The 144179-nt window shown below is 37.8% G+C and overlaps 2 protein-coding genes across 11 annotated transcripts; one reads left to right on the forward strand and one right to left on the reverse strand.

Moving 5' to 3' along the window:
* The first annotated feature begins 12890 nt into the window (after positions 1-12890).
* LOC137245138 (inhibitor of Bruton tyrosine kinase) lies at positions 12891-24947 on the forward strand. Of its 2 annotated transcripts, XM_067775326.1 has the most exons (12): positions 12891-12949; positions 13033-13248; positions 13315-13383; positions 15416-15606; positions 19529-19743; positions 19823-20190; positions 20247-20374; positions 21367-21510; positions 21569-22176; positions 22399-22522; positions 22591-23293; positions 23399-24947. In XM_067775326.1, the coding sequence occupies exons 2-12, from the start codon at positions 13060-13062 to the stop codon at positions 24371-24373; spliced, it is 3714 nt and encodes a 1237-aa protein (XP_067631427.1). In that variant the 5' UTR covers positions 12891-12949; positions 13033-13059; the 3' UTR covers positions 24374-24947. The 2 variants fall into 2 exon arrangements, with proteins under 2 accessions (XP_067631427.1, XP_067631426.1); XM_067775325.1 differs by lacking the exon at positions 12891-12949 and having other exon boundaries at positions 12958-13248; positions 23399-24946.
* On the reverse strand, positions 24366-94094 carry Nox (NADPH oxidase). 9 transcript variants are annotated; one of them, XM_067775319.1, is made up of 17 exons: positions 94077-94094; positions 75851-77019; positions 58718-58812; positions 48232-48346; positions 46471-46568; positions 42586-42706; positions 42316-42466; positions 40842-40927; positions 40658-40782; positions 40351-40583; positions 37211-38552; positions 33059-33270; positions 32882-32991; positions 30385-30546; positions 29980-30296; positions 29826-29922; positions 24366-25164 (listed from the first exon to the last, which is right to left on the reverse strand). In XM_067775319.1, exons 2-17 carry the CDS (start codon positions 76943-76945, stop codon positions 24967-24969), a joined length of 4557 nt encoding a protein of 1518 aa, XP_067631420.1. In that variant the 5' UTR covers positions 76946-77019; positions 94077-94094; the 3' UTR covers positions 24366-24966. The 9 variants fall into 9 exon arrangements, with proteins under 9 accessions (XP_067631420.1, XP_067631417.1, XP_067631419.1 ...); XM_067775316.1 differs by lacking the exon at positions 94077-94094 and adding an exon at positions 83877-84003 and having other exon boundaries at positions 24367-25164; positions 75851-77060; XM_067775318.1 differs by lacking the exon at positions 94077-94094 and adding an exon at positions 83867-84003 and having other exon boundaries at positions 24367-25164; positions 75851-77049.
* Between the last annotated feature and the right edge of the window lie 50085 nt (positions 94095-144179).

Below are 144179 nucleotides of genomic sequence, written 5' to 3' on the forward strand. Positions count from 1 at the left end.
CACTCAACGTTTTTATCGATGGGTTGTTGACAGTTGGCTCAACGTATCGTTTGAAAAGCACAATTTCTTTCACTCAGCTGATAACTGATTAGCTGAGCAAGCAGTTGCGCTTTGAAATTCACCCTTCGGAGCAAACTTTTGCTTCTTATTTCAATTAAAATTTCATACGAAAACAAACCAAACACGAGAATAGTTCGTGAGAGACCGTTGTAGCTTGTATCCATATGCTATTTACACAATAATTTTTGTATGTAAACGAATAGATCAGTCTAGCTGCGCTTGGTTGTTTTATACGTACTCATACTCAAATTGCTGCGGATATATTAGAGTATCAAAAAAGTTACCTCATGCCGATCTCTGCCACAGAGAAAATTTGTTGGTTATGAATGTGGATTTTTTCTGATTTATTATTAGTATTTATGACCCAATGCCAAGGTGAGCACGTGCTGAGGGCTGAATGATATGAGGGTGTATACAAATTTCATATCGCTAACGTTGCGCCTCAGGGTACCAGGGCGAACCCTGTTGTACTGAAGCCCTTATCCCTTTACAATGGACCTCTGGGGGATGGACCGTTTTTGTCCTATACTCGTGGGAACAAAATGAACAATAAAATTAAAGAAATAAAAACTTTTTAAAATTAAGCTTTTATTATTGGTTAATAAAATTAACTAAAAAGTAAAAAATAAAATTAAAGAAAAAAAAACTATTTTAAAAATAAGCTTTTATTATTGGTTAATAAAATTAACTAAAAAGTAAACAGTAAATTGACTCTAAAGAAATATAGCACTTTATAAGTTCATTGTAACCCTTAACGATAATTAGGCTTCTTCGTCTGCGACAAAAAAATTCTATATTGTACATAATTATATATTTCTAACATTAAAACTTTGCACCTAAATTATTAAATCTTACAGTTTATATCACAGTCCAAATTGTTCTAATAAAAAAACGTGTTAAATTTTGATGGTATAATTAAGAACATTTAGGATCTCCTTTTCTTGCTATCGCAATGTAACACGCTTTTATTAGAACAATTAGGACTGTGATATAAACTGTAAGATTTAATAATTTAGGTGTAAAGTTTTAATGTTAAAAATATATAATTATGTACAATATAGATTTTTTTTGTCGCAGACGAAAAAGCCTAATTATCGTTAAAGGTTACAATGAACTTATAAAGTGCTATATTTCTTTAGAGTCAATTTATTGTTTACTTTTTAGTTAATATTATTAACCAATAATAAAAGCTTATTTTTAAAAAAGTTTTTTTTTCTTTAATTTTTTATTGATAAATTTTGAAATGAATACGAACTATGAGGTCTTATAGGATATGTTCGTCTAGCCAGACGACAACGCAAAAATGTGACATAATCAACTTTGGTACAAAAAAACAAATAAAATAAAAAGAAAAAAATATCGATTTCGGATTTTTTATAAAGACCGCCTCTAAACTTAAAGTCAGTAAAGCTTTTCGTGATCAGGTGGGTAGCAGTAAAATTATTCACGAAAATAAAGCCTTCTCGTCTGGCCAGACGTCACAATCTATCGGAGGGTTAAATAGTTTCAGTATAAAATACTTAAATTATAGTTTTTAGATAGAAACAACAATGTAGACAGAGAGTTCCAAAAAAATGAAGAAGTGACGGAAAAAGATGAAAGAAAATGACGGTAAGTGGCAGGAATATAAACACAAGGAAGCAGAAATAAAACGGAAGCTTCGAAAGAAACAAAAGGAAAAACTAAAAATAAAAGAATCGCTTGGACAGCAAATTTTGCGTCAAAAAGAAAAAGAAAGAAGAAAAGAAGAACGGAAAAGCTATGAAAAAAGCAGAGGCTGCATTACCAAAAAACCTAAGAAAAAAAAGCAGTTTTGAAGAGTTTATGCAATAAGTATATCACTAAAAAGACTGTCATAGGAACAGGGAGAAGTTAGCACAAGCAGTTGGAATTTATAAAAGCGTTTTTGATAAAACACGGAATTAGCGTACAAGCGAGTGACTTTAACTGCAAAACTTTCGAGTGGAATTTCTTCGCCACTTCACATGGAAAAGGTGCTGTAGATAGTGTAGGAGCTGTCATCAAAAGAAAAGTTTTGCAAATCGTTAAAACAAAAAATATTGTTCTTAAAAATGCGTTATCCTTTTTCGAATGCGCTCACAGCAACATAGCCGGAGAGAACTCAATTTATATATCTGGTACTGAAATTGTGAGTTTTAGTCCAAAACTTACTAAGCTATGGAAAAAGTTTCAAATATTTACGGGATAAAAAGTTTCCACCACTTTTCTTTTCTCTATAGCAACTATATTGAATCCGGTCGAACAGCTTTATCTTTAAAAAAGACGATTAAATTACAGTAAAACAAAAACATGTACGTCATTTAGTTTTAATTCCTTTTTAGTATTTCCATTGCTGCACTTGATATGCAATTACCGTTAATTTATTTATTAGAGTTTCAATAAAAAATAAAAAAATGAAATTAGCCGATTTACCATATGTTATTCATTGAGATGACCAGCGTGGTATATAGGTAATGTATTGGTTTTTCATACAGAGGATCCAGGTGCAAGTCACGGCAGAAGCAACATAAAATTTAGTTAACCAGTTTTTCTAAACGTAGTCAGCATATAACTTGTAGGCCACACCAATTTGCAGGAAAGATTAAAAATTGGTAGCACATCACAAATTGGAAGAGAAGCTTTGCCAAAAGCTCCTTGGAGGTATATCGCGTAAAAGATTTATTATTATTATTAATCGAGAAAAAATTGTCGCGTCTGTAACCGTACTTTAGCTCATATCCGAATAAAGTCTTCTGGCAGTGCTTCACAAACATTATACATTGCAACAAGTCTGCTACTTGTATTCCAATTAAACCAGTATTAAATGCGTTTGATTGTCGCGGCCGTTACGCAGGACTCTCCCATATGCCTACAGAAAATAAGGCTACATAATGATATTTATTTTCAAAATGTAGTTAAAAGATAAAATATGAACAGCGAGTTAAGCAAACATTATAAAATACGTAAATTATGCAATTTACAAGTCGCCTACTAAAATGTTTTAAATTATTGAGCAAATGATTTAAGTAACCAGTCAGCGATTTAACAGGTCCTCTAGACTATCCACTATTGTGAACGTTTTTTTTTTTTTCAAACATTCACCACTTGTATGAATTCACAATGTTCACTACCTAAAAACGAAGTGAAGCCACAAGATCTGGGGTGCTTCAACAACAGTTTGCTATCGGATATATAGGCAGCTACGCTGTACGAGCGCAGCAGGGTATATGCACGTTACCTATGTACAATTTCTGGTATTCGGAGTCCCCCTGCTTGCCAACTGACTGCATAAACACCACAAATCACGCCACAAGATTGCGCATTGCGCATGTAAACAAGAGATCAGCTGTTTTTATGGGCAATGTTTACGTCATTTTCCTTCAGCTCTTGTTTTTTCTCTCTTTCTTTCATTAGCTCAAGCAGTCAAGTATGACGAAGATGCGCAGAACGAAGCAATTTGGAACTCGTGAATACGCAATCTTCTGAGTGTGATTTGTGTTTATGCATGAGCTAAAGGAAAATGACGTAAAATTGCCCATAAAAAACAGCTGATCTTTTGTTTACATGCGCAATCTTATGTGTGTGATTTAACCCTTCAAAAAACGCGAGTACTCTATAAATAATGTAAGGAATACTCCTTTGGGAGTATAGGACTGCTCCAAATCTAATCTCTATTCATACAAAAAATGTGCTCCAATTAACATTGCGATGTCCTAGGAGAGGAGTAGGTGATCCCACTCTCGCTTTGTTTGTAAGTATTCCATAGAGTACATTCGTGAGAGTACTTTCCAAAGTACTTTCACTGTTGTACTCCATGGAGCGCCCACAGAGGATCATATTCCAAAGAACTAAAGAGGAATTGTTCGGAAAGAATTATCGATGTGAATTTAATTTAAAATGAAAGTAAATGGAGAGGGGCAATACAACTTTTATATTTTATACTACGAATATTCTTATGTTATTTACATTTGCGTGAATAAAGAAACTAATATAATACGCATACGCATACGTGAATAAAGAAACTAATAGAATATGTGTACATAAAACCAGTGCGCGGTTGCATTTTATCAGAGTTGCCATAGTAAAATTTTATTATCAGTTATTTGCATGCAATATTTTACTTTTGGCAACTCTGTTCGATCGTCATCGTGTCGTGATCACTGTCGTTAAAAAACGAGTAATGATCGGCTGATGGTGGTCCGAAAATGCATTGTAAAGGAGCATTGTTAGAGTACTCCAACATGAAGAAAATGGAACACGTACCCTGCAAAAATTGTTGGATTACGTGTTCCATTTTCTTCATGTTGGAGTACTCTAACAATACTCCTTTGCAATACGTTTGCGGAACACCATCAGCCGATCATTGCTCGTTTTTTAACGACCGTGATCACGACACGATGACGATCGAACAGAGTTGCCAAAAGTAAAATATTGCATGCAAATAACTGATAATAAAATTTTACTATGGCAACTCTGATAAAATGCAACCGCGCACTGGTTTTATGTACACATATTCTATTAGTTTCTTTATTCACGTATGCGTATGCGTATTATATTAGTTTCTTTATTCACGCAAATGTAAATAACATAAGAATATTCGTAGTATAAAATATAAAAGTTGTATTGCCCCTCTCCATTTACTTTCATTTTAAATTAAATTCACATCGATAATTCTTTCCGAACAATTCCTCTTTAGAACTTTGGCATATGATCCTCTGTGGGTGCTCCATGGAGTACTACAGTGAAAGTACTTTGGAAAGTACTCTCACGTATGTACTCCTTGGATTACTCACAAACAAAGCGAGAGTGGGATCACCTACTCCTCTCCTAGGACATCGCAATGTTAATTGGAGCACATTTTTGTATGAATACAGATTAGATTTGGAGCAGTCCTATACTCCCAAAGGAGTATTCCTTACATTATTTATAGAGTAATCGCGTTTTTTGAAGGGTAATCCAACAATTTTGCAGGGTTGTGCTGCATAAAGTTGACAAACTATCGATTGCTTTCGATGTTTTGGAGAAAAATTATACAACAGCACTATCGAAGTCTAAGAGATTTTAAAACTATATATATCTCCCTTTTTCGAATTTCCAGAAAATCTGGTACCATACAATGTCAGCTGATGCAATACAGAGAATTGTGCTTGCTATGCTTTCACATTGTGTACAATCGACTTTAAATAATTTGCGTACTCGTACAGTGGTGGAGCCAGGGCGACGAGGTGGGCGATCACCACCCCCGCTCTGATCTGAAAATTATAAAAGTTTGTTTTAATTACATATAAAATTTTAAAATTTTTAGCTATTATTCGCCCCCCCCCCCCCCCCTCTCCCAAGATCTGCAATTTATAATACTTCGGTTGAAATATTTTATGAAATGAATAGTTTAGCTATATAGGAGGGATGGCAACCAATCCGAGGCTATACGAGTATACGTAATGTCGTCCATGATATTTGGTGCAACTTGCTCACCATGTTGTGCTGAGTACGTGAAAAATAAAAACCCTGATCAGTTTGTGCAATCCATGCCGCGTGGTGCCAAAGCAGTGATACACAACACTTACGTAGACGACCTGGTCATCAGTTTCGACGATGAGCAAGAAGCGGCCGAAGTTGTTAATGAAACTATAGTCATCAATGCCAGTGCAGAATTTAACTTGCGAAATTTTGTATCCAATGCCAAGCAACTGCAACAACAGTTAAATGGACACACCATAGCCAAATCAAATGTCGTCAATATGGACCAATCACAGACCGACAAAATTCTTGGTATGTATTGGAACAGCAATAACGATGTTTTGGAATTTCATTTTAGGTTCTACAAAATATGTCGAGACGTTATCGATTGTGTACGTGGTCCAACCAAACGAGAACTACTTGCCATCGCTATGTCTATCTATGATCCGTTTGGCATTCTGGCGAACGTTACCATTACCGTCAAGATAATTATCCAAGCTACTTGGAAACAAAGCATTGAATGGGACGATCCTCTACCAGCGGAGCTTAACAAGCAGTGGGCAATATGGTGGTCATCCTTTCAGAACGTGGAGCAGTTCGCAGTGCCCAGATGCCTCTCACCCCGCTACTCAACGGCAGTCGAAATACAGTTACACATCTTCGTAGATGCAAGCGACACAGCTTATGCTACAGTGGCATATTTAAGAATCAAGCAAGATGACAGTATCGACGTCGCATTTTTGTCTGGGAAATCGCGGTGCGCCCCCAAACGAGAAATATCCGTTCCACGATTAGAACTGCAAGCCGCTGTGATGGGTAGCCGTTTAAAGAGTTCCATAGAAGAATGTCTTGAGCGAAAAATGGACAGTATAACGTTTTGGAGTGACTCTAAAACTGTATTACTATGGATTCGTTCTACCACACGAAATTTCAAACAGTTTGTCGCCAATCGTATTGCAGAGATACTAAACAACACCGCACCCTCACAGTGGCGGTGGATACCATCGGCAATAAACGTAGCCGATGCCGCAACAAAAATAAAGTCGCCACCCATACTCCAATCAAATTCACCGTGGGTAAAAGGTCCCGAGTTCCTACATGTCAGCGAAGATATGTGGCCGGAGGAACCCTTGCACATGCATTCCGAGCACTGCGTCAAAGAAGAAATGCAAAAATGTTTGCTGGTCACAGCCAACAAGGTAAAGCACATTGTGGAAATTAGCAAGTTTTCGTCATATTTGAGACTGTTGCGAGTTATTGCCTGGGTTAAACGTTTTGTTGATAATGTAAAGGCTTAACAGAGCAGACGCGGAGAACTTACAGCAGAGGAACTGACTGAGGCCGAAATATACCTGTGCCAACAGGTCCAACATGAAGTTTTTTATAAAGAGATCAACGCTCTACAAAATAACCAATCTGTGCCGAAGTCTAGCGCACTATACCAGCTCGATGAAAAGGGTATCCTACGGGTGAACGGCAGAATCGATGAAGCTTACTGTCTCCCATACTCAGCTCGTCACCCCATTATACTGCCGAATGGTTATGCCCTCTCGAATTTAGTAATGGACTACTACCATACAAAACGGCATCATCATAACGATCAACTTATAATCAACGAAATGAGACAGCACTTCTGGATACCCCGGTCCCGTCATCTATTGAAAACTGTTAAAAGAAACTGTCCTGTGTGTATTAAAAGTATAGCTAAACCTATTGTGCCGCGGATGGGCCAATTGCCACCGGACCGCCTTACGCCCTATGTACGCCCATTTACATATGCGGGTGTAGATTATTGTGGGCCATTCCTTGTCGCCATCGGCCGACGTCGTGAAAAACGCTGGGTAGCGCTATTTACTTGCCTGACAACACGAGCTGTCCATATAGAAATCGCTGAGGACTTATCAACCGACGCCTTCATTATATGTATGAGAAACTTTGTTAGCCGTAGGGGCGTGCCCATTCGTTTGAGAAACGACAACGACACCAACTTTATTGGGGCCCAAAGGGTACTGGAAAAGGATCAGCAAATCTTTGATTTCGACGCAATACAACAGGAGGCCGCTAAAAATAGAATTGAATGGGTTTTCAACTGCCCAGGTCATCCGGCCGCTGGTGGATGCTGGGAGCGTCTGGTGCAATGTGTTAAGCGCATATTACAAAGAGTTCTCAAAGACGAAGCACCACGAGTCGAGACATTGCGAAGCGTGCTTATCGAAGCTGAAAATATAATAAACAGTCGTCCGTTGACAGACATCCCAGTGACGCCCGACAACCCTGAACCTTTAACACCAAATCATTTTTTATTAGGTGGCCTGAATTCGACACAGACCCCAGCTCCCAGTGAGGAGAATGTCTGTTTACGTAAACAGTGGCGTATAGCACAAAACTTAAAGAACCGTTTCTGGAAACGGTGGATATCCGAATATTTGCCCCAATTGCTCCTTCGGCAAAAATGGCGTGAAGAAGTTCGACCATTGGAGGTAGGCCAGTTGTTTTTGGTGTGTGACTCACAGCTCCCAAGAAGTCAGTGGCAAACAGGCCGCATAACCGAAGTCATTACCGCAAAGGATGGTCAGGTGAGGAACGCCACGGTGCGAACAAGCCACGGTATCCTGCGAAGACCGACCTGTAAGCTAGCCGCTTTAGCGCTGTGAATCCCCATGGATTCACGGAGGGGTGGAATGTGACTGCTCCATTATCGTATTAACAAACGCAACCCTGCGTATTGCTGAATATTTGCCTTATTTCTTTATGTTCTTCTATTTCACTCGTTCAATTTATTCGTTGTTAACTTTTCTTTGTAACTTATAAGTTCAGTTAAATACTGTACGCCAACAAAGTGTAACACGCTCAAGACTTATAAATTAAATGTTCATTTTAAAACTAGTAAACATATTTTTTTTACTTGCCAGTAGCATCAGTGACACTAACTATGCGAAACAGCCTGTCAATTGATTGTATGGAAATTTTATTAGATTAATATTGTGACGAATATGAGTGACACTAAGTGATACTCACATCCCTAGTCTGATGCTAAGTAAATGAACTCACAACAACAATAAAGCAGACAGTCACTTGTATCTACATAAACGAATAAAACATTATGTCTACACATATGTACGTACACGCAGAAGAGAAGAGATGCACAAACACATGCAGATATCTTATCTGAGATGCTCCCAAAAGTATGCAATTGTAATTGTTGAAGTGTCGCTCACAAATACACGCATATGAGAAGCTATATACGTGCATCTGTAGTTATAATTATATGGCGGCAACTAAGTAAATTCTGGAAGCGCCTAGAAGATGCCACGAGGAAATCACAGAGTATAAAATCACCAGCGGTAGAGGCGATATAAGCAGTTTTCGGTTAAGCACGCTATCTGTCGGGCAATAGATCAGTTTCATTTGAGCTATCAATCAGTTGGGTTATTAAGCAAGCTATTCGTTGCAAAGTATAAGTGTTATTGTGAAGTACTTTAATAAAGGCCATTTTTCCTTTATTCAATATTGGAGTTATTTATTCAACAGTTTAGTGATTCGAACTTAGCACAAGATTGCAAATAAGGGGAATCGCAGTAAGTTCGTTACAATGTATAGATATTTATAAAAATATCGAAAATAATGAAGGTCGAAGCAAAACTTAGTAAAAACTGGAAAAATCTGAGTTATGATGACTTTTGTAGATGAGTGTAGATATTTATGTGTGTTTGTTTGAAAAATTTTAAAGTCAATGTATCCTACTTAAAAAGTTGACTTAAATCGTTCACCTCCCAAATGGTGTTTGATCCGCCCCTGTACTCGTAGATTTGTTTCTACTATCGACACAAGCTAAAGCTATTGATCGACCTCTTAATTGGAAACTATCGATAGTCCATCGATTTCATTCCAGCCCTATTGCCGAAAACAGCTGAGTACATTGGCAGTCGTCGAAATTTACAACATAGTGTACCTATACAAGTGTGTCAACTAAGCGATCATAGTGTACAAGTACAAGTGTGTTGACCTCTTTCTGACAGGCACTCGCTTAAGTGAGCATAAAGGGAAAATCTGGGTTGCCATTGTTGTTTCGGTTGAAAACGGTCAATTAGGATTCTGTGCACACCCGTAAAAGACTGAAACAGGGTTTATGTAGTCACAAAAGTGTTGCTCCTGTCCCACAGCATTTTAATTTTATATCATGGCGAAAAGTGTTCAGTTCAGAGTTATTGATTTTCATTAAAAGTTTAATTTATTACGGAGGGTTACTCCTACAAGTGTAAAAAGCAGAGAAAACGTAGAGTTTTTCAAATTATTGTGAAAAACTTTTTAAATTGAATTTCTGGAACCAAGTTCACTATATTTGTGTAACACAAGAATCTGGAGGTCAATTCCTTAGCCACGAAAAGCTGAAATATGTACACTTATTGAAAACTCATTTGCACACACAATTTACATTTGAATTTAGTTGTGTTTTTATGCACAAAATTTTGAAACTAAAAACAAAATTTTCATTTGTCAGAAAAAATAAAGAAAAAACGGCCTAATGTCAAAAAACTCTATCGAAATACAAACTGGCTTGTTTGTTTTTAATGAACTACGTTGTATTTTTCTTTCGTTAGTTTTTTTAAATATAGTTCACACACTCACACCAGTACTGAAACCTTATTGGCTCCCTCGACAAAAATTATAAGAGAAAATACATAGAAAATAAAGTAATGTCATATAGGAGTTTGATTTGTTTGCAGTTACAGCACCATTTTATTTGCAGGAGACTTTCACAGCTACAAAAATTAAGGCAGATTTACACAGACGCTTTGGTTGTGTTGCATTAATTAATTCATCTGTCGGGCGAAGTATCGAAAAATTTACATAAAAGCTTAGGTTGCGTGCCTGCGCTTTGACAACGCCATACGAAAAACAATGAAACGCCATACGTTATCTTTGCTTTGAAGCGACCAAAGCGTTTATATAATTTTGCCCTTATGCGTATGTGTAAACAGTCTTAGAAGTGAAATTTTTCCATGTTACACTTTGGGCGCTTTAATTTGACTCTAATTTAAATAAATTTTGCTTTCCGTATGTTTCCGCATTGTTGCAGGCTACAAATCGGTAATAGTCTAGTTGAGGGGTCGACTGCTAATACGCTACCAAAAATATCGAGAGAGGTGTCAAACGACGCGTCTTGACATCAGTATTAATAATCCGATGGCGGTAAATAAAAATATTAACGCTTTCAAAAGATATTAACGAAAAATCGAAAAAACACCCGCGGGTACCTCCGAAACCGGGGGTCGGATCCATAGTATTTTTGCGCAGAACACCTTTCGGCGTTGGCGGCCTTCGGCCGCGCTTATAAAAAATACCCCTGGGCTACGCCATGCCACGTCCGGGTGTGTGGTTTAACCGTGGCTACCGCCACGGTGATGCACAATTTTTTTTGTGGGTACAAACACAGCAACAACCACATGGAAATCGACACCTCTCTCGATATTTTTGGTAGCGTATTAGCAGTCGACCCCTCAACTAGACTATTACCTACAAATCTTCTAGTATTCTTATTTCCGCGGAAATATATGCAACTATTTCATCTGTAAATACTACAAAGTTTTATAAACTATCAAATGCAACTCAGCTTGAAGTACTGTTAGCACCAAAAATGCAACTCTAGACCTGAGATTTGCATCAGGTGAGCGAGGCTGTTTGTAGTTTTGACGTTTATCGCTTACATAGTGTACCTATACAATTATGTCAACTAAGCAATAAACGTCAAAACTATAAACAGCCTCGCTCACCTGATGCAAATCTCAGGTCTAGAGTTGCATTTTTGGTGCTAACAGTACTTCAAGCTGAGTTGCATTTGAAAGTTTATAAAACTTTGTAGTATTTACAGTTGAAATAGTTGCATATATTTCCGCGGAAATAAGAATACTAGAAGATTTGTAGGTAATAGTCTAGTTGAGGGGTCGACTGCTAATACGCTACCAAAAATATCGAGAGAGGTGTCAAAAGACGCGTATTAATCTCGAGAACAATAATCCGAAGGCGGAAAAGAAAAAATTGTATCTCTGTCCAGAGATATTTGCAGTTGAAGTTGGCGATTTCCATGTGGTTGTTGTTGTGTTGTACCCACAAAAAAAATTGTGCATCACCGTGGCGGTAGCCACGGTCAAACCACACACCCGGACGTGGCATGGCGTAGCCCAGGGTTATTTTTTATAAGCGCGGCCGAAGGCCGCCAACGCCGAAAGGTGTTCTGCGCAAAAATACTATTGATCCGACCCCCGGTTTCGGAGGTACCCGCGGGTGTTTTTTCGGGTTTTCGTTAATATCTTTTGAAAGCGTTAATATTTTTATTTACCGCCTTCGGATTATTAATACTGATGTCAAGACGCGTCGTTTGACACCTCTCTCGATATTTTTGGTGGCGTATTAGCAGTCGACCCCTCAACTAGACTTTTACCGATTTGTAGCCTGCAACAATGCGGAAACATACGGAAAGCAAAATTTATTTAAATTAGAGTCAAATTAAAGCGCCCAACGTGTAACATGGAAAAATTTTGTGCATAAAAACACAACTAAATTCAAATGTAAATTGTGTGTGCAAATGAGTTTTCAATAAGTGTACATTTTTCAGCTTTTCGTGGCTAAGGAATTGACCTCCAGATTCTTGTGTTACACAAATATAGTGAACTTGGTTACAGAAATTCAAATTAAAAAGTTTTTCACAATAATTTGAAAAACTCTACGTTTTCTCTGCTTTTTACACTTATAGGAGTAACCCTCCATAAAAAATTAAACTTTTAATGAAAATCAATAACTCTGAACTAAACACTTTTCGCCATGGTATAAAATTAAAACGCTGTGGAACAGGAGCAACACTTTTGTGACTACATAAACCCTGTTTCAATCTTTTACGGGTGTGCACAGAAACCTAATTGACCGTTTTCAACCGAAACAACAATGGCAACCCAGATTTTCCCTTTATGCTCACTTAAGCGAGTGCCTGTCAGAAAGAAGTCAACACACTTGTACTTGTACACTATGATTTACATCATTGTTTACTATATAGTTTGGCAGCTTAAGTAGAGGTTATGTTGCGAATAGAGTGGAAGGCAGTGGACTAGGCAGTCGAATGTCATATAATGAAGGAATGGTGTTCGGAGATTTTTCGAAGTTAAAAAAAAAATGATAAAAGCTTTAATATAAATAAAACTATTGTTTTAATAGCAACAAAAACGCCATATATATTCTGTATAAATAAATATGTAAGGATTATCTCACTTTAAAATTTGAATTAAATAATCTAAAGTTTTGTTTTGAAACTGAGTCGAGAACTGTGCGTGTGAATGTGCGAATTTTCACCGATCAGCTGTTAGTTGCGCTACTTGGTAAAATTTACAATGATTTACATATTTGTGCAATTGGGTAAAGAGATATAGAAAAACAAGTAAGCAAAATAAAAAAATTTGAAATACATTTGTAATTAAAGCGTGTCCCAATTGTGAAATAACTGACCAGCTTATTGAGCAGGAAGCCAAAAATAAGAGCACCGTGACAATGGCGTCAGGCAAACCATCACTTTTCAACCCCAACAATTATGAATACGATTGTACATGTAAATGTGGTTATTTAAAACATGGTAATCGGATAACTGCAGCATTAACCAAACGTTCAATTGAGGATGAGCAGCTTGGAGCCTTTATAGCAAAAACGTGTGCTAACTACGCGGATATTGTGGACGATCTGGTAATGTTTTAATCCATTGGTCCCAAAACCTTTTATGTTTTCAATATTTTGTTTTCGAATTTAAAGGGTCGCTCGGCCGTGCATTTGGCTGCATCGGTTAATCGTTATTCGATATTGGAATGGTTGCTTAATCAGGTATGATTCTGCTTTAACCCTTTGATGTCATAATTAAAGTGGGTGCGATTAAAAATATGTTTAATATATAGGGTTATTAGTTGAGCTTTGAATATGAACTGATATCTATTTCAAGTATCTATCCCTTTTGGAATTACCGTTATAAGATGTTGCTTATAAGCAACATTGCGCCATGGTGGTAAATTGTAAAATAAAACCGAATTTTGAACTTTATATCATTTTTATTAATTTTTATTACATTTTATGTGTTGTATGAAACAAAACAATTTTTTTGTGGGATACAACACAAGTGTACCTGACATCTTGACATTATAATGCCGGTTTGGCATAATCGGTACCTTCCTTTTGCTCCCCATTCCAGCCAATGGCGGTCTCCATCTAGACGCATTGATTTTGGAGGTTTCGAAATGTATAATCGTGTTACTGCAGATGGTGGACTTGGTGATCCAGTATTCGAAACATTAGATGGTATTGGAGAAGCTGATGGCGGTGAATCTGATTCCATACTTGAAAGGGTTGTCGACGGACGCCCTGTTGTTGTTGTTGTTGTTGTAGCAGTGCTTTGCCCCATCCAATAGGTCTGACGAATCACAAATTGTTATCAATGTCCTCTAACGGGAGTTCGAGGAAACTTGCTGTTTCAACAGGGGGGACCACATAATGAGAGAGGTGTTAGAGGAGCTGGTTCCACATTACAATTGAAGAGATGGTTGGTGTCATGTGGGGACACATTGCAAGCAGGGCATACATTTTTTATGTCGGGGTTGATTCTGGATAGTTAAAGAGTTTAACCTGTTACAGTATCCTCATCGAAGTGGGACTAGAGTGACTCGCGTTTACATAGGGAGTGTGCGTTCCTCTTCCGCAAGTTTAGGGTATTGCTCTTTGAGTACTGGATTCACCGGGCAATTCCTGACATAGAGGTCCGACGCCTGTTTATGGAGTTCACCAAGGACCTGCTTATGGTTTTTGGCTTCATACGGCTGTGTTCTCAGGTGCCGTCTTACGGAGGTGACTCCTTAAGCCCCTGGGCGGTGTTGGCCCATCAATCAGGTGTCTGTCGGGATGCCCAGGTTTCTGGGTATTCAACAGAAACTGTTTGGTTAGCATTTCATTTCTTTCCTTTATTGGGAGTATTCTCGCCTCATTATGTAGATGGTGTTCTAGGGGCATAAGGAGACAACCCGTGGCGGTTTTGAGGGCATTATTTGGCAGGCCTGTAGCTTCTTCCAGTGGGTAATCTTTAGGCTTGGCGACCATATCGAGGACGCGTAGCATGCAATCGGCTGGCCAATTGCTTTGTAAGTGGTAATGAGCGTTTCTTTATCTTTTCCCCAAGTACTGCCAGCAAGAGATTTGAGAACTTTATTACGGCTCTGGATTTTCGGTACAATTGCGGCCGTATGCTCAAACGAACGTCACACCCAAGATTTTGGGGTGTAAGACAGTCGGTAGCGTAGTGCCATTGACGTGGACGTTCAAAATGGTTCAAATGGTCGAAATTGATTATTTGTTTTATTTCAGATTCTGTGAGACCTTTTGGGTGCATCTCTAAAAAAAATCTAATTGTTGATAATAGTTTCTTCCTGAGCTACTACAGACAAATGTTGCCTATAAGCAACATTGTGTTCATAAAATTCCTCACAAAACAATACACAATTTTTTAAAGTATTGCAAACGTTATTTAATTTACTTACCTTTTATTTATAATAGTATTCAGTTTTTAAGAAAAAATTTCCAGTCTTGACTTTTTTATATGAACTTTTGTAAAACCTTTTTTTTCACTTTCTTTTGCACACGCTTGAGACTTATTTTAACTACCTCGCAATTAAACACTTGCAAAGCTCTTCAAAATATAACTTCGTAAAGAAATGCTTATACACACAAATTTCATCGAAAAAAAACCGTTAGCAAAAATAACATACCCTGTAGGAAATATAACCGAAAACAGACAATGTTGCCTATAAGCAACATTTGACATCAAAGGGTTAATTAGCCCGGCAGGAGTTTATATTTAACCTTATACTTTCAGGGTGCCATAATTAATAGCCGTGACTTTGAGTCTGGTAGTAGTGCCCTACATCGTGCCATTTATTATGGCTGCATTGATTGTGCTGTACTGCTTTTACGATATGGCGCTAGTCCAGATATGCTAGATGAAGACACACGCAGTGCTTTACAGTATGTTTGTCGGGCGCGTGATATTTCTATCTATTCAAATGTGTAAGTTAGGTAGCCTTAATTTACAGTGTGACTATAGAGCGGGTTAGGCGCTTCCCAAGGCAGCCGGTTCTATGTACCGGAGTGACTCGGGATTTTGTCAGAATATACCAGCGGTAGATATGCCTGTCGTAAGGGGCGTCAAAAGTACCAGATTCAAGGGGTTGTGCAGCGCAGCCCTTTCAGGTTGCCAGCGCAATATATAGCTTCTCCAAACCCAATTGTCAACCTCACCTATCCGTGGCGAATCCTGTTTCATTAACAGTCGAGGCTATGGCGACCCCGAACCCCTCATGGATCTAGGGGGTGGGAGGGCGGTATGGCCAAGAAGGTTGTTGTTGTTGTAGCGATAAGGTTGCTCCCCGAAGGCTTTGGGGAGTGTTATCAATGTAACGATCCTTTGCCGGATACAGATCCGGTACGCTCCGGTACCAAATCACCATTAAGGTGCTAGCCCGACCATCTCGGGATTGACAATTGGGTTTGGAGAAGCTATATGTTGCGCTGGCAACCTGAAGCGTTGCGCTACACAGCCCCTTGAATTTGGTATTTTAGTTGCCTCTTACGACAGGCATACCTACCGCGGGAATATTCTGACCCCCTAACCCGCTGGGGTGGCCAAGAAGGTCGCATGTGGTTATAACAAATCATTCCCGAAATGGTTCAGCTTACTATTAAACCTTCTTGTAGCGATAAAGAACACTCGGCAAGGATGTTGAAGATCATCAACATTGTTACCAATATTGATGGTCCTTCGCCGGATATACTATATATCCGGTACGTTTCGGTAACAAGCACTATTAAGTGTAAGCCCGCCCATATAGGGAACGATTTAATATGGCCACATTGAACAATTTGTGGGAGGGACGTCTGGCGATCCTACCAACGATCCTTCTGACCTATTCTCGATTTACGCGATAACAAAATTATGAAATTTCGCTGCTTTCGTGCATATAGATAACAATTATTTAAAGAGTGCATAATTTTGAAAGTGATAACTAAATATGTCCTTGCATAGATTCAACTCAAATTTAACAAAATGTTTTCACTAATACGAAAAATACTACAAGTGCATTGCAATGTAGATGTGATAGCGGCATCAGCACAAAGAATCCAAATTGTTAAAAAATGTACTAATCAATCTTACCATCATTTGGCCATTAAGCAAAATTGTGAAGAAATAAGTACACGAGAACAAAAAAAATTACTGGAAAATTCCAATGAACATTTATCCATCATCAGATATTTTACATTTAAGTAACATTCCATCATCGTATACTGATGAAAACATTAAAAAACTTTCACCTCTAATAACTTCGAAGTGAAAGCATTCAAATTTGTCCCCAAAAGACCGTGAAATGACGCTACTTCAACTCTCATCGCTTATCAAAGTACACAATCATCAACTTTCAGAATCGAATCATTTACGTGTCACTTTCTCCAAACTCAAAATCTAAGCTATAACTCTTTGTTGCATTAAAATCGATTCAACTGCAATACGGTTAAGAATAAATAGAACAAAACAGTGAATAACTAATCAACCAGAACCAATCTTAAAGAGACAGATCATCAAAAAAAAAATTGCTAATAAGAAATTGATACAAAAGTAACAGACGAAAAATCAAATCAACTAAAAACAGAACAGAAACAAACAAAACAAAAGGTTCAAGAACGGATACTAAAAATAGTAAAAATCAAACAAACAAATTTCTAGTGTAAAAAATTTTTATTATTGATCATTCAATTGATCAACAACATACTCATACAGACATATGTAGTCTCAAAATCTAAAACAACAACAACTCTATCTCTCTATATGTATTAACTAACAATTATAATACATTAATTCTATACTTACATACATATTTACATATGTGTGTGAATAATTTTAAATTCACTATTCCAACGTTATTATTATTAAAACATACTTTTACTTTTATTCAAACAATTTTTACCTAAACAAATATAAATTTTTTTTAAATTAATTACTTTTATTAGTGAATATCTTCTATACGTACTACATATATTTTGATTTCTTAGCTTCTTCTCCAGTATATAAGTAAATACATTTATCAATTATGTATACAAGAACTAACAACAACGAATATTCAAACCCAAAATACCTCATTTTCAATTCGAAAACAACACAAAAAAATAAAAAAATAAAAAAGAAATAACTTCAAATTTTTAAAATCAAACTAATTATTACAATGAATTTTAAAAAATCTCAAAAGATTTTTAAAATAATTTTTATTGACATATATCAATTCTTTCATATTGAAATTAAAATCATATGACAATTTCATATCACCCTCAAACGAATTAAGGAATCAACTTTTCATTCCTTATCAACAACTTGGACATACATTATGCAGAGTACAATTATATATTGAACATACATTCTGCATAATACAAGTTTTTAATTTTTGAGTAATTGTGCACACAAAGTTGCCATCTACTATAATTCAACCTCATTCTAGGTTCTTGAAAACCATAATTATAATTGACAATATTTAACATTGCTACAACAACAACAACAATATTTAACATACAGCTATTAAGTTATTTTTAACCTCAACAACAGCAATAACAACCAAATATTGATATACGTAAAATATTAATACAATAACTAAACATAACACCAATTAAAATAAGCTATCAAGTACGTCGAATCATCAAAAGATTGAGTACTTACATCAATACCAACATAAACTTTTTACGCAATCAACACAAAATTATTAACATTAAAAAAAAATTCGTTTCACTGGAGGGGGAGTATATGTAGAGTTATCTACTTATAACAAATATACTTGTTATATTTTAAATTTATTCTTATTATATAAGTTATTTTTTAATTATCAAAAATTTAAAATATTTTGAGTCATCAAAAATATCTTTTAAAAAAAATAAAGTTTAAATAAATTATTCAAAATTATATAGAAAATTTTTATTTTCTATATCTGGCGATCCTGCCCAATATATCAACATTCAAGTTGATATTTTAAAAAAATCTTTTATTTTGATTTTAAGTATAAAAATTTATTTTTGTTTATTTTTGAGTTTAGATATTTTCCAACTAATTAGAATTTTCTTTTTTTGAAGTTATTCAAAATTTTAAGTTAACACGAAAACTCAATTAAAATTATTTTAAAAATTAAAGTAAAGAGTACAAAGTAGATAACACTATAGGACGCAACAAATTAAATGGGGTTACACCGCCCAGGGGCTTAAGGAGTCATCTCCGTAAGCATTATGAGGAAATACGGCACCTGAGAACTCAGCCGTACAACACAAGCAGGTTCTCAGTGAACTCCACAAACAGGAGTCGGACCTTTATGGCAGGAATTGCCCGGTGAATCCAGTCCTCAAAGAACGGAACCCAAAACTTGCAGAAGGAGAACGCACACTCCCCAGGGAAACGCGAGTCACTCTTGCTGAACTTCGATCTGGATACAGAGGTTAAAGTCTTACCTATCCAGAATCAACCCCGACATACAAAATGTATGCACTGCTTGCAATGTGTCCCCACATGCCACCAACCATCTCTTTAATTGTAATTTGGAACCAACGCCTCTAACACCCCTCTCATTATGGTCCACCCCTGTTGAAACAGCAAGTTTCCTTAGACTTAGAGGATATTGATGACAATTTGTGATGGGTAGCACCTATTGGGTGGGGCGAAGCACTGCTACAACAACAACAACAGCATTGACGGCGCTACCAAGGTGCGAAAACTCTTGTTTATTCGGTGATCCACTTCTGGCACATCTATCCAATTCAGAGAAGGCAGAACTTCACGTTTGTTAAGTCTAATTAAAACACTTATCATCAGCATATTGCAGACTCTTTGATATATTATTTCGCTTAAACTATTTTGCATTCATTACGAAAAATGCGATATAATATTTTTTTCTTTCATTTTCAGTCCAAACAGCAATGAACTTTTAGTTTGGGGCACGAATAAAAATTATAATTTAGGTACCGGCAATGCAGAACCGACTAACACCCCACAATCAGTAGACTTCTTTCGCAAGGAGCACATATCAATTGAATCGGTATCGCTTGGCGCCTATCATAGTTTCTTTTTGGATAAAAAGGGACTGCTTTATGCTGTAGGGCATGGAGAAGGTGGTCGTTTAGGTACATTTTTATTACATGCAAAACATTTTATTGTGCATCAAATCAACTTTTATAACTCCTCTTGTTTTCTTTATTGCAGGTGTTGGTGGTGAGCACAGCTTAGCTGCACCAAAAAAAGTTAAAGTACCTATCAAGAACACTGGTGAACATTTAATATGCATAAGTGTTTCGCGTAAACATTCACTTTTACTAACAAATCGATCCAAAGTATTTGCGTGTGGCTTGAATGAAGATAAACAATTGGGCATACGTGATGCTGGTGATAAATTATCAACATTTCGTGAGGTTGTCACACTGAGAGACTTAATTGTCATAGGTCTTGTGCGTGTAATTGCAAGAGACTACCATTCAATCGCATACTCAGATGAGTGCATTTATATGTGGGGTACGAATTATGGTCAAATGGGTATGGATGAGCGTGTAAAAACTGTACCCTTGCCCAAGCAAGTAAGTTAAATATTAATTATTGATAAAAGCATATTAATCTGTTAAACCATTTTCAGTTGAAACTGCCCTCAAAAACCGTAATAGATTTTGTGGAAGGAAATAATGCAGCAACTGTAGTACATACTAAAGATAAAAACATTCTATTATATTTCAATGGAAAATTAAAATCAATTAAGCCGCCGAAGTAAGTATTCTTCGGTTTTCTACCCATAAAAGACATGTTCCACAGTTCATTTTATTAAAATAACACATAAACCCGGTGAGATTAATCGCATCTATTGGATGGGGGCGAAACTTTTTCTAAAATTAGATAAACTGCTAGTGTACGATACCCGTTTCCACGTCAGTTGGGTCTTAATACCGGGACGAACCAGATTCATAATCAAAAAGTCGGCAATAAAGAGCATTCACAAAGCTTTTGGGAGTAATTTTTCTGATACATGTGGCCTATCTGATTGGTCTGAAAACAGAAGGAAGCGTTACGAGCTAGACATCGAAAGCATAAAGAATGAATCATACATCAAATAAACAATTATCGAAAAAACTATAATTTGTTGAGCAATGTATAATAGATACAGACATTCAAGAAGCAGCTTATGGTGGGATGTTTTAGAAAAGAATTCGAAAGAGCTCTTTACGAGTGCTAAGGCATACCTGTCGTAAAAGGCGACTAAAATACCAGATTCAAGGGACTGTGTAGCGCAATATATAGCTTCTCCAAACCCAATTGTCAACCTCACCTATCCGTGGCGAATCCTGTTTCACTAACCGACGAGGCTCTGGCGACCCCAAGCTCCTCATGACACTAGAGGGTGGGGAGGGATGGATGAAAGTTTAATGTGGCCATATAAATCGTTCCCGAGATGGTCGGGCTAGCATCTGAATGGTGCTGTGTTGCCGGAGCGTACCGGATCTGTATTCGGCAAAGTACCTTCACATCGATAACACTCCCCAAAGACTTCGGGGAGAAACCTTATCGCTACAACAACAACAGTGCTAAGGCATCCCTAGAATGACATGGTCTGCGTATTTTATTGTAGATCTTCCAAATGGATACTATGTACGGATTCCATCAAACCGATGGGATAACTCTTTATTTTCATTAGATAGTGAAATACAGAACATGTCTACGGGCTTTCATATGTTTGTCGAAGGATTTTAATAATCTCTTTTCAGTTTTGAGGCCTTGAAAAGCATTTCTGTTGTTGGTGGTGATTCTACAAAGTCTGGAAAGGGCACTGCTACTGCTCTGAAGCTTCTAATGCTAACACAGACCAATGTAATATTTCTTTGGTATGAAACGACTCAACATTTCTACAGGTTTGTAGTAATAACATGAACAGTCACTTTCTACAATTTAATGTTATCTCAATTGCAGATGTAATTTTTCACACATACGTGTTTCGCAAATTGACAAAATTTTCTACAAAGCCAATGAAGTTCTTATACTATCACAAGGGGATGTATATAAGGGCAAATGTCAACAGGTACCAGTTCCAGCGTTTATGGTGAAAAGTGAAAGTCAAAAGCATCCATCATCAACAGCCAATATTTGGAGTAGTTGTGATCAGAATAGAACGGAAATCTCTAAAGATCATATCATACGTATCGAATTGCAAAGATTTTCGAATATCGATCGAGCTGTTGATATATTCTGTGATGATGATTTCACATCATTTGGAGTGCTACAAGAATCACAAATGAAATATTTTAAATCACCGAAGTTGACACCAGAAGAATATAGTTTTAAAAAATTATACAACGATATGGATGAATGCGATGCTGTACACGATGTGGTGTTCCATGTCGATAGCGAAACATATGCTGCACACAAACTTATCGTATATGCGCGTGCGCCTGGTTTGAGAGAGATTTTAAAATCATATCAAGATGAGCATGTCCATTTGAATTTCAAATTTTTGACCGGGAAAATGTTTGAGCTGCTGTTGAAGCATATTTACACAAACCAATTTCCAAATGAAGGCGGTAAGTAATTATAGTAACCTAGGAAATCCTTTTTACTTAAAGAGAATTTATATAAGACTTAAGCCTTCCTGCTTAAAAAAATATCAAAAATGGGTTTTTAATTTATTATATGAACTTTTCTTCATTAATTCTGACTTGGAATTATTCATTCATTAAAGTATCGACAACAGCCTGCTGTACTGTGTTTATATTATATTATATGCGTTTTTATTTTTGTTATAGATTTGGATAACATTCAACATAGCTTAGGTCCTGACTGTCCGGTGGAGCGTATCGATGTCTGTCGACTATTTTTGCGTTTCGTGGAAAAGTTTAAATTACAAAATCTGGCTAGTTTTTTGCAGAGGTGTGTAAGAAATTAGTTTTAATTCCCTTGATCATATCGTAATGTCAAATGAATTATTTATTTAAAAGCTTCCTGCAGAAGTCACCATTCCACTTGCCACAAATAGCAGATAAATCCAAATATCGGTTCAGCCGTATATATCATAGTGATTTTCCCGAACTCTATGACGTCCGAATCATATGCGGCGATGATGTAATTTTACCAGCACATAAATGCATATTAGTTGCGCGTCTCGACTACTTTAACATGATGTTCACACATACCTGGGCCGAACAAAATACGATTAATTTGAGTACCATACCGCCTGAGTATATGCGACCCATTGTGGAGTTCCTATATAGCTCTGACGTTGAACAATTTCGCAAGCAAAATTTCCCAGAATCATTTTTGTATAATATGATTGTATATTGCGATCAATTTTTTATAGAACGCTTACGGAAGGTTTGTGAAATTTTAATATTAGACAAGGTAAATATTCGCAAATGTGGAGAAATGCTAGATTTCGCATGTACGTATAATTGCGATATTTTAAAAAATGGATGCTTGGACTTTATTTGCCAAAACTTGGCAAGAATTTTAAATTTTAAAAGTTTGGACATATGTGAGCCTGAAGCGCTTAAGTGCATAAATACGCACTACAGAAATATGTTTAAAGATGTTTTTGATTATCGTATTATTACGCCCGACTCAGATGCAGTGGATGATGAATTGTTGTTAAGTTTTGTAGATGATTTTCAAGTGGACTTAGAATACCGCATGGATGAATATGAAGTAAGTCGCAAACTATCATGGGGGTTAGATAAAGCTTTATTCTTAAGAATATAAGGTTCTACAGTGTATGTTTTATTTTTATAATTTTTTCTTTATTTCTTGAAGGGAGCGCAACAAAAAACACTCAACAAACAAAAGTCGAAAAAAAGTAAAAATACCACAAATGCTAAGCGGCAGTACGAGTTGGAAGCCATATCCTCAATGATAGTGTCTATGAACATGGATGAAAATAATTCAAAATCATCACAAGGCAATCAATCTAAGGTGATAAAGGAAGCTGCTGAAGAAAGCGAAAAGATACAAGCTGAAGCACGTTCTTGGATGAAAGTTACGGATAAAAAAGATCAGAAAAAGCGCCCAATGTTAGAAATTTCACCAAACATTAATAGTATTTTAAAAGGTGAAACTAAATCAGAAGTGGAATACATTTCGCTGATTAAAACGAAAGTCGACAGTAACTCGCCATTGACACCAAGCACAAGATCATCAAAATCTGTTGAACCAGTAACGCCCGATAGAGAGGAAACTATACACACACCAATTAAAGGTTACAGTTTAAATTTAGCTGACTTTACACCTCCTTCGCGTGATAAACTTTCACAAAAACAACGTAAACGTCTCTCTTCAGAGTCGAATACTTCATGGCGTGCGCCAGTGAAAACACCAACAGTAACAGAAAGTTCACCAGTGAATGTGCCAACATCACAAACTAACGCCTGGGGAATATTACCACAGACAGGTACATATTCGGTTTCGCCGCCCACTGGCAGTATTGCCGATCCAACATCATTCGCAAATATGATGCGAGTTGCTGCCGGTGGCAATAACTGTAACAACAGTAGTGCCCAAAATAATACAGATAATAGTTTTTCACGTATACTTGCCGACGAACGTAAGCAGCGTGATTATTATGAGCGAATGCGCAGCAAATCGTTAGCGCTAACACAAATCGAAGAACAAGCCATAGCTGAATTGCGTAAGTTTTATAATGTAGACAATGTAACAGATGAAGAAATAACTATTGAGAGAAAAACGGTAATGCCAGCGGCCACAAATTTCGCAGTTTGGCAAAGGCATTAGAATTTGGTGCTCGAAATATATTTTTACTTGCATATCGGACACCTAGATTAATAGGGAGCTTTATCCAAAATCTTAAGTTTTAAAGTTATGGAGCAATTATATTTCCCCAAGTCAATCAAAAATTTGCCTTTGCTGAACACTTCGATTCTTTGAGTTGATCGCTGTGCAAAAAATTATATGCTATTGAATTCCTAGTTACATATGCGTGTAAAAATTGTTTAAATTTTCTAAGAAAATTAAATTTCTTTCTTTAACTTATTTTAATTGATTTCGGCCGTTTATATAGGGATAACCTTATTTGTATTTATTTCGAGTAATATTTTTAGAAAAATAAATAATTGATTAACGTAAACATTTTTTTTTTTCAAAAATACATCAAAATATCATTATGAGGTATTTAGCACTACTTACAATTCAACAATTATTACCTTGCAAAGCCAAAACCATAATATGTAGTTCTAGGATTATTAACTAAAATATTACTTTTAAGTGCAAAGTATCAACAATATAATCTACAAATACAAAATGTGCAAAAACCAAATTTATACACTACAATATAAAAGAAAATTTATAAAAAATAATTTATTCGTATTTTAGAAGCACTCTTTGCGGAATGCAAAACCATACTGATCGCATTTATAACGCAGTGTTTTACCAAGCTGCGGTGGGCCGCAGTAGAATATCGTAATTTTGCCTTTCTTTTGTGCCAGCAACTGTTTGAAGACCTTATCCCAATTTGGGCGGCCGGCATTGGTGCGCGTCTTCAGGCCAGTTATGAGATCGCGTTTACCCTGAAAGATTAATGTGTGAAGAAAAAATATATTTTAGCAAATTAGTTAGAAACATCACTGCCAAACTTGATAACTTTGTTTTAATTAGCGTTTGGAATTGATAATCCTAGAACACTAAGGCCCGGTTTATCAGTGGTTGGTTAAGTTAAGCTTAAACTAAGCTTGCTTAAACTCTAGTCAAATTTTAACTCCATACCTGGACATCTAATGTCGGGTTGAAAGTCAATGCGGAGAAGACGTCTTGTATACAAAGAGGTACAAGGTCCCAAATTGGACCAGGCCTAAGTTAGGAGGGGTGACCTTACAGGGGAAACCTTGCACAAAATATCTAGGAATCATCATAGACAGTAAGCTGTTATGGAAGCTCAACGTGGAGGAGAGGGTGAAGAAGTCCTCAACGGCACTCCATGCATGTAAAAGAATGCTGGGGTGTACGTGGGGCTTATCGTCCTCTCTTTCTCATTGGGCTTTTACAGCGATTGTAAGCCCTATTCTATACTATGGAGTTCTTGTTTGGTGTAAAGCCACACAAAAAACAATATACCTCAAGAAATTAGAGGGGGTATGCAGACTATCGATGCTAAGCATTACGGGAGCCCTGAAAACAACCCCGACGGCTGCATTCTATGCCATTCTGCACATTCCAACTGTAAACGTGGTAGCAAAGAACATAGCATTAACAACTGCAACCAGGCTCGGTGCCTCGGGGCAGCTTGAGCGCCGACCATATGGCCATAGTAGTATAGCGTCATCAATCACAGGACGAACAGAGTACCTGATTCCCTATCTGCGCTTCGAGGGAGATCTTAAGGCCACAATAGAGGTGGACGGTTGGTGCAAGGGTGCGCCAAATTGCGGACGAGGCGATACATGTGTACACAGATGGTTCCAAGGTAGTGGAATGAGTAGGGTTTGCGGTATACTGTGCTGATCCGGAAATAAGCAGATCCTACAGGCTGCCGGATTACTGTAGCGTTTTCCAAGCGGAAATATTAGCCGTAACCAAAGCAGTTGAGACCCTTGAAGAGAATAGCTTAAGCTGCAACCGTGTTAACTTTTATATTGACAGTCAAGCAGCAATTAAGGTTATAATCTCGCATAGCACATCATCTAAATGCGTGTTAGAGTGTAAGCAGTCTGGAGAAAATCGGGACGGGGAGAAGCATACATCGATATTGGGTCCCAGGGCATATGGGAATAGATGGGAATGAAAAAGCGGACGAACTAGCTAAAAAGGGCGCATCCTTTGAAGCTTGCTCCGTAGACGTCCCAATTGACTGGGCGAGATTAAGCGAAGGCGAGAGGTGCACATGATCGACCAAGCGGGAAAGGCGTGGGTTCAAGCGCGGGGCTGTAAAGTGTCGAAGATTATGTGTAGGTCTTACAACCTTAGACTAACAAAGTTGCTTCTATCATTAAAAAGAGAGGACTGTAGACTCATGACGGGTATTCTGACTGGACACTGCCTTCTGGCGTCACATGCCTTTAAATTAGGCTTGGTCGGTGATAGCAAATTTAGGAAGTGCGGGTGGGAGGAGGAAACGATCGATCACGTTCTGTGCTCGTGCCCTGCACTTGCCAGGCTAAGACTCCAGCTATTAGGAGTGATACAGCTGTCAGATCTAGAAGCAGCAAGTGGCTTAAGTCCTAGGAAGCTCCTAGTATTTGCCAAGAGAACGGAGTTATTTTATAACATAGGTCCTAATTTTTGATAGGTTTTTTCTGTTTGGTCGTTAAAACAAACTTCTGGTAACACTACGGACTCAATCAGTCTATGTGAGGTCCTCATGGATCGGCCAGTTCAACCTAACTAAACTCCAGTTAAACTACTGAGAAGTTTTTCAGTCACAGTTTAAGGCCGCCTTTGGGCTATGCTGATTTGTGCAGCAACATTGGTTTTTTTTATTAGGGGGACTCATGTAACCGTATAAATGCCTTATAAAGTGTGTAAACGTATAAATTTATCTAGTGCGTAATCGAGCTGTCAAATTTTGTATGAAAAATCTTTTACACAATTTGTATAAATTTACGCGCACATTTCATTGTGTAAACGCGGTAAACTCAAAGGAATGCAACCTTGCAGACATTACAGCAGGCATTTTCATCAGAAATCTCCAATATCAGCAAGTAAAGGCGTTTTAGTTTTGATTTTTCACTTAATTTTGGCATTTTGTATAACAATCAAAAAAATTTTGTTTGGCAATAATACAGCTGATAAACAATCAAGTTTATCAAGAGTATTACTAGGTGCGTTCATATAATAGCGTGTGTAAATGGATATAATTTTACACCTTATAAGTTTATATGCTTTCATGAGTCCCCCTATTATCTAGATAATTTGTAGATACGGCAACAGCTGGATTTTTTTTACCCAACAAACATGGAAAAAATTCTCCCGCGAAATATATATCTAGTTCTGGAAGTGATATCCAACGTCATTATTTAATTATTCTTAAACCAGATAGTTCTCGAGTTGATATCCAACTTCATGCTCCAGTCACTATCCAACCATTGAGAAATTTTGTAAAATTAAAAGTTTTCCAGTTGATCTCCAACGTCATTAATGTTTTCCAATTATTATCCTAATTTTGAGATTTTGAGAAATGTACAGCATTGTGAATGATAACTAAGTGTGATATCTTCTGCATAGACTTCAAAATTCCAAAGTGATTGGATCTTACTTACTTACTTAATTGGCGCTTAACCGTCTAAACGGTTATGGCCGTCCAACAAGGCGCGCCAGTCGCTCCTTCGCTCCGCCAACCGGCGCCAATTGGTCACACCAAGGGAGTTTAAATCGTTTTCCACCTGGTCCTTCCAACGGAGTGGGGGCCGCCCTCTACCTCTGCTTCCATAGGCGGGTTCCGATAGAAACACTTTCTTGGCCGGAGCATCATCTTTCATTCGCATAACATGGCTATGTTGATGTCTGCGTATAGCTCGTACAGCTCATCATTAAATCTTCTTCGGTACTCGCCATCGCCAACGCGTAGAGGTCCATAAATCTTTCGAAGAACTTTTCTCTCGAACACTCCCAAAGCCGCTTCATCTGCTGTTGTCATGGTCCATGCTTCTGCCCCATATAGCAGGACGGGTACGATAAGTGACTTGTAAAGTATGATTTTCGTTCGCCTACCTAGTCCAAAGTAGCATTTATTGGCAAGATTGATTCTTCGCTGGATTTCAGTGCTGATGTTGTTGCTAGTGTTGATGCTGGTTCCCAAATAAACGAAGTCTTTTACTATTTCGAAATTATGGCTGCCAACAGTAGCGTGGTTGCCAAGGCGCATATGCGCTGACTCTTTGCTCGATGACAGCAGGTACTTCGTTTTGTCCTCATTCACCATCAAATCCATCTTTACCGCTTCTTTTTCCAGCTTGGAGTAAGTGATTGGATCACCTGATTTGTAATTGACTATCGCTGTCTCATTCTGTATCTCTTTCTATCACCCGCTGAAGATAGGCGCCGCCATATTGAACACCCTGTCAAAACGCTAAAAAGTAGCCATATTGAACATCCTGTCAGCCAGTTGACAGATAAGATATCACACTTAGTCATCATTCACAATGATGTACAGTACTCAAATGAATATTCAACCCATTTTTCCAGTTGATATCTTACATTATAGCCATCATCCGGTGGCAAAGATCCTGAGACAGATAAATAATTTTGCATGTAAATGCAACAACAACGATTTGAGCCAGATAAATCCAGATTGAATTCTGGTTCAATTTGTGAGCCAGATAATTCGTTAATTACTTGTCTTTAGTTTGCCAACGCTGCCTTTAATAAACCTACTTTTTGAAAAATAGATGTCGCTGCTTAGCCTTTCGCCGTATGAGTTAAATTAAAAACAGCGGCCACATCTGCCTATCACATTTCACGTGTGCGAAAATATCACGATCTCTGCTTCTCAAATATCTCAATGATCCAGAACATTCCCGTGAGAATTGAGCGTGAACCGGAGCTGCAAAACTCACTGGATGACGGCTTATATATCGAGTTGAGGTAGAGTTTAAAAAAATCGCCAAGGTGGTACCACCAAAACCAACAGCTGTTTATTGTGAGAAATAAACACCTGGTTGGTAGAATAAATTATATAGGCGGCCGCCGTAGTGTGATGTTCGCGTGCTCGGCCTGCCACACCGAAGATCCTACATCAACATCATTGAATCATACATTTGAGTCCAGTTAGAGAGCCGCAAGTTGTTAATTACATTTTTTCAACTTAAGTAATAGCTGACTTATTTTCTTTTGTTGATTTTCCGACAGGGTGGATAAATGATGTATATTAAGTAATTGCCTATTTTGCTGAGTACGCTATGATTCTCGAGCTAAGCCACTGTTTCGAAACAACTTTTGAGATTTTAGAAGTACGCCTAGTTGTCAACATGAACTCTAATGGTACTCAAGCCCGAATGCTTGTTGGGTATATTCGACGCCATTTCGTACGAACGCAAATAACTGATAGATTAACTAGAGTTTAACCCTGGCAGATCGGCCGCTTAAGCTTAGCTTAAACTTCAGTTAAAGTAGACTGAAAAACTGCAGAATAAGTTTAAGCGTAGTTTAACTGACAAACTGAGTTGAACTTGTACTGAAAAACCGGGCCTAATAAGTATTAAACGTAATAAATGTATAACGAAAACATTGCAAATACCTTTTCATGCAATAAATCTAGAGCCAACTGCAATCCTACCGCTTTCATATCAGTGCGCTGTAGAGCACTTGTGATGTACATATGCATATCGAGAAATCTACAATATTACAACAAATAATAATCATACAACATACAAATAACAAACGACGCATACCTCTCCATTGGGCCACCCAACTCCGCTTGTTCGATTTCCAATTGTGACAATAGATTTACAAACCATTCAAATGAACGTTGATCGCGATTAATCCAAAAAAAATCGACTTTACGTAAATTCATTACTGTTTTTGGTATATCACTAGCCCATTCGAAATGACAACGTGGACAAGTGTGTCGTGCCTTCCAATAACGATGCATGATTGATTGTAATATTGAAGCGAATGGTGTAACACCAATACCAGTTCCAATGAGAACGGCATGTTGGGCGCCAAATATATGACTCGATGGTGCACCATATGGTCCATCAATGCAAATCTTTATATATTAAACGAGGCAAAAAATCAGGAAAATTGTAAATTAGTATTACCTTATTTATAGTATACGAATTTTTGATTTCCCAAACCTCTAGTACGCCAGCGTCTAGTGTAACCTTGCTACCAGCGTTAGTGTTGGCATGCTGAGGAAAACTTCCATGGCTACCACGATTTTTGATGGATGTTGAGAGTGAACGCAAGAATGTTGGCCTTCGGAATCGACCAACTTTATTGCGTGTGGCTGTTGCATCCTTTTGGTGAAAATTTGAAAAATATTTAAATTAGTTTTTCGCTAAATGTATATCCAATTAGTAATTTAAATTTTTGTACGGATGCTGTACGTGATTTCCGAAATTGTTTCAGGTTATGGTTATATAAGGTTATACTATAGACGTACATATAACTTAAGTGACGTAATTATACTCAGCGTGTTTTGCACACAGAGTATATTAACTTTAATTGGATAACGGTTGGTTGTAGAGGTATAAAGGAATCGAGATAGATATAGACTTGCATATCAAACTCATCAGTATCGAAAAAAAAATTGATTGAGCCATGTCCGTCCGTCTGTCCGTTTGTCCGTTAACACGATAACTTGAGTAAATATTGAGATAATTTGGCAGTCGTTGAAGATAACATGATGAAGTTTGGCAGGAACGTTACTCATATTACTATATGTGTGCCAAATAAAAATTAGCAAAATCGGATGACGAACACGCCCACTTAAAAAAAACATTTTTTTTTAAGTCAAATTTTAAATTATGTCAAAATTCAACTCCAGTAATGATATGATGCAACAAAATCCAAAAATAAAAGAAAATTTCAAAATGGGCGTGGCTCCGCCCTTTTTCATTTAATTTGTCTAGAATACTTTTAATGCCATAAGTCGAACAAAAATTTACCAATCCATGTCAAATTTCGTAAGGGCATTTCTTCTATGATGATAACTGTTTTCTGTGAAAATGGGCGAAATCGGTTGAAGCCACGCCCAGTTTTTATACACAGTCGACCGTCTGTCCTTCCGCTCGGCCGTTAACACGATAACTTGAACAAAAATTGATTTATCTTTACTAAACTTGTTTCACGTGCTTATCTGAACTCACTTTATCTTGGTATTAAAAATGGACGAAATCCGACTATGACCACGCCTACTTTTTCGATGTCGAAAATTTCGAAAAATGAAAAAAATGCCATAATTCTATACTAAATACGAAAAGAGGTATGAAACATGGTGATTGGATTGGTTTGTTGACGCAAAGTATACTAACTTTAGAAAAAACTTTGTAAAATGGGTGTGACACCTACCATATTAAGTAGAAGAAAATGAAAAAGTTCTGCAGGGCGAAATCAAAAGCCATTGGAATAATGGCAGGAATACTGTTCGTGGTATTACATATTTAAATAAATTAGCAGTACCCGACAGATGATGTTCTGGGTCACCCTGGTCCACATTTTGTTCGATATATCGGAAACGCCTTCACATATACTACTAAGGGCCACTCCCTTTTAAACCCCTCATTAATGCCTTGATTTTGATACCCATATCGCACAAACACATTCTAGAGTCACCCGTGGTCCACATTTATGGCGATATCTCGAAAAGGCGCCCACCTATAGAACTATGGCCCACTTCCTTTTAAAATACTCATGAACACCTTTCATTTGATACCCATATCGTACAAACACATTCTAGAGTCACCCCTGGTCCACCTTTATGGCGATATCTCGAAAAGGCGCCCACCTATAGAACTATGGCCCACTCCCTTTTAAAATACTCTTTTAATACCTTCCATTTGATACCCATGTCATACAAACAAATTCCAGGGTTACCCTAGGTTCATTTTCCTACATGGCGATTTTCCCTTATTTTGTCTCCAAAGCTCTCAGCTGAGTATGTAATGTTCGGTTATACCTGAATTTAGCCTTCCTTACTTGTTTTAAGTTATTGTTAGTAAAAGAAGCTTATGACCATTATCTATATTAGATATTAATATGTGCATAATAAGCACGCCGGCCACCGTGGTGTAGTGGTAGTGTGCTCCGCCTACCCCACCAAAGATCCTGGGTTCAAGTCACGGGCTAAGCAAGATCAAAAATACAGAAACAGGTCGGGGTCGCCTCTTGGCAGTTATTCTGCTCGGCAGTGAAACACTCTGAGTGTATGAAAAGCTTTTCAATGAATACTCATCTGCCTTGCAGATAGCATTCGGAGTCGGCGTAAAACATGTAGGTTTCGTTCCGCCAATTTTTAGGAAAAATTAAAAGTAGCACGACGCAAATTGGAAGAGAAGCTCGGCCTAAAATCTCTTCGGATGCTATCGCGCGTTGTATTTATATAATTTTTAACGAGGGTATAACCTGATATACTAGAGGGTAAACCCCAAATGACACAGACTAACAATACATGTGGCTCGTTTCGACAAGCGTATGTTACTTCTCAACAAGGACAATATCAACTTGAATTACCGCAGTACTCCCCAAAACTTACGTATAATTTATAAATATTCGATTTTGGAATACAAAAATCCAATTTATCCACATCATAAGGTAACGCTTGTAAAAATTAGTATAGTCGTAGGTACTCACTTCCAAAGGCTTGATTATGCTGGCTTCGGAGACTTCAATAGCATTGCTGTTGGATTTACTGCACCCATTACTTCTGCCTTCTTCGAGTTCTCTGTAAGCATCCATATTACCTATTTTAGCAAAAATATATGTTGAAAAATTATAAACTCAGCGAATGAAAAGCAAATACCTACTTACCTCCTAGATTTGTTGTAAATTGGGGTTCTGCTTCTTCGACGCTTGGCGTTTTAAAAGCGATTATGGTCGGTTTATTGCGCATATAACGAAAACTCTGAGCCAGCGATTTATTTTGTGGACTTAAATAGGCCAGACCAGCACATTGTCGCGCACGTCGGACACGTGATTCATCGAAGGAACGTTCAGATTCTGAACGTCCAATCGATCGCAGCCTTTAATGAACACAAAAGAATTATTACAATTTTGAGTATAATTTGTTTCATTGTCCATATATTGTAAGGGGACAGGTCTATCATGAATTGCGGTTTTTTCTCAATTAGCAGATTTAGGAAGTGCGGGTTGGACGAGGAAACGATCGAGCACGTTCTGTGCTCGTGCCCTGCACTTGCCAGGCTAAGACTCCAGCTATTAGGAGTGATACAGGTGTCAGATCTAGAAGCAGCAAGTGACTTAAGTCCTAGAAAGCTTCTAGTATTTGCCAAGAGGACGGAGTTATTTTATAACATAGGTCCTGGTTTTTGATAGGGTTTTTCAGTTTGGTCGTTAAAACAAACTTATGGTAACACTACGGACTCAATCAGTCTATGTGAGGTCCTCATAGACCGGTCAGTTCAACCTAACCTATCTTTGGTGGTGAGATAGAATAAATAGATCAGTTAAGCTAACAGGCCTAAGGAAATTCGATAATAAACTAAATGAGTGAGTGCTAATATTGTTTTGCTCTTTAACTTCCATAAGAGACTATTAAGTAGTACGTCTGACAGCGGTCCTCTAGCAGCTTCTACCGTTCTGTTCAGTCCTGTTTTCCCGCAAATTTGTAAGAAATTAAATCAGTTTTTTGTCTGTCTGATGCTGAGCAGAATGGCCTTGATGTCAACAGAACTGATGTTCGGATACTTCATACATGCGCTGACTACAGAACGGAATCTAAGAAGATAATGCTCATCACTTTCCATCTCTTCCTTGCTCCTACAGCTCCGACAGCAATAATACATTGGGATTTCCATGCGCTCGCCATGTGCTTACATTAGGCAGTTACCCTAATAATGCAGTCATTAAAATTTAAAGAGATACGATTAAGATGCGGGAAGAAGTTTGCGAGGACACCTAACATGTGGATTCTATTATGGATGCCAGCTTTCTTGGTTAAAACAGCCAGTGCATTTGTGTTAAGTGTTAGACCAGACATTTTACCCGGCATCACGTTGGAAACGTAAGAGCCAGTTATTGCCTTCATATTTCTGTGTAAGATGCCGAGGTACTTACATAACATTCGGTGGTTGTGTAGCGCAATCATTTCAAGGGGTTGCACAGTGGTCGGTCTTATATGGAGTTGGTGGCCAAAAATACTTCCAGTAGAGATCAAAGTGAAACTTTGCTCACGGCGTTACAAATATGTGATAATTATGTTTTCATAAAATTGGTTCGGGTGATGCCTTTATACCGACCCACAACCACCCACTTTCACCGCATGTATACAAAAAGTAAGTAGATGTGAGGGGAAAAGTGGTAAGGTGTGTCTATCGCAAATACAATGTTTAATAGGATTAAATAAAGAAATTAAAGTTATTAAAAGATCTTACATACATAACAATAACAAAACAACAAACATACACAAAAGTTTACATTTGCATATCGTCGACTGGATAAAATAATGTCGTATGTTACATGTAAGTACCTATAACATACGACAATTATTTATCAGGGTGACGCTAATCAGAAAACTGTCGCAAAACATAGTTAGTGGCAGAAAGTGGCAGCTGATATTAACACTTTAGAATCTTAAAGCTTTGACTAATAATAAGATATAACTCCCAACGTGAGGATTGGTGAGGAACCCAACTAAAACTTTAGCTGAAATTGAAATATTTGTGCAAATAAACACTAATAAAAGCACTGGTGAAATTTTAAATAACAAAAAAAAAAAAAACAAGAAACTAAAAACACTAAACCCACTTAGCATTTAGGTGATAAATTTTTGAATTTCCCTACATATCAATATAATTTGATTACTCCTTCTGACTTAGAAATGAGTTATTATACAATTGAACAAAAGAAATAATCAAATATGAATACTTTTGATGATTAAAAACTGTATATAGTTTTTCAATCATATTTTGGAATCAAATATGTTTACTTTAGGTGATCAAAAATTTTTAATAATTTTTCATTCAGCTTTCTGAATCTTTTCTGACAGTCTTTGTTGACTGAATAATGAATTTTATACTTGTTAAAATTTTACTTTTGATTGAAGATCTTATTTTTTCGCATATACACATTTTTTCAAACATGAAGTTCAGAAAAAATATATTAAAATTTTATTCTTCAAGACAAGAAATAATGTATATACTGCTCCTAACAAAAGATGTCCCCAACCATTTCTCCACCTTCGGCTTCCCAGAAAATACAAATCCAACTATTAGACAATACAAAGGTTGTGAACTATTTGAACCCCAGGTAAGTGAAACTCTCTTGACATATGTGCCTGAATATGGCTTCAACATCCCATACCATATGGTATTTTAAGATGTTGACGATCATATCTGATGCTGGATGTTGTAGTCGCAGGTGTATATTGGTCTAGTTTGTTTGCGAATAATTACCTTTGGTTCAAATAGCTCACTTCCGCATGCTTTCTTCCCCTGATGAAATAAGATTAGCATGTAGTGTCTTATTTTGTATGAGATATGAAGAATAAATGCATGATCATCGCATTCAAAAATGATTAAAAAATCTCAACCAAAATCATTGAAATATGTTCACGAATATGATCAGAAAATTACTGTGAAAAGCATTCAAATATTACCCTAAAACAACTAAAACTCAATTTTACAATGATATCAGATATGAACAAAAAGCGTTTCGAAATATGCATCATAAATGATTATTCAAGAATAATCACATTTATGGTACATTTTTCTCCCGACGATACGTTAATTTTCGAACAGAAAATGCTTTTAAATTTGAACGTTTTTAATCATCTTGGGGTATGATATTTGAATATTTTTTGATCAAAATTTGCAAAAAATGCTGGCTGTGAAATTATTTCAAAATGAGGTAAATACCTTTCACTTCAATATTCATTTCTATTTATTTCAATGTAATGATATTTTATGTATTTTTAAATAGCTTAAACTTGCACTTTACCCACTCAGCATTTAGGTGATTCAATTTTGAATTTCCCTACATATCAATACCATTTGTTTACTCTTTCTGACTAAATAATGAGTTATCATACAATTGAACAAAAGAAATAATCAAATATGAATACGTTTGATGACGAAAAACTAAAAAGCATTTTTCGATCACTTTTTGGAATCATTTTTGAAGTCCTTTAATGACTAAATTTTAATATTTCATAAAAACCAACAAAAAGAATAATCAAATATGCTTACCTTTGATGATCAAAAACTGAATATAGTTTTTCAATCACATTTTTTTATTTTTAACTTGCTCACACTGCAAAAACCAACTAATACCATAACCTCACTTTTGAAGCTATTCTTAAAGAGTGCAGTTCGAATACAACAAAAACCAATATACCTTTTAAAAGGCTGTTCTAATAAGAGATACTAACGACACATTTGGTGGCAAACTTTTCACTTCAACTTTTTTATTTTTGGCCTATGGAACCGACCACTGTGGGTTGTCAGCGCCCAATTGTCAATCTCACCTATCCATGCCGAAGCCTGTTTCTTAAGCAGGCGGCGCTCTTGCGTCGTGGAGGGATGGCCTAAAATTATCAATGTGGTCGTATTAAATCGTCCTCGAGGTGATCAGTCTTGTACCTTAAGGTTTACCAGAACGTACAGGATCTATATATCTGGCAAAGAACCATCAACATCGATAACACTGCCGAAAACCTAAGGGTAGTATCTTTATCGCTATGAAAACCAGTGCTTTGTAGTTTCATTAGTGAGGGGTTAACAAAAATGATTATGAGCTCTCAAGATCTCTATAACAAATTCAGTAAGTGCACTTACAAGCTACTTACGACCTAACCTAGTTTTTGAGGCTATACGAGAACGTTATTTCCCTTTTCTGAAAGGCGCTGTTCAATGTCACATGTGAAGGCAGAGTTATAAAGTCATATTAAGAAATGATTGAGCTTCGCATAATTTTTTCAATGTATTGGACTTATCAATGACTTACGCTCGAATACGTTCCCTCTTTTTAGTTTTAACAGCTATATCTGGCAGCGAAAAACTTTTCTCCAGAGGCGGTTTACGCGAATTAAGTTTATGTAGACGCTTATCTAAAGGATGTTTCGCAGAATCTCCATTATCAGATACATAACCATCATTCCAGTGAGCATTAACCTCACTTTTCGTCGGCGTATCCTTACGCGAGAAGGTACGTTGTAAAGTTGTTTTAATACTACGTATACGATCTGTTTGTTTCGGCGCTGATGAGACATTGTTATGATCCGAGGCGCTAGCACCTTCCGTGGCCAATTTCGAAGGAATTTGTGGCTGGCGCGCCGGCTTTAGTGGCACATTATGCAATTGATCTGCAGCTCTTTGAGACATATTCGATAGTAGAGCTGCATCAAGTGTATTCGATTTATTTTGTAAACGTGCCAAATTTTGTGCTAAGAAATCGATTTGGGGGGTTGGTGATGCTTTTGGCTCTTCCTTTCTATCTAAACGCACGAAATCTGTTGGTATCGCATGACGATGTTTTATGATTTCACCGCCGCTACTTTGCAGCTTTAGTTGTTCTTTCTCGAAATATTGATACAAACGATTAGTCCATTCACCAACGGTGCGTATGTGTAGCCACATGTAGTCCTCTTGTTCGGGTGCTGAACTAATTGTAAAAGGATGCCATTCATAATTGGCGATAGCTGGTATATTTACAAAAACATAATCGCCAGGACGAAAATTAAAATTGAATGGCCGCTTAATAACTAAATGAATAACTTTTGATGGTAGCAAAAGGCCAGAGCTGATGTAGGTCTTGCCATGTTCACTTTTCATCCAAACAAAACGTAGTAAACGTTCGACGATGTATATGAGACCTGGTACTAAAAACCATTTCCAAAAATTTGGACCATGAAAGAGTAATAAAATCCAAAATGGAATATACAGCAAATGAGTCCAATAGAAGACTTCAAACGAGCCTTTGCGTCTCACGAATGGTTGTGAGCAAATAAACATAATTAGTAAAATGATGAGCAACGCTAAACCGGTTGGATTGGCACAACCCGGTATAAGACCGAATAAACCTGGACGATCGGTTAGGAGCCATTCGCCGATAGTATAATGACCGGCATTGATTTTTGGATCGTTTACGACAATTGTGGAGAAATTCAAGATGTGCGCTATGGTGTGAAGAAGACTAAAAATGGATACCATAATTCCCGTGAATTTGTGTAGATAGATGTGATTGTCCAACGGTAGATAGGAAGAAAGACCCTGACATCTTAGATATGTGAGCGAATGTCGTAGCATGAGCACCAATATCCAAGCGCAGTTGAAGTTCAAACATTGGCCTGAAAAAGGGGGGAAAAACAAATAAAAAATAGAAAGTTAGTGGAGCTCTTCCGAGTGGTGAACATAAAACTTCATAGGAAATTGGACTGGGATAAACAAAAATCCTCTTCTTAGTCCAAATTAGACCCTAACTACTTTTCAACTGAATCCGAAGTCGAACCTAAATCCAACTTCATCCAGACATAAAGGAGAGAGTGGAGTAGGTAAATTATCAGCTGTCTGTTTCCTCGGCAGATAGCAAACTTTCCTTTTATCTCGATATGAAGATCCGAGTTGCTGTTGGGGCCTTGTAACTCTAACTCGTTGAGAGATGTTTAATGCTGGGGGCTATCACGTTATGAATTCGCTTTACTTTCGTTTGGGTAAAGAGAAGCTCAAAAGAGATGTGACTTATCACGATCTTGAATAAATCCGCCGGAAATCCGAGTAAACCGTATAACTTTCGCGTAGTTATGTCTAATGCTGGGATGGCAAGCATTATGTGGCTCTATGACTCCATCTCATAAGGAAGGATCTTCTAGTACGTAACCCGTCAGAGCTCTAATCGCAAACGATAAATAAGCCTTAGTGAACCAAAAGGTTCCGGTCGCCCGCCTGCCATCCACTTTCTGCCAGAAGCATTTCTCTACCATACAAATGCAAGTGTCAGCGTTTGCTTAGCTAATTCAACACACATCTGTACAAGATCAGACTATAGGTGGTCAGCGGTACTTCGAATTTCAGTGCGCGGTGTGATAGTTGTGTGCGATATTACTATGCCCCTGAACGCAGATGGCTATAGTCTTGAAAAAATTTTAATAAATATGCAGGCAAGTTCAGTCACTTCTAGATCGCCTTCGATCGCAGATCGCGAGAGCCTTGATTGTAGTTTGGCTAACCGAGTAGATATCTAATTTTCTAAGAGTAGCGGTGCCGGACTGAACCATCCAACCAGTTAACTAGTCCACTGTCGGAGTTAGGTCCCTCACTCACTCCTCTCTCGAGAAAATGAAGGTTTTGAATTTTGCACATTAGGCAGTAGTCGGCATACAATAGTTTGTATTGGCTGGGAAACATTTGAATTTAGTAAAAATGCTGGTGTGCCCTAATCCCTATCATTTAGGGCGCCATGGATCCAATAAGCGCTGATCGTTATACGTACACCAATATTTTCGTAACTCTCGTCGTGCCCAGTGCGTTCCACTACATCAGCATCCTTTAGAGGAGTATAGACTTATACTCTAATCTCATAAACCAGTGCACGACCCTTGCGAGATCTCCAGGCTAATGTTGGTTCGCCCCCTACGTCATTAAGAGCTAACCGAGGTCTTCCTAGCCGTATCTTTCAAATTGGGTTTCCCTATCAGAAAGTACTCAATCGATGGAAGCAGGTATCTTATTTCTCCTAATGAAAGGAACTAGTTCGGTTTTGCTGGATTGTCAGCCAATCCACATTACTGGACCCACATACCCAACCATCATTATCGATAATACCCCCCAAAACCTTCGAGGAGTGCATTTATTCATACAAGAAAGAGTATGATCCGGATGGCACTGCAGAACATAGTACATGCCTTTAAGTCAAGGTCCTTAAAGAGTATGCCATGGTCATCAGAAAGAGGGTTCTTAGCTGAGTTTTTGGTTCTTCTCCTTTCATTATTCCATTTCCCATACACATTTGAGATAGGTGGCAGCCCTACCAAAATATATATTTTTCAGTTGGCTTTTAAATACCTGAATCAAACCTTTCCCAATATGCAACTTATAATAGAGTAGTTTCACATAAAAAAAAATAATTCTAAAACTTTGTATACTCACCACAAGCCCTTGCCACAATTACAAAACCGTTACTCGCTCGATATTGTATGGCACGTGAAATGAAGAGACACACATTTATGGCTATATATAAGTAGAGATAAGACACGAAAGCTTGATTATTTTTCATGTATGCCAAAGTGAGTTGATGTGGTATGGCAATGTCACGCCAAGGTGGCCATCTGCACTTTCGTTTCGGTGCTTCTTGAGTTATGGGCACAAGCCAACGATCTATGCTGCAAAATTTAGAAAATATTTCTTAAACTTAACTTTTTTTGATTCAGTGAGCTCTTAATTGTGTTGAACTTACGTTATACTGAGATTCTCTAATAAGCCACCATGCTTACTCAGCTGATTTTTCAAAGCTTCATAAGTAATTTCACCACGATTGTAAGGATCGGCATCCTCGAACATGGCGGTTGTAAGATCTTCAATCTGTGGAAGGAATTATTTTGGTTTAGTGTAATATCTCGATTTAAAAACAATGCGCTTACTTGCTCTTCAGAGAACTCCATGCCATTCTCCTCCATGCAAGCTCTTATCACACTGTGCAACTCTTTATGTTGTATCAAACCGTCACCTTTGGAATGAAATTGGGATGAATTTATTGATATTGAAAAGGTGAAAGCTTCAGAATTAAATCGAGACAATTTGAAGAGTATTTATTGACCGCGTCGTCAAATCTCTGAATCATATGGCATTGTTTTCGCGATCATGGTGATACTTCAGGAATGTATCCGAACTATTCCGAGACCTTTTCGATATTAATTTGGTACTATCTCCGGATCCGGGATAGCTTTCGCAAACCTTCCGGGATCACATTAGGAATGTTTCGAGATAACTTGGGACCAAAAACTTATGGATCATTTCTGAACTATTTCAAAACTGTGAAGACTTTTGGGATGGTTTTTGTGATCGTTTTGAAAATTATTATTATAGGAACTAGGAAGCAATTTCTGAATAATTTTGACTATTATGGGATTGCTCAGGGGATCACTTCGAGACCATTTTGGGACTGTTTTATGAAAAATGTAGGGACTAGCTTAAGAGAGCTTAGGGATTTAATAATAATTTGAGCACTGCTTAGGAATAATTTCTGAGCTGTTAGGAACATTGCGAAGCTACTGTTAAATTTTCGTTTAGATATCATTTTGGACCTTTCTTTAGCATTTGGCATTATAAAGTATCTGTTTTGCGATTATTACTGGGTTGGTTGGTGTGGGTAAAATTAGATCGTTATGGATTCGGGATGGTGTTCGTGATAATTTAAGAAACAATCTGAACTCTTTTCAAGTTTATTAAGGGATGAATGTATGTATCATCATGGCCTTAACAAACGCGGTGAGTTCTGCCTTCTCTGGATTAGATAAAGAAGCAAAAAATGGGTTCTGCGGTAAATGAGGACAAGACGAACCACTTTCTGTTATCCCAGAAAGAATCGGTACATTCGTGACTTAGCAGCCACGTTATTGTTGACGGACATAAATTCGAGGCTGTGAAGGATTTCGTCCGTTTGGGAGCCAGCAATTACAGCAAAAACAATATCCGGCTCTGTGCGTGAAAGTAATTCAGTCGACACCGCAGTTTGAAAGTAAGGGAAGGAGGGTGGCGACATCCACTGCGATGGAATGGGCATGTGGAGGAAGACCTGACTTCCCTTGCTGCTCCCAATTGGGTTCAGTTATCGCTAAACAGGGATAACTGGCGTGACTTGTTACGAAACAACAAAACCGCTGGGCGGTTAAGCATCAATTAATAATGATGATGATCATTAAAGTATCATTTCGATACTGTGTCGCGATCATTTGGAAACTGTCCCCGAATCATTTTATGACTACCCTCGGAACATTTTGGAATTGTTTTTTTTTTTTATCAATTCGCAACAGTTAGGGAATCACTCAAAACTATTTCGAAATTGTTTTCGGGACCGCTAGCCCCTGGTAAAGACTTATTATTATATAAACTCACCATCAATGTCGTAAACTTTAAATAAAAAACGTATTTTGTCATCAGCTGACTGGCCGGAGAATTGATGAATGGCATCGATGAACTCTTGTAACGATATTGAACCGGAATTATCTTTGTCGAATATTTGAAAAACACGCTCCGTAAAGAATGGCTACATCATCAACGTACCCAAAACAAGCCATTCATAGAAGAAGAATTAGAAGAAAAAAATAATATGTTGATAAAATGGGAATAAAAGTAAATCATGCAATTGGTTTGAAAGTTACTTACATTTTTCGATGTTACAATTTTTTGGAACTCCTCGCGCCGTATCTCTTGCTCATTGCCCACGGTACTGCGAAAGAGCTGTTCCAAACGTGCCAAGGAACTCTTATCGAAACCAGTGCGAGGACTGAATGGAAAAAAATTAAATTTATATAAAATGAATGAAAGAATACTAAAGTTCGGTTCGAATTGAATTTTATATACCCCACAGAGGGTCTAGTGATATGCAACACGCCACCTTTTGATAAGCCATTCCAAGGTACTTTCAATACTCAATACAGGCTTCTCTTCACTGGAAAGGATTGTGAAGATTACGAGCCCTCTCAGAGACTCGATTCTCGATATTACAATTTTCACGAAGGCATTCAAGATGTCTTGGTTACTAGGAGCCTGGGAGCCTTTACAACCCTACCATCCACTTCCGTATTTAGGGGACTCAGGATTCAGCTAACCCCAAGTCTTCGAAATCCAAGGAGCATGTAAGCCATTGCAATCTACTGATACTACGGCAGCTTGCCTGCTAATGCATACTCCGACTTCGGCACCTAACTACGGCTGAAGGTACTGGCTTCTTGCACTTGATGAACTATCTTACGCGTCAAAATTAATGGTTAAAAAGTTGTCAATTGATATTGACGAGAAATAAAGTCCAGCTGTAGCAGGCTTACAATTCGATAACTTCATAGTGGCGGTCACTGGATAAAACTGGATAAAATTAGTACTAGTATTGTTAAAAAAAACCTGAGAAGCTTCATCGATCGTGTTATGGAATAGAAAGCCTTCGAGGTAGTCGTCATCAAGGTAGCAGTAGAGCTGCACCTTTCCTTTTATAACTGCCACGTGGAATCTATTCGAAACTAGTGAAGAACTTGAATTTATTCGACCTTTTATGATAAGATAACCATAGCAGCGTACAAAGTCGTTCTGCAGTCGTGCTCGCTAAGTAATCGTTAAATACATTCTCTTAGTACTTATCTGGACGGTGGTGGTCAAAAATGGTTGGAACTCATCCTTTAGGCACTAGAACGCTCATTAAAGATATCGCAAAGTCCGCTAGATATCTTGTGGGACTATCTGAGAAACCCGTATCTAGGTTAGGTTAGGTTAAGAGGGCGTGCGTGGGTGATACCCACACTTACACTCGGAGACATTTTTGTCCATTGTGAGTGCCCTCAGTAAGTACAGGGTGGCGGCAACTTCGTTTAGCCCCATTACCTCCTAGCGGTCCTCAACGAACCACTTGCTTTCCCTGATGAACCCAAGAAGAAGCGAGACGTCCACCTTCTCAACCTCTGCCAGGCTGTCGAGGAAGCGTGAGTCCAGAAATCTGAGCCTTCCTTCAAGCGCCGGGCATCGGCAGAGAAAGTGGTAGATCGACTTCTCTTCCTCTTCATCCAGATAGCTTCTGCAGAGGGAGCTTGTTGGTATTAGGTAGGTATGCCTGTCGTAAGAGGCGACTAAAATACTAGATTCAAGGGGCTGTGTAGCGTAACCCTTCAGGTTGCCAGCGCAATATACAACTTCTCTAAACCCAATTGTCAACCTCACCTATCCGCGGCGAATCCTGATTCACTAACAGACGAGGCTCTGGCGACCCCAAGCTCCTCATGAAACTTGGGGTGGGGAGGGAGGGGGTGGCCTGAAGGTTTAATGTGGCCACAGAAATCGTTCCCGATATGGTCGGGATAGCACCTTAATGGTGCTGTGGTACCGGAGCGTACCGGATCTGTATCCGGCAAAGGACCATCACAACAACAACAACGCGAAAAATTTGGCGGATACATTGAAATACCGCAGAGCTCTGTGTTTTCTTTTAAATTCCAAGGAGCGCTGATAATTGCCTCAGTTTATCGTAAGGTTTTCGCTGAAGCTGCCCTGGTCGTCAAACGATATATCTTCTCGCTGGGAGAAGAAAAGGAATACATGAAATCGGTGCAGAAGTAAACAAGGGAATTAATTCTCCAACTGAATCCAAGGTTGAATCGACCACATGCAGAGGCCAATCGTTATCTGACCCAATTCTTGACCGTTCACGTTGCATTGATTTCATTAATTAGCGCTTAGCCACCTAAGCCGGTGTCCCTGTAACTAACGCCAATTGGGAGCACCAAGAAAGGTCAAGTCTTCCTCCATCTGCCTCTCCCAACTCAGTGGAGGTCTCCCCTTTCTCTGCTTTCAAACTACGGTGTCGATTGAAATATTTTTTTTTTGCCCGGAGTGTGTCCATCAATTTGCATAACATGACCTAACCAGCGAAGCCTTTGGGCTTTTATTCGCTGTAGCAAAGTAAAGCTCATACAGACCGGATCATGAGTTTCCGGAGAAATTTTCCTCGAACACTTCAAGAGTCATTTCATGTTCTCTCGACGCCATCCATGATTACGAGCCATACATTAGGGCAGGTGTGATAAGCGGTTTGTAGAGCGTGATTTTTATTCGCCAAGAGAGGACTTTACATTTCAATTGCATACTCAGTCCAAAGTAGGTAAGGTTCCCAGACAATCTCGAAATTATATCCGTCAACAGTGACGTGGCTGCCAAGACGCGAATGCAGTTATTCTTTCTTGTATGACAGCAAGTACTTCGTATTGTTCCCATTTACTACAATACCCACTTTTTTGCCTCTGATCCAATCCGAAGGACGGAAACTCCAAATTGCTTATACTGTGTGAATCTAGACGACGTGCGCCACACCTTCTTCAAATGTGAACACAGAATGAAGCTGCATTGTCAGTAGAGGACTGAAATGAAGTACTCGGAATGGAGCTGGTGCGAAATGCTCAGTAACGAGCACCTGGGTTTGAAAGGGCAATTCTGAATAATGTATTCCTGGAAGCTGACGCTCTCCATTTCGAGGAGACCACTCCCTTACCTATCGACGTATGACCTGAGAGAGATGGGATACGGTGTGATATACGCTTTTCAGTAAAGCCAAGGAGATTACTTGGCATGTCTCCGTAACGAAGTTACTTATGCTCAATGCTGTCTCTGGTACAGAAAACTGAGCATAAATATTTTCCTCTTTCTAAGAAACTCAGAAAATACTTGTCAGCTATTCTAAGGGCTGCAAAGGCGTCGGGCGATATATAAAGTAGTTCTGACCAGAACTTGCTTCGAAGCGTTCAGCCACAGTTTTAGGGCCTGGGTTATAATGGGAGCACATGCGATAGTGTCGTAAGCTGAAGCTGTTTGAAGGATGAAGAGGTGGAGTCCTTTAATGGTGTATCTTAAATTTCGTTTCTTACGAGAACTCACTATTGGGTATATAAATAAAGGAATTAATGTACATATATTAATAGCTGTATGTACCAGCAAAAGCAAAACGCACCACGGGAAGATATGCCATCATACCGACAGACGAGCTGAATAAGAAAACATTCTTAGTTGATTTGAGTTTGTGCAATAAATTAGAGATTTATTAAAGATTGCAACTACATATTGGAGGTTGACTGATTAATGGAATTGCGTACTTCATGTTTGTTTACTGCACTTACGGTCTACGGGCAGCCATACGTCCACTCAATTGGTCGAAGGTGCACACACACACTTACAAACATATGCACTAGCATGCATGAGAACCTGCCATCAATATCTATAGAAGAGTTGCATATAGAAAGCTTTTCAATGATGACTATGCGGTGTAGCATCTGTGGTGCGTTTTAGCAACTCTTGTAATGGCGAGCTGGCAGCGTGTTAATCGATTTGTTTGCAATTTGTAAGCGTTCAGCATGTAAAATGTTAGTCGTATATTAAATTTAATGGCAGCACTCATATGTTGCACATTGCCAAATACTATTGCTAAATATTTAGATTCATTCGCATTGGAATTGGTTTTATGGTTTGCCGCCTCCGGTTTTGAATGTGCGCTAATTTCGGCCGTGGGATACTTACCGTGAATTGGTCAGGTGTGAAATAAATTCCATTATTTGATTTGTTGATATTAAATTTGTGCCATCGATATCGATCAGGCGATACAATTTATCTAAGATCTGCGTGGTAAAGAAAAAAGTACATGCGTTAATTTGTAGCTGTAGTTTTGTTTGTATAAGTCTTATGTACTGCAACCCCTCCCTCGCTTTGCTGTAGTTTAGTCTAAACTTTCACTAGCACTCTGCCGCTACCGCTCCTTCTCGCTTGTTCTTAACCTTCTCCCTATTGCTTAAATTTTTCCAATCCTGCTCTTTATTTTCCCTTAAACTTCCCCATTAACTCTCCACTTCTCTTCTGATTTTTCTCCGTTTTATTTTTAATTTCTCTTCCCGTTCCTTTACTCTTCGTGAAATGAAGCGCTCAGAAAGGAGCTGACGCGGAATGACCCATAACGCCCGCCTGGGTTCGAAAGGAGCAGACTGAATAAAGTATTACTGTGGCTTTCCCTATCATCCCCGAAACACTTGGCTTCCAATCCACTACCTATGATCTGAGAAAAATAGATGGGATACGGTCAGCCGAAATATGAGGCATATACTTTTCACCAAAGCCATGGAGCTTACCTAGTTCACTTTTGTATCGTAGTTATGTTAAAAGCTGTCTCTGGTACGGAAAATTGGTCGGGACGTGGGTGTTTGGGTTTTATTTGGTGTATTTCTGAGAGAAGAGAGGGAGTCTCTCTTTACTCTCCTAATACTCGCGCTATCCGAATTTCGACCCTCACTTCCTTCTTTGCTTATTTTCCATTCCACTTTGTTCTCCATTAATCTTTCTCTCTTTCTTTTCGATTCCTCTTCCCTCCTTAATCGTTTCCTTTTCTCCTTTTCAATAGCCTTTCTCTTTCTCTTCTTCTTGCTCTCCCTCTTCCGCTATCCATTTTGTTTTCCAAACTCACCTTTCAGCTCATCCCTCTTCTTAGGCTCTTATTTAAATTATTTTCCTTACATTCCTCCCCCAATTTCGTTCCTTCCTCTTTCTTTTTCTCCTGATATTCCTATTGTTTTTGAACCCCTTTTTCCCCTGCTCCCCTTTCTCTTTCTACCTTCCTATTACAGCTTGCCCTCACCATTCTCCCTATTCATATTTCTTTTCTCCTGATCTACCTTTTCTTCTCTGTTTTCTTTATTCGCAAAGAATATGTACCCCATATGATTCGAATATTGACCTACTTAACTCTATTTGAAAGGGAAACCCCTTTTCCTTCACCCTCGCCGCGTTTTCTGCTTTTAGGTACTGACGGCCTTGGAGGATGTGATGCGAAGAAGGAATGTAGCGCTATTAGTAATTCTTGGCTTTTATAGTATAGTCATACCTCGCCTAGATCTAGTGTGTGGGCTTTTGAAAGTCGTTACAGTGCATATTTATGTATTAAGTGAACTTTGTAAAGCTTTCAAAAGCGATAACTCTAATAACTTTTTGAGCTAAGTTATTGAAAAATAGTATGAAAGGATCACCCACTTTTATATATAAATATTGGAGATACTCACTTAGGATGTATAACACGTAATATCTCTTCTCTATAACTATTAAAGATAAAATACCGAAATTTGACAGAGAATATGCTCATGTGAAGAAAAAATATAGAACTAAAATTTTTTTGAAAATGATCGTGGATCCAATGACTTTAGTCCATTTAAATTCTTATATAGCCACGCCCTTTTTTCCAAATGTAGTGGTTTTTTTTCATCCCTCATGGATTCTTACTATGAATTTACAACTTACACCACGGGCTTGCCAAATTTCAGTAAAGTTCTTTGGCGTTATTTTGCTATTTTCTCCACAGATCACATAAGCCACAGATTCGAGTTGTTCAGCAAAATCCATTTGTCTATCATCGCTAGAAATTAAAAAAATAAATTAATAGGAAATAGAAAATTACAGGTGTGTGTTTAGATTATCACAAAAACAAACAAAGCACTTAATTTATGATCATGCAATTGAAATCCACAAATGTGGCAAAATTAGCAATAAATATTTGAAAGGAAGCAAATGACGCAACTGGACTTCCTCCTCAATTTTTAGCTTACTCATTAGCATTAGATATGAATGTAGGTACTTAAAGAACTGAAGGTTATGACATAAGTTCAACAATAGATGAGATAGGATCTTACTACACCGATGTGAGAGGGCAACTTCATTCCATCTATGGATATATTTGTTCCCAAAACTAAAAAGAGAAGTAAAGAGTCCGCGTGGGACTCCTTCTTGTAGAAAGATACAAAGTACGCTTGGGACTTCTTCTTATAGTTATTGTTGTTGCAGTATTCTACTCAGGCGTCATGCTTTTCTAAAAGTAGGCTAATTAGTTTCGCCATGATGTGTACAGGAGCCTTAATCACACATAAGCCAAATACTACAGATAAATAAGTCTCTCTCTAACATCTCATGAATATACGCAGCTCAACACGCAGACCGAAAAGGTATATTTGTAGAACACACCCTTTTTAACAATTAGTTATTGTGTTCTAGAAATCTTAGAACTGCGAGAGCTACACTTTGGCACATGTAGTTGACATTGAAAATGTCTTCGTAACATTATTTGCAAGGAGCTTGCTCGAAATGGACTGCAAGGCTCTATAGTTTTATGGATTGACTCTATGCTCAGAAGTAGGGCAACTTAAGGTGTGGGCTGGGTTAGTAGAATGTCTATAAGGGGCACTCCTAAGGAAAACCTGACCAGGAAAGCTTCTGAAATCGTCCTAAAGGAAAATCCAGAAGGCCCCGTATTGTTTGGAAAAAACGCGCTTACTCATTAAACCAAAACATGGGAAGAAAGCACTCGTGGATAAAGTATCGATTACTGCGATATTGCATCGAAGCTGCGACGATGCCGTGTACCCGCAAAGCAGATGCTGTCAGGATGAGTTTATTCACAGCTCTTCCTACCGATATCCAGAACTGCAATTAAAAGCAGGTACTAAGTGAAGACTAATTAGGTAGCATCTGATTGGACGCATCCACAGTACTCGGTACAAACCGAGACTTTCATAATGAACAGAAATGTCTTTGAGAGATGAGTGTGGGAAGTTCGCAAACAAAGCCTCTCAATCTATACCTTTACAGGAGCAGCAGATTCTTAGGAGATCCTGCCTAAATGCATGAGTTTGGCTGATGGTATTGTTGCTGGGAATATTAACCATTTAACCTATTTTGACCATAAGCATTCAATACAGTATTGTCTGAGCTGCTTTGTTTCCCCAGTTATTTATAGTTCTCCAGTCGTTGTTAATGTTGTTGTAGCGATAAGGACACTTTCGAAGGCCTTGAGGAGTGTTATCGATGTGGATGGTCCTTTGCCGGATGCAGATCCGGCATGTCCCGGTAACAAGCACCATAAAGGTACTAGCCCGACCATCTCGGGAACGATTTGGTATGGCCACATGAGACCTTCTAGGCCATCCTGCCCTCCCGCACCCTAGATCCGTCAGGAGTTCGGGGTCGCCAGAGCCTCGGCTGTTAATGAAACAGGATTCGCCACGGGTAGGTGAGGCTGACAATTGGGTTGGAGAAGCTATATATTGTGCTGGAAACCCCTTGAGACGGTTGCGCTACACAACCCTTTGAATCAATTTGGTATTTTAGTCGCCTCTTACGACAGGCATACCTACCGCGGGTATATTCTAAGGCCCCTAACCCGCTGGGGGTTATGGTTTTCCTAGTGTGTGCCTTTGTATCTTCACAGAAAGGCTCGACCATAGAATGCACCCTTCTTGGCTAGGTAATCTGCCTGTGCATGCCTTTGATCCCCAGGAACCCATTAAAACAAAATCTTGGGTTTGGCTCCCAGACTATTTAGGACTCCAATGCATTCATCCACTAGCTAAGAAGTAGTTGTGTAAGACTACAAGACACGCAAGGCTGTCTGATATAATGAGGATACTCCTCGAGGGTGAGCCTCTCCGCAGCCATTTTCCACCTCAAACTTCTATTGGATGGATTTCTGACTAGTATCGATTTATTGAAGTTCGGATCATAGATACCAGCTCTCGCTTTTTCGAACATGAACTAGACCTCTGAGTCAGGGTCATTACGTGGATTCCCTGTTTCCCAAAGACTGCTGTCTACAATGGATACCTCAAAGTTCTGTGAGATTCTAATAAATGCTAAAAGGCCGTCCAAATCAGTCTTGTTATAGTTATAATTAGTTGTTTACTGCCCAGAAAGACGATTCGGTTATTTACTGAGCCAGCGGATTTCCCCAAGATTATTTGACTCTTGCTTGAATATCAAAGATTGTTTATTGTTAGACTATTTTATGGCTTGTTGATTCGATATGTTCGTCATTGTGAATCAAACTATGTGTGATATCTTCTGCATAGACGTCAAATTTCCAAAGTGATTGGATCACCGGATTTGTAATTGACTATCGCTGTCTCATTCTGTATCTCTTTCTATCACCCGCTGAAGATAGCCGGCCCTATGTCCCACTATATTGAACACCTTGTTAAAACGCTAAAAAGTAGCCATATTGAACATCCCGTCAGGCAGTTGACGGATAAGATATCACAGTTAGTTTGATTCACAATGATGTTCGTTTTACGTTTTTGTAAGTATAAAGGAGGGGATTTTCCATGAAGTATATAGCCAAGAGTGCTGTTAAAAAACTTTAAGGTTGTGAAGTCTAGCGGATTATAGGCTAAACTTTGTTGATAAAAAAGTACAAAACTCATATGGCAGCATGCAAATTACGATGTGAAATGAGATGCCTATGGCGCATGTTATATGTCAAAGAAACTCTTGTTCATAGCTGTTGAAGTAGGTGGAAACCGCGCGGCATGCATAGTTTTTTTTTGTTGCAAAAAGTGTGGCGGAAAGAAAAATCATATACAGCGCACGCTCGATAACGTGAACGCTCTAAAGCGTGAACACCACAAAACGTGAACGGGCATTTTTGTGCATTGACTACTCTAGGATAGGTTAGGTGGTAGCTGCCCTGATAAGGATAGCTCACTTGGACAACACGAAGGTCCGTTGTGATACCACATACACCAAAAATAACGGTGACTTAGATCTAGCTACTTAGAGAATCGTAGGGTGGCAACGATAAAGCTCCGAATGATACCGATCTCAACTTTGGATATATCCTCGGGAGATCCAAGTGAGTCGCGACCGAAGTACTTTCGCCTAGTTCTGTCAAAAGCTGGACAATCAAGCATAAAGTGATTTGGTGATTCCACCTCATCATCCTCCATACAGCTGCAGCAGGATGGAGTTTCCAGTATATTGAGACGTACCGCATGGATACCCATGGGACAGTGCCTTGTCAAAACCCCAATGACCATTGATAGTTGAGCCTTAGTGAACCCAATTATTTCAGCAGACCTCCTGCCATCCACTTTTGGCCAGAAAGATCTTGCTACCCTGCAAGACGTGGTATCCGCCCAACGTTTGCTGAGCTGATTCGAGGCCCAGCTATGGAGGAGCAATCCACAGGTGGCCAGCGGGATCCCGAAATCCCTACAGCCATCTTCATCCGGTTCAGTTGTACCGATGCGGGCTAAGAGATCCGCTTGACAGTTACCCGGGATATCACTATGGCCCGGGACCCAGATAATCTTAATTGTAAAATAATTCGATGCAATCGCAAGCGAGGTCAGGCACTCCCAGACCACCCTCGATCGCACTGTAGTTGAGCTCAAGGCCTTGATAGCCGCTTGGCTATCAGAGTAGATGTTAAATTCCCTAACCGTGGTAGCACTGGATAGCATTCCATCCACCGCATTCTTAATCGCAGCAATTTCCGCTTGGAATACACTGCAGTGATCAGCCAACTTAAACTTGCGGCTTAAATTTAGCTCTTGACAAAAGACCCGATCTTGCACATTGGGTATCCAGGACAGTTTCTTGTCCAAAACAATCCCCAAATATTTAACCCTATCAGAAAGTACCAACGGTACCCCTCCAATCGAGGGAGTCCTGAAATCGGGCATCTTATATCTCCTTGTGAAAAGGACCAATTCCGTTTTTCCCGGGTTGACCGCCAATCCACATGATTCAGCCCACCTAGCCACAGTATCCAGGTAGCCCTGCAGAACATCGCGCAGGGTGCCCAGAAATTTGCCTCTGACTAGGATAGCGAGGTCATCTGCATAGGCAACCACCCGACAACCATTGGCTTCCAGCTCCACAAGAAGCTCGTTGACTACCACAACCCAGAGGAGAGGAGATAGGACATCCCCCTGTGGCGTGCCCCTGCACACCTTCCTCTTAATTATGGCCCCTCCCCACTCCGCTGCGACAATTCTGCCGCATAGAAGTTTGCTAATAAATTCAACCAGAGCCGCCTCGACTCCTAAACCCACCAGAGCTCTTTCGATTGCCCCCGGTAAGACATTGTTAAAAGCTCCCTCGATGTCTAGAAAGGCACCCAGAGCATACTCTTTGTGTTCTAGGGACCCCTCTATTTGCTTTACAATCGAATGGAGAGCCGTTTCCGTCGATCTGCCCTTGCAGTACGCATGCTGTGAAGCCGACAGTAACCCCCGAGGTATCCTTTCCCGTAGGTACAGGTCAATCAACCGCTCAAACGTCTTAAGAAGAAACGACGAGAGTCTGATTGGCCTGAAATCCTTAGATGATACATGAGAGCTTCTGCCGGCCTTCGGAATGAAAATAACCCTAACCGTGTGCCAAGACTTCGGGATATATTGACTACTCTAAAACGTGAACAAACCCAAAAAGTTCTATAACATGAACAATAAACGTTACAATTATTTGAATGTAGTTTACATTGATCTGGAATTGGGGAATCCGCTAATTATAAAATAGGCATTTTATTCCTAATTGCATGTAAGGAGTAAAATATTTCAGTCGCGGTTTTGGTTTTGCAAAGAGTGTTTCGTCTTATGTTTTCTGATGAAAATGAGTTCTAAAAAACCCTGTGCTTGACATTAAAACAAAGTGATTTTAAAGTGCGTAAACAACACGTCTTGCGGACCTAGAAAAACAGAAGATACAAAAAAAGATTACTGATTTTTTTAAATAAAACCATCGTATGACTTAATTTTACATGTAACGAAAACAAGAATAAAATGTGAATTTAAATGTGAAAAAATATATTTACTTAGTCTTTTTGGGTATTCCAAAACGTGAACACTTTTGTTAACGTGAACTGCCTTGGTTTGAATTAGTTCACGTTATCGAGCGTGCGCTGTACATACATGCAAACATATTTGCATATTTTTCATAAACCTACTAATCTAAGCCATGTCCATGATAGAACTAGTTTTGTACCAGTCTTTACTTGCACCCATCGTCTACACTTTTCTGCTGCTCTTACATTATTCTGCCTTCTCCGACCTGAATATAGAGGCGTAACAAGTCGGTCTAGACTGTGTTCAAATAAAGAATCGCACATGGCAGCTGCAGCACAACTGACTAATAGATGTAAACTCGAAACTATGAAGGGCTTTCTCTATGTGGGAACCAGAATTACCAACGAAAACTACTGCAGTCTAGAAAACTAGTACTAATTAGGCAGTTGAAGGCGAGGATCCTCTTTTCGCAAACAAAATGCACGCTTTATATGTAGGTCTCTTTCTACATATGTCCTTATGCATAGCTTTGACTCACGATCGGTAGGCCGTTGAAGTATTCGAGAAAAAAGTTTGCCAGAACATTTATGGTCCTTATGCCAACGACATGTTTCGCAGCAAGTTGGTGGTGCCAAGTGTCTTCAATCATTGATAGGTAGAGATGATGGACGAAGTTGTTAAGCTATTTCACAAATCTGCCAGCAGCCATGGGTTTGTTCATCATTACAGACTGTCAATGTGGTTGAAATTGCGCAGTCTGGCGGTAGTCGAATTTTTTGTTGGGTTTTGGTTTAAAAGCTTTTTTGATCATTTCAACAACATGCAGAGCTTGTTAGTTTTTGCACAAAATACATATGTAAGTAGACAAAGAAACATTTTTCCAGTTAATAAGACAATGTTGTAAACTCATGTTGTATTTACCGAGCCGTTGTATGTGTTGGATGCAAAGGACTGTATAAAAAAAATAAAATGTTTCAGTTTTGTTTTTGTCTGTATGAAGGTTGGCGGTTGTCAAGCTGAATGATTGTCGAATTCGATTTTGAAGCAGCGTTTTGTCTGCTCTCAGCCTTTTCTTAAATAACGGGAATATGGTTTACAGAATTCTTTACGATACCAGCTGAAGACCGTTTCTAAAACATACTAGTCTTAAAACTTGTGTTTTGTGAAACACGCCCTTGATCGTTTATAAAATTAATATTTGATGCGGAATATAGAGAGAACTCGGAAGCGGTTTGGCGGACAGCTGAAGATCGCAATTGCAAAGTTTAATTGTGTAGAAAAATGTGATCCAATTGCAATTGTCAACCACATTGACTGTCGGTCTTTCGCTCTCAAAATTACACAGGCCTGCAAGGTTTTTTGCTTCGGATCAGGACATCATTTCTGAAGTATTTCTGCATGCTGAGTTCGAATCCGTCCTCATATTTGGCCCAGCACGTCAGGATTTTGAGATATCCTAACTTAAAAGTGCCAAAAACGCTGTTTTATCATTTTTTGAGTTTATATTTAATAATAGGAAATTTTTTTGTGCAAATATGCTTACAGTATCTTTGAGAACAACTCTTTTCCCACAAAATCCATTTTCGAACGCCTCGATTCGATTTTTTTTCCCGAGATATGGTCAATTCAAGTTGGGGTCTGTTGTCGATGTCACATATCATGAGGTGGCCGCTAACACTTTGGGTCACGTATTTATTATTGATATAAGTGCTACTAAAAAATTTAAATAAAAATATAAACTCTAAAAATGCTAAAGACAGCGTTTTTCGCACATTTAGGTTAGGATATTTAAAAACCTAACGTTCTGGACCAAATCTGAGAACTGATTCGGGCTCAGCACGCAGAAATATGTCAGAAATGACTTCCTGATCCGAAACAAAAAACCTTGCAGGCCTTGACCTCATGATATGTGACTCAGGGCCGTGGAGAGGGGGGGCAGCCAGGGCAATTTCCTAGGGGCCCAGAAGGTTTTTGGGGGCAAGACAAAGCAGTATTGACAGTACTCTAACTAGGATTTCATAGATACATACATATTCTGTTGCTACAAAAAATTGTTTTAAAATTGAAAATCACTTAACTAAAATCATAAGCATCCGATCAAATACTATGGGGCATAGTCATAGTCGAAATCAAATGTGATTTTAAGTTAGATAAACGTTTTTGACACAATTTTATAAGCGTCTGTATGTCAAAAATGCTTAAAATCACATTTTATTTCGATTTCCCAACGACTTAAGTGGTCGCCATTTCTTTCAAATCATACTCCATATTACTCTAAAAAAACAGAGAAAAAGTAAAGTGTGATTGGCTCGTTTGGAGTGCAACAAAAGAAGCGCAAAATTTCCGAAAATACCCGATCAGATTTGACAGAATACCTGAACATGAAAATAGTCAAACTCATAAAGCTTGCTATATAGAGTGGCGCCAATATGAAATGAGAATTCGAAATGCAAGTTCAGTGGATTTTCTCTTAGCGGAAACCCTTAAAAATGAAGCTCGATGGAGAGAGATACTTCGCAGAATTCTTGATGTTGTTTTATTTCTTGGAGAAAGAGGATTGGCATTTAGAGGGGATAATTCATTGATCGGAAATCCAAAAAATAGAAACTTTCTTGGTATTTTGGAACTTATCAGCAATTATGACCCCCTATTTTATGAACATTTGGAGAAGGTGAGGGAATCTCAAACGAAAAAGAATCGTCTCCAAGCACATTATTTGTCTGATGGAATACAAAATGAGTTCATAGAAATCTGTCCAAGTCAAGTAATTAGAAAGATAGAAAGCGAGAGAAATTCCGTCAGGTATTACACAGTAATAGTGAATGCAACCCCTGATTCGGCGCATATTGAGCAGACTGTTTTTATATTGCGTTATGTTTTATTAGACAGGACTCCGGAAAATGGAAAATCCAAGAACGCTTTTTAGAGTTTGTCGATTGTAACGCAAAAACAGGAGAAGCTATCGCTGAGCTAATTCGCAGCACTCTAAAAAAGCACAATATTCCACTGGATGACTGCCGTGGGGAAGGGTATGATAATGGCAGTAATATGAGCGGTCATTACAAAGGAGCGCAGAGTCATATCTTGAGAGATAACTCCCTGGCAATATTTGCACCTTGTGCCTGCCATAGTTTAAATTTATGTGGAATTTTCGGTATTATGCAGAAATTTTATAATATCTTTAGCGCAAGCCCTCAGAGATGGGAAATTCTCAAACATGTCACAAACACGATGGTCTGCTCGTGTGGATAGTGTGAAACCTTTCGCAACTCACATTCCCCAAATATTGAAACCTATTGATGAAATCAAGCTTTTGAATCTGATTTCAGAAACAGTAACGGATTTGGAAGGTATTGAAGCATATATGGGGAAATTTGAGTGTATCCTCTTAGCCTACATTTGGCTCAAAGTGTTGATGGTAATCAACCATCGAAATCAACCATCGAAATCTAGCTAGAAATGGACGTGGAAGCGTAGCCTGATTGATGAGTTGAAGAAGTTCAGGGATCAATGGTCGATCATACTTTAAGAATGTAAGGTTCAGGCAGGGAGTATAGGAGTTGTGAATACCTTCGCAGAGAAAAGAAGGAAGATAAGAAAGCGCCAGTTCGATGAATCACCTGGCGAATCACCTGAGTGTGATTCCGAAACTCAATTCAAACCGCAAGTTTTTTACCTTCTTTTGGACGCTTGATTGGTAACATGACAAGACGTTTCGAAGCCGTAAATGACATTGCGATTAAATTTAGTTTTTTGTGGAAGTATCAGGATCTGACGGAAGAAGAGCTCAGAGAAAAGGCAGCGGCATTCTGCGCGATTTATGGTATCGATATTTCTACGGATCTAATAGATGAAATCATTCATCTCAAAGCCATCCACTTAGCAAATTTGGGATGTGATTCGCTGCTACCATATCAACTTCTGAACAAATTTCATGACTTGAAGATGGAAGTACTATTTCCGAACATCTGCATAGCATTAAGAATATTTTGAACACTTCCAGTCAGTGTGGCTAAAGGGGAGCGTTCTTTTAGTCTATTGTCCCGTGTGAAAATTTTTTTACGTTCTACTATGAGCCAAAATCGCTTGACAAACAAGCCTTGGAACATTGGCGTCGGAGTCCAGCCTTGCTCGCAGCATTAGTTTTGAATAGGTAATTTTCATATTTACAGACCAAAAAGCACGGAAGGTTTTCCTTGGCTGATTCAAGCTCTTAAAATGTACATATTTAGAAAAAGTTAATGTAAGTAAATCATACAATGAAATCTAACATTTCATATAAGTGGTCCAATCTTATTTTATATGAAATAACATTGACCATGTGAATTGAAAAATGTATGTATGTTATGTTATTTTTTACTGGATGGAGTTTATTTTTTAGGCACGTAAACGCGAACTGTCCCAGGGGCCCGGCTCGGCTCTCTGCGAAAATTGGAAAAGAGTTGTTCTCAAAGATACTGTAAGCAGATTTGCACAAAAAAGTTTCCTATTATTAAAATATAAACTCAGAAAATGCTATAAACAGCGTTTTTCGCACATTTAGGCTAGAATATCTGAAAATCCTGACGTGCTGAGCCAAATATGAGGACGGATTCGAACTCAGCGCGCAAAAATACGTCGGAAATGACTTCCTGATCGAAAACAAACAAAAAGCCTATTTTTGCAGGCCTATGTTATCGATTGCTCGACTTCTAACTTTAATATTGAACATGACGATGCGAATATAGTTACTCATTTCTCGCTCAGCCGACTGGACGAATGGTCAAAAATCGGCAATCATAATATGATTGTGAAGTTCATTTTGTCTTTTTAAGTAACCTCCTGCTCATCTTATCTCGGTTCGAAGATTTTTGTTAAAAACATATTCTATCTCGGAACATGGATGACAACGCCCTCCCACATGATTTGCTGAAAAATGTCTTTGGGTTAAAAATATTTTGGTGGAAGTTTTTGTTACAAATTCTGATATAGGGCATTCAAAAATGAAGTCTGAGAGTCTGAAGTCTGAAGATCTTTCCCATTAAAAACTGAGGTCGAACTTTTATGAAAAACAAGCTTATATAGATTAGAACTCGAAAACTTTCAAAGATACAGCGTCTACAAAACGGCACCTGTGATACGTGAATCTTCCGCATAAGAATAATCAAAAAATTTAAGGAAACTGTGCTACTTACGTTAATCGACCCTTCAAGTGTTCAATCCAGCGATCCTGCAGCAGGTAGCCATTTCCATCGAGATCGAAGAGATGGAAAAACTTTTGTTGGAACTCCTAAAAGCAAAGTAAGACAAGAAATTAATGGTTATAATAATTGAAGTTAATTTTACGCGCCCAACGCTTTTATTTAATTGTCTGATCAACGCCCTAGATTGATGAGGAGTATGATGACTAGTAACTAGGACCTACCTAATTATTTTCGAGCTTTTAGTATTATTATTACTTAGTGTAAGTATTGTTTAACTTAAACATTCTTTTTTAAATTATTTTATTTTGAAGATTTTAGTCTTTATTTAATTGCCTATTATTTCTCATTCTATTTATTTCATTTAGTGACTCATTATTACAAGGACTCTTTCCTGACAATTTGTTACAATCTAAGACCTCAATACATAATCCTTCCAAAGACTTTACTCGACTCGGCGCCACGTATGCTTGTCCCTCCTTGTACTCCAAAGTATTTTGGTGTCACTTTTACCGGACTGTATGCATTATGTTTTCCAAATATGAGCCAAATCGGACCACAAATACGAGTTTTTTAATATCTCGATCCTTGCGCCACCTAGCGGCGATTTTTCACAGATCGCTTCCTATTCATGTATGTATTACGTGTTTCAAATATGAGCCAATCGGACCACAAATACGATTTTTTGAAATATTTCGATCCATGCGCCACCTATCGGAGTTTTTTTCTTATTATTACATTGTCATCGGGTTCTGAACTATATTCCAAATTTGAAGCTTGTAGCTTATCGTTCACAACGGCCGGCCTGTCAAGTCAAGCTAAATAAAACCGTTTAATAAAAATTTAAAATTTCATACCCTAATTAACATAAATGTACGTATTTTGTTAAGTCAGTGCCAAAAAGAATTCCTAACATCTGCATAATTAAATCTTAATGAAGATACGTTAATGTTGTACATTAGCTACATAGTTGCAAACATAAATATGTACATACATACATGCATATGTGCAATATGTTAATTCAATAAATACCTTTATGTTTATTAATTATTTAGGGATAATTTCAAAACATGATAGATCTTTAAATAAATTTAAACAAAATCTATATATTCATGTTGTATTAGGGTGCACATTATTTCATATATTTTTTTTTTTGCTCGTAAAGTCTTACATTTTTTTAACTATGATATTAAAATATAGCAAAACTTTAAAAGAATTCATGCAGAATGATTACGCTGTCTGGAAATTAGTCTTTCCTTGATACTAACTAAATATCACATTAATTAGCCTAATTAACTAGGTTATACTAGACGAAACGAAAAAACGCTTCGAACTGAGCTACGATTAAAGTTTGTTTAAAGCTCAGAGAACCATCTCAGCGTGGCCAGCGCTGCTTTTACAGGGTGCCGAAAATAAGTTTTTCATATGTTTTGAACTCCTCCCGCGGAAAATTTTTTCAACTTTTTTACTCCATTTATCATGATACGTTTCACTGCTTTCGGTGTGTATCAAATATTAGTTCTTATTTCAATTTTTGAGTTGTGAGTGAAAATTGGAATCTACATAGCTCTTCCAAGTCTTCATTCCATTCCTCTCAGTGCCAGATGTCGTCACAATGAACAAAAAATGCCAATAGCCGTTATAGTGTGAGTTTTCTAGCTCCATATTACTTTCAATTCCCACGGGAACGCTCTGGACCATTGACAGACTTCAGAAGCAAAGTTTATGATATTTTTGTACATATAAATTGTAATAGACATCTGCCGCTGTTATGTTTCAACATAAGGACAAGGGGAAAATCTATTTTTGAAAATGTCGTATTATCAAAGATGGCATGTCCAAACTGAAGACAAGAAACTATACAAATTATCTAGCTTACAACTTCAACCAGGTATCTATCTGGCGGCTCAAATAATTGTTGTTTCATTAAAGTGTAAAATTGTTTATTTGGCTCCTGATCATTACGATCGGATGACAAAGAATGTAAATCCAATATTTATTCATGTTGGTTGCAATGTAGGTCAAAAATTATAAGTTTTCGTAGAATAGTGCTTAGTTAACGTGTTTCACTTACTTTAAATACAGCAGAAATGTCGATTTGATGTCATGTTTTACATTACAACAAAAGATGTTAATAAATTCTATTTTCGTTAAGAATTTCAATGAAGAAACATGTCCTACTAACCATAGTCCTGAGTAAGTTTAGCAATATTTCTTTAATATCAATAACAAAAACAATTGCATAAAGCAATGTGAGCCTGTCTCGCTAATAAAATATACATAATGATATTGTTATAAAGCGGAATCATTGCTTACAAAGCACTGCTAAAAATCCAATGCTAATAAGCTCTTGCAGCGCGCCTGTAAATATTCCACACAATTTGGATTAAAAAAACATATATTATACGTAGTATGTAACAAATTGTGTATAAAAGGAACACACAAAAGACAATGCTCATAGACGATTTACAAAGCGTGCATCGGGGTATTCATCAGTTGAGTGGATAGACGCCTCTGCCGTAACACCAGTATGAAGTATGAATGTTGGATATTTCGAGTTCAATTCTCAGTTCCCGAAAAGCTAACTGATAAAGGAGTGAAATTCAGAAACCTGTTCTAGTAACCATCGCATTGTGTAATTTTTGTAATTTTTCTCTTATATCAATAACAAGAGTGTTCACGTTTTCATGTACCTATTTTTTAATATCTTATCTTAATTATAACAGTGACTTTTGCAATAAAAAAAACGTAAACTTTACGGCGGTATCACCAGTGGCATAACTATACCATCTAGGGAACTTTTCTTTTTTCATCTTTTGATGGAGCCTTATCAATAAAAACTGTTACGTTGTTATTAAGAATTCATGAGCTTAACACCGGCTTATAATAATTGAATATTCAATTATTATGTTTTTTTTCTAAGAGAAACTGAAAAGAAAGAAAGAAACATTTACTGGCATATTGCGATGGTACGATTTCCAAAACCGCCAACGTAATCATCATCAGCCAATTTCGTAATGTTATCAAAGGTTTCACCGAGATTCGAATCGTGAATCACACGGTGAAACTGCAGTTGCCTGTTGTTGTTTAATAAACTTCGGGATTTTCAGCGTACTCAATTACGCGTTGTATATGTCCCACTAATGGCCATAGACCTCTTCTGTTAGGCAAGAGAGAATGGTCTTGTAATAATGGCATTATAAGAAATAACAGTAATGCAGTGCATAATATAAGATAGCTGCCAGACATAAAATGATTTTTTATTATTAATAAATCAGCAAGGTCTCTATCACACGACGATTTATCTATTTCTTCTCTGAAAGTGGATCGAAAACTGAGAATTTCTCTGGCAAATGATTCAGATATGTCTTTTTTTATATATATCTCAACAAATTCTAGGGCTTTTTTTTAAATATACCAGTGTCATTTAAAACTTTAAGTGGAAGGCTGCAAGACACTGGAATTTTAAGCAATTCCATTAATTGGAAGGAAACGCGATTTTAGTTGGTTTATAATGACGTCCAATACTCGTTAAAATATGTTCACTTTGAACAAACTTTCTGGATCTTGGAGACGCTCACCTTCGCAAAGCTCATCATAAGGGCGTTTTACCATCCTCTGGCGAGTTTTAGAAAATTCAGGGGCGATGAACCATTTTTCTGCTACACTATTCGCTTCGATTTATAAATTTTCAATTTCATGTCGATACCTTTTCAATTCTTATAGACAAATTTTCAAACGTTTTAAAGCATTTGAAAGATCTGTGGCTTTAGACTGAAGTCCTTTAGAGGCTGCATCAATAGTAAGTAGGATCTTGCAATGGAAAACCAATAAAATAACAAAATTATAGTTTTCGATCTTCTTTTTGAGTGAAACAACTTAATTTCTTTCATCTGATTTGCAATTTAACAGAATGTTTTCGTTAGCGCTTTCTGGATTTCAACAAACCGAACTTTTAAAGCAAAAACGCCATCATAATGTCCTGCCCATCTAGTAGGGTTTAATGTTTTTAATGTTATTGAATTGGAAGACACACTTTCTTTATTAGATATAGAAATCCATAAAATATTCCATTTTTTGATACTATGCCCAATAAAATTATAAATTTGTTGAATTGTTTAAAAAAAATCAATAATCTCTCTCACGTGTGACGTGTACATCTCTAGAAATTAATCAACATTTTTTGTTTAGTTTGGTTGAAATTCTTAACGATTAACTTGAAATGGTATTATTGTCTTTAGTTTTCTTAATATATAAAAACACGTGTCACACAATTGAGGCCAATGGACTCTTAAACTACTAAACCGATTTTGAATTTGCTTTGCACCCCGTGTGTAGTTTGATCTAAATTGAAATATAGGATAGGTGAATGGGTGACTAGGGTCTCGAGATATAGGCCAAAACATGGACCCGGGTACCCCTGGAGCGTGTTTATAGAATATGGATATCAAATGAAAGCTGTTGATAAGTACTTTAGTAGAGGGTAATTTTCATACCACTGGGTTACTAGGGTCTCGAGATATAGACCAAAACGTGGACCTGGGTACCCCTAGAATGTGTGTATAGAATATGAATATCAAATGAAAGCTGTTGAGTGCTTTAGTAAAGGGTAATTTTCATACCCCTGGGTGACTAGGGTCTCGAGCTATAGGCCAAAAAGTGGATCCGGGTACCCCTAGAATTTGTTTATAGAATATTGATATCAAATGAAAGCTGTTGATGAGTGCTTTAGTACAGAGTAATATATTATCAAGAGACGGACTGGGACTGGGATTAGGACTAGGACTGGGACTGGAATAAAATACATACCACCTTCTGGAACAGGCAATAAGGGATGCAGAAGAATGAGAATAAATTGAGAGAAAAGAAAAGAGAGAAGGAGATTGAGAAAGAGACAGAATGAGACGAAGATAGAGATAGGTGAAGCGAAAAAGATGGAGGGAGGACTGAATAAAAGGATTAGGAAAAAGTGAAGAGGGGGGAGGGCAGAGTCAGACGGAAAAAGCTTATTAAAATGTATGCAGATTGGCCAAATTTAGGGCAGGACAACGTCTGCCGGGTCCTCTAGTAATGTAAAAAAATATTTTTGAGCTCGCGGCCTCATGGCCCGGTGCCCTTTTGGGTTGGGGCCCTTTTGGATTGGGGGCCCGTAGCATTTTGCCAGCCCTGTCACCCTATTGTTACCCCACTGGGTTTCACGTACTTTTCTCATTGGCATAGCATATAATATTACTACGGTCCATGGATGGCCACTTCCTGCTTGTTGGACTGCTTCACTGAAAACCATAAAAAGTCCTAATAGAATAGACACCCTAACACATTTATTACATTCATGTGAAGAAAACTAATTTAATGCTTGAAGACATTGTAAGTCGTGAAACTATTTGTTAATCAAATGAATAAGTTACCTGCGGGATGTATAATAGAAAGTAGGTAAGTCTTATTTTTGTCCATTCCAATGTTTTAACTTTATTAGCTATATAAATGTAATTAATTAGCAATGTGAGCCTGTCTCGCTAATATAAAATTTTGAGCTTTTATAAAATTATGAGCAGACAAATGTTGTTCCTAGCTCCCCTTAACCAAAACCATATCCCATCATTACTTATTTTAAATTCCTTGAAAAAGCTAATTTCATATTACCACAAACAATCAGATAATGCTCGAAGTTACTGCAACTGAAAATTTTATACATCCCATTCTGCTAATGGTTTTAAACATAGAAACGTGTTTGTATTGGACAGGGTGTACTGGGCTAGCTCCCAATATACCACGACTCTGCATATTTTATTTTTTTCAAACCATTTGTGGCCCCCACTATTATCGATAAAAGGTCAAGAATCCACTGTTGACCGCTCCGAATTCCAAGTGGGCGTTTTTCACTCACGCGGTTTCCTTCCATAACTACAATCTCCGTATCGCTACATGAAGAAGAAGGCAATGTTAAGCACCGTAAATGGTGATACCCTCACCCGAGGGCCAGTTAATTGTGATAATTTGCCAAATATTTTCCACATCAGCGAAGAACTCCACAACTTTAGTGACCTGCATATAAAATATGACGTGTCAGGCTTGACTATAAATTAGTTTGCGAAACTGGCAGATGCGATGGAATAATTCGAAAAAGGGTCGCTGGACATATTGAAAGGAAATATAGTGATTGTCTGGGCACGGATTGGAGACAATGCCTCTTACACCGTTGCAACTACCGACATTGGAAGGGTAGCACACTCGCAAAGTATTGAGGGAACAAACAATAAATAAACAAGTACTTAAACAAAAAAATTCAAAATGTAAGCCCTTCAATGCAAGAACAAGTTGATGGCTCTCTTCAATAAGAGAGACCTAAAGCAGCGAAAACATGGGTTGGAGACAAAGCCTTTTCAACTGCCCGAACGCACATCCCTACGGTGCAAGTGAGTCTGAATTAAAGCGACACACGAATGGTCAATACCATTGCAATGAAGAAGTACCGTAGGAACGCAAATGTATATAGTTATTTTATACATTAATGCGTAATAAACATACACACACAGGTAGCAAGATTGGGAGTAAACGCCGTGCGAGTGAAAAAGTACTGCAACGTGACCCCAACGGACGTAGAGCCTAGTGCGCAATCCACCTCTCGATGAAAAACTTGAAGGTAGTATCATGGGAAATGGTACTTAGACAATAGGAGTTTTAGTGCTGGCTAAAATCCCACACAGAATTTGAGGCTTTCGATGTTTTCTCCTTTGAAAATACGACAGAGGTTAAAGGAGCTATTGAGAAGATTAAAATCAGTAGGTCTTGGTGGAGTATCCATGTGTATTACAAAACACCTTACCGGTGAGGCGTTCAGCTACTTTGCAACATCTCTCCTGCTGACAGTGGCGAGACAATACCCATACCCAATTTTTGCAAAAGCGGAAATCATACTCTTACGGAGCCGCGCGCAACTCTGGCTCACCTGGATGTTGTAACATAATCTTGGTCAAGACCTCCCGCATGCAGTGAGTCCCTACATTAGAGATTTTAGGTTGAGCTTTCCTTCAAATTTGCGCTGTGCTCCTTTACATTTTTCCTAAAAATTAGCGGGACGGAACCTACGTGTTTTACGCCGACTCCGAACGACATCTGAAAGGCAGATGAGTTTTAACTGAGAAGTTCTTCATGGCAGAAATACTCTCGGAGTGCTTGCCAAATGAACTACTAAATTTTTTTTATATCGATTTTGATATTCACTAAACAAAATTTTTTCTTATAAATTTTTTTGATATACATATGTATGTATGTACATTAAAAGATTTTGTTATTTTCGTTGTGCAGGAGCTGTATTCAGTAAGTGTGAGTTTTGATACAAATTCTAAGAAGAAAAAAGTGTACATTTTAAAATTCACAGTTACTGAATCTGTCCCAGGACTGGGTATCTATTTCATGGTCACGTATCGAAAAGAAATTTCACTCAAACGATAAATCAGAAACTGTTAAAAGATTGCGATTTAAAAAATTGATTTCAATCACGGATCGTATAACACAATACGGCTCCTGATCTTAACCCCGTTTTCGAAAAATTCGATTTTTTTGAGCATGTAGCTTTGCAGTCCAATCAATTTTAGTCTGAGAAATGTTTCACACTTTATATTGGAAAAATTACTCTCAAAAATTAATGCGAATTTTGAAATACCTATAACTTGCACGAAGGCGAATTCATTGTTTCCATTGTTTCAGTTGCAAAATTGATAAAAGATTTTTTTAAATTATCAAACGAGAAAAGGATTAATTGACGAAATTCAATAAATATTGCCACTATTATTTTATTTTTCGCTGCTGTTCACATATTAATATCAAGCTATCAATAAAAAACAAGCAAGGCTGTGCCGAAGACTTCATACCTTCCATGAATGGGGCTGAAAAATAATCTTATCCCATTCGTAATATCCAAATAATGGGCTGTATATGATATGAAATATATAGTGAACAGATGTACGTACCTTAGCGATTTTTAAGATAAATATAAAATAAACAAGTAAGGAAGGCTAAGTTCGGGTGTAACCGAACATTACATACTCAGCTGAGAGCTATGGAGACAAAATAAGGGAAAACCACCACGTAGGAAAATGAGCCTAGGGTAACCCTGGGATGTGTTTGTATGACATGTGTATCAAATAGAAGGTACTAAAGAGTATTTTAAGAGGAAGTAGGCCATAGTTCTATGGGTGGACACCATTTAGGGATATCGCCATAAAGGTGGACCACGACGGACTCTAGAATTTGTTTGTACGATATGTGTGTCAAATGAAAGGTGTTAATGAGTATTTTAAAAGGGTGGACGCCTTCTCGAGATATCGTCATAAAGGTGGACCAGGGGTGACTCTAGAATTTGTTTGTACGATATGCGTATCAAATAAAAAGTGTTAATGAGTATTTTAAAAGGGAGTGGGTCTTAGTCCTATAGGTGGACGCCTTTTCGAGATATCGCTATAAAGGTGGAACAGGGGTGACTCTAGAATTTGTTTGTACGTTATGTGTATCAAATGAAAGGTGTTAATGAGTATTTTAAAAGGGCGTGGGCTTAGTTCTATAGGTGGACGCCTTCTCGAGATATCGTCATAAAGGTGGACCAGGGGTGACTCTAGAATTTGTTTGTACGATATGCGTATCAAATGAAAAGTGTTAATGAATATTTTAAAAGGGAGTGGGTCTTAGTTCTATAGGTGGACGCCTTTTCGAGATATCGCTATAAAGGTGGAACAGGGGTGACTCTAGAATTTGTTTGTACGTTATGTGTATCAAATGAAAGGTGTTAATGAGTATTTTAATAGGGCGTGGGCCTTAGTTCTATATGTGGACGCCTTTTCGAGATATCGTCATAAAGGTGGACCAGGGGTGACTCTAGAATTGGTTTGTACGATATGCGTATCAAATGAAAAGTGTTAATGAGTATTTTAAAAGGCAGTGGGTCTTAGTTCTATAGGTGGACGCCTTTTCGAGATATCGCTATAAAGGTGGAACAGGGGTGACTCTAGAATTTGTTTGTACGTTATGTGTATCAAATGAAAGGTGTTAATGAGTATTTTAATAGGTCGTGGGCCTTAGTTCTATAGGTGGAAGCCTTTTCGAGATATCCAGCCTTATCGCGAGTTTTATTTTCACCCGAATATATTCACAGTTTTTATTCACCCTATCGCAGAGGATGCCGAAACAATTTTTCGTGTTCGAAAAAGATTTCACCTTATCGGCAACTCTTTGTTCGGGCGAAATGAACAGCGGGGAAACGCAAATTTGTTCACTTATATTTTACAGGCGAACGAGAGGAAAACAAAATTTAAGTAATTTTTTGTTTTGAAATTTGATACTCTTATAATTATATGTACTTTTATTATTAGAAATAAATCAATAAATAATGCACAATCGGAAGCTGAGTGGAAAAAATTGAAATTTCTGTATTGCTTAGTATGTAAATTCTATTTTTTATGACAACGTATCAGTCGGCCAAGTTATCCATTGTGGACAAAGCCACGGTTCCAAAATGTTGAGCACCTCACTGAAGCAAGATTGGCTAAGACCCACTTCATGGTCCTTTCCAACGCCTAACAAAGACAAGTACTCAACTTTACAATTGGTGGAACTCCAAATTTTTGCTTCAATGGTGGCAAGGAGTTGGTAAGAATATCTAGCAAATATTAGAATGCCGGATTGTTTAGCCTGTAATATTGGCGAAAGCTAATAGAAAAAAATTAACTTGTTATTCAAATGCGCAGAAAATAGTAATTTTTAGCTTACAGTGAATCATTTAGCTCCAAAGGGTTAGAACTGTCCCTTAATTGCCTCCGAATCGCTTTGACTTTTATATTCTCCTCGCGCTCAATCAATACCAACAGAAGTGCAATACTAATTATTATTTTATAAATTTTTTATTTAAATTTTTGTTGTATTTTAAGGAAATATATGCTTGGTTACAAAATTTACACAATTGTAAGTAAATTACTTGTTCACTACTAATTCACATCAGCTGTTTCGAAGTGAACTTTTGTTCGCCCGAAATTGCCGATAGGCGGAAAAAGTTCACCCGAACAAAAGAAGTGAAGGCGAACACTTTTCCGCGTGAACTTCGCGATAAGGGTGATCGTTATAAAGGTGGACCAGGGGTGACTCTAGAATTTGTTTGTACGATATGGGTATCAAATGAAAGGTATTAATAAGAATTTTAAAAGGGAGTGGTGGTAGTTGTATATGTGAAGGCGTTTTCGAGATATCGACCAAAATGTGGACCAGGGTGACCCAGAACATAATCTGTCGGGTACCGCTAATTTATTTATATACGTAATACCACGAACAGTATTCCTGCCGAGATTCCAAAGGCTGTTGAGTTCGCCCTGCAGGACTTTTTCTTTTTCTTCTACTTAATATGGTAGGTGTCACACCAATTTTGCAAAGTTTTTTTCTAAAGTTATATTTTGCGTCAATAAACCAATCCAATTACCATTTTTCATCCCTTTCTTCGTATTTGGTATAGAATTATGGCATTTTTTAAATTTTTCGTAACTTTCGATATCGAAAAAGTGGGCGTGGTCATAGTCGGATTTCGGCCATTTTTTACACCAATAAAAAGTGAGTTCAGATAAGTACGTGAACTGAGTTTAGTAAAGATATATAGATTTTTTGCTCAAGTTATCGTGTTAGAGGCCGAGCGGAAGGACAGACGGTCGACTGTGTATAAAAAATGGGCGTGACCTTAACCGATTTCGCCCTTTTTCACTGAAAACAGTTATCGTCCTAGAATCTAAGCCCCTACCAAATTTCACAAGGATTGGTGAATTATTGTTCGACTTATGGCATTAAAAGTATCCTAGATAAATTAAATGAAAAAGGGCGGAGCCACGCCCATTTCGAAATTGTCGTTTATTTTTGTATTTTGTTGCACCATATAATTACTGGAGTTGGATGCTGACACAATTTACTTATATGCTGTAAAGATATTAAATTTTTTGTTAAAATTTGACTTAAAAAAATTTTTTTTTTAAAAGTGGGCGTGTTTGTCATCCTTTGTTGCTAATTTTTACTTAGAACACATATAGTAATAGGATTAACGTTCCTGCCAAATTTCATCATGATATCTTAAACGACTGCTATATTACGGTTTGCAAAACTTTTAAATTACCTTCTTTTAAAAGTGGGCGGTGCGACGCCCATTGTCCAAAATTTTACTAATTTACAATTCTGCGTCATAAGGTCAACCCACCTACCAAGTTTAATCGCTTTATCCGTCTTCGGTAATGCACTATCGCACTTTTTCGGTTTTTCGAGATTTTCGATATCGAAAAAGTGGGCGTGGTTATAGTCCGATTTCGTTCATTTTAAATAGCGATTTGAGATGAGTACCCAGCAACCTATATACCAAATTTCATTAAGATAACTCAAAACTTACTCAAGTTATCGTGTTTACGGACGGGCGGACGGACATGGCTAAATGAATTTCTTCTTTCGCCCAGATCATTTTGATATATAGAAGTCTATATCTATCTCGATTAGTTTATGTCGTTACGGGGTACCGTTATGCGAGCAAAATTAATATACTCTGTGAGCTCTGCTCAGCTGAGTATAAAAATTGAGGGACTAGTTTGCATACAAACAGAAAGACCCACAGACGGACATGGCTAAATTAACTCAGCTCTTCATTGGTCGGTCTATCTATTTTACTTTAAGGAATTACAAATTTGAGATTGTGACGAAGTTAATATACCATTTCAGTTTTATGAAAGGTATACAAAAATATAAAAACAAGAGTCATATGTGTCATATAAGTAACAGCAAAATAAGAAGATGAAACATGTGGAAGGTGTCATATAAAAGAAGGCTACTAATTAAAGATTTAGCTGAATATAAGAAAACAGGTTTCTTTCTCTTTCTTAATTGGCTTTCGGGCTGCTGTGTTATTTTGTATCGATTATAATGAGCCCTGTTGGGAGTCATTTGGAACGTGTTTTTGTCACTGAATTCAGATAGCATTTCATTGTGGGCCCAATTTTTTTTTATTGATTATAGAAGTGAAAGCTAATATTAAAATATATAGGAGCTTAAGTTTAGTAAAAGCATAAAATTATATATCCAACTGTGAGCTTAATATATATGTAGCTAGCACATGGCACACAGTGGTTAAGGAGCGCTTTGGGTATATGTACTTAACAGGAAGGAAGTGGATGGGAGGTTAAAGGGGAATAGAAAAGGAAGGAGAAAGTTGAAGAAGAAAAAAGAAGGAAGCGGATGCCTGAAAGATAGAAGGAGGGGAACGAAAAGACCGAAATCAAGACGATGAAAACAAAGTCAGGAAAGCGAATGAAAAGTGAAAAGGAAAAGGGAGCGGAACAGAAATAAAAATTATGGACGCAGTCGGATATTTTCTGGTCCATGAAGTTAAATAAAAGATCACCCAAAATATCTATAAAGTATAAACTAATCTGAGGAGCACTTAGTGAACAGATTCGTTTAGGATCAATTCTGGCTTTATCTTAAACTGACTTGTGTATATTCTGCAGATATGGGGAGTTTTTGACGAAATACCTTGGGAAGAATACTTCGATATGGAGTTATATAGAATCTCAATGCCATGGGCAATGGACCTGAAGAAAATTTGGACAGGCAGTGCTAAGGCATCTGCTGAAACAATCATGCTGCAATAAAGGAAACCAAGTAAGTTGCCGCTTAATAATGCTCCCAAACATCAAACTTTTACTCTTCTACATTGGTTTTCAAAAATAAAAAGTCACTGCCCCTACTACTAGGTCGCTATGTTGAGACTGAGAGGCATTGAGAGGCGGCAAAGGCATTGCGGGACTGCGAGGGGTAGGCAAAATTCAGAAGGCCTGGCAAGGTATCTGCTCTTAATCTTTGACCTCAACGCACTACCATTGCCAAAGCTGCCGTCAATATTCAACGAGTATTCAGGAAAGGCAGCGGGTTAGGGGTTAGAATATACCCGCGGTAGGTATGCCTGTCGTAATAGGCAACCCTCTCAGGTTGCCAGCGCAATATATAGCTTCTCCAACCCAATTGTCAACCCCACCTAGCAATTCTGCTTCATTAACAACCGAGGAGTACGGGCATTGGTGTATGAAGATGACGTTGTTATCGAAGTCTCGAATTTTTTTTCTTCACTCATCAAGCCAACTTAATTTAAGCCCCAGCAAGACAGAACTCATACTTTTCAGTAACGAAATACCATAGTTTTAACTAGACTATTTATTGTCAATGAAACAAGGAATACCACAACGTTGAAAAAGACAGCAAGCTAGACTGAAAAGTTAATATTAACAAGTAAGGAAGGCTAAGTTCGGGTTTAACCTAACATTACATACTCTGCTGAGAGCTATGGAGACAAAATAAGGGACAATCACCATGTAGGAAAATGAACCTAGGGTAACCCTGGAATGTGTTTGTATGACATTTGTATCAAATGGAAGGTATTAAAGAGTATTTTAAGAGGGAGTGGGCCATAGTGCTATAGGTGGACGCCATTAAGGGATATCGCCATAAAGGTGGACCAGGGCTGACTCTAAAATTTGTTTGTACGATATGGGTATCAAATTAAAGGTATTAATGAGGGTTTTAAAAGGGAGTGGTGGTAGTTGTATAGGTGGTCGCCTTTTCGAGACATCGTTATAAAGTTGGACCAGGGTTGACTCTAGAATGCGTTTGTACAATATGGGTATCAAATGAAAGGTGTTAATGATTATTTAAAAGGAAGTGGGCCTTAGTTCTATAGGTGGACGCCTTTTCGAGATATCGCCATAAAGGTGGACCAGGGGTGACTCTAGAATTTGTTTGTAAGATATGGGTATCAATTTAAAGGTTTTAATGAGGTTTGAAGGCGGTTTCAAGATATCGACCAAAATGTGGACCAGGGTGACCAAGAACAGCATCTATCGGGTACCGCTTATTTATTTATATATGTAATACCACAAACAGTATTCCTGCCAAGATTCCAAGGGCTTTTGATTTCACCCTGCAGAACTCTTTCATTTTCTTCTTCTTAATATGGTAGGCGTCACACCCATTTTACAAAGTTTTTTTTCTAAAGTTATATTTTGCGACAATAAACCAATCCAGTTACCATGTTTCATCCCTTTCTTCGTATTTGGTATAGAATTATGGCATTTTTTCATTTTTCGTAATTTTCGATATCGAAAAAGTGGGCGTGGTCAGAGTCGGATTTTCGGCCATTTTTTATACCAATTCAAAGTGAGTTCGGATAAGTACGTGAACTAAGTTTAGTAAAGATATATCGATTTTTGGTCAAGTTATCGTGTTAACGACCGAGCGGAAGGACAGACGTTCGACTGTCTATAAAACTGGGCGTGGCTTCAACCGATTTCGCCCTTTTTTACAGAAAACAGTAATCATCTTAGGATCTAAGCCCCTACCAAATTTCACAAGGATTGGTAAATTTTTGTTCGACTTATGGCATATCTAAGACAAACTAAATGAAAAAGGGCGGAGCCACGCCCATTTTGAAATTTTCTTTTATTTTTGTATTTTGTTGCACCATATCATTACTGGAGTTGAATGTTGACATAATTTACTTATATAAAGATATTAAATTTTTTGTTAAAATTTGACTTTAAAAAAATTTTTTTTTAAAAGTGGGCGTGGTCGTTCCCCGATTTTGCTAATTTTTATTAAGCATAGATATAGTAATAGGAGTAACCTTCCTGCTAAATTTCATCATGATATCTTCAACGACTGCCAAATTACAGCTTGCAAAACTTTTAAATTACCTTCTTTTAAAAATAGACGATGCAACGCCCATTGTCCAAAATCTTACTAATTTTCTATTCTCCGTCATAAGTTCAACTCACCTACCAAGTTTTATCGCTTTATCCGTCTTTTTTCGGCTTTTCGAAATTCTCGAGATCGAAAATGTGGGCGTGGTTATAGTCCGATATCGGTCATTTTAAATAGCGATCTGAGATGAGTGCCCAGGAACCCACATACCAAATTTCATCAAGATACCTCAAAATTTACTCAAGTTATCGTGTTAATGGACATGGCTCAATCAAATTTTTTTTCGATACTGAAGATTTTGATATATGGAAGTCTATATCTATCTCGATTCCTTTATACCTGTACAACCAACCGTTATCCAATCAAAGTTAATATACTCTGTGAGCTCTGCTCAACTGAGTACAAAAAAAAGGAGTAGGGTTAGCAGAAAGTTAGAGCAGGGACGTAACATAGTAACCAGCCCTTTATAAGCAATACAACATTAAAAAACTAAACAAAATAGACGCGTTAAATGTAATTTACCTACTTGCCACTCAAACTTGGCATAGGTGTAACACCTATCGGCTTAGCCATTCGACTCAATAAGTTTAGGTGCTGGAAAGGAAAGTAGTATGGCCACGGAAAAGAACTTTAAGATGGGGTTGCTCTCAAAAACGGATTGATAAAAAATTTAAGTTGCTCGTCACCTTATTCTACATAGACAGGTTTAAAATTGACTACGGCATTGGTGCAGAGTCTTCTTGAATTCTCAGGTGGTATCTAAAAAGCAGAGGTACAAGGATGGAGGGGCTATGTTACTATATAATAATTAAGGCAGACAAGCAGCTCTCATAGTGTTGCATTGAAATTTTACATCCCTTAAGGTCATAGATAACTGTCGGAAGGTGCTACACGAATCATTAAACCTTGCTTCCCATCAGACTCATTTGGGTACCTGACCAAAGTTATATTGACGGCAATGTAAAAGCGAAAAAACTAGAAAGGGCCGGACATCGGAAGACATCGCCTTAGTAAAAAAAAGATCTTAAGAAAACAGACATTCGAAATCGATACCCTACTCGGACACCCGTAAGATAAGGAAGCAAAGTTGGCCTGATTAAAACCAGAATTGAATAGAAAGTTTACCAAGTACATGCAAGAAAGAAATATTTAGAGCCACTGCCTGTTATCATAACTAGCATCCAGGACTGAAGCACAGGAGGCACGTATATCCGAAATGTCGAGACAAATTTCAGCACAGGTGTCATCTCAGATCTCGGCACAACTGGAAGCCCGTATGTTTGAGGAAAAAATCGAGGCCGAGTTAGATGCTTTAAAAGTCGTATACAGGAGGTGCAACTAAATCGCCCAGCTCCATCTTTCGTCGGCTCTGTTCCCTTCCAGGTATTTAAGGTTCAATTTGAGAAGACGTCAGCAGTTACTATAACAAGACACTGACCTTTGGGCCACAGGTTTTGGACCTGCGGGCTGCTGGGAAACGATCCAACACTTCCTCTAGTTCCAGAAAATATCAGGTACAGAACTGGGAAACGATCAACCACTTCCTCTAGTTCCAGAAAATATCAGGTACTGAACCTTAGGCAGTTTTGCGCTGTCCAATATGAGCATGGTATCAAAATGTTCCATAAAGGACATCGCCATGTACAAATATTGAACCAAGCAAATAGTTTGAGTAAATAGAAGTACAGGGTACAATAGTTTAGCAAGTTAAGAATAGAGTGTATCAAAATAGCGCCCTGTGCACTACTCAGTCCAATGTCTACGTCCAGGTAGTACAGTAAGAAACCAAACTGAAGCACGCTATTTAGAACCGGAATTTATGTTATAAAATGCCTATGTCCTCTTAAACTCTTTCGAACGCACTCAGCAGTTTCTATCAACAACCCACACTTCTTAACTCGGTCATCACTGACGAGATCTTATTCATAACAATGGCAAAAGGCGATACCTTATAAGAACTCCCATCATAACGCTATAGCCCTCTTTTTATAGTGTTGGGACTAGCTTTGTTAGTCCAATATCTTAAGACTTCCGCATGATCTACAACACTTTACAAGGGCTAGTTTCCACGCTCTGCCCGCATGGGTAGTAAGTCTTCACTTCTTTTTTATCTATCCCAACCTCCTTGGAATATCTACCGTATATGCGTCAAGAGGGAGGGCCCCCTTCCCAGTTCAACCACTCATCATAGTTAATTCGGTGGTTTTTGTTGAAGACCTTAAATATTGATAATACAGCTGGGTATAAGAAGAACACATTTAACCTACATAGATAAAGCTAACGTTGTTAACTTCAATGCAAGTACATCCGATATCTACCCTGCCCATTTTCACTATAAAATATATTTACATATGCCTTACTTACCTTTTCCAATACCGATTTCTGGAATGCTTCACGCGTATGTTTGCCCTCAGCGAGCAGTGCACTACATTCAGATATCAGTAGCCAACGTAATTTTTCACGTCTCGCCTCCACTTCCATGGCACTAAAATTCTTATCTAAATTGAGGTTGTAACGGTCAATGTATCTGGCCACGTGAGATTGCTCTTCGCTTATCTCTTCCATTTGTGCTGAGGTAGTTGGTTCTGCGAGTTGTACATTGTTGAGGGAGGTGGTATATGTTTTAGGCTGAGTAGTCTGTGCAGCGACACTTGTAGCTCCTATGAATGGATTTTTGTGTTGTTGTTGTCGTGCCATCGATGTTGTTTTCGATTGTTCAATGTTGTTATTGTCTAATTCAAGCACAGCAGGTGATACGCTTCTACTGTTGTCAGCTGCCATCTCTGCTGCTGTTGCTTCAGCAGTTGTTGTTCTTGTTGCTTCAGCAGATGTTGTTGTTGCTACAGTTAGTGCATTAGTGTTTATGTTTGATAATTTATTCACTTGCACCTTATCAATTTCATCGCTAATATTTATTTCTTGCGCTGTGGCATTTGGCAGTCCAATAACTTTTTCGGTTCGTTTCGCCTTTCGTGGTGGCTGTTGAAGTTGCATTTGTGGGTTTTGGGCTTCACTGCTGTTAGCGTTGTTAGTCCAATGTTGTTGTATGTCATTCGCAGGAGGTTGTTTCTCTTGTTGGCTTTGTGCTGTTTGCGGTGGCATTTGTTGTTGTGCTTGAGGTGGATCGCGTGGACCGTGCAATTTTTCTAGATATTGCGCCGCTTGCAACAGCACATGATTTACGGCGGTCAATTCAGCTTCGGTGACCTCTGTTGGTGGCGAAGATATTTGACTGTTGTTGTGTATGTTTGTCGTTTTGGCGTTGTCTGTGTAGTCGCTGTTGCTAAGGGTTTGCAGCACCTCAGCCACCATGGCATTGTAGGGCGGTAACTCATCCGAAAATGAGACTTTCTTAGGAGATCGTGTGGGTGTTGGTGGTACATCTAACGATTTGAGTGACGACACGGAGCCTCGTGGATTTCTGTCATTCGAATTGTGTGGCTTGTGGGTATTTTCCATTTTTTTAAATTATTTTTTATTAACTCTTATACTTTGCGAGTTATTTGGTAGATGATATTAGGGTGGTGCTTTAGCTTATTTTTAAGGTGTTGGTTGTAATAATACTGTTTCACTTCTAATGGATTAGATATGCGAATATATATAAGCAATAAAATTTTAAAAATCCACTGAAATTACACTTTTTTAATTGAAAAGTTATTTATTTAATGGAATATCAACCTTTCTCGACAGTACGCTTGAAAACACCAAAACTCAGAATTTGTTTCAAAAACGCTGTAAAACAGCATTTTGTTACCATTTTAAAAGCAATTTTTTTTTGGCTTTTCACGCCAAGTGTTCCCACTCGAAAAACTTGATATCTCCAAAACCCTCCAAAGTCGTTGAAAATGTTGTCATTGTAGGGCACATTACCTGTGCAAAAGGAGTGGCGGTAATGTGAACAAATTGCGATGATACAGAGTGTCGAAATTTTGGACTTTTTCTTGCGCATGAGCAACTCTAATTTTTTTAATTTGTTGGGCTTTGAAGCTGATAGAGACCAAAAGGTTCAAAGGGGAAAAACGTACAAAGATTGACGGTTCCCCACAAAGTGATCTGCATATTTTTGTGAGGGACTAATTGGGCTACATTTCGGGAAACAGCTTAGGTAGGTTGTTAGTCTAACATGATCGTCGACACTTTGCAGCCACGCGATTGGTTCCACGCCTTTGCCGCTTGGTCCATCCTGTGTAACTCACGCATTATTTTAGTCACGCTCAATCTGATTGGGTCATCTGCGGTAAGCTTCGAGGGATGCGCTCTTTTAAGCTAGTTCATCCGGTTTTTCATCCTTCACGGATATTGCTGACCTTTGTTTTTTCGCGCTGTGAAATTTCAAGAAAAAAATCTCTATCATTTATAAGTGCAGGGTCTTTGAAGTCCCCCCTGTAAAAGGATGCAATTCTTTTGACATCGTTCCTAGTTAGTTCAAGAAACTTCTGCGGTTTGCCGTGTCTCATATTGTCTTTTTGTGTATATAACTACGTGTGTGTGTAGTTGCTTTGCATTTCTGCTGTCGGCTACGCTCTCTATCTTATGTAGCAGCGATTGTTTCATTTCTTGTCACATGTGTGTGTGTGGCTTTTGTGGAGTATTTATTTACTTTCAAGCTAATGATGTTCCTAACCTGCTTATATGAAGAAGAAGCTATGAAGAAGCTTTAACCCTGAGAACAACTACCACAAAATACGTGATTTTCAGTGAATTTCCGAGTGGGTAGTACTACCCATACTACCATAGGCTGCCGCCGGCCCTGGATCCAACACGGATATGTATATATTTCTACCTATTCCGGTTCTTTCCAGGGATTCTTTACACTCTTACACACTTGAAGATTTTGTGCTATTAGAGATTATTGCCTCAATTGCTGTTTAGCTGTCGATATAAGATTTTTGCCTTCAGTGTTTCTACTGCTTTAGTCACGGCTACTATTTTCGCCTGAAACCACTACAGTGGTTTGGTAGCGTGTAGAATCTGTTTATTTCCGTAACAGCACAGTATATCACAGACCCTTCTCCTTTCATTACTCTGGAACCATCAGTGAATACGTGTATCCCGACGTCTGTCATCTGCCATTTAGACCCCCTTGCGCCAACCTTCCACCTCTATTGTGAAAAAGCCCCTTCGAAGCGCAGCTAAGGCATAAGATAGTTTGTTCGTCCAATATTTGCTGACGCTATACTATTATGGCCGTATGGTCTGCGCTCAAGCTACCTCAAGGCATTGACCCTCGTTGCAGTTGTAAGGCTATGTTCTTCCCCACCAGTTCTACAAGTGGAATATACAGAATGACATACAGTGCAGCCGTCGGAATTGGTAGCCTGCGAACCCTCTCTAATTTTTTGAATAAGATGCTTTTTTGTGTGATCGTTTTCCTGCGAACCCTCTCTAATTTTTTGAATAAGATGCCTTTTTGTGTGACCGTTTTCCAATCAAAGACTCTATAGTATAGAATAGGCTTGACAATCGCTGTAAATTTCCAATGAGAGACAGAGTGTAACGAAGGCCACGCACAAAGTTCCATCGAGGCATTCGTCACTCTCTCATTCACGCTGAGCTTCAACGACCACTTACTGTCTAGAATTATTCCTAGATATTTTGTACAAGGTTTCTCCTGCAGGTTCACCCCTCTTAGCTTAGACCTAGTCCAGTTCGGGATCTATCCGAACTGGGTACTATTCGTGAGGTACCCAGCAGACAAGACCATATCCGTCTTTTTAAGCAATTCCACGATCGCTATACTCGGAAATTGTAGCATGGCAGGTCATATACCATCTGGACACAGCGATTTTTATCTAAAAAATCTTTACCGCCAAATCGATCTTGGTACCAGTCATCAGACCCGGCACTACCCGCTCCGTGATCGAAGCGCTCGCACGTCCGCATCATCTCATCTCCAAATGGGAAAGCACTTAAAGGGACACTTTATTACTACGTGACCATTCTCAGTTGGGACTTTCCATAACCACGATGTTTCGCTGAAGAATTCGATGTGCGCACAGAAATTTTCCACGAGGCTGCCTTTGCCCTGTAGATTTTGCGCTTGTAGATCCTCATTAGATCTTTATATTCATCCCTGCACGCTTTGCTTTCCGAGATCTTTGCCAGCTTAAACACTTCTTTTACATGTCTCCTTAGAAGACTCAGTTCCTTGCGCGGACATGGCGGCTTTGCTTTTCCTCGCATTACTAAAAAAAATGTTTTTTATGTTTTTTGAAAAGTTTTACTCTTTTTTTACGTCGAAATTCGATGGTTTCAATATTTATTAAAAAAAAGGCGAAAAAAACCAAAGTTCGAAATCTTGTATTAGTCTAAGAGCCCGTGACTGCCAGACCTTTGTCATTTTATAAAAGTAGAAATTTCGTCAGTGCATACTTCCAACTGAAGCAGGATCGTTGGTCTATTATAAAATTTGAGTAATGGTGGCTTTAACAAATATCGTGCAAAAATTTTGCAAAAAAATAGACCTTTCTTTCGACATTTTATAAAGACTGATTTTCATATATGGTCTTCGTCACGATATATGCAGCCACTAGCCTCATTGCTAGACACTTTCCATAGTGGATTTGATTAGCCAGACACTTTTAATCCTTCTAAACTTCAAAGAACATCGAAGCAATTTCATACTGAAATTCGAATACAAAATCTTTAAAAAGCTTTTGAAATTTTGTTTGCCGTAAAAAACTTTCAGCTTATGAAAAAGTATTTAGCTTTATGAAAAAGTACAGTTTTGCATTTTAAAAAGTGTCTGGCTGGACAAAGCCACTATGGAAAGTGTCTGACAATGAGGCTAGCGGCTGCTTATATCGTGACGAAGACCATATATGAAAATCAGTCTTTATAAAATTACGAAAGAAAGGTCTATTTTTCTGCAAAATTTTTGCACGATATTTGTTAAAGCCACCATTACTCAGGTTTTAGAATAGATCAACGATCCTGCTTCAGTTGGAAGTATGCACTGACGAAATTTCAACTTTTATAAAATGACAAAGGTCTGGCCGTTACGGGCTCTTACTCTATATCATCGCAATCCTTTCATATTTCGGTCACTACTTTTGACTTGAAGAACCCCATATATGCATTGTTATGTATTAATTGTTTACAATAATAACATTGTTAATTATGTAATTTATTTTTTGAAATTGAAACAAATTATTTCCACGAGAAAATATTAACACAAAACAAACGTGACTTTTTTGAAAATAAAAAAGATTTATTCTGCACTCATTAGTTAGAGTAAAAGATTATGTGAATTCTCATAGTTTTTTTTTATTTTAATTTTATAGGCACATTCTTGAGTTGACGTAAGCGTTGTTATGAAACTTTTTATATTCATTTAGTTATTTTGACACTAATAAAAATTTTGCGGTACATACAATTAATCATGTATTTTTAATAAATTTTGTGTTTTATGGCAGAAACGACTAAAACATTTGATTTATTTATTTAATACATTTTATATTTTAGTGAGTTGTTTTTGTAACACAGTAAACCATGATTTTGAGCACTTTAACGTGAGATTTTCTAAATAACTACTAAGCCTTAATTTGGTTTTATTAATTAATGTTTTTAACATTTGGAAGTTAATGAGTTGAGCAAATTTGTCAATAAACTTAACGATTTTTTATATGAACATATTTATAGTAGGTGCAAACATAAATTTTTTTATACTCAGCGCAGAGTATATTAACTTTGGTAACATAACGGTAACGGTAGCGAAATCGGATCATAGCCACGCCCACTTTTTATATATATATAACATTTTGGAAAACACAAATACCAAAATTTTTAGCAAATAATGCACCTAGAATGTTGAAATTTGATTTGTGGACTGATTTAAGACTTGATAAAAATTTGAAAAAAATTTTGAAAATGGGCATGGCACCAACCTAACCAAAAGCCGTTAAACCTATAAAAACAAAATTCGTCAAAGAGCTTGCCTTTACTATGAGGAATTCTTTGAAGAAAAATTATTGAACTCGGTTAAGGACGAATAAAATGGGCTATATATTTACAAAAATGAGCTTTATATCAATGGTATTTCTTTTCCAAAGTGGAATAATAACGAAAAATAGGAAACAATTCAAATGTTTGAAAATGGGCGTGGCAACGCTCCTTTTCTATGTTTCGGGAGCTGTAACTCGAAGAAAATTAACGGATCGTAATAAGGTTGGGTACACATATTTTCGTTGTAGCAGGAAATATTTCTAGTAAAATGGACGGGATCGGTTAAGGACCACGCCTACTTTTATATAAAAGATGTTTAACATGGTCGTATACTAGAATAATGAACTGTACAATTGAAACTCATGCTGAGTATACAATGTGCGATTACACCCGAACATAGACAACCTGTTAAAAAAGTTAATAAAAATGCAAAAAATCAAGTTTTATTATTTATCAAATATTTTAGTCATTAAAGCCAACATTTGTGCATGCTTAATATCACAAAAATATCATTTTTTTTATAGACATAAAAATCGTCGAAGAATAAATAAATGGAATGTTGTTGTTGTTGTAGCTCTTCAAGAGTTTTGGGGAGTGCTATCGATGTTGATGGTTCTTTTCCGGATACATTTCTGGCCATTCCTCCACCCACCTAGTTGCATGAGGAACTTGGGGTCGTGAGAGCCACGGCTGCTAAAGAAACAGGATACGCCACGGGTAGATTAGGTTGACAATTGGATTGGAGAAGTTATAAATTGCGCTGGCAACCCTTTGAATCATTTGGTTATTTTAGTCGCTTTTTACGACAGGCAAACCTACCGCGGGTATACTCTAAGCCCCCTAACCCGCTAAAGCCAAATTTGATGATGGCATATTAAAAGCTAGTATATCTATATTTCCGCTTATGAAAAAGGTCAAGTGCCAAAACCCCTTCAGGGTTTCTAGGGCAAATTCGAATGATGGGAACATCATAAATTTTCAATGTCACATAATGTTGTTAATTGAGAAAAAATTCTATCGTTCGTAATATCTGTACCCTAGCTTATATCAAACGTTTTAAAAAGATATTTCAGATTTCGTAAATCTAGGAGCATAGGATCATCTTTCACATTTTAGTGTCTTATTTAAGGAAATAAAATTTCCCTTAAGCTTCGTTAAGTATTGCATACTTTCACAAACATTTAATTATTACTCCTCATATGTATATAAGAACTTAAATTTTTCAAGATTTTTAAAATTTGTATGCAATGAAGCATTCTTGGTGGAGCTATCCAAACATTATAATATCCATTCAGTCCGTGTGAAAGTCGCGTCCGTAACGCAGGACTTGCCCATACATTATCTTCGTTAATACACTATACATTTTTTAGTAAAAACATATTATTTCAATTAAAATTTAAATTGTTACAACTACATTTTTTTGCACATAATTTTTTGTTTGGAATTTATAACCTTTATGTGTGTTTTTTTTTTTTAATTTTTGATTTACCTAAAAAAATATTGTTTAATATTAATTTAATTAACGGTTGCACATTCATCACAAAATTTCAATACATAATTTCAAGTATTTTTGTGTTTTATTTTTTTTTTCTCTATTTTGTTTTTGATTACGGACGATAAAGAAATAAATTCAGGAATTGCATCTGCTTTAACTTTTAAATGTTGAACACAAACAATTTTGATTCATAATGCAAATTGCATTAAAAAAAAGAATATTTTTTAAATAAATTTAAAATTTGTATCAAGATTTCTTGAAATTTTTTAACACATTTCACAACTTCTTGCAAGCACTTGCAAATGCTGCCGTCCTTGAGCAGGACGTATGGGAACAGGTTTCCTTCGCTTCAAAAAAAAATAAAAAAAAACAAAATACACACACATACGCACATCTACCATTTCACAAAGTAAATTACATGAGGCGCAAAAATTAAAATTCAAAATCCAAACAGCAAACGAAACGCGCACGTATTCAGCACAACTTGTAGACGCGTACTGAAAGTGAAAACGAACTAGCAATACAACAATTCTGCCAAAGCAGTAGCGCGAAATATTAGCGGCTAAAACCACAGCAACGTGGCTGGTGAAGCTTCCGGCCGTTCGACAACAATCACGCGCACTTACACTCAATTTGAGTGTAATTGAGTGAATCTTTGAGTTGCAATGCAACAGCGAAGTTCGCACTAAATTTGTATGCAACTCTTGCAACTTCTTGCATTCCACACAACTAACGATCAAACATAAGGCACACGGATCACTAGCCAAGCCGTTCGTATGCGGTGTCACGATACGAAAAGAGACTCCAAGGAGCCAATCGTTTTTTGTTTCATGATTGATGCACGTCGTTGAAGCGCATTCGTTGGTTGGTCGCGTGTAATACGAAATTGGCGCGCATGCACGTTTACATGTCGTGCAGGTGAATAATTGGTGGATACGTACAAACACTTACACACACAAATGCAACGTATTTTTAGTATTTGATTTTAGCACTTAATGCTTTTTTGTAATTTTTAAACAATGTTGCTAAAATGGAATATCCGTTTCGAGTCGAATTTTGTTTTTGCGTAGCATCCGGCGCGTACAAACAATTAAAATATACTGAATGTCCAGCTGTTGGTGTAGCTGCTGTGTTGCTTTTTGTGCTGGGGCCAACAAATACGAGCTGTGCAATTTGATTACCTGATCTTTTTTAACACATACATTTTTAAATATGAATGTGTTTTTATTTTCGAGGTTTTCGTGTTGTATATTTTTAATATTTTTGTTTTTTTTTTGCAAATTTTTTTTATTATTGGTGTTCTCGGTGTTTTGTTTAAATAAATTTGGTTTGCATCGCCAAAGTGATTGCATTCATTTAGCTAAGTTAAGGGTCAAGCTCGAAAGTGAGAGCTACAAAAATGAGTAAGCCAGGTAAATAAAAAAAAATAAAGTACGAATATTTTAATTACACAGTGCAAAATAAATTTGACGTTGTATTTGTGAAGGTAAATGTGTAAAAATAACTACATAGCGTGAACGTGCGTAGTTTTGGGGCGTAATTAGTTTACTATTGTTTTGATATCACGACTGCATTTGATTTTCGATGGATTCGAAGCCACACTCTCGTTCGGTTATGACTTTGGTTGTAAAACTTAAAAAAAGTAGCTTTTTTGAAGTCTATTTTAATAATTAAAATAAAAACGTTTCATTCATTGTGGATAAAACAAGTGTGATATCTTATCCGTCAACTGCCTGGCAGTATTTTAAATATGGCTACTTTTTGCATTTTGGCAGCGTTTTGACAGGGTGTTCAAAATGGCGTGCATAGGGCTGGCTATCATCAGCGGTTGATAGAAAGCGATACAGAATGAGAAAGCGATAGTCAAATAAAAATCAGGTAATCCATTCTATTTGTAATTTTGACGTCTATGCAGAGGTTATCACACTTGTTTTATCCATAATGGTTTCTTTTGAGAACCGATTTTTTTCCGTGCAATAACTAACAATATAATGCAAAATCTGTTTTTTTGTACATAGCTATTTAACTAAAAAATATTTTTAACCCTAGTGAGGTAACGTACGTCTGTGAGACGTACGTCCTTTTAATTTTGCTCAGTCTCCCACAATCATAAAGAGAGAACATTCTCATTCTCAGTTTTCTCAGCTACCATTACCAGCTGATCAGTGGGGGGTGTTTTTCAGTAGTCACTTTTTTTTTGCTGAAATATATACGATTGTTTTTTAAAAATATATATAAGAGACGTATCATTATCTTTTACGTGACTAAAATTTTATATGTAATTTTTGTCTAAAATGGTAATTTTAGCTAATATTTTTTTAAGTATAGTTTAAAACAGTTAATTCATTCAATTGAAGTACAAAAAATGTATTTTATTTTAATTTTTTGTTATAAACTGAGGTCCTTCGAAAAAGACTGATTTTTGTAAGGACAAGTCCAAGACAAGTCAAACTTAATTTTTAATATATTAAAAAAACAATAATTTTCTTTAAAAAACATTTAAAACAAGTGAATACATGTATATCAAATAAATGATTAAAAAAAATGTAAGTTTTTATATCTTTAGGGTCCTTAAACTTGAACACGTCACTCAGACGAACGTTATCTTTCTAGGGTTAAAGAGTTTACCAGAGTATGAGCAAAAAAATAATTTCTTAGTTTTCGAAGCAAGTCGAGAAAACATTTGTGGCTATGAGCTTTCAATCTATGAAATTGAATCTTTCGTAGTTTGAGCTAACAAAAATTTAGTATGTAGCAGTGATGCGTCCTTTTGCTTATTTCACAATGTCACGTTTTTGATTTTGTAGTAAATTAATTTAAATTTCATTGGGCAGGAGAAGGATTTTCACCTCCGCTGGGGACGCTGGTTATGAACCAACAACGCAGGCGGTTCGACGAAGGACCCGAAGACGGCATACGCAGATGACGCTACAGTTGTCATAAGTGGAGAGTGCCTTTCAACAATTAGAACTTTGATGGATCAGGCGCTTGGGGATATACAAACATGTCTGGCCATCTAATTTCGGGCTGACCGTGGGAAAAAGGGATACGGTTTTGATTACTAAGACGTATTAGATCAAAATTGTGGTCCATATGGATCAGTTTGTTGTTGCATTTGCATATTAAAGTTTTTTATCGGGATCTGGATCACGGACCATTGGAAAGCGGGGTTTATAACTGAATGTCGGCAGGTTCAGCAAACCATGCATGATCAATTTTAATGATGCGGGTTTTTTTTCATAGAAAAAGTTCCTTCTCTAGAGTGTAATCTCTTATTGGAAGCACAAAATAAAAAAGAGAAACGTGAATATTTGACTGAAAATAATCTAGTTCCTAGAGATGGAATATATGTAAACGCGTAGATTATCTATTGACGATCAGGGCATGTGTAAACGAGGTCTAAGAAAGTCTGCCCAAAAGTGTGCTACATATAATATCGCTGCGATCAAGGACGCAGAGTACAAAAACGATTATAGTGTAACGAATTTTGGGAAATTCCGCTTAATTGAAATCTTCTGCTAACGTTCGAATCGCTAAATTGTCGAATATATAACTCCAATAGTCTGTATTGCAAAATGGTGTTTATTAGACTACTTTTGGACTAGTACAATTTTACTTCACAATTTCACTTCGCAACTAATAGCGTGTTTAAATGAAACTGTTTACTGACTCTCAGCTTGCACTGCTTTTGTACTCTCCGTTGCTTCATTCGCATATTTCTACTAAAGTCTAGACGTTTCGTCTTCTAGAACTGCTGTACCTACTTGGTAATTGAGCTACATATATGCGTGTGTATGTGTGAGTAACAACTTCGGCTGATGACTACATCTGTGTGTGGGTTATCTCTTCGTTGCCTGTATGTATGTGTGTAAATAATGATTGATTTGTTCATGTACACCAGAGTGGCAGCTTGCTTTATTGTTGTTGTGCCTTTATTTACTAATAACATAGTGATGCTAAAATTGGACACAATAGGAATTTAAAAGAAGATATGTAATATCGATAAGAATTAAACGACGTTTGTGAGAGATCGAGTTTAAATGAAATATAGTTTTTGCGATGAAATTATTTATTAAATGCAGCCGAAAAACGTGATGTGCGTACCTTTATGTTAGAATATCTCGAAAATAAGAACCAACATAAAAAATCTGGTTCGGTATGCTCATTTTTGGTTCTCCACATTTTGTGCATTTGTCAAATGTTTCTCAACTTGTACGCAAGTTGAAAAATAACGTTTTTGAAGAGTTTGTAAAACTTTTAGACCTAGCTTACATATAACGAGATTATAAGCATTTTCGTACTTAACTCCTAATGATTAATTAAGTAACTAGATTTCCCATATAAATGTTACTCTTTGATAATTGGTATTTATGAACAAATTTTAGAGATGTTGATTTATTACAGACACGGAACCACCTCTATGTTGTAATTTCTAAGTGGAAGCACGAAATAAAAGAGAAACGTGAAAATTTTACAGCTAATAACTTAGTTCCTAACGATGGGAAACATGTGACCGCGTAAATTAGCTATTGTAGATTTATTGAAGATAAGTGCATGTGTAAACGTGATCTTAGTCTCAAATGCGAAGAGAGGTGCGAGTCAATATAGAAATTAACATTTTCTTTATCCTTTGAGATATTTATATATTTTTCTGAATTTATGTTGTATTGAAAATATTTAGTTTTAAACTGGTACACTTCTATTGCATTCAGAATCAGTGGTACTCCGCTTTCCATCCCTTTTACATTCATTCAACTGGCGAATTCAAAATGATCTCTTCTATAGTTCCGAGTGCGTAAAAATCTAGCTACCATCAAACTAATTCTTATTTGGTACTTTAGGTCTAGTTTTGAACAAGAAATTTATATCATTTGTGACTGACTTCTTTGCGGGATTCTTCTCGCTGTTATGATGACTCAGCTAACACTAAAGGGCCAATTAATGGTGACTTATAACCATAAAACCATAACCAGATAAAACAGCTGATCGAACCTACTTCATAGAAATCAATGTAATCGATTAATGGTCCCATACCATAACGCTAACGCCATAACCATACCATAGCCAACCAATTGATTTTTGGTTTCTCGCCATATCCATAACCTAAAAATATTTGAGTTGGTGAATTTAACAAATTTTTGTATATTTTATTCATTGTTTTGGATACTTATGACTAAGAGACTTATTTTTTGTGGAATATGTTTATAATTTTTTACGTTTTCTTCATTTTTATGAAATTTTCTCGATTTTTAGGTTAAGGCACCATTAATCGATCACATTGGAGATGGTTATGGATATGGGTATTGTTACGACTATGGCGTTAGGGTTCAGGAAGTTTAGTTGGCCCTTAAAGCTGCAAATCCGTTGGATACACTAACCTCGTGTTCCAATGGTACATGAACCATATGGATCACATTGTTGTTGCATTTGCATGTTAAATCTCTATCCGTATCTGGTTCATGTACCATTGGAACAAGAGGTTAGAGTACTCTTACACAGCCACCGATAAAACGAAAATTGCAATCGGCTGATGAAATCGGCCGGGCTGGTGTTAGAAATGCAACCGATTATCGGCCGGCAGCTGTTTTCTTACTCTTTACTTTTCGCAAAAATACACTTGGGTGTATGCTTTTATGTGCTTATCCCGTAAAGGGGGCCTGTATTGCATACAATTAATTAATTTTTTACAGTAAATGCACGCAATTTATCGGACGATAAAATTGAACCGGGCCGTTTTTACCATCTTCAGTGAGTCACTTATATATTTAATTATCGAAATTTTCGTTTTCTCCGTGCTAACTAAAACTTCGCTTCTCAGTTAAGTCCAACGAAAAAGTGTAAGCAAAAGTAAGCTGTTTGGGTAGTTTTCGTGTATTCACAATAGATTTTTACGATCTATTCTACAAAATATTCACAATTATCGATTTAACCGGGGGTCAAGCTGTGATGGTGAAAACGAAACTGTCAAATAAAGCTCTTTGGTACCTCACTTCCAAGTAAAATCTAACATAAGTGGAGATGATGTAAACGGCCCAGAGGCTTATGCTTCTAATGCATAATGAAAAAGTTAAATCCAAATAAGGAATACTATCCCATGTCAGCTAAAAATATATTGAATTTGGCTTTCTAAAACAAATACTATTCAATAAATCTCTAAGACTATATGCTTTTTTGATAAAATTTAAACACGAACATTTTTCAAACAAATTTTGATACCAGCGTATTTAAAAAAAATGCTGTATCGCAGCAGAATAAATAATTGTGAAATGCTGTAATGACTCATTTCTGAGCCATGCTGATATATACATATGTAGCAAGAGGTATACGCACATGAAGCTAGACGTTAAGTGCAGCCAAGAAATGCTAACATAATTTGCTCAAATTAATATTTCCGTTTATAACATTTGTTTTGTGTTTTTATTGTTGTTGTGATAATTAAAATTTTATCGGCTCACACTACCAATTGCACATCTGTTAGCCAACAAACTATTTATTTGTTAAGAAAATTATTGTATCGGTTACAAATTACATTTTTGTTTAAATGCTGTTTTATTGCTGTTGTAGTTTTTTTTTTAATACATAATCAAGTCTGTTAACAAATGTTGTATGTGCCAGTATGTGTGTTTGTACTTTTTGTTTATTTCATTGCGCGTGTTTACTGAGTTCCTGTGTTTTTTTATTGTTTTTTTTTTTTATGTTTTTGGCGAAATGAAGACTTAGTATTTTTTGCGCGTTTCTTTGCGGTTGAGCGTGATTTAATTTTTTTATATTAATTAGTATGTAAACATTTAAATTACCATATGGCTGGTGCTGTTTATAGTTGTTGCTTTTGATATGTTTTAACATATATATAAATAATGTTTTTTTTTCTATTGAAAATTTTATTTTTTAGTATGATTTTTTTTTTTATTTTTTACTATAATTATTACTATTATTAATTATGATTTTAATTCTGTGTTTGTCTTAATTTTCTATAGGATATGAGAAGCGCCAATCAAATACCGATATTTATGTATATCATAGTTAAGCACTTCAGATTGTGCTAAGTCATCTTAACAAAAAATAGGCAAACAATTAATACAAAAAAAAAAAAAAAAAAATCAAATGAAGCGCCATAACCATGTTTCGTTCGTTGTTGAATATTTTTTTTTGTTATCTGCAAATAATCAGCCATAAATTATACGAAACTAATGCGATGGCTAACTACTTCAAAGCTTATACATTCAATTAATTGTTGAAAAAATTGTTTTAATTATTTTTATTCATGCTTTTAATTTTGATTTGCTAAAAAATGAGAATCAAACTTGCCTTTTGACTAATTGTTAGCTATTATGGGCTTAACATTCATATTTACCACTTGAAAACAAAATTAAAACTCGATCACTTCAAACAATCAACGAAAGGTATAATCCATAAATTTTTATACAGGGACCGTCGTCTTATTGGTTTTGAGTATTAGAAATCAAACAATTTTATTTAATGTTGATATTTTTAGTTTCCATAAAGAAATCTCAACTTTGGCCACAATACGACATATTTTAACCGTTTCCAATAGGGGCCTACATTTAAATGGGATATTTTTTACCTAGATATTTGCAACTGAAGGGCTGAGACTGTACAAAATTAGCTTTTATAGGGACCAACCTAGTAATAGAGCTCGTGCAGAGGCTGAAGCTAAACTACAAGAGAGGTAAACTTACGAAAAGGAAATAATATCGGCTATTTGTTTTACTATCGCCTTAATAAGGATAACGAAACTATCTTCGAGCTATCGGTTTGTTATCGGCTTATCATTTTCTATTCTTAGGCTTCTTATTCGTTTCTTATCGGCTTTTTTTCGACGTGTTATCGATAACTTTTTAATATTTAATCGGCAACAAATCGATCACTTGTTCGGTAATACACCGATAATAAATATGTAACATTACGAAAACAAATCCATAACTTTTTGCTAACATATCGATAAGTTTTCGATAAGCAATCGAGAGCTTCTCGATAATAAATTGTTAAAAAACCTGTAATTCGTCGATAAATATCTGGATAGCTCATTTTTTACCTTTGTTAACGCTAGCAAGTTTTTAATACGACGTTAGCAAATCGTTAGCTCGTCGATAAAACACCGATATTCAACCGATAACTCGTCGATAAGAAATGGATGACAAGTCCATTAGACTGAATCGAAAAAGTTGCAAATATTTGCTCCTAAAGGTGAAGATTATGCTGAGAAGATCGCAGAAAAATAAAACTTTTTTGGCTTAGCAGCTAAAGGCTTGCACTGATGTGAATGTTGGAGATTCGAGTTCAACGCTCAGCTCCCGAAAAGCTAGCTGATGAAGAAGTGAAATTCAGAAACATGTCCTAGTAACCATCGCCGTTTGTAAACTTACAATTTTTCTCTAATATCAATTACAAAAACCATTGTATAAAGCAATATGAGCAAAGCTCGCTAATTAAATACATATGATCATGTTGATATAATAGTAACAGCGGAAGTATTAAAAACAAATACTGTAAAGATCCGAACAAATGTTACTAAGCTTTCAAAAGCGCGCCTAAAAATCATATCCACACCATTAGAGATAAATTACATACAAAGTGTGTGTGCCTACATGGTGATCAAAAGGAATATAAACAAAAAGGCAACTCTTAGAGACCAATTGTACAGCAAACATCGGGACATTCATATGGCTTAGCAGCTAAAGGCTTGCACTGCTGTGAATGTTGGAGATTCGAGTTCAATGCTCAGCTCCCGAAAAGCTAGCTGATGAAGAAATGAAATTCAGAAACATGTCCTAGTAACCATCGCCGTTTGTAAACTTACAATTTTTCTCTAATATCAATTACAAAAACCATTGTATAAAGCAATATGAGCAAAGCTCGCTAATTAAATACATATGATCATGTTGATATAATAGTAACAGCGGAAGTATTAAAAACAAATACTGTAAAGATCCGAACAAATGTTACTAAGCTTTCAAAAGCGCGCCTAAAAATCATATCCACACCATTAGAAATAAATTACATACAGAGTGTGTGTGCCTACATGGTGATCAAAAGGAATATAAACAAAAAGGCAACTCTTAGAGACCAATTGTACAGCGAACAACGGGACATTCATATGGCTTAGCAGCTAAAGGCTTGCACTGATGTGAAGCGAGTGTAGGTTTTACGTGAGTGCCTGTCTTCGAAGACCTAACCTCACGCATGTACCAAGTACACAGGTCAAAGCGGGTCTGACCAGCCCCCAAGGCTCGCTTACCTTGGTACCAATCGATAATGTGAGTGGACACATCATCACCTTGGTGGGGTTGGAGGCCTATCTAACACCTCTTCCATTCTATGGGTCATGGCACCCGGTTGCAATGCAACTCCACATTCGAGCTGACCAACTCTTACCGCATTCGGATATCAACCACAGCCACCACGATGCTCCCGCAAATGAACAGAAACGGAGCAAGCTCCGCGGGCTATCTGCTCCCCGTGGTACCACTTTAAAGTCTTGGTGTGACTTTCGCAGCCGAAGCCACTTCCGGTTGAGTATCCACCTACTCCGGACCGGCCGCCTAGGGGTGAGGTGGGGTTAGAAAACCCAGGCTCAGACTAAATCTGAAGTCTGGATTTTCCGCCACAAATGAAACGTCCCGGATGTACCCGTACGTTACCCTGCCGTTGGGACTATTGTCCCAGCGCTCCTGCCACTTCCCTCTAACCACCCCTTCTAATCGACGCCTATTTTCCAACCATCCACTCTCCACATTATCGTCGGCTGCCCATTCATCCTCCAACAGCGGCAAACTTGCCCTCCTTCTCAGCCTGAAGGAAACAGCAAGCTGTATAACCACCAGGTCGAGAGGGGGTGCACCAAGAAGCACCTGCATCGCATCCGTGGAAACGGTACGACACAAGGGCAAGCATGGGAGCATCATGCACCTCTGTATGCTCAGCACGCGCCTCTGACCATGAGCAGTCATGACCGTTCGGTACCATATGGCGGCACCAAAAGTAGCGCATGCTACGAATAGGCCACGATATATTGTGCGAACGGCACGGCGACTCAGGCCCCAGTCACTCCGAATGATTCGTCGTAACTGCCCCGAAACATTCTGCATCCTATCCCTGACAGCATCAAAGTGTGGCAGGAAGTTCATTCGCTCACCCATTGTCAGCCCCAGGTATTTGACTTTCGTCGCGTATCTGATGCTAACCCCGCCGATACGGACAACCGGTGGGCGATTCTGTGACAATCTGCCCTTGAGCAGCATCATCACAGTTTTGTCCACCGAAATCTCTACGCCAACATGGGCGCCCCAGCCAGCCACTACTTGACATAGTGACTCGCTGGTACGCTCAATACTGGCGCGAGAATCCCCCTCTACTAGTAAGAGGAGGTCATCCGCATAGGCGCTGAATTTGCAAAGATGCTCGAGTTGCCTTAACAAGGAGTCCATCAGTCCATAGCCGTCATTAGGAGGGCCTCATATTCTGAGGAAACCTCCATCAGCCTCTCAGCAGACTTGAGGTCTGCACCGCTGTCTCCAAAGACCACCTTACTAAAGCTAGCGGTGATCCTCTTTAGGGCAACAACCCAGGAGCCGTCCACTCCAGAGGCAGCTCCCGAAGCACTAGCGCTCCCGCCAGCTGCAGGGGATCCCCCACTCGCAGCCTTATCTCCAGTGGACTGACCGCCGGAAAGCTCGGTGCCAGCGGGTGGTCCACAGCTGTCAACAGCGCCAGCGCCCTTCTCCCCCGAGTTCTCCACAGATTTCTTTCCCTTTAGCTCCCCCCCTAAAGACTTCACCGGCTCATTTGCGTCATTGCCCGCAGATTTACTACCGTCGATTGCACCCTCAACGTCGGCAGCAGTCTTTGGCACGCCATCGGCTGCTCTACCTTCGGTTGAGGAGCCAGCGACAGTAGTCACCACGGACTCGGCAGCGAATCCGGCACCCCCCACTACATCTGATTTGTCCCAGCTTAAGGGACATACCCCGGATTCGGGCAGACTGGGTAAATCCGCGTCATCGTCGGATTTCGGGAGAATACTCTCCTCATCCTCTGACTTCGCGGACTTACTCGGCCCGCCCTTGCCTCCCCGTTCAGCGATTTTTGAGGTGGTCGCCCTCCCCGACGCCACCGGTATCCCCGACTTACCCGTCTCCTTTACCGCTTTGCGACCGATTTGCACAGCGGTAGCCTTCCCGGTGTTCGTTTTCAGGAACTGCCGCGAACTCACCCCTTTTTCATCACCCGAGGTCGACCCATCAGCGGCCGCAGAAGAACGACCTCCGACGGAACGCGGCCCCGGACGCTTCCTTACACCGCCTGCCGCCAGAGACAAACTTGGTCACACTTACACGACACGGATGTGGAAGTAATCACCAGGAGAAGACCGATGCCCACTGGGTGAATGTAGGCTGTCCTAAATTAGAGGGCTATAACCACTCAGAACCAGTGGTCAGCAGCAGTAGCAGCCCAACCCGTCAGCTATAAAAAGCGCGGTGACGTAGCTCGTACGCTGTTTGTCAGCAAAATGCTGACGTGGTCACTACCACCGCCCCGACGGACGGAACACTGTTCCCCGTATCGGGGACGAGTCGACCGGCACGAAGCTACGCCGAGCTGAACGGGCAGACTGTAAACGCTACAGCTGATACTGCCACTAATTCGAGTATGGGTTTATGCCCCCTTACGCAGGCAGTCCACAATTGCTCACTGAGCAAGTAGACCAACACTGGTCCCAAGCGAACAGTGTATAGTCACACACAAGTTTTCACCTGGGTACTCACTCACAGCCGATTGAATGCGCGCACACACACAAGTATACCTCCACGTGCAAGCACTTTGAGGTTAGGGCGAAAATTGGTAACAACCAAAACACGCGCACAGAAATTAGGGCTCCGCCGGAGATTGACCTTCGGCTGACCGCTAACTTGGGGCTCCAAATGTCCAATACTTACAATAAATCACACAAACAAAGGTTTATACGCCCCTTTGTTTTGCTACAAAAACACACTAAGCACACTCTTTTGGTATACACACTGAATTTTTCAACACAACTGTCCGCAACTACAAAACACGTCCGTACACAGCGAAATCCACACTCAGAGTGCACTGATGTGAATGTTGGAGATTCGAGTTCAACGCTCAGCTCCCGAAAAGCTAGCTGATGAAGAAGTGAAATTCAGAAGCATGTCCTAGTAACCATCGCCGTTTGTAAACTTACAATTTTTCTCTAATATCAATTACAAAAACTATTGTATAAAGCAATATGAGCCAAGCTCGCTAATTAAATACATATGATCATGTTGATATAATAGTAACAGCGGAAGTATTAAAAACAAATACTGTAAAGATCCGAACAAATGTTACTAAGCTTTCAAAAGCGCGCCTAAAAATCATATCCACACCATTAGGAATAAACTACATACAGAGTGTATGTGCCTACATGGTGATCAAAACGAATATAAACAAAAAGGCAACTCTTAGAGACCAATTGTACAGCGAACAACGGGACTATCATATGGCTTAGCAGCTAAAGGCTTGCACTGCTGTGAATGTTGGAGATTCGAGTTCAACTCTCAGCTCCCGAAAAGCTAGCTGATGAAGAAGTGAAATTCAGAAACATGTCCTAGTAACCATCGCCGTTTGTAAACTTACAATTTTTCTCTAATATCAATTATAAAACTTTTTTGTTTTTGATCCTTGCAAATAAAGATGGAATAATTTTTCTATTGCAGCTCGGTTATTTGGTTACCGTTTTTTAAAGTTTAAACGTCAATAAGTTTGTGTTGAACAGCTTTATAAATTTCAGATCCTTTTGAGCTCTGAAGTCGTTTTCTTATAGTTTTGCTTCCTAAACCAGTTGTAACTACCACCAAGCTATAAAAAAAACTAATGTAGAGCTGAAAAGAGCATTATAAGAACTTCTAAAAAAATTCCGAGCTGCCTCACATGACCTTTACCTTAAGGAGAGAATTTGGTAACTTTTTTATTTCTTATGGGCTCTAACTTGGTTTAACGCCCGTATCCTGCGAAGATTAAACCGATAACTCATCGATAAGAAACACTTAGGTAACAAATTGGTGGTACAGCGTCCGACTGTGGTAACGGCTTCGGTTTCGACTTCTGATATTTTCTTTCCCTTTTGTGCCTTTCCCTTTCTTTCCTTTTCTTGCCAAGCCTTATCATCACAATCGATTGTCATTATACTGCTCCTTTACACATATCTGCTTTCGGTAATTAACATTAACTGATTTGCTGTCTGATTTCGCTAGTACTACACTTACATTATCCATATATTCCCCCATAACTCACTACGGTCCCTGTTTCTTGATAACAGTAAATGAGCATTATATTGCTATTCAAGATGATGGCAAACTAGACATGTTAAAATATGTTCAAAAATGGTGATTAGTAAGACATAAAGTTTCATAAATAAAAATGACAATCAAACAACAAAAATCGATTTTAATTTTATATTTGCGAAGTTCCTTCTTTGTTTTGTTAATACCAGGTATGTTATGTTGCGCTCGTGTACCTAAGTATTGTTAATGGGTCCACTTCTGATGAATAGTGTCTACAATGTCTATTACGTCAAATCATTAATACCAATAAAAAGTCAATGACATTCCTCGATTTTGTTTCATGTCAGGCGGCTCGCCGAGTTTTGCGTATTGTGGAGTTGCTTCATTGCATTGATTGAGCGAATGCGACTGAAGCAGGGCTCCGGCATGTTGGCCTTGAATCGACAGCTCCAGCACAAGCATTTCTGGTTTCTGTTTGTTTATCTTATTTTCTTCTTTTTTTTTGCATCAGCAGTATTATCTTAATTAAACCTTTTTTTACGCTTTGTTTTTTGTAAATATATTTTTATAGCAGCGGCCGCCGTGTTGTGATGGTAGCGTGCTCCGCCTACCACACCGAAGATCCTGCGTTCACGCCCCGGGCAAAGCAACATCAAAATTTTAGAAACAAGGGTTTTCAATTAGAAGATAATCTTTCTTGCTTAAAAGCTCTCAGTAAAAACTCAGCTGCCTTGCAGACCTTTCGGAGTCGGCATAAAACGAGTAGGTCCCGTCCCGCCAATTTGTAGAATAAATTAGAAAGAGGCACGACGCAAATTGGAAGAGAAGCTCGGCCTAAAATCTCTTCTGAGGTTATCGCGTTTTACATTTATTTTTTTATTTTTTTATATCAATTATCGAAATTTGCTTTGTTATACCCAACGCGCTTTTAAGCGTGAGCTTCAATTGTACATTTCATTTCAGATAAATTACTTTTCTACATAACACGTGGCACCGCCCGTTTAAAAAAAATGTCTCCCCATTTCCTCTTACAATAAAACGTGATAAGTGAAATATCATTGATTCAAAACTATTTTTTGCTAAGTTATAGCTTATTATTCTAGTTTACGACCCTTTTAAACTTGTTTTATATCTAAGTTGCCGTGGTCTTTAACCGATCCCGTCCATTTTTTCTAGAAATATTTCCTGCTATAGGGAAAATTTGTGTACCCAATTTTATTACGATCCGATAATTTTTCTGCGAGTTATCGCTCCCGAAACATAGAAAATTTCTTAGTGATAAAAGGGGCGGTGCCACGCCCATTTTAAAAATTTGAAGTTTTTTCTATTTATTGTTATAAATCCATTTGGGAAATGAAATACCATTGATATAAAGCTCTGTTTTGCAAAGATATAGCTTATTTTATTCGTCCACGCCCTTTTTAAAAATCTCTTATATAAAAGTGGGCGTGGTCCTTAACCGATTTCGATAAATCTTCTTCAAAGCATTCCTTATAATAAAGGCAACCTCTCTGCCGAGTTTCGTTACAATAGGTTTACCAATTTTTGATTTATAATTAATAATATTTGTAAAATTGATTTTATCACAAGTGGGCGGTGCCACGCCCATTAAAAATTTTTTTTTTTCAAAAATTTATCAGAGTCTCAATATCAGTCCACATGTCCAATTTCAACATTCTAGGTGCATTATTTACTAAATAATCAGTTTTTTTATGTTTTCCAAAATGGTGTAATGCGGAAAGGTGTTCCACCCAAATTTCGGTGCAGTTGGGAAGGCCCGTACAAAGTTGTGAAGAAGATCAGTGATACCAACTACTGCATACGAACCATTGGGAAACCACGAAATAGAAGAGTGCGCTGACAAAAGTAAACTATTTAATTGTACAAACATAAAAAAGTACAAACTAAAATAAAACTAAAATATAGTAATAAAGAATTTACAAACATTTGTTGTACTATGAATTAAAACCAACATAAATAAGAACAAAAACTTAAACAAAAACAAGTAAGGAAGGTTAAGTTCGGGTGTAACCGAACATTACATACTCAGTTGAGAGCTATGGTGACAACATAAGGGAAAATAACCATGTAGGAAAATGAACCGAGGGAAACCCTGGAATGTGTTTGTATGACATGTGTATCAAATGAAAGGCATTAAAGAGTATTTTATGAGGGAGTGGGCCATAGTTCTATAGGTGGACGCCATTTAGGGATATAGCCATAAAGGTGGATCAGGTTGACTCTAGAATGCGTTTTTACGATATGGGTATCAAATGAAAGGTGTTAATGAGTATTTTTAAAAGGGAGTAACCCTTAGTGGCGGCCACCGTGGTGTGATGGTAGCGTGCTCCGCCTATCACACCGTATGCCCTGGGTTCAACTCCAGGGCAAAGCAACATCAAACATTTTAGAAATAAGATTTTTCAATTAGAAGAAAATTTTTCTAAGCGGGGTCGCCCCTCGGCAGTGTCTGGCAAGCGCTCCGATTGTATTTCTGCCATGAAAAGCTCTCAGTGAAAACTCATCTGCCTTGCAGATGCCGTTCGGAGTCGGCATAAAACATGTAGGTCCCGTCCGGCCAATTTGTAGGGAAAAATAAAGAGGAGCACGACGCAAATTGGAAGAGAAGCTCGGCCTTAGATCTCTTCGGAGGTTATCGCGCCTTACATTTATTTTTATTTTTAACCCTTAGTTACATAGGTGGACGCCGTTTCGAGATATCGCCATAAAGGTTGACCAGGTGTGACCCTAGAATTTGTTTGTACGATATGGGTATCAAATTAAAGGTATTAATGAGGGTTTTAAAAGAGAGTGGTGGTAGTTGTATAAGTGGTCGCCTTTTTGAGATATAGCCATAAAGGTGGATCAGGTTGACTCTAGAATGCGTTTGTACAATATGGGTATCAAATGAAAGATGTTAATGAGTATTTTAAAAGGGAGTAATCCTTAGTTCCATAGATGGACGCCGTTTCGAGATACCGCCATAAAGGTGGACCAGGGGTGACCCTAGAATTTGTTTGTACAATATGGGTATCAAAAGAAAGGTGTTAATGAGTATTTTAAAAGGGATTGATGCTTAGTTCCAGAGGTGGACACCGTTTCGAGATATCGCCATAAAGGTGGACCAGGGGTGACCCTAGAATTTGTTTGTACAATATGGGTATCAAAAGAAAGGTGTTAATGAGTATTTTAAAAGGGATTGATGCTTAGTTCCAGAGGTGGACACCGTTTCGAGATATCGCCATAAAGGTGGACCAGGTGTGACCCTAGAATTTGTTTGTACGATATGGGTATCAAATTAAAGGTATTAATGAGGGTTTTAAAAGGGAGAGGTGGTAGTTGTATAGGTGGCCGCCTTTTCGAGATATGGCCATAAAGGTGGACCAGGGGTGACTCTAGAATGCGTTTGTACGATATGGGTATCAAATGAAAGGTGCTAACGAGTATTTTAAAAGGGAGTTATCCTTAGTTCCATAGGTGGCCGCAGTTTCGAGATATCGCCATAAAGGTGGACCAGGGGTGACCCTAGAATTTGTTTGTACAATATGGGTATCAAAAGAAAGGTGCTAATGAGTATTTTAAAAGGGAGTAATCCTTAGTTCCATAGGTGGACGCCGTTTCGAGATATCGCCACAAAGGTAGACCAGGGGTGACCCTAGAATTTGTTTGTACAATATGGGCATCAAACGAATGGTGTTAATGAGTATTTTAAAAGGGAGTGGGCCTTAGTTCTATAGGTGGACGCCGTTTCGAAATATCGCCATAAAGGTGGACCAGGGGTGACTCTAGAATGTGTTTGTACGATATGGGTATCAAATTAAAGGTATTAATGAGGGTTTTAAAAGGGAGTGGCGGTTGTTGTATAGGTGGTCGCCTTTTCGAGATATCGCCATAAAGGTGGACCAGGGGTGACTCTAGAATGCGTTTGTACGATATGGGTATCAAATGAAAGGTGTTAAAGAGTATTTTATGAGGGAGTGGGCCATAGTTCTATAGGTGGACGCAATTTAGGGATATAGCCATAAAGGTGGATCAGGGTTGACTCTAGAATGCGTTTGTACGATATGGGTATCAAATGAAAGGTGTTAATGAGTATTTTAAAAGGGAGTAATCCTTAGTTCCATAGGTGGACGCCGTTTCGAGATACCGCCATTAAGGTGGACCAGGGGTGACCCTAGAATTTGTTTGTACAATATGGGTATCAAAAGAAAGGTGTTAATGAGTATTTTAAAAGGGAGTGGGCCTTAGTTCTATAGGTGGACGCCGTTTCGAAATATCGCCATAAAGGTGGACCAGGGTGACTCTAGAATGTGTTTGTACGATATGGGTATCAAATTAAAGGTATTAATGAGAGTTTTAAAAGGGAGTGGTGGTAGTTGTATATGTGAAGGCGTTTTCCAGATCGCGACCAAAATGTGGACCAGGGTGACACAGGACATCATCTGTTGGATACCGCTAATTTATTTATATATGTAATACCTGCCAAGATTTTAAGGGTTTTTTATTTCGCCCTGCGGAACTTTTTCATTTTCTTCTACTTAATATGGTAGGTGTCACAACCATTTTATAAAGTTTTTTCTAAAGTTTATTTCGTGTCAATAAACCAATCCAATTACCTCACCATGTTTCATCCCTTTTTTCGTATTTGGTATAGAATTATGGCATTTTTTTCATTTTTCGTAATTTTCGATATCGAAAAAGTGGGCGTGGTCATTGTCGGATTTCGTTCATTTTTCATACCAAAATAAAGTGAGTTCAAGTAAGTTCGTGAACTAAGTTCATTAAAGATATGTCGATTGTTGCTCAAGTTATCGTGTTAAAGGCCATGCGGAAGGACAGACGAATGACTGTGTATAAAAACTGGACGTGGCATAAACCGATTTCGCCCGTTTTCACAGAAAACAGTTAACATCATAAAATCTATGCCCCTACCAAATTTCAAAAGGATTGGTTAATTTTTGTTCGACTTAGGGCGTTAAAAGTATCCTAGACAAATTAAATGAAAAAGGGCGGAGCCACGCCCATTTTTAAATTTTCTTTTATTTTTGTATTTTGTTGCACCATGTCATTACTGGAGTTGAATGTTGACATAATTTACTTATATACTGTAAAGATATTAAATTTTTTGTTAAAATTTTACTTTCAAAAAATTTTTTTTTAAAGTGGGCGTGGCCCTTCTCCGATTTTGCTAATTTTTATTAGGCGTACATATAGTAATAGGGGTAACGTCCCTGCCAAATTTCATCATGATATCTTCAACGGCAGACAAATTACAGCTTGCAAAGTTTTAAATTACCTTCTTTTAAAAGTGGGCGGTGCCACGCCCATTGTCCAAAATTTTACTAATTTTCTATTCTGCGTCATAAGCTCAACCCATCTACCAAGTTTCGTCGATTTATCTGTCTTTGGTAATGAATTATCGCACTTTTTCGGTTTTACGAAATTTTCGATATCGAAAAAGTGGGCGTGGTTATAGTCCGATATCGTTCATTTTAAACAGCGATCTGAGATGAGTGCTCAGGAATCTACGTACCAAATTTCATCAAGTTACCTCAAAAGTTACTCAAGTTATCGTGTTAACGGCCATGCGGAAGGACAGACGGACGACTGTGTATAAAAACTGGGCGTGGCATAAACCGATTTCGCCCGTTTTCACAAAAAACAGTTAACATCATAAAATCTATGCCCCTACCAAATTTCAAAAGGATTGGTTAATTTTTGTTCGACTTAGGGCGTTAAAAGTATCCTAGACAAATTAAATGAAAAAGGGCGGAGCCACGCCCATTTTTAAATTTTCTTTTATTTTTGTATTTTGTTGCACCATGTCATTACTGGGGTTGAATGTTGACATAATTTACTTATATACTGTAAAGATATTAAATTTTTTGTTAAAATTTTACTTAAAAAAATTTTTTTTTTTAAAAGTGGGCGTGGTCCTTCTCCGATTTTGCTAATTTTTATTAGGCGTACATACAGTAATAGTAGTAACGTCCCTGCCAAATTTCATCATGATATCTTCAACGACTGACAAATTACAGCTTGCAAAATTTATAAATTACCTTCTTTTAAAACTGGGCGGTGCCACGCCCATTGTCCAAAATTTTACTAATTTTCTATTCTGCGTCATAAATTCAACTCATCTACCAAGTTTCGTCGCTTTATCTGTCTTTGGTAATGAATTATCGCACTTTTTCGGTTTTACGAAATTTTCGATATCGAAAAAGTGGGCGTGGTTATAGTCCGATATCGTTCATTTTAAATAGCGATCTGAGATGAGTGCTCAGGAACCTACGTACCAAATTTCATCAAGTTACCTCAAAATTTACTCAAGTTATCGTGTTAACGGACGGACATGGCTCAATCAAATTTTTTTTTGATCCTGATTATTTTGATATATGGAAGTCTATATCTATCTCGATTCCTTTATATATGTACAACCAACCGTTATCCAATCAAACTTAATATACTCTGTGAGCTCTGCTCAACTGAGTATAAATACGTGTTTGTTATTTGGGTGCGTGCGAGTAGGGTGTGCGCACAAGGACAATATTTTTCAGAGGTTCCGAAATGGAACCTCACAGTTCATTTGGAGATGCTAGCGGCGTTTAGATCAGGAAATTTGTCTGATCGGGACGATCCGACTTAAGTGTAGGGCAGTGTGACGAATATTAGCAACACTAAGGGATACTATCATCTCTAAGCCGATACTGAGCAGTGACTTGTATGAACATAAACAAATCAATCATTATGTCTACACATAAGCCCATACAAGCAGCGGAGAGAAACGCACAAACACATGCATATATCTGAGATACTCCCAAAAGTAGGCAATCATCGGTGGAAGTATCACTCACGCGCATATGAGAAGCTATAAATGTGCATCTTTAGTTATAGCTGGTAATTTTATAGCTGGTAAATAAGTAGTAAATTCTAGAAATGCCTAGAAGTATGCGAACGAGGAAATCGAAGAGTATAAAATAGCGCAAGCTGAGCCATCAGTTTTGATTTAAGCAAGCTATTAGTTGTGAAGTATCAGTGTTATTTTGAAGTACTTTAATAAAAGCCATTTTGCATTATTGAATATTGGAGTTATTTATTCAACAGTTTAGCGATACGAACGTTAGTAGAAGGTTGCAAATAAGCGGAATTTCCCTAAATTCGTTACAATATATAAAAAGTGGGCGTGATTATCATCCGATTTCGCTCATTTTCAATACCAATCTATTCTGGGTCCATATAAGCTCGTGTACCGAATTTGGTGAAGATATCTGAATATTTACTCAAACTATCGTGTTAACGGACAGACGGATGGACGGACATGGCTCAATCAAATTTTTTTCGACGACACTGATGATTTTGATATATGGAAGTCTATATTTATCTCAATTCCTTTATACCTGTACAACCAACCGTTATCCAATCAAAGTTAATATAACCTGTGTGCATAGAACGCTGAGTATAAAAACATATTATGATCTGTGCGTTTGTGCGTTCTCAATCTAAGTTAATATAAATTTCATTTTGTCATTAATCCGAATCCGACCCTAAAGCCAATTTACTTAAATATTAATTTTGAAAAGGATTGAGCGAGGGAGGTTCTAAAACGGCAGTTTAAGTGGATGACAAGAAGATAGAGAGAAGGGAAACACAAATTGGTTGATGAGGAGGCATAGAAGAGAGCAAGAGTGAACGATAGAAATTTTCTGAAACATATTTGAAATAAAGCAGTCAATTAAAAATGCGAGCAACTCTGGTGGGTTTGCTAATATAAAATGCTTATAATAATTTCTTAACAAGCGCTGGGTTATAAAAAGTCCAAACTCATGAATTTCAATTCGCACACTTTGTAAATGTGAGCTCATTAATGTGAGAGTTTGACAAATACAGTTCGTATACCTGTGGTGAATTGGTTCATGGTATTGCATGATTCAAGATCCCGCAGTTTAATAAACATTTTTTTCAAATTGTTGTAGGTGGTTCTTAGAAATTAATAAATGAAATTGCAAAAATGTTACATTTCATTAACACAGCTGACCAACACCGGAAATCTATACATAAACTCATTTAAGTCAAATACCTACTGCTGTGTTAATGCTAGATTAGGTTAGGTGGGCTGCCCTGGTAGGGGCCATCATGAAGGTCCTTTGTGATGCCACATAAAATAACGGTTACGTAAGCTATAACTACTTTAAAAATACTTTAGCCCAGTACTGGCAAGAGCTGGGCAGTTAAGCATAAAGTGACTCGATGATTCCACCTCATCATCCTCCATACAGCTGCAGTAGGAAGGAGTTTACAGTATATTGAGATATACCGCTGTTTCCCATTGGTCAGTGTCCTGTCAAAATCCCAATGACCACTGATAGATGAGCCTTAGTGAACCCAATCATTTCAACAGTCCTCGCGCCAACCACTACCGGCCGGAAGGATCTTGCTAGCCAGCAAGAGGTGTTGTCCGCCCAACGCTTGCTGAACTGACTTGAGGTCGATCCATGATGTAGCAGACCAGAGGTGGCCACTGGAATCCCGAAAAACCAAGAGCCATCTTATTTCGATTCAAAATGGAAGAAGGACAGAGATACAAAAAATGGAAGAAGGACAGAGATAGGAATGAAATATGGTAAATAGAGACGAAGAGGATAGAGTTTTATGGAAGCTAAGAAGGACCATGACCGGCGTAGAGGTGGCAAGTATCCGTGTACCTGTGATTTTCTCACAGCTACTGAAATATGACAGCACATTTCAGCGACAGCTTACAAGGAACATTCGTGACTGATTGCCTGTGACAACATGACTTCCCGTTACCAATCACAAACTCAAACATAGCTCTCATCACAGGAACAAATCGCTTCTATGCTATGAACCAATACCAGAGAGGATAGATAGAATAAGCGATGTCATTTCAATTTTATTTGTAATGTACCTGATTGGCGGGTATTAGAAAATTGCCTTCTACACATTTTTAAGAAGTTTATATTAATATATATTGTGATTGTTGGAAAGAGGATGAATTGCTTAATTAATATTATCCTTTAAAACAATCAAAAATACCTCATGAAAATGTGTAGAAGCAATTTAAAATTACCCCTCAAATGGGACATTACAAATAAATTTCGCAAAGGTATGAAATGACGTATCTTATTATATCTATCCTCTCTGCCAATACAATGAGCAAGTTACTTAAGCTGCGACTGAAGAATAGCAGATGTCTGAAAAAATTACGCAGAGTTTATTATTTGCAACACAATCCGCAGGGAAAAATATAAATAAAATTGATTCCCATTCGCTAACTGTGAGTTTTAAAGTGAAGAATTTGTGTAAACTTTGAAATTGTGATTAAAAAAGTGATGTAAAGCAAAACTGTGAACAAAAAACTGACTGATAAAAACTTCGCGAGTTTCCTTGGCAGCCAGTGTACACTAGGTGTTTTTTTTTGCAAGCGAGCTTGAAAAAAACGCTTCAACTAGCTAAACAGTTTCATTATGGCAAAACCATACAGATGTTTACGTTTTTTTAGCTGCTTTGACATTTCTACTTCTAGCGCAGCATGTTTTTGACACTCAACCAGAGAATTACAAAAACAAAATACATGAAATGCCTGTGTTTGTTTGTATGTATGTCACCCTGCCACCACGCTGTTATTTTGTTATTTTTGTTTATCTGCACATTCGTATGTTCATTTCATTCGCTCGTTCACAATAGTGCCCTATTTTTGAATATGCAACACTATACAACACTATCAATCAGGTCGACAATTACCCAAGGCGAATCAATACTAGGTGGTGGCAAAGCGAATTCAACCTATTCGCCGTACAGAAGAATGTCAAGTCAAAAGAAAATTTTCATTGATTTCGATTAACTGACATGTTGCAGTACAAGGCGTTGTATGGAAAATTATCAAGAAGAAGCAATCAGCTGATGGGATAACACCACCTGTAATGAATTCGCCTTGCAATTACCTAAGCGGTTTCAGCTGAAACAGCTTAGCCAACTCAACTCGATTACTTTTTATTGTTGCTTTCCATGGAATTCAGTAAGCTAGCTAGTGTTGTAATAGTTTGCAACGAAATACAGCTACTATTGTGACATTCAAAACTCATACGCACTGTTGCAGAATGACTTTTTTGTTTTCATGGCGTTTGATGAATATTTTCTCACTGACAAGACTTTTACATTCAGCGCTCATTCAGCAAAACAATGTGCACAATAAATTACAGAATCGCGTGAAAATTTAAAGTGTAAATTTTGTGTGCAAATGAGTTTTCAATGAGTGTACAATTTTCAGTTTTTAACAGTTAGGGCATTGACCCCCTGTTGGCGGTATTTGGATTTTTTTCAGTCACAGTCACGGTTAAAAGCCGCTGTGACTGAGAGGTCACAATCACAGATAACATTGTTGCTCAAAAATCACGGGATCGGCCAACATCAGACCGGCGGCCAAGTGGTGTGATGGTAGCGTGCTCCGCCTACCACACCGTATGCCCTGGGTTCACACCCCGGGCAAAGCAACATCAAAATTTTAGAAATAAGGTTTTTCAATTAGAAGAAAATTTGACTAAGCGGTGTCACCCCTCGGCAGTGTATTTCTGCCATGAAAAGCTCTCATTGAAAACTCACCTGCATTGCAGATGCCGTTCGGAGTCGGCATAAAAAATGTAGGTCCCGTCCGGCCAATTTTTGGGTAAAATCAAGAGGAGCACGACGCAAATTGGAAGAGAAGCTCGGCCTTAGATCTCTCCGGAGGTTGGTGCGCCTTACATTTATTTTTTTATAAGAAGGACCATTTTTCAAATGTCCTTTGGCGCCAACATAATTTGCCCTTAAATAAAACTCGACAACAAAAATTCTAAATACCAAAATTCTATATAACAATCAACTGAGGAATTTTACTTTTCAAACAATGCACGAATGCATGTGTATTGGTATTCGACACTTGGAAATGAGCTTACAATTACTGACTGGCAAAACATTGTAAAGCAAATAATTATTTAATGGCTGCTAGCAGCGCAGCCGCAGGGGAATGGGGGAACGTATACGCCGTGGAGTGCTTGCAACACTTTTTCACAATTTTAAGATGCATAATTTGTATTTAATTCCAGCTTTATGATCGTATTGAACAAGTTATCGAAAACCCCATCTAACCTGGTTAAAGTGCTAGCCTAAGCTTCACCAAATATTTGTATTTGTATCTGCATATGTACATGTGTATGTATTATTATTTGCAACAACAATGCGTGAGTTAGGCAACGCATGAAATCGCAATTATTATATACTCGCACATTCCAATTTTTATTCAAACGCTGGTTGGCTGATTGCCTTATTTAAATGGCCGACAACTAGATTTTTAGTAACGACTAATATAAAGCAATATGCGGCCGATTGACTGGTTTATTGCGAAAATTCATTTTATTTGCAGCGAATGAGTGCGTTGCTGTGCGCAAGGCTAATTGCATTTTATTCAAATAAAAAAATAAAAATTTTATAAAAAAACAAAAATTTAATCTAAATCCATTCACTTTGTCAGCACGCACACCTGACACTCAATGCTAATGCAAACAAAACTGCATCTGTATGCATGTACATATGTATGTACATAAGGGTGATCCTTAACCCAGATAACCCTAAAAGTTACTCAGGCGAAAACTTTTGATTTTTTTTGGAAATGTCTGTTTAAAAAAGCTATACTTTTTTTTTATTATTTTAGAGGTGTCCTATATATAGTACATTAGGAATCTAAGGGATAAAAACATATTTTTATTTATTGGAATGGAAGTTTACAAAACACTTGGTATGTACTCCAATATTGCATTTTACACATCTTGTAGTAGTTTTTTGATGGCAATGTCGACATCGGGATTGTTTTTCCTGTGGCTCTACAAGATGATCCATACGGTCATAGCGAATCTCGGCTTCTTTGGGGCAACTTGGATGGCTTTTTGGTAGGTTGATTGCTGTCTATGGGCAGACAGCAGCATGGTAGCCACTGCACGCCTAAAGCTCAGTTGGTCAAAACTTCCGCCCCGTTCGCGATATATGATCCAAGCGTTTTGGAGCGCCACATCAATGCAGTGGGCTAGGAAAGGCAGGTACCAGTTGCCCCTCATTGAAGTTCTATACAAGCTTATATTTTGGCCAGAACGTTCCACTCCTACCATGCATTTTTCAAAATTAGTAATTTTCTGAATAAGACAACGAGCACTTCTCTCACTGAGGGACTGTAAACACTTACTAATGCTGTTGCGCAATTTCTACTGCATGCAAAAATACATTCCCTTTATTTCCTGGCCATCGGGCGCGTGCGTGAATCGACATGAAATTGGTGTCCTACATATAGTACATCAGGGTTATCTGGGTTAATAATCAATTAAAGGGGTTTTGTCAGTCTAAACCCTTCGAACAAAAAAAAAAAAAAAAAAAACAGCCAAGACATAACACAGCGCATATAAATAGGGACGGGAAAGGGGTAAAAAATATATTAAATACCCGATAAATTGGTTATATATGGTAAAAATGGGTAAATACCTAAATATTTACTCAAAAGAAGGGTAAAGGTAATCTTTATGAAAATATGGGAAGCAAACACACAAATTCAATCCAAAATGTACCCGATTTGCAATGTATTGTATAGTTATCAATTGCGATATCGGTTGAATTAGTTTTAATCTGTAATCCAGCGTTTTTAATAAATCTTTACCCGGTTATGCATAGCGTTGCCCAAATTTTAGTTAACACAGCAAAACTTTTAAGTATAAAAAGAGTCAGAAAAAATATATAAATTGGAGCATTTACAGTGCCTATGAGCTTATTTTGAAGGCCGAAACCAATGTATTTCCCTTCTTGCAATGGTCCTCCTATATGAGCATATTAACGTATATCATTTGAGCCTAAATAAGAGTCCGACATGAGTCTTAAAAGGCTTTTAAAGGTCTCATATTATACTCTACTTGAACTATTTCCGACATCTATTTGGCCTATTTTTTAGGCATCGGCAGCACTTATTGGGGGCATATATAGTTCGACACGCAGGACAGAGCGTGGCACATTAAAAATGTCGAGAAACCTCGATGCTTATACAAAAAAAAAAGAATAGCAAAGGTAACAATAATGTAGAAATGTAATTCATTTTGTATTAAAATTAAAAATTGTCGTAACAAAATATTAATTATTTTCAAAACTAGCTTAGACGAACATAAATATTTGCAAAGTGATAATTTTTTGCATGCTAAGTTAGGAGCTTTTAGGCCGTTAAATAAAAGTCAAAAATTAAATTTCCTTTCACACTCCTACGCGATTCTTAAATTATGAGCGTCGTGAGCATGTTTGAAGGGTAGCTTTGATTGCGTAAATATGTGTACCCTATAAACATTATCGAAGCGCTTACAGTTCTGGAGTTCAATATGGGTCCGAAATATGTGAAAAATATGAGCCTCAAAAATACTATCACCTTAGAGTCGTTTATGACTCCAAATTGATTATATTATGAAGAAACGAAAAATATTACAGATAGTAAACTAGGCGGCTCCAGAATAAAAGCTCAGAAATTTTTCTGCGACAATTTATTTTACATAAAAATTTAATGCAACTAATACTAATTTCATGTCTATCTTTCCTCATGAGAGATTTATCACAACAATTTTCTCCCCTATGTTTTACGGTTCGGAAATGTGTAAAAAATTTTGCCTAAAAGCCCTAAAATAGTGCCATTAAGAACTTAAAATTAGCAATCCTGTATAAGACTTATGCTAGAGGCAAAATATGAGCGTGCTAGAATTCATATAGCATTCACTCCAGGCTTTTAATGAGTTCATAACGAGTGCAAAAGATCCAAATTTGGACTCCTTTTAGACTAATTGTTGACTCCGAGTGTTTGCTGGGTTGTTTGTTTAAAATCAAAACGAAAATTTTTAAATTTCAAGTGTCGTATAAAGTTAATGGCTGAATTGTAATTCCAAGCAGTTTTGCTTCAAATGATTTTTAAATATCCAAAAAAAAGATAGAAAAAAGGAATATTCCGGGTATTTTCCTGGTATTTACCCATAAAAATGGTAAATACTGGTTCAATCCCATCTCTACATATAAATTTTGGTCCCGACTGGTGAAGGTTAAGGGGCTCAAGCCCAGATTATACTATGAAGACTCAATATATCAAATGATGTGCTTTAACCACTGTACGATATACCTTTAAGGGTTTCAATCAGAACCAATAGTTTAAGTGATATTCCGTACTAGGATATTATCTATTTTGGGTATTAGAAATGAAAAATTTAATTTTCATTTTTTGAGTCTCCAAGTCTTAACTTCGATGCCTATGAAGAATTTATATGCTATATTTTTGATATTGGCGTTTGATGAGGTGAGACTGAAAAATATCGGTAATTTGAATTACAAGGATCACCCTTATGTTCATGGTATTCCAAATTAAGTATGTATTAAAACTTGTAATGGCGTATTCCAAGTTGATTTTGATGTCGTTATAGATGCACTGCGCTAGAATATGATATATGCCATGATTTTAGCCAAAAGCAAATATAAATATGAAGAGTAAAATGGGTTTCATAGAAAACTGATGAACCTTCCGGCAAGTTAAATTTTTAACTCAGAATTAACTTGAGAAGAGAGGTTAAACTCATACATTTTTGAAGCATTTTTTTAATTTTCTCTTAGCTAAACAAAAAAAAAAAAACCTGCGGTTCTGCAAATGAGCGTTAGATAAAGACTTTAATTTGTTGATTGCTGTTTTTGGAGCTCATTTTTACTTTTTAACTGTAGCGTGTAGAGCTCGTGCCTGCTCCGGCGCCATTAGTAATACATACGATGCGTCTAAGCGATGAGACAGTTTCGATGCATTAGTGAAAAATAGTTTGTGCTAGTTGCACCGACATAACTCTGCCTGACTCGTAAAAATATAATTGAGTTGCTTTCACGGCAAGTCAGCACATACACACATGACTCGCAATTCAAACGCACTGCATGTGGAGGGTAGCACGTTACCAAACCAGACTCCTTATAATCCTTACCCACGTTACTTTTACTGGTATTTTTGAGTCTGGTACACATACGTGGACGCAGTGGTGAAGATTTGTAGCCAGTCGGGACAATGAGGAGGTAAACGGTGGCTTAGTCGCAGACTGTTGCTGAGATGGAAAGCGAGCCTTTAACCGGTGGACAGCGCCTAAGATGCCAATAAAGTTTGTGGACGCGTGTCGCTTATCTAAAGGCCAAAAATAGGGTAAATGGTGAACTGGTGGATGGATACCCCTAAATTATCGGCGAAATCGGTGAACGCTGACTCGGCAAATAGCTGGCTGATGTAAAAACGTTTAGTAGAATCTATGAAAGCTGAACAGATTTCAGGTTGCTGGTACCAAAGGGGCCGGTGAGGTAGGTAATCAGTGGATAGATATACAAAATGAACGAGGGGTTGATGAATGGCGCAACGGAACTAAAATAACTTTGGATTTGCGAACAGGGATTCGACGTTCAACAACCGATAGATCACTGAGTATAATTATTAATAACCGTAAGGTCGGTAAACGATGCGTCGATGTCCAAAATTATCGATGTCCAGTAACTGGTGGATTGGTGGGCGGCGGTGTTCAAAGACGGGTGTATCGGTAGGCTTTCGTGCGTGTTTAAAATAACCGACGCGAAGTATTAAGGAAATAGGGATGCATTAGGCATTTAACCCCACCATACTAACATATCTAAGTGTAAGTCATGATAAGCTGTTTACAAATTTCACGCACCTTGCCTGCAACGATACTTTCAGCAGTGACGGCTTCTCACAAGGTCGTTACCTGTAACAAGATTGCGAGGAATTAATTAGTACTAGCTTACTTGCTGGACACCGCCGCCTCTATGACTGCATGGCAGGAAGAGCTGTAGCAGCGGGAACTCCAAACGCCGATTTGTAGGCTGATGGGAAGTGCACCGTAAAATTACAGCAATAGCCCTTTTAGATCTCGACTCAGTCTACGGCCGTAGCTCCACCTCGCCTAGCTTGGACACGGACAAGATAATCCAAAAAACAGTGGCCCGATGTCCTGATGATCAGTACTAAGCTAAAATTCAGGAAAATTTCTTGACAACTCGGTTGGAAATTGCATTTGTACAGTAATAATATTATATATAATTTTTATTAAATCAGGTGCCATCTTTTAGTTTTCCTAGAAATTGGCAGGACGAAACCTACTCCGACGGCATCTGCAAGACAGATGAGTTTTCATTAAGAAGCTTGTCATGGCAAACTTACACTCGGAGTGTTTGCCTAATCACTGTTGAGCGACGATCACGATTTTTTCCAATTGAAAAAACTTGTTTCTAAATTTTCGATGTTGCATGGCCGGGACTTGAAGCCAAGATTTTCGGTTTGATAGGCGGATCATGCTGCCACCGCAATACGGCGGCCGCCAACCTACATATGTATTTTCATTAACCTGGGTCGATTTGTATGGACGAGAGTTAACTGATATCGCGCCATCGATTTTTCGATAGGATTTGTGCTCAGGAAAAAAAGTTCCACTACGCATACCAAAAAAAAAAATAATTTTCGAGCTTGCGAAATTTTTTTTTTTGGTGTTTTGTTTTATTTTTAAGGTTTTTTTCATGAACTTTCTTTTTTTCAAAAAACTGTTATCGCCAACGTTTTAGCGGACTTTTTTGGGCCGGACAGGGTATACATATGAACATTTTTTTAGTAGGTCATGAAAAAAACCTTACAAATAAAAAAAAAAAAAACAAAAAAAAAAAAAACATTTCGCAGGCTCAAAAATTTGTTTTTTTGGTATGCGTAGTGGAACTTTTTTTTCTGAGCCCAAATCCTATCGAAAAATCGATGGCGCGATATCGGTTAATAAATCGACCCAGTCTAATGTACATTCCCTATTAGGATATTTATTAGCTGCTCAACAGAATTATTTATTAAAGCTTTATAAACCAATCACCGTCAGCATTTATTTTTTATTCACTCAAATACTTACAATAACTCTTTATATCAAAACATTTATAGCACGTATTTATTGAAAAATCAAAAATCTAAAAACATTAATCATTTATATTGCCATGTTCCTCTCGTTGTTTAATGACTCAAATTCAGTTAAGCTTAATCTTAATCGTCTAGTTGATTTTAGATATTAATTTTTTAGTTGTTTGTTGTTGTTGATGTTTTTCACTTTATCTTACAAAAAGTCATTCTTTCATACCATAAATGACGATCATAAATTTTGCGGTAGAATAACAAAAAGACAAAAGCGCCATTTGAAAGAATAGTCATTGAGTTGAGTTGAGCCAGCGAATGAAGGCAATTTGGCTAACGCATGGCTTGGCTGTATGAGTAAACCGAAATGTGTCAATTTGAGTAAAATATGAGCCTAACTGCCAAAATGTATTAAGAGGGCAAACAGCGGCGAGTGCTACCAAATGTCACGATCAGTCAAATCGGCAGATATCTATCGATTGAAACAAAATTGCACATACCTAGAATATGTATACATATTCACTTAACCCTTTCACCCCTGATTTTTTTTCGAAATCAGGCGGTGTTTTCATCATTACGACAGCTAATCCTGTAATATGACTAAAATATAAGATGTTTGGCATACCTGAATCCTTACCGTTATCCTGGGATATATAATCCCAATAACATTTATTAACATTTATAGGTGGGACGAATAAGTCCCAATAATACCAAAAGGGCCAAAAATTTCTATACATCTAAAGGTATAAACAAATATTGGGATGTTATTATCCCATACAAATGCATTATTGGGATTATATGTCCCAATGCAGTTATAAATATAAAAAAACTTACTTTTTTCGTTATAATTTCTTTCCAATTTCGAAGGAATAATATTTATTCACACCTAAACTTTACAGCAAGCGGTATATTACCAATAAAAACGGTACCAGATAGACGTTTCACACTGAAATACAACGCGTTACTGATGAAATTTCGCGACATGTCAGTGCAAAATATTGCGTAACGGGAAATTTGATGTCAATAATGACGGAAGGCGGTTACTGATCATCAAGGAAGGCTTCAAGGTTTTATTGGGCACATTTCAATGCGTAATTGGATAAAAATTAAAAGTTGTACACATATTTGAAGTTTGCTGGGACGTATTGTCCCAGTAGGGGCGAAAGGGTTAAATATACTCGTGTGCATGTATGTCATGTATGTCATGTCACAACGCATTCTTCTATATGCAATTTGGTGCTGTCGATCCACCTCTGCCTGTGGTACACTTGGCCACTGCAGCGGTGAATGGGAGTCATACTTATGTGTATGTGTGATTATGTTCGCATTGTATGTATTGTAAATAGTTTGCACTTAATCATGGATTATATGTTCTTATATGGACTGGCTTATCCTCAGATTTACGCAAAAGTTGAGTGGGTGGATTTATTGTTGACATCTTTGCGAGCTTCTGATTTAATGGAATGTGAAATCGCATATTCATGCATGAAATATGATTCAATTACTCATATATTTTTGAATGAAAACGGATTAAAAAAAATATTTATGATGAGAAATAACATTGTGTGACACGAAAAAAAAATACCTGGGAAGTCATACCATTTTTCTAGTAGATTCCGAAGATCTAAGAATAACTGCGTATAAGATTTGCACCGGACATCGCCAAAATCGTGTGTTACGGGCAAAGAAAAGGGTTTTCGTATCTTTGGACTCTTGCGAGCCTATAACTTTGTTGGATCTAACCCGTTTTTGAGTTTCTATCTACGTCACATTAGACGAGATTTATACCTTTCCAACAATATACATATCAACTAGGAAAACTTAGAAAGGTCTAAATCTCGTCTTATGTGACCTAGATATAAACTGAAAAACGGATTATATCCAACAAAGTTACAAGGTACAAAAAATTTTTTTTTTGCCCATAACTCACGATTTTGGGAGTTTATCTCCCGAGCCAAATACAAAACAACAGGTTGTGGCTGGTATTTTCAAAGACTTAGTAAATATGTAAATTTTTTAAAATTTTCTTAAATTGAAAAAAAAAATACTATTCGATCTTTTTGAAAATCTTCAGCCAAGTTTCCAAAATTGCATTTTCATACTTTGTATGGAAGAAAATCTAAAATATCCTTCTAAAAAATTTATCGGATTTTAGAAAACATGTTTAAAACAAGGTATGACTTGGCTTTGGTCGAGAAAACTTGTCAAGAAACCACTAATCGCGGGAGTGCGAGTTCGAATCCCACTCCCGGTAGAAAAGGTCTTAAAGAGATTTACAAGGTATAATCGAAACAGCTGTCGCCTTATACGTGCTGTTGTTGCGTGGAATTTGGCATTTGGAATTTGGCTCAGAAAACATATTTCCATGCATAAAAGATATTTTTTCGAAAAGATTTTGGGGAACTCAAAAAGCGGTATAATACGTCATATTGCCATGTTTAATGATATTTTGACAATATAACGTCCTGTTACACTTTGTGAATGCCCTCATTGCTTTTCAAAAACCTATCTATCGATAGCTATAAAACCAATTTGATACTGAAACTTAATGGAATCACAAATTCGTTTAATAAAATAATTAATTTTTCTTTTTCACACTTGCTACATTAACAAACATACGTCAACAACCCCAAGGACGGGACCTACATAGTTCATTCTACTGGTAGAAATATAGCCAGAGTTTTTGCCAAATTTTTCGGATCACGTTACGATCCCACCATGGCGGCCTCCAAGGTAGCGATATTTATGGATCAAAAATGTATCATGTCAATTTTTAACCGAAATAAATCGTTGTAAGACCGAGTGGTTGGAAAATTCGTTTTCGATTTAGTACGGTTGAAAATGATGTTGGCTGCGATGGAAAACGCAACGCCGTTGGTTTTCTTTAGGTTTGACTGTTACGGCTTTCTTTTTTTAAATTTTTCCTTCTTCCCCGGTGCCTCTTACCATTACTCTTTTCTTTCTCTAACTCTTGCTCTTATCAATTTTATTTCTATCTCTCCTGAGCTACTTCTACTTCTTTCTCTTTCACTTCTTATTCCTAAACGAGTGCCTATTATCATTCTCATCCTCATTCCGTACTCATATTCTTATTTTGATTCCTATTACTAATCCCTTCCCTGCTCCTATTCTTATTCCTATTCCTATTATTCTTCCTGTTCCTTTTCCTATCCCTTCTCCTATTTCTTTTCCTATTCCTATTCCTGTTCCTATTCCTATTCCTATTCCTATTCTTATTCCTATTCCTATTCCTATTCCTACTCCTACTCCTATTCCTATTCCCATTCCTATTCCTATTCCTATCCCTACTCCTATTCCTATTCCCATTCTTATTCCTATTCATTCTACTATTCCTTTCCTATTCCTATCCCCATTCCTATTCCTACTCCTATTCCTATTCCCATTCATATTTCTATTCCTATTCCTATACCTATTCCTATTCCTATTCCTAGTCCTATTCCTATTTCTATACTTACTTACTTAATTGGCGCTTAACCGTCTAAACGGTTATGGCCGTCCAACAAGGCGCGCCAGTCGCTCCTTCGCTCCGCCAATTAGTCACACCAAAGGAGTTTAAATCATTTTCCACCTGGTCCTTTCAACGGAGTTGGGGCCGCCCTCTACCTCTGCTTCCATAGGCGGATTCCGATAGAAACACATTCTTGGCCGGAGCATCATCATTCATTCGCATAACATGGCCTAGCCAGCACAGCCGCTGCGTTTTAATTCGCTGGACTATGTTGATGTCTGCGTATAGCTCGTACAGCTCATCATTAAATCTTCTTCGGTACTCACCATCGCCAACGCGTAGAGGTCCATAAATTTTCGAAGAACTTTTGTCTCGAACGCTCCCAAAGCCGCTTCATCTGCTGTTGTCATGGTCCATGCTTCTGCCCCATATAGCAGGACGGGTACGATAAGTGACTTGTAGAGTATGATTTTCGTTCGCCGAGAGAGGACTTTACTTTTCAATTGCCTGCCTAGTCCAAAGTATAGCCACTATGGAAAGTGTCTGGCAATGGGCTAGTGGCTTCTTATATCGTGACGAAGACCATATATGAAAATCCGTCTTTATAAAATGTCGAAAGAAAGGTCTATTTTTCTACAAAATGTTTGCACGATATTTGTTAATGCCACTATGACTCAAGTTTTATAATAGACCAACGATCCTGCTTCAGTTGCAAGGATGCACTGACGAAATTTCAACTTTTATAAAATGACGAAGGTCTGGCAGTCACGGGCTCTTTCTCTAATACTCCTACTCCTATTCCTACTCCTACTCCTATTCCTATTCCTATTCCTACTCCTTTTCCTATTACTATTCCGTCCAAGAATAAAAGGGGCACCTAAGAAAAAATACATTCGCCCATTTAGGTACTCTGTCACGCATTTTGTTTATGTGTCAAACCACTCCGCCCATATAAATGCATGTACTGCAACCTGTTAATATTTGACTGTGTGCGTTCATTTACTCACAGATTTATCCGTTGCATTGATTGCTCAAAAATATTTGTAACTATGTAGTTAGTCGTGCTGTGCATTAAAATGGAGCAAATCAACTATTTCAAACTCATAAAATGGCCTGTAATTGACAAACACAAATAAAAAATCATAAACAGGCATTAGCTTTGCGCACATGCAAAAACCTAACTCAAAACCGAGCAAGTCGAATATTTGGCAATACACAGGGACGGATACAAAAGGGGAATGGCCTTGAAGAAGAGATCTCCATCCTCCAACATACTACCGTAGGTAAAGCAAGGAAAGACTTGAACTCGGTAGTCACTGCCCCCAAAAATTTGTCTCAACTGCTAAAATTGTGCGAATCGGTGGATAACCACGTCCACCATTTAATAAAAGTCTTGAAATCTTTCATATATATCTCTTCTAACTAGGCGTCTCTTATATTTTAACATTGACTATCATCGCGTGCTGCTTTATTGTGCTATGTGCCATTGCAGTTGTCGTTTGCGATTACAAGAACAACAGCATCATTACTTAATTAATCAGAGTTTGTAGAGAGCTTCCTATACGTTATGTGTTAGGCGAACAAATATTTGTTAGAGAGGTTTGGCTAAGTTCATGGTTAATTCAAAAGAGATAAAGATAAAACTAAATATAAATTTAATGATAAATATACTGACAAAGATAAAGATTAAGAAAAATATGAAGATGAAGATGTATGTTTTTGAATATGAATATGAGAGAGATGAAGATAAAGATGAATATGAATATGAGTACTAATGTGAAGATGAAGATGAATGTGAATATGAATATTAATATGGATATGAATATGAATGAGTTTGAATATAAATGTGTAGATGTATATGAATATGAGCTTGAATATGAATGTAAATATGAATATGAATACGAATGTAAATATAAATATATATATGAATGTTCATTAGACTGGGTCGATTTATTAACCGATATCGTACCATCGATTTTTCGATGGGATTTGGGCTCAGGAAAAAAAGTTCCACTACCCAAAAAAATTATTTTCGAGCCTGCGAAATTTAATTTTTGTTTTTACTCTTTTTCGACTATGATTTTTAAGGGTTTTTTCATGACCTACTAAAAAAATTTTCATTTGATTGTAAAATTTTCATGTATACCCTGTCCGACCCAAAAATGTCCGCTAAAAACGTTGTCTAGGTAGTGAAAAAACCCTAAAAATCAAAGTTGAAAAAAAGTCAAAAAATGAAATTTCGCAGGCGCGAAAATTATTTTTTTGGGTGCGCGTATTGTAACTTTTTTTCCTCAGCCCAAATCCTATCGAAAAATCGATGGCGCGACATCGGTTAACTTTCGTCCATACAAAACGACCCACCCTAATATTCATATTGAATCAGAATATGAATATGTATATGAATATGAAGAGGAAGGTGAATATAAATATGTATACGAATATGAGTATGAATATGAAGATGAATATGTATATGAATAGAAAAGTAAAGACAAAGATGAAACAATCGACTAAAAATCGGTGCGACCACGACGTCACAGTCACCAATAACGTTTGTTCTTCCTATATCGCGTAATCTCCCAACTCGTGTTGTAACCCCCTATTAAAATATTTTCTACATCCGCCTCTGTCTAATCTAATAAAATATCATAATAACGTATTTATGTAGTGCAAAATACACAAGTGTAAATTTGTTAAGCGTGTATAAAAGCGATTTTTGTCATTTGCCACATGTGGCATTGTGGACCAACGGTAAAACGATTAGTTGCACTCTACGCACATATTAGGCGAAATATTATTGGTGATTAGTGCTAAGAACATAAATATTAAAGCAATTGCACCCTACAGTGCCAACTGACGGTTTGAACGTTGGAAGTATTGCGTAATCAAAAGTTATAAAAAAAGTCAACAAAAAAATAAACGTGAAAGCAAGTTCCAGTACTCTGTCTCCCGCACTAGGCGTAGTTTAATTGATTTTCTTAGTCTTATTTACTTGGTCTCCTATTTGTTAAGCTAGTCGCCTACACTTTACTCTAGTACTCTAGCGCCACATGACCTTAAAGGCGGTCATCAATGTGGCAACATTAACATATTGAGGTATAGTCAGTCGTCAGTGAGCGCCACAAAATCGCCTGCTGTGCTGCTTCGTTGGTGTGGCTGTTGCCGTTGCCATTGATGGTTGCTATTACCGCGGGCGCTGCTTAAACCGCCTCCAACTCGAAGGCGAATATACCACCCGTTGTCAGTTGATTACTCGCCGTCCTCACCCGTCTTCCCTTCATAGTGTGCATGACTATGCTTGGTTTGTAAAGCTTGGCAGGCGTACAATAATTGCCAATTACGATGTGGTGCAAAGACCAAAAAAAAAAGTTGACAAGTCGTACTCTCATCTTTATATAAATATTTATGTAGTCGAATTAATGTGCGCCATACATTCTTCCTGTGGCACTCTCGCTATTCTAGCGGTCCATTTGCAATATTTTTTTAATAGCTTCTACTTGAGCGTTGTAATGTTGCATAACATAGCTTAAATAGCACTAGTTGCCTGCTCAGTCCAGTTGTTGCCATATTTGTCGCATATTCAACGAGCATTAATATTTTTGTTGCGTTCGAGGATTTTTACGCATGCGCGTTTTGTGGCTCTTCGAATGTCCATATATTTAGTCGTTAATAGCGCAAGAATATAAATTTCTAATGTTGCAACTGTCAAGCATATGCGGGACAAGTGGTAGCGGCAGTTCCCGTTCTGGTTAGTTGAAGCGTTAAGGTACGGTTGTGGATCTGCCAAACTACTCAATACCTTTGTTGCTTTATGTGTTCCGCGTGATGCTCTGATGAAGTCATTAAAATCTAATTGCAAAAAAATGGAACAGCTCTAGCTGCGTACTATGATAATAAAGAAGCTCATTTCTCAAATAGATCCGGAAGGTAGAATGGGATTGAACGGAATTTACCTGTACGCCACATTTATTTCGTGCAGTGTGTTCGAAAATAGAGCAGTCAAGCAGCAAAATTTGACTCTCCTGAGATCGGGGCATATGTAAGGAAATTGTGCCGTCGTTATATCTTCCACAATAATTCTGGATACATGCCTTGCCAAAAGTGGGTTGGGGATAAACCAGTTTCGGGGTTGTGCCATTTTTGATTTCCAACGTTCTGCGAATGTATGGGATTGGATTGATGTATGTATATTGAACCGATTTCTCGTAATTCCTTGTTTAAATCGGTTTGTACAAAAATGTTTCAGCAGATCCTACAGATGTATACCAAAAACAAATCAAAGTTGCTATAAAAAACTCAAAAAATATAGTAGATTCTAACATGGCACATAGATTGGTCCAAATGAACCCTCCGGCTCCTCCACTCATTGCGCTACCGAAAACCCACAAAGCCGGACACGCCAATGAGGCCCATCATTAATTTTAAACCGGCACCATGTTAAAAACTGTCCAAATATTTAAAAACGATATGGAAAGATACTCTGGAGCTAAGGAACGAGTATGCAATAGCTAACACAACAGAACTAATAGAGAAACTTGAGACCGTAGAGCTAATAAAGAACAGCAAATTGGTAGGTTTTGACATAAAAGATTTATACCCATCAATACCACTATCGGATACTTTGGATATAGTTAGCTCAACAATAGTTCATAACACAAAAAACAAAGTGAAAATTATGCAAATCACAAATACATACAGGAGCTGAAGTCCAAATTAGGCGTGTCATCTTATGCTAGATACATGGATTACATAATATGCGTTTTAACTAGTAATAACGAAGAGCTTGTACTGGAGTACCTCAACAAGCAGCACGAATAAATAAAATTTACAATGGAAACCGAAAAAACGGAGGAATCAACTATCTAGACCTCACGATAAACGGCAGCACTAAGGCATTTGGTACATAGACTTGAAAGAACACCTCTTACACAAGAGGCATATAAGAGAGAACTTGAGGTCATATATAACATAGCTGCAAACAACGGATATAAAAAAGCACTAGTAGATAGGCTCAGAAGGACAAATGGAGAACCAAAAAGAAATAATGAAAAGGAAAATAATAGCTGGACGACTATGACATATACTGTAAAAGCAACATATAAATTAGCAAACTTCTTTAAAAAATACAACATTAACACAGCATTCAAAACATCGAACAATCTAGGGCGAAAACCAGGAACTAGCACTAACTCAGGGGATCCGTTTAGCTGCCACGGTGTATACAAGCTTACCTGCGGATGACAACATAGTTACATAGGACAAACAGGACGGCAAATAAGAACGAGGTTCAGAGGACATATTAGAGATTACAAAAAAAAAAAAAATACGGAATCCAAACATTATACCAATGTCTAACTTCGCGAATCACATGGTCAAGAATGAATGTTCCCCAGCAAACATCAATAAAACAGTTAGGGTTCTTCACATACAAGCAAAAGGCCGCCGTCTCAACGTACTCGAAAACATGGAAATCTACAAACAGAAAACATTCGACGGTAGAATAATAAACGAACAGATAAATACAATTTCTGACAAAATATTCGAGCCTTTACAATTTGTTTACAAGAAGCAAAGTAATCACATAGGTACAACAGACAAACACACAACAACAAATAAACCCAAAACAATTAACGCACCAAAACAACAAACCCACAAAGAAGGTTAAACGACTAAAATTACGAATTTTTACCTGACTCAGTCAGCCACACAAATCGATCAGTAAAAAACCACCCTCCGTTCTGAATGAACACACAGCACATAAACATAACTAAATATACACAAGCATCAATTTTGACAATACCTGCTCATGTACCTACGAGCTATAAATACAGGACAAACGACAACAACAGATTAGAGCGAAAATCGACACTGACGATGGCACAACGCCGAAACCGTTTTGTCTCAAAACCAAATTTGACAAGGGATGACTGAAAATTGTTCCAATATACATCATTTATCCACCCTGTCGGAATATTAACAAAACAAAATAAAAGTTTCAGCATTGTACCATCCTCAATGCCATTTCTTGTTATGAGAGTTCTGAGGTACAAATCAGGGACCCGTTTTTAATTTTTCGTTCTCAAAGAAGGAAATATGCAACTTAATATGGCCCAACCCCGAAACCCGTTTGTCCGAAACCAAATTCTACCACGGATAAGTTATTGTGCCATCTTCAGCTCCATTTTTCGGTTCATTTTGTTTCTAATGTTCTCAAACTTGATCTGGAGACAAAAGAGTTTCAGCATTTTGCAATCTTCAGGGCCATTTTTCGTTCTGAAAGACGACACAATTCCGAAATTTTTTAGTCCCAAAACCAAATTTTGCAAGAAATAGGTGGTTGTGCCATCTTCAGCGCTATACGTTCAGATCATTCTGAGAATATAATGGATACTATTGATTTTAAATATTATTCTGTGTTTCTGCAGTCTGCCAACTTCATTAAATGCCGAAAACTGTCTGTTCTAAAAAAAAAAAAAAAAACACCCGGTAATACAACATTTTTAATTATTCTGGGTTTTGCTGCTTTATTCCTCAATTGTTTTGATGCTCACAAGGAGGTAGTTCGTGGCCTTGATTTCAAATCTCGTTGGGTGATGTTTTGACGTTTTTGTGATTGTAACAGCAGGAGCACCCCCCGGAGATTAACGCAAGTGTTGCGAGTGTGGGTAATCTTTTGCGGATATAAAGCCGGTAAGCTCCGGCGATCTTCAGCTTTTGGCCTTAGTTCGACTGCCTTGGGAACAATTTTCTTACCCTTTGAACCTTCGGGAATATTCTTAGCCTCTCAATACGGTGGAGTGGGCGATCTATGATGATTCGACCAAGGGTTTAGATAAAAGTTCAGTGGCCCTTTCTTTTAAATGAATATTTTTTCGGAATAAAACAAATTAATAAAGACAGGTCAAGAAAGTGCATTATGAAGCTTAATATCTGATCTGAGGGAATTAAGTGTTAGCAAAGATATGGCGTCGGGATCAACGGAACTTGATGCTTGGTCCCCACTGAGTAATTTTATTATCAGCGCTACTGTCTACTAGCTTCATTTCTCCACCCTAAAGCGATCCGTAGCAAAGGTATTATTTTCTTCATAAAAAAAGGGGGCCTAAACGGTACTTAAAATCGGTGACCCTCACTAGCAGCACTCCACCTAAGGCGATTGCTCTAATTTAAGGAGGAAAGACTTGTTGGCATTGATATTCAGTTCTGTCTGGACTCACTAATCCTTCGTCCGTTCTAATGTACCTCTTGTAGTAACAACATTGTCATCTGCGTATTTCATTATCCGATTTCATTATCCGATATCAGTTGTCTTGAAGGAGTGGCAATATTACTCAAACTTGTGAACATTATTTTGTGATCTTAGTTTCCCCTATGCCTACACCAATATAAGCCTACCATCGAACGAAGTTAAGCGCCTATCTACATAAATCTAAGACGCTGGATATCGCTTCTTTCGAGCGCACGCCTTTAATGGACTGCTGCTGGTGAGACTGACCGAATCAAGTACCTCGGAGTCACCTTCAATTCCAAGCTACTACGAAAAAAACGATGCCTCTACTATGGATCGCCTTACTCAACCTGGTAGACTCACGAAAATTCGCACTTATCCAAGGCAATATGAAATACAGAAACGAAAAGGGAGCCTTAAAACCCAGATCGCGTGAGCAAGCCAAACGAAAAACATCTCACCCCGTCTCTCGAGAACACGACCAATTTTGCTGTGGGCTGTGTTAGTGGAGGCTCGCTCTAAGTCGAAGAAGCCGCAAAGCACCTCTACTCCTCACCATTCGCCACATATTTACTGAGAGTCTTCTAGATCGTTATGAAAAGCAAAACACCAACCAACGCTTAATTAATGTTTTGCAGTTGCGCAAGCGCACACAAATTTTCCAAATTCCACCCAAATCAAATGTTAATAAATGAAATTAGAAAAAATATTTCGAGAAAATATGTTCGCTCATGCCTTTTGGCTTTGTTAAGTTTTTATAAATTTAAGTAGGTTTTCGCACTTCCATTCTGGGATGAAAACAAATTGTTGCATGACAGAAACTAAAACTATGTATTGGGCTAACTTGAAGCAATCAGGGGAAAAATATGAAGTGAAGCTTTGCCAGATTGACAGACGCCAGGTTAGGATACATAAATACCCTGCAATGATACGTCACGCTGGTCGAATAAAGAACCAGTCCACAACTACATATTGCTGACTGATATCAAACTTGTTCCATAAAGACCAAACTTGTAAAATCTTCATGACTTCATGGGGACATTTTACTACCTTCGAACAAGTTCTGAAGCTCGGTCGCGTCCCACTCGTGGAGCTATTTTGAAAGCAGAACAACTTCTATTATTTAAGTTATGTAGCCACTTAGTGAGTCACTGTGTAAAATAAATGCGAACGTGGAATAACCGCGTCAATACTGCTCTAAGGCAAACCGTTTCGTTTGTGGCCGAAAATTCGGATCTGATTTAATCCGAGCCTGCGTTCTCTGGTAACATGTTATAGCCCACTCCATTTGTTTGTGCATTAGGAGAGCTAAGTAAAACGATGGGTATAGCTTTGCGTGAAAGTTGGTTGCATGTTTTGTGTGAACGTCCGGAGTTATAGAACATAAGGAACTTAGGTAGTTGGGGGTTGTTGCTAATGATGGTGGTTCGATGTAAGTTGTGCTTTTTCCATTAGTCGGAGTGTGCGATGGAGACTCCTGATGAGATACGGTGCGTAATTTGTGGATGTGTGTGTGTTTGTGTGCCTACGTGACCGGTCCTGAGTGGGTATACACTGAGAAGGAAGTAACCTCGTGGCATGACTTGTAATGAAACGGCCAATATCGCTGCACCAATTAAAGATGGAAATAGTTTCGGCTGCGGAAGTACGACCTGAAACTTACAAGCTGGTACTACGCAGAGTACATTGGAATAGTCCATGTGGAGTCATGTACTAGTTGTACTTGATATAAAAAGTCGACAGTTTTTAACTCTAATGTTGAGGAGGCCGCGAACCTGACTAAGTTGGTGGAGTGTCCACTCGCACCATCAATTGACGCAGGTGAATTGGTGTACTGTGAGGTAAGGCAGACGCCTGCAAATATTCACGCATTAAGAACTCTTCCCAATCTTGTGTAATCTTTTTAGAGGAATTTAGAATGTTGTTATTGTAATCGCAAAACAACAAAAAATACCTAAAACTTGGGTAGAGTATAATTTCGATACTAGTTATCAATTGCTACGGGAACGATTTTCCACCCACCCACCTTTGGGTCTATGTATTTTTATCGCCTCAAACGACTGACTTGTCTAAACAAATGGGACCCTCTTTTGAAATAATTATAATATCAGTCCTCAATGCCTATGAAGATAGACTGCATGGGAACAATGTTAGATGGGTAAACTCTTGCAGATGACATCTTAACGGTAGTTGGTTGTACGACAAAAAAGAATCAGGACTCTACTGGCAGGATTCTATAAAGAACAATAGCTTATGTTGGGTATGACCTTAGAAGACATGGAAATTAGACTAATATTTATCCGCATATTTTTTCTATCCCAGACGATAGGCTTCTGTCGCTTCAGCAGGGCGGGTCATCAGGGCGAGATGGCATAATCATCAATATCTGGAGCTTAGTCGCCCAAGCCATTTCGTTAGATTCGTAGCAAAGTACAACAGCGTATTATTATACTCAGCTGAGCAGAGCTCGCAGAGTACATTAATTTTGTTCGCATAACGGTACCCCGTAACGGCATAAAATAATCGAGATAGATATCAAAATGATCTGTGCGAAAAAAGAAATTCATTTCGCCATGTCCTTCTGTCCGTCCGTCCGTCGGTCCGTCTGTCCGTAAACACGATAACTTTAGTAAATTTTGAGGCATCTTAATGAAATTTAATATGTAAGTTCCTGGGCACTCATCTCAGATCGCTATTTAAAATGAACGAAATCGAACTATAACCACGCACACTTTGTCGATATCGAAAATTTCGAAAAACCGAAAAAGTGCGATAATTCATTACCAAAGACGGATAAAGCGATACTTGGAAGGCGGGTTGACCTTATGACGCAGAATAGAAAATTAGTAAAATTTTGGACAATGGTCGTGGCACCGCCCACTATTAAAAGAAGGTAATTTAAAAGTTTGGCAAGCTGTAATTTGGCAGCTGAGTATGTAATGTTCGGTTACACCCGAACTTAGCCCTCCTTACTTGTTACATCTGCTTTAGGGCTCTTTTCGACAGATTTTCACGTGAATGAAAAATGATGCTCCGATCATAAAATTATTCTTATCAGAACCCGCAGCTTAAGATCAAAATCTTTAGTCGTTGCGAATATCGTGCCTAAAGTTTCTATATCTCGGTGGTATACATAACTGCCGTCTTCAATCCGTCGCTGCCTCATACCTCGGCCTTTATTTTGAATGATGTCAAAGTCGGGTAGCGTGCTCCGACTCGCTTCGGAAGTACATCGCGCCTTTTATTTATTTATTTATGTCAATAGAAATACTTACTGGCCCGTTAGAAGCCATATAGCCGGATGACAAGAGAATATACTTCTTTTTCCCGCGAATGAACTGATCGAACCCCAATTTCGATTCCTATACGAATATGCTTGCTTTATGGTCCATACGCTTTAAGTAGATACTAGTTTCAAAGTTCCTAGTACTTGGTGAGATAACCACCCCTAATACTCAATAAGCACCTCTAAGTCTAAGCATGCATCAAATGCAGCTGCTACTGCAAAATTTCTTACGCCAATGCTTCACGTCACAGATTCGCGCAATGCTGCGGCCACATCCATAAATGGACAAAGGTGTGTGGCGTGTTGGCATGCGTGAGCGGGTGCGTGAGAGTAAATACGTATGATTGCAGGCAACAATCCTTGACAATCACCAATGTTATTATTTATTTGTACTTTTAACCTATCGGTACGTCTATCGGTATGTCTTTCTGGCTGTCTGTGTGATTAGTACTAATTAGCAACAAATAACGATATCAATCGCTGAAGCAATCGCCAACATAACAAACATAACGAAATTTATGGTCAACCAACTTGGCTGCGCGAAATGTGCGTGTTTTCAATATATTTACTTAATTACTTATGTATATACATTTGTATATAAGCTAATGTTGCTAGCATTTCAACAATTGATATTAAACACTGCAAGATAAATTTTTTGGTAGAAAAGCGCGCGATATTATTTTCGTATTTAATTAATAGAATTATTTTGACAATTAGTTAAGCCAAAATATATTTAGTTTGACTTAAATATTTAAGTTCGCACGCGTAATCAAAGCAACAACAATTGTCATACCTATTCTTATATGTCATGTAATGTAATGCTAAATTTGTGATTTGTCAATCTCTCTCCATGGTATAGATACTTAACTTGGCTCCGATTTTGGCTCATTAAATCTCAGCCATCAACACCAGGTTGTGAAAATTATACAAGCTCGCACGATCCGTTTAAGGTTCGGAATTTCTTAGTTTAGTTTAAGAAAATGTTTTTAATTATCACACATTTTTTTGTTTGGTACTAAGATTTGGCTTGTTTGACGCTTTCTGTGGTTGCCGCCACTCAATGTATGACCAACTAATTGCAAATTTCGACGAATGCATGCTTGAAGTGCCAAGGGCACAATAATGGCTTAACAAATATCCGCTACTTAAAATAGTAGAGAAAAAAATGTGTGAAGTAACTGAAATTGCTCTACCCAAATCTAAGCGATAAATAGTAAACATCATATTTGTTATACAAACATACATACATACTAACATAGTTCAGATATCATTGACCTTAGCAATGATAACGGCAGAGCGGTAGGAAAGCAAATGCCACAAGGCTAGAAACTTATGTAGTAGGCGTCTCAATTAGATCAGGTGAGATCAAAGAAAGGGTGTACTTACATCACACTGTCTTGTGACGTCACATAGTTATAAATCAGACTTCCTGATTAGAAGCGACACACTTTTCAGATATCGAAACAGCAGGAAAAAATTATTTTCCGAAGGGATGAGCTATTTTAAAACATAAATCCCGGTTATTGATAGTTTTTTCAGTTTGGTCATTGAACAATTTCCTCGTAATATGGTAGCATTGATATATTTAGTATAAATGAAGTTCTTATGACCCTGCATTTTCTCTTTAACCTAACTTAGAAAAGGTAAAGTTCGTTCGGCCTTCTTTGGCCTTTCATAAAAAGCCAAAATAAGTGGGTATTCCTGTGAACGACGACGAAACTGCGACGCGGCAATTACTTTACTATTGGCAGATACACATTCGAGACTAAAAGATATTTCATTTATTTGAGAACTAACGCTGAAAAGCGACAAACTGTAAGCTATCGACAACTCTATAAAGCGGGCAACTATGAAGGAATGAGGTTCAAGTTGAAGCATATGACTACCACTACTTACTAAGCAATTGGTCAGCCGATTGCATGCTACGCGTCCCCGGTATGTTCGCCAAGCCTAAATACTACTCACTGGAAGAAGCTACAGGCCTGCCAAAATACTGCTCTCAGAACCGCCACGGGTTGTCTTCTTATGTCTCCAGAACACCATCTACATAATGAGGAGATTATACTCCCCATCAGGGAGAGAAATGAAATGCTAACCAAACAGTTCCTGTTGAATACCCAGAAACCTGGGCATCCCAACAGACATCTGATTGATGAGCCAACACCGCCCAGGGGCTTGTAGCTCACCTCCGTAAGCATTATGAGGAAAACGGCACCTGAGAACACAGCCGTATGAAGCCAAAAAACACAAGCAGGTCCTCAGTGAACTCCACACATAGGCGTCGGACCTCTATGTCAGGAATTTCCCGGTGAATCCTGTACTCAAAGAACAATACCCTAAACTTGCAGAAGAGGAAAGCACACTCCCTAGGGATAGGCGAGTCACTCTAGCTCAACTTCGATCTGGATACAGTAACAGCTTACTCTTACCTATCCAGAATCAACCCCGATATACAAAATGAATGCCCTGCTTGCAATGTGTCCGCACATGACACCAACCAGCTCTTCCATTGTAATGTGGAACCAACGCATCTAACATCTCTCTCATTATGGTCCACCCCTGTTGAAACAGCAAGTTTCCTTGGACTCCCGTTAAAGAATATTGATGACAATTTGTGATCGATCACACCTATTGGATGGGGCGAAGCACTGCTACAACAACAAAAACCACGTACTAGTATCAGTACTATGTACTACGCAAAGTGATCAATAGATCATGTAGGGAACACAAATGGTTGGAAAGGTGGTGTTTGAGCGCATATATTTGGTTTCAACTTCTACTTACTAATTCATAACTGGTGAATTGAATGCAGAGCATACTTAGATCAGATTCGACGAGATGTCTAGACTGCAATAATTGAGGAAATTAGATCGTGCTCTTTGAAGGTCCTGATTAGTATCTAGATATGCTGCTTTTTTTCTTCCAAGCTACTTTCGTTATATTTTGTTGAGATCATAAATGGGCACAATGATATCTGCTAAACATAAACATGGACTTGTTTACCAAAGAGTATGTTATAAGCCTTCCTTATCTACGAGACAAGCATTGCATAACTGGCTTTCAATAGCACACGAATTACCGCGGTTCTTTGTGCTCTAAGGTCAACTTCGGTAGCATCGTATTTAATATTTTGGGAAAAGAGTCACCGAGTCGATATTTGGTTGTTGCTGTAGCGATAAAGTCACTTCCCGAAGGTTTTGGAGAGTGTTATCGATGTTAATGGTCCTTTGCAAAAGAGAGAGGATCCGCCACGGGTGGGTGAGGTTGACAATTGTGTTGGAGAAACTATAAATTGCGTTGACAACCCTTTGAATCATATGGGTATTCCAAGCATACCTGCTGCGGGTATATTCTAAGCTCCCTAACCCGTTGGGGGGGAATTATGTGTAACGCCACGAATCATTTTTAAACGGTTTTATTTAGCTTGACTTGCTGGCTGGCCGGCACGAATTTTGTCATTGAAATTTACTTCCCGATAAGCTATAAGCTTGAAACTCGGAATATAGTTCAGAAGCCGATGACAATGCAATAATAAGATAAAAAAAACTCCGATAGGGGGCGTATGGATCGAAATATTTCAAAAATCATATTTGTGGTCCGATTTGGCTCATATTTGGAACAAACATTACATACAGTCCGGTAGAAGTGACATCAAAATATTTTGGAGTTCGAGGTGGGACAAGCATACGTGGCGCAGAGTCGAGTAAAGTGTTTGGAAGGATTATGTATTGAGGACTTAGATTGTAATAAATTGTTACGAAAGAGTCCTTGTAATAATGAGTCACTAAATGAACTAAATGGAATGAGAAATAATAGGCAATTAAATAAAGACTAAAAATAAAATAATTGAAAAAAATAAAAAAATTTTAAGTGAAACAATACATAGATGAAGTAATAATACTAAAGCTAGAAAATAACTTGGTAGGTCCTAGGTACTAGTCATCACACTCCTCATCAATCTAGGGCGTTGATCAGACAATTAAATAAAAACGTTGGATGCGTCAAATTTCTATTGATAGTCATATAAAAGACCAACTGAATCTTAATCAAGTTATGCTACGCCTCACATGTTTAGAGATTTCACATAAAACCCTTTAACTTAAACATTTTTTTAAAATTGAGCCGAGCTCACAGAGTATATTAATTTTGTTCGCAAACCAAATATCAAAATGATCGGGGCGAAAAAAGATATTCATTCTGTCATTCATTCGTCTGTCCGTAAACAAGATTACTTGAGGACATTTTCAGGTATCTTAATGAAATTTGGTATGAAAGTTCCTTTGGGTGTCTTTAATTGGGGTGTCACGTATTGTAAACGCCAGCATCACCCCAGAACGTCGAGATGGCTTTGTTTGTTGGTGTGGATGGTGCTTCCAGCAAAGTGAAATCTGATGTGATAAAATCCGACTTCGACAAGGCATGGGTGGAGGACCCAACAAGGATTTGAGTATCTTCCGTTTTTCTTAACAGAGTTAGAGGGACCACCTGCCCGAATGCGTCTTTAGATCCCACTTTAAACTTCCAAATAAGAATGGCTGCAAGAGGGGAATGATTGCATTTGACAACGACATAAATATCTACACCGACGACGCCAAGATGAACTCAGGTGTTGGGGCTGGAATCTACTCAAGCTCTATTTAGCTTTTTTTTTTATCATTTAAACTATTGTTATATTGTAGCATGTTGACGAGTTTTAAGCAGAACTCCCCACAATTCGACGAGTTTGATATATCTTGTAAGGTAACTAACTCTACTGACAGAGAGGCAGCTGCGCCCTTCCATTAAGTGGAAGAGTACCACCGATTGTGCAATATTTAGAGCCACATGACCATACTATAACGAGAAAAGGCCATCGAACCTCTTGGTTAGATCTACAAACGAAATTCATATGCTACATATATAGATGGGTACTCTCTTTAATGACCACTTCAGAATCTGTGAAGTCGTAATTACCAGAGAGTTTGTTGGGCGTTTTCCGTAGTTCTAGCTAGATCGCGTCCAAAATCTTTCGCAGGCATCTTTTTAGAAATTTGTGTATACCTAAATATTCTTGATGTTATTAAAAAATCTGGGTCGTTCTAACGGAGATTATAGGTTAACGGCCATAACCTCGATTGAGCTTATGACCAATTCAAAAGGCCACAAATTCAATTGAAACTGTTTCAAATATTTACAAAGTCAACGATATTGATATTATTACCATTTAATTTAACGATGTGGTCATAAAGGAAATTCTGTTTTTCTTATGTAAGTAGCCATAAGGACAGTTACTTTGCTTCTCACCTTTACGTTTCCAAATGGTAGCAACTGTTGATTTACAGTTATTATACTCGGCTGAGCAGAGCTCAAGAGCATATTGTGACGAATATTAGTGACACTAAGTGATACTCCCATCACTAATATGATACTAAGTAAATAAAGCCACAACAACAATGAAGCAAGCTGCTACCATTGTGAATGACAACTAAGTGAGTTATCTTATCTGTCAACTGCCTGACAGGATGTTCAATATGGCTACTTTTTAGCGTTTTGACAGGGTGTTCAATATAGCGGCGCCTATCTTCAGCGGGTGATAGAAAGAGATACATAATGAGACAGCGATAGTCTATTACAAATCAGGTGATCCAATCACTTTAGAATTTTGACGTCTATGCAGAAGATATCACACTTTGTTTTCATTCACAATGGCTGCTACACTTGTATGTACGTAAACGAATAAATCATTATGTCTACACATATGTACGTACACGCAGCAGAGAAGAAATGCACAAACACATGCAGATATCTTATCTGAGATGCTCCCAAAAGTATGCAATTGTAATTGTGCAAGTGTCGCTCACAAATACGCGCATATGAGAAGCTATATACGTGCATCTGTAGTTATAATTATATGGCGGTAACTAAAGAAATTCTGGAAGCGCCTAGAAGATGCCACGAAGAAATCACAGAGTACAAAAGCACCAGCGGTAGAGGCGCTAGAAGCAGTTTCAGTTAAGCACGCTATCTGTCGGGCAATAGATCAGTTTCATTTGAGCTAGCAATCAGTTTGCTTATTAAGCAAGCTATTCGTTACAAAGTATAAGTGTTATTGTGAAGTACTTTAATAAAGGCCATTTTTCCATTATTCAATATTGGAGTTATTTATTCAACAGTTTAGCAATACGAACGTTGGCAGAAGATTGCAAATAAGGGGAATTGCAGTAAATTCGTTACAATATTAATTTTGTTCGCATAACGGTACCCCGTAACGGCATAAACTAATCGAGATAGATATAGACTTCTATATATCAAAATGATGTGGGCGAAAAAAGAAATGCATTTAGCCATGACCGTCCGTCCGTCCGTATGTCCGTGAACACGATAACTTGAGTAAATTTTGAGGTATCTTAATGAAATTTGGTATGCAAGTTCCTGGACACTCATCTCAGATCGCTATTTAAAATGAACGAAATCGGACTATAACAACGCCCATTTTTTCGATATCGAAAATTTCGAAAAACCAAAAAAATGCGATAATTTATTACCAAAGACGGATAAAGCGATGCAACTTGGTAGGTGCGTTGACCTTATGACGCAGAATAGAAAATTAGTAAAATTTTGGACAATGTGCGTGGCACCGCCCACTTTTAAAAGAAGATGATTGAAAAGTTTTGCAAGCTGTAATTTAGCAGCTGAGTATGTAATTTTCGGTTACGCCCGAACTTAGCCTTCCTTACTTGTTTTTTATTTCGCTATATATGAAAAAAGTTATAACCCAATGGGGTCCTCTTTGAAATAAGTACACTTAAAGTTTTCTGTGGCACTTCCTTTTCAAGTGGTCATAAGGCCAATTGATCTTATGGTCACTTGAAGTGGTCATAAAGTCAGTTGAACGTTACGTAAGTTGAACGTTACGTCGTCAACATTTTACTATCGGTTTAAAGAAAAACTACTTAAGACCATTGTGTACAAAACAAGTGTGATATCTTATCCGTCAACTGCCTGGCAGGATGTTCAAGATGGCTGGCTACTGGCGGCGCATACCACCGACTATCTTCAGCGGGTGATAGAAAGAGAAACTGGATGAAACCACAATAGTCTTTATTAAAATCAGGTGATCGGTTCTATTTGTAATTTTGACGTCTAGCTGAAGATATCACACTTGTCTTATCCACAATGCTTAAGACTAAAATTGGACTAATAAAAATATCTTATTTACAGTGACGTAGAGCATTTTTGATGGATGCCGGATTTTCAGCCTGGAGAATAGATTCTTTAAAAATGGAAAACAATGGCAACCTTTGCATGAGCTTTGAACGATTTTTGATATCAAAAGCGTTACTGTCATGATATCCAATCATCAGCACTTACTTGTCAAACTAAATTGAGTTCCTTAGGATCAAAAAAATCTTCCAGGCTTATCAGTAAAGTTGTTTAAGGATTTAAGTATTCTAATATACATAAATACATACAGCCTCTGCGAGTTTTCAGCAAAGTGACTTTAGACCACCCAATATGTGAAAATCACCACCAGTAACAAAAGCCAACAGCGACCCGTTACGCACCAGCTGAGTTAGACGTTGAGGTTGAGTGACTGACAAATTGCTGAAATTTAAAATGTTCGTGTTTACAACGCCGATGGCCTGAGAATCAAAGGCGTGTGGTAGGGAGATCCGTGCCAACCCATAGCTGGTGTGAGTCTGCCGAGCGTAAGGCTATTTACGCTATTACAGCTGTTGTCAGGAGCGATTACTTTTGACAAAGTGTGTTGTCAAGCAAGACTGAAAGCTAAATTTTAAAGCAAAACGAAAAAAATTGAACATTAGAGCAACAACAACAATAGCAACCAAATGTATATAAACTGCAATTCATAGGATATGTTCACCTATTTTATGCGGCGCGTGTTAACAAAACACAATAAAAATAAAGGAAAGAATAACTATTTAGAATAACAACAACAATGATTGTAAGTTAAAAAAATATTAACAACAACAATGTCTTACAAAAATACCGTAAATATACATAGTAAATAAAAACAAAAAAGAAGCGGAAGCATGCAATTGCGGACATGTTGTTATTTTAAAGCTACTGAATGCGTTTGCGTTTGCGCTTTATCCAAATTCTGCCTGGCGTGTTGAAGTTAAGAGCGGACCTACCATGTAGACGTGCATACATTTGTATGCATTTACATTTGACAAGAAAAAATATGTTTTAAAAATTTACACGACAACAGGCATTGTTCTATGGCTAGAGTGGATAGTCTTCTTTATTTGGAAAACGGAACTCTGTTGATGTGTTTGGAGAAACCGGGCTCAAGTAGCTCTCTTGACGCACTTTTTGTTGAAAGTCCTCCTGGAAGCAATAATTGTATATGTCTTGTTTGTGGTTTACTCAAACCATTTCGTTAGATCAATAGACCTTGTGATGTCCTATATCGAGCATTTCGATACCGCTATTATATCGGGCGGCAATAAACTGCCTCCAGCTCGGGACCTAAGATTCACTAGGGCTGGATATTCGCAGAGAAAATGGGTGACGGTTTCCTTACAACCATTTTGACTGCAGATGCTATACATGCCGTTGAAGTTGACTCCCATGTGACACGCATGTGGATCAAACGACCAGTGTTCTGTAATTGTGAATGTGATCCTTAATATTTCTTTCCTAGTCCTATTCAATATATCCTCTGTTCTTGTCTGATAATTGTCAGACTAAGTTTGTTTGGTGATTTTACAAGTATCCGTAGAATATCTATTACGAACTGCGGTTTCCTTGAGATTGGTAGGTATGTTTATCTTTATTGATGTAAGTGGTCGATGCACCATATAAGTCCATTGATATCTAACGATGCACACCGCCCCTAGCTAGTTCATCCGATTTTTTATAGCCGCCAATGTTTCTGTGACCTGTGGTACCTAGGTGAGTGAGATGGCCAAAAAAGTTTGCTGCTTCTCATAGCATCCCGTTATCGATGGCCTTAGAGGATGGATATGGTGATGGCAGGATATAACAGGTCCACTCTATTGCTTGTAGCTCTGCTGAGTTGGAAGACGGATGGAGATTGCATACTTTAGCTGTTCAGATTAAACTCCTGCACCAATTCCACCATTTTGGATCCGTCAGTTTAAAATGACGTGACGAAACTACGTACTCGATGACCGCAGCCTCAAGAACGGAAAGTATGTCTTGGCCCAGTGGCAGTGGTTTGGAAAACACTCCGAATGTATTCTGTCATTAAAAGCATCTCAGTGAAAATTCATCTGCCATGCAGCTACCATTTGGAGCACGATGCAAAATGGAAGAGAAGCACGGCCTTAATCCACCCGGAGGTTAATCACGCCAAGTATTTCTTTTTTTATTTATTGTTTTGTCAGTGTCTTTCAATATCAAATCGAATTGATAACTTTTCGAAAGCAAATTGGTAGCTTTTCGATAAATTTTTGATATTATATCGATAAATTTTTGAGAAGTAGTCAATAAGATTCGAAAGCATATATATATTTTTAGTAACAAATCTAGGTAATAGTCTAGTTGAGGGGTCGACTGCTAATACACTACCAAAAACATCGAGAGAGGTGTCAAACGACGCGTCTTGATATCAGTATTAATAATCCGAAGGCGGAAAATAAAAATTTTAACGCGTTCAAAAGATATTAACAAAAAACCGAAAAAAGACCCGCGGGTACCTCCGAAACCGGGGGTCGGATCCATAGAATTTTTGCGCAGAACACCTTTCTGCGTTGGCGGCCTTCGGCCGCGCTTATAAAAAATAACCCTGAGCTACGCCATGCCAAGTCCGGGTGTGTGGTATAACCGTGGCTACCGCCACGGTGATGCACAAATTTTTTTGTGGGTACTAACACAACAACAACCACATGGAAATCGCCAACTTCAACTGCAAATATCTCCGGACAGAGATACAATTTTTCTTTTCCGCCTTCGGATTATTGTTCTCGAGATTAATACGCGTCTTTTGACACCTCACTCGATATTTTTGGTAGCGTATTAGCAGTCGACCCCTCAACTATACTATTACCCAAATCTATAACTATTCTATAAATAATTGATTACTTTGCGATGACAAATCGATAACTTTTCGATAACTAATGTTATAAATTTTCGATAAAATTTCAACAAATTATCGATTTATTTTTGATAAAATATAGATAATTTTTCGATAAAAAGTAGAAAAATTTTCGAGCATAAATCGATAGCTCGTCGTTAAAAAATCGATAATTCATTGACAACCTCGTTGTCGAAGGTAAATTTATAACACTTCGATTATAAGTATATACCCTTAACGCACCTATAACTTATCGATAACTCGTCGATAAGAAATAGATAACCCCTCGATAACAAGCCATTAACTCATCGATGATAAACCGTTAGCACTTCGATAACGAATTGCTAGCACGCCCTCCGGTGTCGGTTTCGATTTGTCTTCCGGCTTCGGTTTTGACTTTTAATCTTTCCTTTTCTTTCATCCTTACTCTTTCAACTCTACCTGGAAGGAAAATTGTTCCCACATTGTGATTGTGGTGAAAGATTCGCAGTCCGCAGCTGCCTATTTTGGTATGGTAAGTTTTCTTAGTGTCACAGAACAGCTCTAAGAGTTCTATATGCGTCGGTAGGCCACTTATGAACCTTTCATTCGAACAAACTTCACTAACAGTGCGTGATTTTCACTTCAAAGTTATACACACAACGTTGCCTTAAAGGTGGCACCTTCCACATATTTCTTTTCGTTACAATAAAATTTATAGCTCCAACCGTATAGGCGCACACGCCCAGCTACGTTAAGCTGTCCGAAATGATTTGCAGATCAAGATCCTTGCTATAAAAAACTAAATTTATGCGTTAAGTACTTGCAACAATTGTAAGCGTACGACAACAACATGAAATGTGCAACATGTTGCAAGAACGACACAAAACAAAACCTTGCCATATCACAATGAGAGGAGAAAACACCAACGACAAAAAACGATGTCAGAAAATCAAGCAAATAGTGGGTCACCAACTGGATATCGATCTGGAGAATCGATCGCACCAAAGATATGTCGATCGTTGGTATGTTGCACGATCGCACGATCGATAAATGCTGATTTGCGATATCACAACGAATGCGATCAGCATTGGAACAAATTAAATGGCACCTCGCGCTTTGGCATGACACAAAAATATATATATAAATACCATATTCATACATAAAGCAAAGATGTTTATCACGAACTTCATACGAAACAAAAATACTTACACAAAATATGGTACATGCACCCATGTCCAACTATCCATGCATCTATCTGTTTGGGGAGATATGTACCGATATGCCTCATGGTTTGTTTATGCTTAAAAATCGGCATGTTTTTTTAGTTATACTTACGAGCTCTAGCTGGCTAAACTTACCAGATGGTTACTTGCTATGGCAGTCGCGTGCACGGTGATCATTAGGGAAAACATGGTAAATCTTTACAAGATACAACTTATATGTACTGAAGTCAGACATATCCTCTTCCACTTTAAGATGTACATGTGCACATACATTTTGTTATGTTCGGTTTGTATGTACATAAGCTCGTCGTCCATCGAAAATGACACTTTTTGCTTAAAATGATGTGATTTGCGCCACCTATGATTATCTTCAGTGATGTTAAGAGGAAGAGAAAAACGTGTTCACATAATAAAATTTGTAATGCAAGTAAGAGGAATTCTTAATTGCGTTATGATGGTCACAGCTTGGTTGCGTGGTACACTTGATAATAGAACAACTCCAATTTGATCGAGCCTCGCTGGCGCCCATAGAAAATCTCCATATCTCCCTTTGCTGGGTAACTGAACATAGCCATATTAACAAAAACGAATTAGCAGATGAGATGGTCGGGGAAAGTTACGAAATTCCGCTAGTTTATCTCCTGAGAAAGATCGAGGAATATAAGATTAGGACAACGGACTTGCAGTGAACCAATCAGAATAATTGCGAAGTCTGAATATCCTTGTAGCCATGTTTGGATAAGAAGCCAAACAAATCTCCTGTAGTACGGTGTTATCACGGGTCATTGGGCCATCACACCGATGCTTTGACGGTAGCGTTTCAAAACAAGCTCCCTCTGCTGAAGCTGTCAGGGAATGCAGACAAGACCACACAGATTTCTGGGCCTACATGTTTTCACCAGTGTGGCACAGGTTGAGAAGGTTGATCTTTCGTTCCTAACTAAGTTCATCAAAGAAAGCAAGTGGGTGGTTGTGGATTACTAGGAAGTAATCTGGTTGGTGGAATGTGCTTCACCCTACACTCACTGAAGGCAAAAAATGTCTCCGTGTGCAGGAAATGCGTAGATTTCTATTAGATATCTATGCTGCCTCTATCGTATTCATGGTCTTGGAATACAAAGATTTACTCCTTTAAGAGGTCGGTCAGTAGAGCTCTTCCACCTTACTTTAATACTTTCTTGGCCGGAGCGCCTTCGGCAAGTCGCATACCTTGACCCGCTGCCCTATTCTTCATATCTGGGTAAGGCTCACACAGTTCATCATTGGATACTCGCCGTCGGGGTCACGAACAGGATAATAAATCTTCCGCAAAACTTTTCTCTTGAGCCCTCCAAGAGCCATCTCATCTTCTCTCGACACCGTCCATGATTCCGAGCGATACATAAGGACAGGTATGATGAGCGACTTGTAGAGCGTAATTTTTGTCCGTCGAGAGCGGACTTTACTTTTCAATTGTTTAAAATCCGCCAACGGTAGGGGAGGAGTGGGAGAACCAATGAGGAATTGGATCTCCGTCCTTAAAATCAACCGCGATCTCTCGTATGAGCTTAGGGAACAATAGTTAGTAGATATGTACATAGAGGCACACCAGAAGGTGGGGTGCGCTCAACTCTGCTTTGGCTAGTTTTTGTAAACTATAATGCTTGCGCTGTACGCTGACCATGTGGTTACCCTGATTTTGGGCCCTTCCCCTTTCGTGCTGAGCGAAGTTTTGAAAAACACTTTTACAAAACAAATGGCAGATGGTCTTATGCTGAATGCAGAGAGTATAGAGTTACTAGTTCTTTCGACGAAGTACCTGCCTTTGAACTGCCAGGGCTAATAAGCCAGAAATTCATCTAATCCAATAGTACCAAATATCTGGTACTAATTATCAATTGCAAACTATATTGAAAGCATGCTGAGAGGAGCGGCGACCCAAGCAGATTTTGCTTGTAATTCGATTTTCTTTAAAAAATGGGGTCTCACGAAGAAGAAGGTGCAATGGCTGAAAGACGCAATCTATGTAGGTGTGTATGCTTCGGTCACACTCTGTTTTAATTGCAATCTAAGAACAGATTGAAGTCACATGTTTGGTGGAGAATGTAGCCGAAATTAGAGATGCCTTTTGTTCGTTGCCTTGCATTCCTCCAAAACTGCGATAATTAAAATATTCACGTCGGCGTCAACATCCTCCCCCCGATGAGCGCAGCTGGATTACCGAGATCGGTTCTCGATTAAATATTTATCGTAAAATCCATAACAATGCCATGGAATTGGTGTGGGTCTTTCGGTCATATCGGATGCATTTATTACCGTAGAACTGCGTAAAGGTTGCTGTTTTTTCCTTTTGCATCTTCCTTTAATCATTGATAATACCAGTAGGCATACAGCTAATATCAATGTTGTGTGTTTAAGAGTGATGTGATGAGCATTATGTGCTTCAAGTTTGTTTGTCAGCACCAACAAACGATGATTGGCCAGCGCGGATTGTTATGACGTTAGATTTTGTGTCTGCGCTGTATATTTAATGTCATTCAACTTATGAAGAAGGCAGTTTAGTTGTTCTGCAGAAGCCACCTTGGAGTTTTTAACAAGCCTAGTGTAGGATGAACTCAGACTACTGGATTTTAACTCATGTGCTTTAATTGATACAAAACGATGTGTAAGAATGCAGCTTGGTTTAAGTGATGCAAGTCCAGATCCTTTTAAACTCAGTTGTGTGATAACGCCTCCACATTCCACTGTTGCATTTCCATTTTAAACCTGCCTCCGATAGACTTAGTTATAATATATCGGCACAAACCACACCACATTGGGGACGAACTTTTCAAAACCACCTACATATCACAAATATTGACCGATTTTAATAATTTTTGTACAGAAATTTTTGTCATTGAATTCTGAAGAGACTCACATCGCCCGATTTTTTAAATTAATTAGGAATAAATTTAGAAAAAAAAAAATACAATTTGCAAAATGTTCTTTAAAAAATTTTTTAAACAAATTAATTTTGCAAAACGAATGTCAATTAGCAATACCTACTATCTCTTAACAACTTGCCTGTCCAATGAGTCATATGTGACTCACAAGAGCGTATTGAAATAAGTTCATGGGTCACGTGTGACTCATTTCTTTATACAACTTAAAGACGCTTTCTTGGTATGAACGTGTCGTTATATATTTGCGAATTCTATGTGAGCGTATATCAAAAGACCTAAATTTTAGAAAAATGAAAGAAAATTTCGAAATTTTTTTCTGATACCTTTTTCTCATTTTCTTCAATTTTTGTGTATACTTCTAACTTCAATTAAACAAAAAACACACTAATACACGCTTTTGACATTTATATATCAGTTTACCGTTATTGTGATTCGAAAACTTAAATTATTTCTTATGGTCCTATATGTTCACATGCGAGTCATTGAACGTGGTAAACAAAATTGTTTTTGCTACGTTCAGGAGTCACATTTGATTCACAAAATAAAATAGCCAAAATAAGGTAAATATATGTCAAATTATTTATAAAAATAATATTTTATAATATATATTCATATTATTCAATTAAGCAATACAAAAAAATAATGGGCGTGGGGCATTCTCAAAGCGCTTTGTATGAGGACAGGGAAGTTGTTAAAGTGTATATCATTCTCTTATGTATTGAGCAAAAATTGTATGTCACGAAAGTGATACATAAATACGTTTTATAATATAAGGTTGTATTTTGCAACAAACTGTTTAATAAACAAAATAATTTGAAGAATCAAGCGATGTGAGTCTCTTCAGAATTCAATTGCGAAAATTTCTGTGTAAACATTGTTGCAGTCGGTTGATTTTTCGAAGCTGTAAGTGGTTTTGAATGAAATTAGTGCTTAATCCCCAATGTGCACACTGAGACTACATTCGGGGGGCACAATTGACATGGGAATTTCTTTGGCGTTACAGCAACAACAATCAGCGCGATCGATTCAACGACATTAAAATGACTACACATCTAACACTAAAAATCATATTTAGTATGACCGATTTGAGTCTATTGTCATCTCTCCCCGAGATATTAGCACCACGATTTTTATTTTTTTTTACACATTTTTAGTCAGCTTACTTTTCGTACTCAATTTTCGCAAACTTATTCACCACTAATACTTACACAAGTAGATAATCACACAACAAGTACTATTGTTGCATATCATTTCATATGTAAAAATCCTTACTCATCCGGAAAAATTATTTTGTTAAAGAACTTATTCTTCTCCAATTGCTGTCTCACATTCTAGCTTTTTATACTCAGCTGAGCAGAGCTCACAGATTATATTAATTTTGTTCGCATAACGGTACCTCGTAACGGCATAATCTAATCGAGATAGATGTCAAAATGATCTGTGCGAAAAAAGAAATTCATTTCGCCATGTCCTTCTGTCCGGCCGTCCGTCCGTCCGTCTGTCCGTAAACACGATAACTTTAGTAAATATTGAGATATGTTCACCAAATTTGGTACACGAGCTTACGGACCCAGAATAGATTGGTATTGAAAATGAGCGAAATCGGATGATAACCATGCCCACTTTTCATATATATAACATTTTGGAAAACACAAAAAACCTGATTATTTAGTAAATAATACATCTAGAATGTTGAAATTTGACGTGTGGGCCGATATTGAGACTCTTGACAAAAAGTTGAAAAATTAGTTTAAAATAGGCGTGGCACCGCCCACTTGTGATAAAATAAATTTTACAAATATTATTAATAATAAATCAAAAATCGTTAAGCGTATTGTTACGAATTTACTGCAATTCCTCTTATTTGCAACCTTCTGCTAACGTTCGAATCACTAAACTGTTGAATAAATAACTCCACTTTTCAATAATGCAAAATGGCCTTTATTAAAGTAATTTCAAAATAACACTACTATTGCTCGCCAGATAGCGTCTTAAATCAAACTGATTGTCGCGCCTATACTGTCGCTGCCTTTTATACTCTGTGATTTCTCATTCGCATACTTCTAGGCACTTCCAGAATTTACTTAGTTACTGCTATAAAATTATAACTACAGATGCACGTGTATATCTTCTCATATGCGCGTGTATTTGTGAGCGACACTTCCACAATTATAATTGCCTACTTTTGGGAGCATCTCGGATAAGATATCAGCATGTGTTTGCGCATCTCTTCTCCGCTGCGTGTACGTACATAATGATCCGGGGTGGGCATGAGCTTAGCACCTGCTAAGCGACCATATATGTATACGATAAGCAAGAGCACAGTGGCTACTTCGTCAAAATCAACGACAGCTATTTTAGTTTGATTTCGATGGTCGTACAATAAGGAAGTGTCGCACGCGCGCTTAAAACAGAGTACCAAAGAGTGCGTGTGACACATGCTCACCGTTCAAGTATTGAAATCAAACTAAATAAATAATTGATTTTGCTTTCGTGTTTAATAACACATTTTCAATTTGGTAGCCGTGTAAATGTAGTGGTGCCCACCGCTGATAATGATTGATTTATTGCTGTGCATACAAGTCACTGCTTAGCATCGGCTTAGAGATGATAGTATCCCTTAGCGTTGCTAATATTCGTCACACTGCCCTCCACCTAAGTCTGATCGTCCCGATCAGACAAATCTCTCCATCTAAACGCCGCTAGCATCTCCAAATGTGCCACTCTTCTACTTCGTGGTTTCCCAATAGTTTGTATGCGGTAGATGGTATCACTGATCTTCTTCACAACTTTGTACGGACCTTCCCAACTGCACCGAAATTTGGAT

This window comes from Eurosta solidaginis, chromosome 3 (assembly GCF_040869045.1).
Source record: "Eurosta solidaginis isolate ZX-2024a chromosome 3, ASM4086904v1, whole genome shotgun sequence".
Lineage (NCBI taxonomy): Eukaryota > Metazoa > Arthropoda > Insecta > Diptera > Tephritidae > Eurosta > Eurosta solidaginis.

What these genes read in the sequence shown, in the direction of transcription:
- LOC137245138 (XM_067775326.1), top strand. Translation starts at nt 13,060, where the DNA reads ATGGCGTCAGGCAAACCATCACTTTTCAACCCCAACAATTATGAATAC. An exon ending in TGGAATGGTTGCTTAATCAG is followed by an intron (nt 13,384 to 15,415) that starts GTATGATTCTGC and finishes TTATACTTTCAG; the next exon opens with GGTGCCATAATTAATAGCCG. An exon ending in AAATCAATTAAGCCGCCGAA is followed by an intron (nt 20,375 to 21,366) that starts GTAAGTATTCTT and finishes ATCTCTTTTCAG; the next exon opens with TTTTGAGGCCTTGAAAAGCA.
- Nox (XM_067775319.1), bottom strand. Translation starts at nt 76,945, where the DNA reads ATGGAAAATACCCACAAGCCACACAATTCGAATGACAGAAATCCACGA. An exon ending in AGAAATCGGTATTGGAAAAG is followed by an intron (nt 58,813 to 75,850) that starts GTAAGTAAGGCA and finishes CTTTGCTTTTAG; the next exon opens with GAGTTCCAACAAAAGTTTTT. An exon ending in AATTGTGGCAAGGGCTTGTG is followed by an intron (nt 38,553 to 40,350) that starts GTGAGTATACAA and finishes CCCCTTTTTCAG; the next exon opens with GCCAATGTTTGAACTTCAAC.